The 112,302-nt window shown below is 57.8% G+C and overlaps 7 protein-coding genes across 32 annotated transcripts; 3 read left to right on the forward strand and 4 right to left on the reverse strand.

Moving 5' to 3' along the window:
* Nucleotides 1-1,465: 1,465 nt before the first annotated feature.
* FUT7 (fucosyltransferase 7) lies at nt 1,466-8,021 on the reverse strand. Of its 2 annotated transcripts, none has more exons than XM_032994463.2 (2): nt 7,975-8,021; nt 1,466-2,788 (listed from the first exon to the last, which is right to left on the reverse strand). In XM_032994463.2, exon 2 carries the CDS (start codon nt 2,754-2,756, stop codon nt 1,713-1,715), a length of 1,044 nt encoding a protein of 347 aa, XP_032850354.2. In that variant the 5' UTR covers nt 2,757-2,788; nt 7,975-8,021; the 3' UTR covers nt 1,466-1,712. The 2 variants fall into 2 exon arrangements, with proteins under 2 accessions (XP_032850354.2, XP_009968657.3); XM_009970355.3 differs by lacking the exon at nt 7,975-8,021 and adding an exon at nt 4,214-4,266.
* Nucleotides 8,022-8,595: 574 nt separating this feature from the next.
* ABCA2 (ATP binding cassette subfamily A member 2) lies at nt 8,596-45,114 on the forward strand. Of its 6 annotated transcripts, none has more exons than XM_042786892.1 (50): nt 8,597-8,857; nt 17,295-17,388; nt 18,250-18,252; nt 19,773-19,884; nt 20,281-20,447; nt 20,637-20,764; nt 21,018-21,122; nt 21,591-21,776; nt 21,872-22,090; nt 22,726-23,057; nt 23,360-23,519; nt 23,769-23,897; nt 24,182-24,349; nt 24,648-24,744; nt 25,147-25,320; nt 25,407-25,509; nt 26,145-26,259; nt 26,612-26,802; nt 27,035-27,185; nt 27,478-27,682; nt 28,262-28,426; nt 28,695-28,902; nt 29,196-29,408; nt 29,663-29,859; nt 29,945-30,127; nt 31,185-31,369; nt 31,467-31,587; nt 31,813-32,103; nt 33,201-33,419; nt 33,606-33,708; nt 34,120-34,448; nt 35,014-35,227; nt 35,404-35,509; nt 35,842-35,953; nt 36,363-36,423; nt 36,680-36,854; nt 36,940-37,055; nt 37,317-37,464; nt 37,702-37,825; nt 38,692-38,824; nt 38,995-39,112; nt 39,238-39,416; nt 39,733-39,874; nt 40,212-40,346; nt 40,588-40,691; nt 40,972-41,064; nt 41,352-41,454; nt 41,609-41,746; nt 41,994-42,200; nt 42,466-45,114. In XM_042786892.1, exons 1-50 carry the CDS (start codon nt 8,792-8,794, stop codon nt 42,499-42,501), a joined length of 7,563 nt encoding a protein of 2,520 aa, XP_042642826.1. In that variant the 5' UTR covers nt 8,597-8,791; the 3' UTR covers nt 42,502-45,114. The 6 variants fall into 6 exon arrangements, with proteins under 6 accessions (XP_042642831.1, XP_042642828.1, XP_042642826.1 ...); XM_042786896.1 differs by having other exon boundaries at nt 31,813-32,022; XM_042786895.1 differs by having other exon boundaries at nt 28,722-28,902.
* Nucleotides 45,115-45,213: 99 nt separating this feature from the next.
* On the forward strand, nt 45,214-48,860 carry CLIC3 (chloride intracellular channel 3). 4 transcript variants are annotated; one of them, XM_032994794.2, is made up of 6 exons: nt 45,214-45,630; nt 46,296-46,405; nt 46,736-46,861; nt 47,000-47,106; nt 47,401-47,576; nt 47,935-48,860. In XM_032994794.2, the coding sequence occupies exons 1-6, from the start codon at nt 45,595-45,597 to the stop codon at nt 48,094-48,096; spliced, it is 717 nt and encodes a 238-aa protein (XP_032850685.2). In that variant the 5' UTR covers nt 45,214-45,594; the 3' UTR covers nt 48,097-48,860. The 4 variants fall into 4 exon arrangements, with proteins under 4 accessions (XP_032850685.2, XP_042642836.1, XP_032850615.2 ...); XM_042786902.1 differs by having other exon boundaries at nt 46,341-46,405; XM_032994724.2 differs by lacking the exon at nt 46,296-46,405 and having other exon boundaries at nt 47,935-48,113; nt 48,558-48,860.
* A 334-nt stretch (nt 48,861-49,194) lies between these two features.
* PAXX (PAXX non-homologous end joining factor) lies at nt 49,195-51,574 on the reverse strand. Of its 10 annotated transcripts, none has more exons than XM_042786911.1 (7): nt 51,479-51,547; nt 51,275-51,335; nt 51,151-51,185; nt 50,886-51,079; nt 50,246-50,320; nt 49,704-49,797; nt 49,195-49,577 (listed from the first exon to the last, which is right to left on the reverse strand). In XM_042786911.1, exons 1-7 carry the CDS (start codon nt 51,526-51,528, stop codon nt 49,538-49,540), a joined length of 549 nt encoding a protein of 182 aa, XP_042642845.1. In that variant the 5' UTR covers nt 51,529-51,547; the 3' UTR covers nt 49,195-49,537. The 10 variants fall into 10 exon arrangements, 8 of the variants coding, with proteins under 8 accessions (XP_042642845.1, XP_042642842.1, XP_042642841.1 ...); XM_042786908.1 differs by having other exon boundaries at nt 51,431-51,537; XM_042786907.1 differs by having other exon boundaries at nt 51,151-51,335; nt 51,479-51,574.
* TMEM141 (transmembrane protein 141) lies at nt 51,518-53,450 on the forward strand. 7 transcript variants are annotated; one of them, XM_042786915.1, is made up of 5 exons: nt 51,518-51,626; nt 51,703-51,769; nt 52,088-52,171; nt 52,416-52,546; nt 53,153-53,450. In XM_042786915.1, exons 1-5 carry the CDS (start codon nt 51,573-51,575, stop codon nt 53,198-53,200), a joined length of 384 nt encoding a protein of 127 aa, XP_042642849.1. In that variant the 5' UTR covers nt 51,518-51,572; the 3' UTR covers nt 53,201-53,450. The 7 variants fall into 7 exon arrangements, 5 of the variants coding, with proteins under 5 accessions (XP_042642849.1, XP_042642850.1, XP_042642848.1 ...); XM_042786916.1 differs by having other exon boundaries at nt 52,416-52,530; nt 53,130-53,450; XM_042786914.1 differs by having other exon boundaries at nt 52,416-52,526.
* A 1,646-nt stretch (nt 53,451-55,096) lies between these two features.
* On the reverse strand, nt 55,097-66,969 carry ENTPD2 (ectonucleoside triphosphate diphosphohydrolase 2). Of its 2 annotated transcripts, none has more exons than XM_042786900.1 (9): nt 66,773-66,969; nt 60,039-60,156; nt 59,386-59,536; nt 58,584-58,743; nt 58,256-58,483; nt 57,568-57,834; nt 57,262-57,381; nt 56,848-56,982; nt 55,097-56,244 (listed from the first exon to the last, which is right to left on the reverse strand). In XM_042786900.1, exons 1-9 carry the CDS (start codon nt 66,881-66,883, stop codon nt 56,044-56,046), a joined length of 1,491 nt encoding a protein of 496 aa, XP_042642834.1. In that variant the 5' UTR covers nt 66,884-66,969; the 3' UTR covers nt 55,097-56,043. The 2 variants fall into 2 exon arrangements, with proteins under 2 accessions (XP_042642834.1, XP_042642833.1); XM_042786899.1 differs by having other exon boundaries at nt 57,568-57,837.
* A 28,877-nt stretch (nt 66,970-95,846) lies between these two features.
* On the reverse strand, nt 95,847-109,740 carry SAPCD2 (suppressor APC domain containing 2). Its single transcript, XM_042786978.1, has 6 exons — nt 109,320-109,740; nt 104,416-104,549; nt 100,662-100,760; nt 100,417-100,518; nt 99,784-99,897; nt 95,847-99,363 (listed from the first exon to the last, which is right to left on the reverse strand). The coding sequence occupies exons 1-6, from the start codon at nt 109,720-109,722 to the stop codon at nt 99,235-99,237; spliced, it is 981 nt and encodes a 326-aa protein (XP_042642912.1). The 5' UTR covers nt 109,723-109,740; the 3' UTR covers nt 95,847-99,234.
* Nucleotides 109,741-112,302: the final 2,562 nt, after the last annotated feature.

Genomic DNA, 112,302 nt, shown 5'->3' on the forward strand with positions numbered 1-112,302 from the left:
TGCCTTAGTGCTTTGGGTGTCGGGGGGTGGGGGTGTTGGAGGCTGGCTCTCAGCAGGGTAGGTAGTGGAAAGACTGGGAAGGATGTCACGTCCCTAAGGTTTGCTTATCCACATTTCTACCATCTGATTTTCCGCTCCAGCCAAAGGCCAGCCAGGCAGGAGCCCCGGCCTCCCATGGGATCCCCAAATCCCACTGCCCTAGTGCCCTGCCTACAGCGCTCAGCCCCGCCTGCTCCATTTTCAGTTGACCCAGAAGACAAAATAAAACAGAAATCGGAAGCCACAGAAGTCTGAAGAGCACAGTGTGCCCATCAGACAGCAACCCAACAGGGACTGGGCTGGGTGAGCGGCTGCTGGGGACATAGCAAAGCGCCAACATGGGGCAGGAATTGTCCCCTCTGCTGGGGGGGTGTCGCTGCACTCCTGAGCCCCACCACACCCTGGGCACGGGGGGCAGGTCCTGGAGGACACTCAGCAGCTCGTGGGGTGGCAGGGGTGGGTCTGGGCAACTTCAGGGCTGCGGTGAGATAAATCAGGGGAAATCTGTAAAAAGTTTGTATCAAGGGGGTTGGTGACACTTGAGCTGGGGGGCACACAGTGAGGGGCATGGAGCAAGGCACAGATGGAGCAGTCACGTCCCACCCCCTGGTCCCGTCACCCAACCCTGACATTGCCACTGATCCCAGATGGGTGCTTCCCCTCGGGGGTGCCTGGACGTTGCCCATGCCCAGGGTGCAGGGGGTGTGTGCTGCAGGGTGCCCACAGTGCCATGTGTGCATGGCACACGGTCCAGCACTCCAGGGTGCCAGTGGTGCAAGCACCTGGGGTGGATGGAGCGTGCATGGCGCAGGGCATGCGGGCCTTGGCACTGTCAAGGACACACGGTGCAGGCTGTCGGTGCCGCAGGGTGCCCACAGGACCGGCTTTGCTCTGGGTTTGCTGCAAGGCTCTGGAACCCACCACCTCGCTGGCTTCCTGCTGCAACAGGGCAGGCGTGCCGGCAGGGGAGTGAGAAACCACAGCATCCCTCTCTGACTCAGCCTGGCACTGAGCAGGCTGAGATTGCCCTCGAGAGCATCCGGTGTCCTGCCGGTCCTCACCAGCACAGTGACATCCACAGTTTGAGAGTGGGGGTGGGTGGGGGAAATGGGTGCTGTCGGCCTGTGCTGGGAAGTAGCGGAGCAGAGGCTGTGCTTTCTGCCCCTGCTGCAGGGTGATGGGCTCCCCCCAGCTGCCCTGAGCTCAGCTCCTTCACCTCAGCCAGAAATGTCACCATGGGGCCTCTGTCACTGGGGCTTTGCCACCCAGCAGAAGGTGCTGGGATGGGGCATAGAGCGATCACAGGGGAAGACTGGGGAGCCCTGAGCCCCCCGCCTCTGCCCAGTCCTCTGCCCTGCCCAGCCCTCGCACCACAGGCAGGGCCTCTGCAGCACTGTGTCGTTTATTTCCAAAGCACCCTCTCATCCTGTCAGCACCCTGGTGAAGTAGGTCAGTGATGGGTCTTTGAGGGGGGGTGATGTTAGTCCCATTTTGCAGGAAATGAAGTCACACAAAGTTGCTCAAGGTCTCAGTGTGGCAACAGCCAGTCTGGGAGGAGAGGTTGGGGCTCCCATATCCCCCTCTGCTCCATGTTCTGGTCTGTAGGAGGGTGCCCCACGCTCTCCCCACCCCTGCATCCTCTGCCCAATGGTCCCCGCACATACCACCCCATACTAGGTGTTGAACCATCTTTCCAGGTTGGGATAGACATGGCCATGAGGCAGGCTGGGATAGGCCATGCAGATGGTGCAGATTCGCTCCCTCCAGTCGGTGTAGAGCTTCACGCTGTACCTCTTCTGCCAGGCAAAGAACTGCTGGTAGCGGCTGGAGTTCATGGTCTTCAGGAAGGTGGCCAGCTCTGCCAGGGAACCAAAGTCATCGACGTGAATGAATGAGTCTGCAGGAATGAACTGCTCATAGTTGGCCCGGGGAGGCCCCAGCACCACGGGCACAGTGCCAGCCATCAGCGAGTTCCTCCAGAGCTTCTCAGTGATGTAGTCCTTGTGGATGGAGTTCTCAAAGGCCAGGTAGAACTTGGACTTGGATGTTGTTGGCAAGAGGCAGTCCTTGCAAAGTGGCTTTTTGTTTGCTTTCCCGTATATGTTCACATGGAGGTATCTGGAGAGGTTTTTGTAGACTTCAGCTCTTTTCTGAGCCCTGTGGTAGTTGCTGATAACCCAGGACACCAAGTTGGTCTTTTCAGGGATGTTCACAGTGGCTGACTGGTTGGACACAAGCTTGCCATAGGGGATGAAGATGTCCGAGTCCCGTCTGTAGGTCATCACCCAGTTGAAGGTCTGGTTCCACCTCTCTAGAGCTTTAGTATTGGAGGGGGACTCCAGGGAGACCCACACCCAGTGCTGCCCTGGCGGCTTCTCCTTGGGCAGCCTGTCCGTGCCAGGCTGGAGCCTGGTGTGGGGGAACACCACCACATCTGCCCGGCCCAGCAGCCGCTGCTCCGTGGTGAGCCAGCAGCCTGCGATGCCGTACAGCTCACGACAGACGTCCCCGCTGACATTGGGGGCCTGCCTCGAGGGCCATTCCCACACCAGGACCACAAGCGGCTCAGTGTGCTTGGGGGCTTCTCTGGAGAACTTGCCGGGGTTGAGGAAGCATCTCAGGTTCCAGAGGAAGGTTGCAAACAGCCCAGCGGTGACCACCGCCTTCACACCAGGCCGGCCCCATGGTGGCCGTGTCAGCAGCGATGCCCGGGGCATTCTGCTGGACTGGCTGTCACTTCAGCTGGCACCTGGGAGAGAGGAGAGGCTACCAAGGGCCGTCAGCTCAGCTTGCTGTGGGCAAGGGGTGGTGTAAAGCGCTAGGGCCAGAGGGGATGGAGAAAGGGCTTCTCCATGAAACCTGAGCTCCAGTATCACCCCTGGCCCCTCTGGCAGCCCCTGGCCCCCCTTCCAGGGTCCCCGTGCACCTAGTGTCACCCCACAGTGGCTTTTGTGTCACCCCCCTGCTGTGGATGCTGCCAAAGGGAGGTACAGAAACAGTGGGCAGCAGCCACCTTTCCCCCCTCCCCAACTGTCTGGCACCACTCCCCGTGACATGCATGAGGGATGCAGTCCTTGGTACTTGCTCCATGCCTCAGTTTCCCCACCTGACAAACAGTCACGGTCCCACTCCACCCTTCTTGTTTTGCCTGGGGCAGGTCAAGCCTGAAACGCAGCTAGCTTTGCCACAGCCAGGCTCCGAAGGAAGGTGTCTGGGGATTTACAGGATGGGACCACACACCAAAGGGCAAGGGCAAACATCCTGGCTCCCAGCTGCGAACTGGGGTGTTCCTGGGAGTGACTGGCTCAGGGTGCTCTCCCCAGCCACCAAGGACACGGGGAGCCCCAGCAGGCTGGGAGCTTGCAGCCTCGGTGCCCCAAATGCTCATATTTTATTCTCGGGGTGTCACAGATGGCCAGTGCCTCGCAGGCAGGGCAGGGCGAGCAGTGTGGGCAGGGAGCCATTTGGGGCTGCCGCTGGTGGGGCTCAGCTCGCAGGCACATGGGAACACGAGATGCTCTCCCAGCCACAGTGCCCATCTGCCCGCCTCAGGCCCCCGCCGGCAGTGCTGTGCTTTAACCAGGAAGCAGAGCGCAGTGATGGGGGCAGCGAGGGGGACGCTTGGCTAGGCTGGGGACCAGCCACCAGCTTAAGCCCACCTGGCAGTGCTGGTCCCAGGCGCAGGGCTCAGTGCCTGCAGGCCATCCATGGCGTTTGGCACCAAAAGCGGTTTCCCTTTTAAGGTAACCTCTGAAAACACATTGGCTGCCCAAGCCCCACTGCTGGCCAGGGCTGTGCTGGTTCCACTGCAACTTTAGAGCCTCCCGGAAAGTGGTGCCCTGCTTTCCCACCCCAGCTGCTGCAGCTTTGCTGCAAAAAATCCCTTCACTGCCTTGGCCCTCTCTGTCTGTCCCACTAAAATACATGTGCTAAGTTTAGGCTCCAGAAAAACCTGGCATCCAAAGCGGGGAGGGTTGGGAAAGCTTTGTCGGCTCCCCGCATGGCACACTGGTGCTTCGGGTGTCTCTGCCCGCCTGTCCCCAGCAGTGGGGATGCTTCCCCTGTTTTTTAATGATGCCCTGGGAGGGGATACCCCACTCTGGCAGTGCCAGGAGCTGACCCGTTTCTCAGCACCTCTCCCTGCTGTGGGCAGTGGTGCTGGGCTCAGACTTACCAGGGAAGGACTGGCGTGGCGGCATGCGAGGTGTCTGTGCGCATCTGCCCAGGCAGCTGCTGGTACTGGGCTAGGACACTCGAGGGCTTCCTCTTTTCTGCGGTTTTGCCTCGTCCCGGCCCCACAGCGGGTCCTTCCTGCCGCGCATGGCAGCTGGCACAACCCACTCCCAGCACTCCCCCTGCACTGCACAGGCAGCGATGTGACCCATGGCTGGGGGGCTGCTGCATGGCTGAGCATGCACCCCATAGATGTGTGGGTGCCTCGATCCACTGGCCAGGCTGTGGTCTTCCGAGGTACTCGTCCCTGCTTTGAGATTTGTGGGATGGCCTCGTGTCTCTGCACTGCACCAGGGCTCTCTGGCACTTACCGTGGTGTGGGACGGTCCCCTCTCAAGCTGGCAGGGACTGGGTCCGTGCCCACACTGGCCACCTTCTCTGACAGGGTTCCTGGGTTCCTGCCCCCATGGCAGAGGGGTGCCAAGGAACAGGGAGGAGGCACGTGGTGGCCCAGAGGAGGGGACAGTGGGTGGATATCCCAGACCCACAATGAGCCCTGCCACCCCACCCTGTCCTTGGGCACCCAGCCCTGCAGGGCAGGGTGGAGGCAGGGTCCTGAGCCCCAGTGGGCTGCTCTGCCTGTGGCACTCCTGCCTGCACTGCAGGCTGCTGGAGCCATGGCCGTGCAGGGGGTAAAGCTGCCCAGCGGGGCTGTGCTGAGCCCCTGGGGCAGCTCTACGAGCTGGCAGCTTTGTGCCAAAGCACACCCCACAAATATTCTTTCACTGAGACCACTGATACGTCATTATTATTATCATTATCATTATTAGTATTAGTATTAGTATTGCTATTATTAGTATTGAAAGCAGGATTGTTGGGTCTGGCTGTGCATCCCTGGCACATGCAGCTCCCTCCAAAATCACCCAGGAGTAGCTGAACAGCAAGATGCTCATTTGGATCAGACTGGAACAAGGTGCTTCCTCAGCATTTGCTGCTGCCCCTGGCAGAGCTGTCTGAGATGGAGGCAGCATCAGCCCCAGAGCCTCAGCCTGGCACTGCCACTGCCACCGTCTGTGCCCATGGCAGCAGGGTCATGGGCGATTCCCTCCTCGCGGGTGCTGGGAAGGAGCCAGCCGCCTTGCCCAAGTGCATGTGCTGGGGTCCGAAAGCCCTGCCTGCGCTGGGATGGGGGCAGGCCCTGCCCTCAGCCTCGCCAAGGTGCCTCCCAGCTGCCACCCAAAGCCTGGTTGAAAACAGGATGCACACCAACTTTGACTCCCACTGACTCATCTTGAAACCATCAGCTAAAGTGGCACCAGCAGCTCCTCAGTGCTGCCAAGCCCCGGGCACCTGCCCTGGTTGGGCTGTTTTCTGCCAAAAGGGGAATTGGGCATGTGTGTGCCACAGCAATGTCTGCATGGAGAGCTGCCTCCCATGTCCAGGCTGTGGATCTGTCCCTGTCCCAGTGTGACTACGTGTTCAGTTGTTTTCTTTGCTGGAATTGCTGTCTGGGCACCAAGCCTCGCCAAAAACCCTGGCGGGAGAAAAGAGATGGGGAAACTGAGGCACGGGTGGAGAGGGGAGCCCTGAGGCATGCAGTGCTGTCCCTGGAGCTGGCAGGGGCATGCGCTGGCACACCCAGAGCTGCGCGTGGGGCCCCGAACTGCTCTCTGGGGGTCCTTGGGCTGCTCAAGCACCCCTGGGGTCTTCACCCCTCACTGCACCCTTGCTCCTGCCAGCTGCCCGGATCCTGGGGACAAGGATGGCTGCAGAGCTGGCGGTGAGGCAAGGGGCCGGGGCAGTGGCTGGGCACAGTGCCATGCCACCATGCTGGGGCGTAGCAGGGCTCTGTGGTTTCAGTGCTGCCCTGGGAGCCCTCGGAGGCCAACTGCAGCTCTGGGGCTGGGTGTTTTTTCCTCCCCAGCCATGTCCCCTGTTTCCTGTTATCTTTTCTAACCCCCTTTCTGCATTTCTTCCCCTACATGATCGAAAGCCCAGATACCAGGCGCTGCACAGCCCACAGGGCACAGTTCCCAGCCTGACTTGCCCCAAGCCTGCTGGCTGCAGGCAGCACTCCCTGCCTGGTTGGAGCTGCCAGCAGTGTCCCCACAGCTGTCCCCAGCCCCCCCTGCATGGCCCTGGGGACCAGGCCCACACAGGACGTGGTCGTTCCCCTCCGTAGAGGACAGCAGCAGGGACAGCATCTGCCACAGGGCTCTCACGGGGGCTGTGGGATGGGTGGTGGAGCAGGAGGGAGCTTTTTCCTCAGCACCTGCAACCAGGTGCTGTCCCAGGACAGCCTGGCAGCAGATGATGCTCTGGGTGGTGGTGGTGGGGCACTTGCAGTCAGTGGGTCCAGCCACCCTGACCCCCGAGGCCCAGGGACATGGCAAGATGGTGCCAGAGGCTGGGGCTGGCTAATTGCTCCAAGCCGTGCTGGGAGCCAGGGTCAGCTCTGCTTGGGTGGGCTGGGCAGAAGCCCCCAGTGCCCAGGGCCATGAGACCGGCAGGTAACACCAGATGGCACCAGCACAGAGCAGGGAGCTTTGTGTGGGTGGGTGCTGCCATCTGCAGATGACGACACACAGAGAGAGGAGCTTGGCCACCCTGCAAGGAACTCCCCTGAGTGGGGGGGAGGCCTCCTCAGGGCCCGGGGTCCACAGAGGAGATGGGCCACTGAGTCACTGGGGCTGTGCTGCCCCATGGCATGCTGCTGGGCCTGTCTCTTGCTGGCCCCTCGCGGAGTTTTGTGGTTGTGCCAAGGAGAAGAGGAGCTGCAGAGCTCACTAAGACCCACCCAGGAGGGGAGGGAGGCGGGAGATCCAGGTCACTGCTCACAGCACCCCGTTGCCCACAGCCCCACCCGTGATGCTCTCCCCTGTGCCCCTCCAAGCTGGGGACCCGCTCTGCTGAAGGGTAGGGTTTTCTGAGGTGTTTCTAGTGTGGGGTGGGGCCAACCCATGTGCAATCCCTTGGGAGGAGCCAAGGGTGCATGCATCCGTCCTTCACCAGGGACCAAGTAAAAGCCACTGCTGGAGCGAGGGCTGGACAGCCCATTGGCTGAACCCCCACAGCTCAGCTTACCTTGACACCAGATCTGAATACCAGATGGTATTTCAAAGCCAGCAAACCTCTGGGTCATGACAGTGCAGCAACCCCAGGTTACTCATGGTAGCGGGGTGCAGATGGAAAGGTGCGGAGCCAGCCCAGGCCACCCCCCTGCAAAGCTCCCCTTGATGCCAGGCAGCTCTGCTGCCCACACACCTGCCTGCACCGCCCTGCAGCCCTTCCAAACCAGCTGCCCTCCCCAGGTCACAGAGCCGGGGCAACATAGTGCCTCTCCACCACCGCATCCCCCGGGGCATCCCTCGTCCTCCTTCACCTCCTCACAGTGAGTCACCCAGAAGTTTTTTGAGTAATGGCGCTTTGTGGCAGGACAAGGGGAGCTTTTGTTAGTGCCTGGACAGCTGTTGCAGAGCCTGCCCAAAACACAGTCACCCTTGGCAACACCACTGGGGGCTGGGGCAGCCAAATGAGTTATTCACAGCTCCTGGCTGCACTTGGCCCTGAAAGCAGCATGGAGACTGGGATGGTTAAGAGGCAAGGGGGTGAAGGAGAGAGGTGGCTACTGACAGCTGGGGGGCAGGGAGGGACAGGTCCTGAAATGAAGAGAACCAGAGGAATGGGAAGAGGGAGGGAGGAAAGGAGGGAGTGAGAGAAGGATGGAAGGAAGGAAGAAAGCTGGCCTAGTTCAATGCTTACTGCTGTTGAGTGCATCCTTCCCAGAATTGGAGTCACAGCTGGGTGGGGGGGTACAGCTTGTTGCAGGCGGGCTGGTCCCCTCCAAGAACACATGTGGACACCCCACCACCCGTCCGTGGGATCAGTTGGGCAGGAGCTGCAGGCAGCTGGGACTGAGCGGGGCCGCCAGCAACCGGCGTGTGGGGACAGCGGTGCCACCACCTTCGCCCGCAGACCTCCGCAGCCACCAGCCGCCCTGAAGCAAGTCTGTCCTGGAGGGGCAACAGTGGAGGGGAGGCGGGTGACCCCCCTGCGCCTCTGGTTTGGGGAGGAGCAGGGGCAGCTCCTGGGGAGCGGGGGCTTCCCGCGCTCGGCAGCTCCCCGGGGCAGGCAGCCCGTTCCCGGGCAGACGCGGGTGCCGCAGCGGCCGGTGTCCCTCGGCTCGGGGCCTCGGGATCCACCGGGAAATCCCCGGGAGCCCCCCCCGGCGGGATGACAGTGCCCTCCGGGCCCGGCAAAGCCCTGAGCGGCGGGGGGGGGGGGGGCCCCGGCCCGCCGGAGCCTTTAAGGGGCGGCGGCGGGCGGGCGGCCCCGGCCCGGGGGCGGTGCTGCGCAAGGCCGGGCCGGCCGGGCCGCTGCCGGAGCCGGAGCCGGAGCCCGTCCCGCTCCCTCCCTCTCTCCTTCCCGCTCCCTCCCTCCCTCCCTCCCTCCCTCCTCCCTCCCTGCTGCGGACAAAGGCGGCGGCCCGGTGGGGAATGGCGGTGGGCGGCGGGTGATCCGCGGAGCCGAGCCGGGGGGGGGGGGGAGCCCCTGCGGCGGGGCTGGGCCTGGCCCGGCCATGGGGTTCCTGCACCAGCTCCATCTCCTGCTCTGGAAGAACGTGACGCTGAAGCGGCGCAGCCCGGTGAGCAGCGGGGGCGGCGGGGCCCCGGCGGGCCGGAGCTCCCCCCCCCCCCCAGCTGCCGCCGCGGGGGGCGAGGCGAGGCTGCCGGGTGTGGGGGGGGGTGTGGGGGGGGTGTGGGGTGTGCTCCGCGGGGAGCCCACGGGGCGGCAGGAGGGACGCGAAGCTGCCCGCTCGCCCCCCGAGGGCTGGGTCTCCCCCCCCCCCCCCGCGCTGTCCTCCCCCCGCCACCACGCGCCCTGGGGGCGGGCGGTGCGTGGGGTGGCAGGTGCGATGGGTGCTCGCGTGGGGCTGTAGGGAGGAAGAAGCGTGGGCATGAACCCCCGGAGCGGCCGAGGACCGCCCGGCTGCCACCCGGCCCCGGCGTGGGCCCCGCCTGTCAGCTCCCCTCGTGGGGCAGCAACAGTTGGGTCTCTCCTGCCCCGCTCCCACCCCGTGTCCGTGGGAGCCATCCGGGCCCTGTGGCCGCTGGAGGAGCCCAGGCCCGTGGGCTCGGTGCTGTCTCCCACCCAACCCTCTGCCCTGGGCAGCATCTCCTTCCCCACCACTGCCTGCCCTCCTGTCCTAAAGGCCCCGTGCGCTCCCCAGCCCGGTCCCCGAGCCCCGGGGCTGACCCTACGGGGAGGGAGAGCTTTCCCCAAGCCCTCAGTATCCACGGGCTATAAATAGGTTTCCAAATCATATGTGGGTCAGAGCTGCCTCTTTGTGGGCTGGAGAGGAGCTGCTCCCACTTTCTGAGGGTGAGGCCGAGGAGCGTGGGGTTCCCCGGGGGGCTGGTCCCCTCCCAGGGGGGGCCGAGCGGCACTTTCCCTGCCAGGGTTGTGAATACGGTCTGACCCTGCCCTGCCTGGCAGCTCCCGGGCAGGGTTCCCTGCCAAATCCTGCCTGACAGGCGGGAGGGACCCCCTCCGGGGGGGGACCCCCTCCGGGGAGGGACCCCCGGCCGCGGGGACCCCGGGCAGCGGTGCCGGCAGGGGGATGGGCGTGCTGGGAGGGAGGGAGATGGTTATTTTTAGAGGGTGGGGGAGGGTAACGAACTGCTGCTCCCGAGCTGGCAGTGCTCTCTCCTCTTCCCCCTCCCAAATATCCTGCAGGCTTGATCCTGCCTGCTTTCCCCCGCCGGCAGCGCTGGAGCATCAGGCCCCCCCCCCCCCGGCTGTCCCTGTGGCTGGGGCACCAGAGACCACCTGGGGCAGGGGTGGGCGTGGGCAGGGCTGCGCCGAGGCCTGCGTTGCAGGCGGGTGCCCCCCAAAATGGGTGAGGGGGATGATGCTCTTTGGCTGAGTCATCCCTGCTGCTTACCCTGAGCAGAGCTGAGTGGCCACAGTGAGGGGCTGCCCGGTGCCAGGGTGCTGTGGACCCCTGCCCCTGAGGGCGAGCTGGCTGGCACAGCTGTGCTTTGGCATCCACTGGCCCTTGGCCACTGACCCAGACCTGGCCACCGTGGCTGGTGGGATTACAAACTGGGTGTGCGCACAGCTTTTGGGGACCTGTTTCTCCCAGAGCCTCCCCAGCCCGGTGGGCAGCGTTAGGGTGCAGTGCAGGAAGCTGCAGCTGGAGGAGGAGGACAAGGAGCCCAGTCCTGATCACCCCCATGCGTGGGGAACATCACTGGAGTGCCCTGCTTGCTGCAGACAGGGAGTTGGGGGAAGGACCAGCACCTCCTCGCCCACCCAGTGATGCTATGCATGGATGGGGCAAGCAGAGAACCAGCCGTGTGCCGGAGTGAGAGCTCATGGATGGATTTGGTGCAGCCCCTGGGGTAGCCATGCCCTGAGGATGTTTGTGTCCTGTGTGTGCCACCTACTTCTTTGTGTTCCTGCTGCGTGCAAGTCCCACGGTCAGCTCCCTGTCTGGGCAAAGGGACATCATCCTGCCTGTGCCTGGGGGAGTGCTGCCCTCTCCCAGCAGCCCGAGAGCGCAGCTACTGGTGCTGGCAGGGCTGGTACAGCGGCAGGCCCCGTGCTGGAGCCTGGCCTCATCAGGCGTACCTTGCATGTTGGTGGGGCTCTTGGGGTGGGAGGAGGATGCACATGGGGTAGGGGAGAGCCACTGGTGGGTCCTTCAGTGTAGGTCTGCCCTGGCCCCATCCCAAGCTGGATGTTTCACCGAGTAAAAACACCTCCGTATCCCACCGGGCATATCTTGCTGCAGCAGGGGTTGATCCTGCTGTGGCAGGCAGAGGCTATAAGGGGATTGGAGCAGGGAGGGGGGTAACCATGAGACCCCTCCCCTGCTGGGGATTCACCACCGAGGTGTGGGTTGGAGTTGGGGGTTGCTGGGCATCTCCCAGGAGGAGTGTGGTGTGTGCCTTGCCCTACGAGCAGCTGCCTCTTAGCACAGTCCCATGTTGCAGGATGCTGTCCTGGGGTGGGTGCCTCATCATGGTGTGCTTTCCTCCCAGCAGTGGCCCTGGTACTGTGGGGTGGGATGGGGAGCAGATACTTGAGGGTTGGCTGAGGATGCTCGTCTGGGACTCGAGAGCTGGGGCCAGTCCCCTGCACTGCCCCTGAATGCTGGTGGCCATGGGGGGGTCGCCACCATCCCTGGCACCAGGGGCTGTTTGGGGGGCAGCATTGCAGCAAGGCGCAGCAGTGGTTTTGGGACAGACTTCATCCACAGGCACTTGGTGAGGGCTTGGCTGGTCGCTTGAGGATGCAGTAGTGGTGGGTACAGGGAGGCTGTGTGACCAGGTGGCCTTCAGAAGAGGTGTGTTCCTGTCCCACAGTGCCACGTGCCACCCGCTTCTGTAACCCCTTTTGTCACCAGATAAGCTTGCCTGCAGCCTGGTGAGGGTGATGGCTGGGTGGTGTCCCATGGCACCTCTGTAAGGTCTCATGCCCAGCCCATGGGAATGTTGGACTTTGCATGGCGTGGCTGAGCCATCCTGGGCACCACTCAGGGGTTTGGCTGTGATTTTATTCTTCCCAGGGCAGAAATTCAGGTAGGAGCCCTGGGGTGATGGGGTCTGATCAGAACAGCATCCGCAGCCCTTGGTGGAGGGAAGCCAGGACTGTGGGTACCTGAGGACAGGCAGTGCCCTGGGGCACCGGAGGCAGCCCTGGGCGGTGCAGGCTGCGTCACCTTGGCTCTACTAGGACGGGGGTGAGCTCAGTGATGTGTATCTTAAGGGATGGGCTCCCCAGTGACTTGGTAGCTGGATTAAACCTATGTCGGATGTAAAATTAACAGGTGATCGCTTGAAAGTTACCGCAGGCACAGTTCAGGGTGTTTAGTTGCCTTCCTTGTGGCTCTCTGTGCCCACATGTTTGGGACAGGAAGGTGACCACAGCTGGAGCTCCTGGCTCTGAAATGCTGGTGATGGAAGTGTGTTGCTGGGTTTTGTTTTGCCCTGGGGTGGTGTTGGCAGTTTGAGGCTCTTTCAGAGGAATGGTGAGCAGGAGTTGAGGCTCTGGGTACTGCTTCAGAGTTGCAGCGTGCTGGTGGGGCTCTTGGAGCGGGAGGAGGATGCACATGGGGCAGGGGAGAGCCAGGCAGCAGGGTGGCTGCTTCTCCCTGTGCAGGGTTTGTGCCTTCTGCTGCTCCTTGGCCAAGAGCTGGGAAGCTCCCACCATGTAAAAGAGTTGTCCTGGCAGGTCTGCCCTTTCCTCCCTGGCCAACGGGAGCAGGCCTGGGTGGATCTTGGTGCCTCCAAAGTAAGAAAGGCTGAAATTTGGGGTATTGGGGGTCTCACCCTGCTGCAGCAGCGCCTGTGCTGGGGTGCAGCATCCTTGGGGGACAGGACACCCTGTGCCTGTGGAGGTGCTGCCAGGTCCCGACGCCAGGGCTGGGTGGGGCTGGTGCTGGATCCTGCAGCAGGAATCGATCGGGCCTGTGCTGCCCCGGCTCAGGGTGCTCTTTGCCCCCGCACTGTTTGCAGCTGGTGCGGGGGAGAGGAGGGCGGGAGGTGCAGGCTTGGCAGGGTGCTGCCGGTGCAGCAGTGCCAGGCGATGTCCCTCTGAATCCCTGCTCACCGGGTGGCCGTGAGGGGCACCCGTTGTAGAGCAATTGGTGGCCACGGTGGTCCAGAGGGCAGGTGGCCATGAGCCACTGAGCCTGCAGGCCTCTGCCTTGCTCCATGCCTGTGGGGAGAGACTGTGGGGCAGCCACCACCTTCCTGCACACTGCAGCCACTGGCACAACCCTGCCTGCTCTCAGGCTGGGCACCCTGTGCCAGCGGGAGGGTGGCCACGTCCCAGTGTCTTGTGCTGGTGCAGGACTGCTGCTGGTGGTATGACCCCCTTGGCCCGGCACACTGGTGCCCAGATGGCGTGGGGGAGAACTTGTGCTCAGCTCTCCCTGGGCTTCTGGCTCTGGCCTGGTGGGACCGGGCTCAGGAGAAGCGTTGGCAAAACCCAGTGGGGTTTTCCTCCTCTTCCAGCTTCCCCAAGGCATGTCCCCAGGCTGTCAGGGCAGGGTGTGAAGTGTGGGGATGTGCCTTTGCTGGGTGCAGTTGGCAGTGGGACAAGAGTTGACCAGCATAACTTGCACTGAGAAAAAGTCTGAACAGAGGCAGGGGTGAGAGCAGCCAGACCTCGGTGGGGGAGTAGATAGCCCCTGCGCCCAGCCTTGGCGGTCCCCATGGGTAAGGCACAGGCGGGTGACCTCGGGGAGGCCTGGCTGGTGCCCAGATGGGTGGTGACCATCAGTGGGTGTCTGTGGTTGGGTCCCCACTGGGATGGGGGGGTCAGGACTGGCCCGGGTCAAGGCCTCACCTTGTCCTCATCTGTATGCCCAGCTGTGGGGCTTCTCTCACCCGCCAGTTCCAACACTCATCTTTCCCAGGGACTGTGGCTTCACATGCCTGCGCTTCCCAGCTATGGGCAAGTGAGTGGGTATTTCAGAACGATTAAAGTCTGGAGCCATCAAAAAATTTAAGATATTTCTACGAGCCTTAAAATGCTGTTGGAAAAGTTGGGGTTTTGATTTTTCAGGAGCTGAGCCCCATCCCTTGGGGCTTTTGTGGGCTGGCACCTGCTGCTGCTGGCTCCATGGGTAGTGCTGGAACATGAAGGGGAGACTGGCAGGGAGCAGGCAGCAGCAGTCCTTCCTCTCCAGGGAGGAGCTCAGGCAGCCCCTGCCCTGTCCTCTGGTGGGGTGGGGACAGTGGCCTTGGAGGCCAGGCTTGCCCTGGGCTGTGCATGGTGCTGCTTCACCTGTGTTAGGGCCAAATCCCCTCACAGGTGCCAGGCCATGGGGAGAGAGGGAGTGATATGGCAGGTTTGGGCTGCAGGGGCATCACTGGGGTTGCCAGATTGGGGTGCCTCTGAGTGGGGGCTCCCAGCTCCTGGCTGTCCCTCTGCTGTGCTGGTCAAAGGCAGTGGCTGCGGGCCTTGGGGCGTTTCTGGGAGCGGGCAGGAGGGTTGGAGCAGACTTTTGGGTGGTGGCGATGGATGTAGAGAGCTGCCCCCATGGGGAGCACTTGGTTCGGCTGTGGGCATGCACACGGTTGTGTCCTGGGGATGCTGGTGGAGTTGTCTTGACAAAGCCCATGGCCCTGCAGCAGTGCTAACCCTGGCTTCAGCACATCTCCCAGCTGCCCCTCATCCTGGCCAGAGGCTGGGCTTGGTGGGAGCACTGTGCCAGGCCACACCGTTTGCTCTTGCTGCATCCCATGGGGCTTGTCAGTGCTTTTGGCCAGGCAGCACGGGAGCTGCCTGTCCCCAGCTGGTGCTGCTGCCTTGTGCTAGGGCTGTGTGGCCCTGACCCGACTCATCCTCTTCACGGCCCCCCGTACCCATCTGCCGGTGTGGGAGAAGGTGGGAGCAGACATGGAGTTGCTGGCCTGGTGCTCCGGGGAGCTGAGCATCCCCCTGCCTGGGGCAAGCACCCGCCAGCAGCACCCAACAACTCTGCCTCCCTTAACTGGGCGAGTCGGGCAGGATCCAGCTGCATGGGGGATCCCAGTGGGCACACGCGTACCCCTCCATCCCTGGTGGTGGCAGGCAGAGGCACCTAGCACTCATGCAAACCCAAACAGCACCCAGCACCTCATCCTGCTTGCTTCTCTGGCAGGTTGAGGTGGACTTGTGCCAGGGGGATGTATACATGTGTGTCTAATGGGGTGGATCCCTCTGGCAGCTGAGCTCTGCTGCTGCCCCCGGATCCCCAGCCACTGTCACCTGGGCACAAGGGCCTCTGGGACCTGCGTCCCACCCTGGGTGCTGCACCTGTACCCACCCTCCCCTCACACCCAGACATACATGTGAGAGCCCTCACCACAGGAGGAGTGAGGAAGGGAATGGGTGAGAGGACAGGACAGACCTCTGTGGTCAGTGCAGGACGTGGCCAGCTATCGGCAGACACTGGCCCTTTTTAACTCCTTGTCCCTCTCCTCCCAGCATTTTCTTCCCAGCTGCCTGAATCCTGGCCCTTCCTCACACAATCCCAAATTGTCTCCCAGTGTCCTGCACCCGCAGCCAGGAACCCTGCCATGTGCAGGCTGTGCCAGTGTTGGGTGCCCTCCCGGGGGGGCTGAGGCTCCCTTGGGACAGCATCCTTTTTCCTTTCCATCCCTACTTCATGCCAGTGCCTCTGCCCCACTATGGGCGTGGGGCAGTCCTAACCCTCCCATGCCTGGGAAGCCCCGATGGGGACGGAATGAGTCCCAGAGGTGTGGACTGCTGAGCCCTGCTCTGCTGCCGTGTCTGCCTATCACTGTGTCAGCCCAGGTGCCAGTGGGGGACAGCCTGCCCTGTCACTGGGGTATGTGGGGGTGCAGGAGGGGATCAGAGACAGCGGCTTTATCTGGGGAAAGAGATGAGCAAAAGATCAGTGACACACTTTAAAAAAAATAACAGCAATCAGGTCCTCCCTGTTGCCACCAAGGAGCCGACAGTCCCTAAGGGAGCCTGGTACGGCCTGGCGTGGGTGTGGGGGGACGGTCCCACGGGCGCCTGGGCACAGAGGCCTGATTGTGCGCCTAGTAAACAGGCAGTGGGGCGGGTGCAGGCAGTGAGCGGCAGGGCAGGAGCCATGGGGTGGGCAGAGCGAGGCGGTGTGTCCCTTGCCACCCTCCCAGTACAGGGCTGGTGACGCCAGGGACCGCGCCTGGGACCAGTAGTGCCAGAAAGATGGGGATCCCCCTGGCCGTGCCGTCCCTGGGGTGTCTGCTGGCCTCTCCGGTCTCTGTCCCCCCTGCAAAATCAGCGGCTCTGGGAGTGGGGAGGGCAGCACTGGGGGGCACCCATGGGTGAAGCCATGACTGTCCCACAGCCCTATCAACCATGGTGCTCACAGGAGTGCTGTGGCCATGTGCCAGTGAGGGTTGAGGAGTGGGGCTGCTCTGACTTTTTGGCAGAGCGTTTGGAGCCCCTGGCGAGACCAGCACGGAGGTGACGCTGTTGGAATCAGGAGGGCCAGACCCTGTCACCTGCTGCTGGCTGTGTCCTTCCAGGCAGCCCTGTTGTTTTAAAGCCCTCTTTTCCCATCCTGCTGGCAAGCCCCTCCGGCACCTGGTTGCTGCAGGTGACCGGGCTGGTGCTAGTGTCATAGCAGGCACCTTCCTGGCAGCAGGTCCCAGGGTCTGATCTGGCCCTGAAGTGAGCTGAGGTTGCCTCACCTCACCCTGTGCCTCAGTTTCCCCACCTACAGTAGTTCCCCTCCCCTGGGCAGCGGGGGCAGTGGGGCCGTGCTGGGGGCATGCACGGTGCAAACAGGCAGCGGCTGTGCTGGCAGCGTGCCGGCTATGCTGGGTGTCCGCTTCTGCTGGTGGCTGAAGGTGCTGATGCCTGTCCTCGGGGCCTCTGGGCACGGAGCCCAGCCTGGGCCGCCTGCGCGATTGGGGTCAGCGATTCCTGGGGATTTGCTGTGATTTACCATATGCCGCCAGTGGAATTCCCGCGCAGCCGCAGCCTTCTGGGAGGGCACAGAGGGGGTGCCAGGATCCCCCACGCTGTGCCCCAGTTGCACCTGGAGCTGGGGCCAAACCGAACCCCACAATGGTTTTGGGGTCTGCCCCCTGCATAGCCCTGCAGCTGGGATTCAGTGGTAGCACATATGGCAGGGGAGCATCACGCTGGGCAGCTCCTGCCAGCATGGGAGCCTGTGGCCATTTGCTGACCATAAGGACTTGAGGTCTTCTCCCCTGGGCAGCCCCAGCTGCAGCGGCCGGTCAGGGCTGGGCTTAATCCCCAGCACCCTGATTGCATCACAGGAGTGGGGATCGATCCCCTCTCTGGTACCCTCTCATGTCACGAGGGGCCCCCAGGCAGGACAGAGCAGGCAGAGTGCAGGCAGGGGCAAGCAGGAGGTCCTCAGGTGCCCAGGGACCCATTTGCTTCTGGCTGAGCTGTGACAGTGCCACCAGACACCTGCAAGATGTGGGCATGGTGCCACACTGCACCGGTTCCCCAGGGACCCCTGTCCTGCCCTCACTCCTCCTTGGTAGCCTGGTCCCGTTCCCAAGCGTCATGATCCCTCTGCTTTGTGTCATCCACAGTGGGTACTGGCCTTTGAGATCTTCATCCCCCTGGTGCTCTTCTTCATCCTCCTGGGGCTGCGGCAGAAGAAGCCGACAATCCCCGTAAAGGAAGGTGAGTGTCAGAAGGGTGGTGTCCAGAACACCTGCACTTGGGACCACTCCAAGACTCTGGGGAGCTGCTTCAGCACCCTGGGGACAGCCTGTGGGTGCAAGGGCAGGGCTGTGACAGCTGGTGGTGCCCCAGTGAAGCCTTTTGGGGGATGTATCGCTGGGCAGGGGCTGCAGCCGGGGTCTGGCAGGGCAAACACAGCGGGGTTGGAGAGCCAGTCATCCGCAGCCAGGGGGCTTCCCTGGGGGTGGCAGCACCAACCGGCCTGTGGCTGCCATCGGCAGGGACATTTTGTTGGGGGAAAGGGGAGATGGAGCTGCATGGTGCTGGGACAGCCATGGAACCCCCTGACTGCTCGAGGAGCAGCCGGGGTGGCCCTGGGAAGGGCTCTGGGGCCCTGGACAAGCAAGAAATTAATGGGACCAAAGCTGGAGGCTCCTGGAGATGTGCAGCCAGAGTTCTGGCTGGGGATGCGGGTGCTGTGCTGATGGGAGGAGGCAGTGGATCAGAGCTGCCAACTTGTCAGGGCTCCGAGTAGATGCCCGCCTTAGAGGGTGCCCTTGCGTGGGTGGCACGGTGGGGCCTGGGGGAAGTGCTGGGAGCCGGCAGTAGTGGCCACGACCCTGTGTAACGATGGTCCAAGCCTGTGTTTCAGCGTGTACCAGCGAGGAAGAGCCCAGCTGTGAGCGTGGGTCCAGCTGCAGGCGGTGGTGGGCACTGCCCTGGTTCCTGCCCCAGCGCTGACGTGCGCTCTGTGTTGTGTGGTTTTTTTTGGTTTGTTTTTTCTTTTTGCTCATGTTTTCTTTTTCTTTCCCACCATCTCCCCTGCCTGCCTGTCCTCCATGCCTCTACTGCATGCACCAGTCTGTAAGTTGGTGGAGCGGGTGGGTGCCTCTCCCCCTTCCTCTGACTGTGCTGGCCATGTATTTTGGGGAGAAAGAGCCCAGTTTGCATCAACTCACTCTGGCCTAATCTACACCTCTATAACCCTGTTGCCTTCCTCTGTGGCTGGTGAAGATGAGCTTGGGCAGCACAGCGTGGCCCCTGCCTGCTCCTCCCGGGGGGCTGACCAGCCAGGATGTGGTGGTGTCCCCACCGGGTTGGTGGTGCGGGCTTCCCCAGAAGCTGGGGCTGCTGGTGGCAATGTCCCTGGCCCCTGAGGCTGCAAAGGGCTTTCCAGGTCAGGTGGAGGCTTGTTCTACCCCTTCTAACGGTTGGACTTGATGAACTTAAAGGTCTTTTCCAACCTAAATGATTCTATGATTCTTCTTGCCTCTTTCCTAGGGCAGACCCTGCTGGGTGCTGGCACGCATGTGGTAGCCTGTGGTCACCCAGTCTTGTCTGTGTCCCACCCCAGCTGGTCCACAAGGAGCCGGAGGGGGCTGGAGGTGGCTCCCACCCCTGCACCACTGCTGGGTACCTGTCCTGGTCCCTTGCAGCTGGGATGAACTGGGATGTGGCACTACTAGGAGCCTGGAGGCCAGCAAGATGCCACCCATGTGCTGGTTTTGTTACCAAAGTGTGGTGTAGCCACCACCATCTGCTAGCCCATCCCATGCTACGCCTGTCCCTGCCCTGGGCCATTCCTTGTCTCTGCCAGATGTCCATCTTCACCAGCCTCTGACCATCGTGGCCGTGCTAACAGCACTGACCCACCTCTAACCACAGGGCTACCGGCCAGGGTGGCAAGAGCAGGCTCTCCCTGCCCACTGCCAGTCTCTGGTCCTCTTTGGGACTGGCCCTTCTGGGCTCGCCCTGCCCCAGGGAAAGGTGTGGAATGACCCCAGCAGGGACAATGGCTCAGCGCTGGTGGAGGAGGGGAAGGTTTGCTGTCCCCTTGATGCTCCTCATTTCTTTCATCTCCCCCCCTGCTGTGTCTCCATTTCCACCCACTGCAGCAGCTGAAGGTGGGGGCAGCTGGGCAGGGGGGAGGCCAGGGGCTTGGGGAGCTGCGGGTGACAACTCTATTTTCCTTGTTGTATTCTTCCTCCTCTTCCTCTTCCTCTGGAGATCCAGTGGTGCCTCTGAGGTTACTAACCAGAACAACTGAGAGGCCGGGGGAGTTTGGCGGCCGTCCTGGGGGAAGCAGCAGAAGTGGCATCCTGGGGTGGGAGGGACCAGTGGGGAGTGAGCAGGGGCAAGAGAGCAGGAGCTGGGGAGGCCAGAGCTGTCCCCAGCCCCAAGGGGCCACCCGCTGGGGACAGCCTTGGTGGGAAAGCTGCAGAATTCTGACCTTGGCCGCCAACCTCCTGCGGGGCTCACAGGGCCCAGTGCGTGCTTCTCTGAACTGAGTGTGTCTCTCTGGTGGCCCCCTGCCTCCCCCCACCTCTCCTCCCTCCCTGCCCACACCTTCCCCGGCCTCCTCTGCACTCTCTCACTGGCTCCAGCTTTCTACACGGCGGCACCACTCACCTCGGCTGGGATCCTGCCTGTCATGCAGTCCCTGTGCCCCGATGGCCAGCGTGATGAATTCGGCTTCCTGCAGTACTCCAACTCCACGTGAGTCGTGCCTTCCCCGTGCGCTTCTTCCTCCCGCCCCGCTCCCTCCTGTGCACAGCCTGCCCCTTCCCACATTGGCACTGCTCCACTGAGGACAAGGCACAAGCCTGTGTCCCCCAAAGTGCTTGGGCGCAGAGCGCTGTGTCCCCGGCGTGCGGGGGACATCTCCCACCATTCCCCTGTGAGCCTTTTGAGGCTGTGGGGCTCTCCTCTGCGTCCCTGGCATGGTCAATTCAGTGCACAGGGGAGGACAGCTTCTGGGGCAGTGGTGCCCCATGGCAGGCAACCCTGCTACCTTGTGCACCTGAGGGGCTCGACCCCAGCCTGAGTTCTGTGAAGGTGTCCCCATCCCTCTGTCCCTGTCCCTGAAGCTGTGTCGGTGCTGGGCTCTTGCAGGGTGACACAGCTCCTGGAGCACCTCAGCGAAGCGGTGGAGCAGAGCAGCCTCTTCGACCCACAGCACCCAGGGCTGGAAGAGGAGCTGGAGTCGCTGCGCCGGCGCTTGGAGGCACTCAGCAGCAGCGAGCCCAGCTCCATGGAGACCCACTTCACCAGTGGAGCAGGTAGGCTGTATCCTGCTGCAGGGATGGAGATGCCCACCCGCCAGGCACTCAGCAGTGTGATGGCGTGGGGCAGTGCCTTACATTGCTGTGTGCCAGGCAGGGACAGCTGTAATACGTCCCCACATGGGTCTGTGCCACATCTCCAATGCTGGTGGGCTGCTCTGACCCCTCTGCCTTGCTCCTTGCCAGGATCTGGCTTCACACTGGCATGGGCAGCCAAGGACCGAGGTGAGCTGCACCGCTTCCTGATGCAGAATCTGTCCCTCCCCAACAGCACAGCTGAGCTGCTCCTGGGCTCCAGCATTGACCTGCAGGAGGTGGGTGACGACCTGTGGGAGGTGGGTGACCTCGCAGTGCTGCAGTGCCAGGCTTTGCAGAGGTCCTTGCTGCCCCAGTGAATGGGCACGGCCCAACTCAGACTGAGCCCTGACCACCCTGGGGTGGGAGTCAGCGGACACCCGGACAGGACTCATCCTGTCACCCATGCAACCCCACGCTGGGGCATTGCTGGGCAAACGGGTGCCTCTGCTCCCGGTGTGCTCAGCAGCCTTGTTCCCATCCCTGGTGCAGGTATACCGCTTGATTTTTGGTTCCTTTCCTTTGGTACCTGATGAGACCCATGAGCGAGACCTGTGGGATGGGTTTGGCCCTGGTGAGAAGATGACACAGCTGGAGGTGAGGAGCGGTGCCGTGTGCAGGGGACGTGGTGGGGCAGAGCTTGTCCTCTACATCCCCTCCATGTTCCACCACAAGGCTACCTGGGGGTGCTCATCCCAGGAGAGGAGATGTGATAGGATGCTGTCTGGTGGCCAGAGCAGCAGCAGGAATGGCTTGGTCCTGTCCTGGTGCTGTCACTGGTTCCCCCAGTGCTTCGAGGCACACCAGTGTCTGTGCCTACATTTCCCATTGCAATGGGTGACGGCACCTCCTGGATGGTGACTGTGGAGGGAGGCAGGGAGATTGTTCCCTCTTGTGTCTGGGGTGCAGGGGACCCATGCTCCCCCCAATCTGCACATCCCCTTTTCTTCCGCTCTCCCTGGAGACCACGAATGTGAGCGCTGTGGGGCCGTTCGTGTGTGGTTGGGGACACACACGGAGGGAAGCCCCCAACACTGTTCTCCAGCCCTGTTGGTCCTCTTGCAGAAGAGCCTCCCCAGTGGCTGGAGAAGCCTGCGGGAAGGGCTGGTCCACAGGGTACTGCAGGACCCTGCGGCAGCCCCACACCACCCGGCACTGCTCCACCTGCTCTCCCAGGCCCTGGGCCTTGCCAGCACCGCCCCGGCACACGCCTCCTCTGACAGCCCCCAGGCCTTCCTCACCGAGATGGAGGTGAGCACCTCGCGGGGCGAACCGGGGTGCACGGGCAGAGCTGCTCTGCCAGGGTGGGCACCGCGGCGGTGCCCCCACGGCTCCCTGCCCCATAGGGTGTCCTCTTCACCGGGCCGGTGCTGGAGCAGCTGACGTGCGAGCAGAGCCTGGGGAGGCTGCTCCACCTCCTGCGTGTGGCCCCCAGGCAGCAGCCGCTGCTGCAGGCGTACCGGGCGCTGGCCTGCAATGGCAGCCGGGCCACCCGCCGGCAGCGCTTTGCCCAGCTGGCTGCCGAGCTCCGGGACCAGCTGGACACCCCCAAGATCGTCAGCAGGGTGAGAGGAGGGCTGCGGGACGTGCCTTCTGCCAGCTGCAGGGTGGGCTGTGGGACAGGGACAAGTCCTGGGCGGGGTTTCCCTAATCTCCAGGGGATGTGTGGGGACTCTGTTACATGGCCCCGCCACTCCTCATCACCCTTCTACTCCACGTGGACAATCCCCACCCAGCCCCATGGCGGAACCCCAGATGATTCCCCTTCCTGGCACCTGTTGGGATGCGGCCCGTTGGACGGGGCTGTGTGGCCCCAGCATCCTCCAAGCATTTCCCCACAGGCAGCTCTCCTCAGGACTGGCAGTGTCCCTGGTGGCAATGTTCCTTAAGGCTGGCTCTGAGGTCCCCCTCCTCATCCTATCCAAGTCTGGCATTTCCCTTGTGGTCACAGAGGAACATCCTTCCTGCCTGAGGGACATCTTGTGTCCCCCAACAAGACCCTGCCAGCATTCGCCTGCACTCCTGCTGCCTGATAGCCATGGATGCATGGCAATGAGTCCAGGGCCCCAGCTGGACACAGCTCCAATCTTAACCAAGAAAGTGGACGTGCCACTGCTTGGAGTCCCCCTTGGTCACCTGCTGGCGAGCAGGGCCCTGTCACCCCAGCCACGGGTAACCCCTTGCCTGCTCGTCCTTGCAGCTGAAGCTGGATGAGGTGAACAGCACAGCCACCCAGCACCGCCTCCACACCCTCCTGGAGGACCTGGTGGAGATGGAGAAGGTTCTCCGTGACGTGGACATCCTCTCAGCGCTGGCCAAGCTGCTGCCAAGGGGAGCCTGTGCCAGCAAGGCCCCACCACCCACTGCCAACAGCACTGGCTGGGCTGGCACCAATGCCACGGCCAGCAACACCACGGCAGAGGAGGAGGGTGCCGGGCGGGGATCGGCTGGTGGCGACAACCCCCAGGGACAGTTCTCAGCATTTGTGCAGCTCTGGGCTGGGCTGCAGCCTATCCTCTGTGGCAACAACCGGTAGGAGCCCCGGGGGATAGAGAGGGCTGGATTCAGTTGCTCTCTGGTCAGGACGGGGGTGTGGGAGAGCCCACTTTGTCTCTGCCAGTGGTCCAGGGCCCCGGTCATTGCTCGATGAGTATGCGCGAGACAGATGCTGCACTGCATCCTTGTGCTGCGGACAGGGGAAGCTCCTTGTGCTGGGCAGCACCACGCTGGTGCAGGAGTTGGTGTGAAATCCCCTCCTGTGCAGGGGTGGGGGCTGCCCACAGCGAGGTGCGCTGGGGTTGGAGCGGATTTGGCAGCCTGAGCCCCCTTTGCAGGACAATTGAGCCCGAGGCACTGAAGCAGGGCAACATGAGCTCACTGGGCTTCACCAGCAAGGAGCAGCGAAACCTGGGCCTCCTCGTACATCTGATGACCAGCAACCCCAAAATCCTGTATGCGCCTGTGGGCACCGAAGTGGACAAGGTCATCCTGAAGGTGAGGGTGCACATTCTTCCTCTCCCACCAACTCCACTCTGCAGGGACCTCCTTGCCCAGACAGGCTCAGCGGGGCCAGGGCTGAGCAGGGAGGAAGGGGCCAGCTCCCAGAAGCAGGCAGGTGCCCTGGCCCTTTTTGGGGTAGCGATGCCTGCTGGGAGGTGGGCAGATGCCTCCATAGCTGTTAGCCATCCCAGAGAGCAGGGGGGCTCCTGCCTCGTCCCACTGTGTGACCTTCCTTCCCCTTAGGCTAATGAGACCTTTGCCTTTGTGGGCAACGTCACCCACTACGCCAAGGCGTGGCTGAACATCTCCCCCGAGATCCGTGCCTACCTGGAGGAGGGCAGGCTGCAGAGGCGCATCCACTGGCTCCAGCAGGTAGCATTGGGCGGTGGGGACTGAGCGTGTGTGGGTTTTACTGCCGTGGGAAGTGGGTGTCCTGCCCCCAGGCACCTCGTACCTTCTTCATATGAAGCTCTCAGATGTTCCTGGGTGCCCACCCTGCTCTTGTGAGGACCAGACTGGTTTCCTGCACAGGGTGGATGCTGTCCCCCTCTCCCCAGGAGGAGCGTGGGTCCCATCTGTGCCCGTGGGGAGAACAAGAGGCTGAGAGGCAGGGCATACCCCCACTTCTCCCTCTTATGTCTCCCTCCCTGTCCCAGTTCACTGCCGACCTCCACAAGCACCCAGAGATCCTGAATGTCTCCGACAGTGATGTTCTCCACAACTTTCTCAGTGGCAACTTCTCCCTGCCCAACGCCAGCGTCCTGCTCCAGCAGCTGGACACCATTGACAATGCTGCCTGTGGCTGGGTCCACTTCATGGCTAAGGTGAAGTTGTGCTGGAGCAGCACCCACTGCCTGCAGCCAGGCTCTGCAGGTCCAAGGAGGGGTCAGGTCTGCTCAGAAATTCTTCATTAAGGCCATGGGATGGGAGCCTTGGAGGAGATGGTGGCTTCTGCAGTGTCAGGAGCTTTGGCGTGGATGTCAGTGGTGGAGGTGCCCATCCACTGTTGGGTTTGGGGGCTTGTGTGGTGGCTGTGGGTGACACATGCTGCACCGTGTGCAGGGTCTGCTTGCCAGACCTGTCAGGGCCAGTGGGGACTCATCAGCCCTCCCCTCCTACCAGGTCAGCGTGGACATCTTCAAAGGCTTCCCGGATGAGGAGAGCATTGTCAACTACACGCTGAACCAGGCCTACCAGGACAACGTCACAGTCTTTGCCAGTATGTCCCCAGGAACCAGCCCCTTTGCAGGGGTCCCTGAAGCCATGTCCTTCTCTATCTGTGCCCCAGACTGGGGCCACTGCCTTTGGGATTTGGCTCCCTTGGGTCCTGCAGTGGGTGGATGAGCAGACCGAGCATCTTGCAGTACCCGTCCTCTGCCCTTGGCTGAGCCCTGCTGGGTGCAGTGCCCTGATGCTGCCCTGACTCCCCCACTGCCTCTGCCTGCTGTCCACATGCCCTCACGTCCCACGCCAGGGCCGTGCCCACTGTCCTCATCACCCTCGGGGTGCCACTGGCTGGGACATGCTGAACCCTCCGCGTCCCTGCCTGTCACTGCAGCCCGGCCGGTGTCGCCACCTCCTGTGGTGCCAGCGGGCTCCCTGCCTCTCCTGCCGCCCACAGGTGTCATCTTCCAGACCAACAGGGACGGCTCACTGCCCCCGCACGTCATGTACAAGATCCGGCAGAACTCCAGCTTCACGGAGAAGACCAATGAGATCCGCCGGGCGTACTGGCGGCCTGGCCCCAACACCGGCGGCCGCTTCTACTTCCTCTATGGCTTCGTCTGGATCCAGGGTGAGAGCCAGCTCCCTGCCACAGCTGTCTGCATCCCCAGCCCCTGCCCACACTGCCTGCTCAGCCTGCCCTGTCCTCCTCCTCAGACATGATGGAGCGTGCCCTCATCAACACGTTTGTTGGCCATGATGTGGTGGAGCCCGGCAACTATGTGCAGATGTTCCCGTACCCGTGTTACACTCGGGACGAGTGAGTAACGCTCATGTGGGCAAGGTGGGCAGGGGCAGGACCTTCCCTCTTCCCCTTTGCAGGCCAGGACACTTAAACTGGGACAAGGGGACAAGTTTGGGGGCCTGAGAGAAGTTGGTGACGCTGGAAATGATGAGCAACCAGTTAAGCTCTGCTCCTTGGACCACCAGGCTAGTCAAGCAGGGGAAGGATTTTGTGCCCAGTTCGCAGCTGAAGCGAGGAACTCATGGCTGCAGGGTGTTTTGGAGGCTGAAAGATTTGGGGAGAACAAGGAGTGTGGTAAACGGATGGCACATGGGTCTGTTGGTGGTTATTGAACACTGGTCTGGAGGAAGCACGTGGAGAACTCCCAGAGCCGCTAGCTCTCCAGGGCAGGAGGGTGGATAGGGCCCCATCCACACCAGGGTAAGCAGGGCACTGGGCTGCTGCTCACCTGCCTGCCAGCACCTGGCAGCCAGGACACTAGATTGTCCTATGGACTCATTGGAGGAGCTCTTCCCGGGCACTAAGGAGCTGCTGAACCAGAGGGCTGGTTGTCCCCAGGTGGTGGGAGAGCCCCTGTGCCCCAGGGTCTCCCCAGGTCTCGGTGGCGGTGCCACCATCCAGCTTTCCCCTCTCTTCCTCTACCCCACCAGCTTCCTCTTTGTCATCGAGCACATGATGCCCCTGTGCATGGTGATCTCCTGGGTCTACTCGGTGGCCATGATGATCCAGCACATTGTGACGGAGAAGGAACATCGCTTGAAAGAGGTGAGGATGGTAGGAGAGATCCCTGCAGAGGAGTTGGCATCTCTGAGCTCCGAGTCCTGTGATGCATTCAAGGGCACCTTCCCCGTGTCTCCGGGGAGTGTGAGCTGGAGTGACTGTAGGTCCCATGTCCCTGGGCTGAGCTGGTCCTTCTGAGTGTCCTTGGCACAAGCCCTGCCCAGCACTGGAGGGAGCTGGCCTTTTGGCTTCCTGACACAGGGTGCTGTGGCCTGCCCACTCCAGCAGCCCCCAGGGACCCCTTGGTGCTGCCTGCTGCTCTTCCAGCTCTGGTGAGCGAGGCAGCAGGGATGTGCAGGGTCGGGGACAGCCCTGCTGAGCAGTGTCGTCCTCACAGGTGATGAAGATGATGGGCTTGAACAATGCGGTGCATTGGGTGGCTTGGTTCATCACCGGCTTCGTCCAGCTCTCCATCTCGGTCACAGCACTCACTGCCATCCTGAAGTACGGCAAGGTCCTGATGCACAGCGATGTCCTCATCATCTGGCTCTTTCTTGCCATCTATGCAGTGGCCACCATCATGTTCTGGTGAGCTGCCTGGTCCAGTCCGTGGGGTGAGGGGGCACAGGCAGCACCAGGATCCTTGTGCCATGGGGCGAGGGTGCTGGGAGCTGTGTGAACAAGGGCGAGTGGGGGGACACAGGTCCCCCGAGCCAGCTGATCTGAGGGGCCAATTTATCACCTTAACACCACCCAAATCAGACAGTGTGGAGAATGCCCTGGCAGGGCAGGATCCGAGGTGATGATGTCCTCCCTGCAGCTTCCTGGTGTCAGTGCTCTACTCCAAGGCCAAGCTGGCCTCCGCCTGCGGTGGCATCATCTATTTCCTCAGCTACGTGCCCTACATGTACGTAGCGATACGGGAGGAGGTGGCGCATGACAAGATCACAGCCTTTGAAAAGTGCATCGCGGTGAGTTGGCTGTGGTTGCTGGGGATGTGCTTGAACCCAGGTTTGCCCCGGGCACCCTATGTCCAGTACACAGGCCACCAAGCTGTCACCAAGCCCTGGGCAAACCTCCACCTGTATGAGCCAGCTCCCCATAGGGCTTTGGAGACATCTCCAGAAGGTTGGTGCCTCCCAGAGCAGGGAGCATCTTCACTGGGCTGGGTGGGGAAGCACCAGGTAGCAATTCACCCCAACCTGTTCCTCTGGAGCTGGCCTGTGGTTACTGCTGATGTCCCTTCCCTCCACCTCTCTGCAGTCCCTCATGTCCACCACGGCCTTTGGGCTTGGCTCCAAGTACTTTGCGCTGTACGAAGTAGCTGGTGTGGGCATCCAGTGGCACACCTTCAGCCAGTCGCCTGTAGAAGGAGATGACTTCAACCTCCTGCTGTCCATGATGATGCTGATCGTGGATGCTGTGGTGTATGGAGTGCTCACGTGGTACATTGAAGCTGTGCACCCAGGTGTGTTTGGGCAATGGGGAATGAGGGCACCTCTGATCTTACGGGAACCTCCTCGCTGGGCACCTGCTGGTTCCTGGCAGTGCTCAGCCCTGACACGGTGGGATTCAGCACAGTGTGCCTTCAGGGCCGCCTGCATGTGTCCCGTTGGGGACACCTGCCCAAATGCCCTGACCCAGTGGTGACACCAACAGGTTCCTTGGAGACCTTCAGTCGTGTGTCTCAGTTCACTGGCCAACTGTAGTAAAGCTCCATGGCTGGAGCGCTGTTTCCCTTTATCTCCTGCTTGGGCAGGGGTCTCACCAGCTTCGTTTGCTTTCCTAGTAAAACTGAAATGTGAGCCAGCCCCAACCCAAAGCCCAGAGGACTTTGCTTCCATGCACAGCCCAGCAGTGTTGCCCTGAGCCCAGTTGGCTGGTGTGATTGCAGCCCCCACCCCACAGTGGTGTCACTAAGCTGGGGAAATCTCCAAGCCCATGTCCGTGCCTGTACCCGTGCTGAGCTCTGCCCCGGCGCTTGGCCAACTTCTGCACAGACATGAGTGCAGGGTTGGCCCTGACTCCGCAGGGGTTATTCTTGCAGGCATGTTTGGCTTGCCGCGGCCCTGGTACTTCCCCTTTCAGAAGTCCTACTGGCTGGGCAATGGGCGAGTGGAGACCTGGGAGTGGACCTGGCCCTGGTCCCGCACCACCCGCCTCAGCATCATGGAGGAGGATCAGGCCTGTGCCATGGAGAGCCGGAGACTGGGTGAGGGCGGGCAGGCAGGGGCGCTGGGAGGTGGCCCAGGTATGGCCCTGGCTCTGCTGCATGGACCCCTGTGTGTGCCCTGTGCCCTTGTCAGGGCAGGATCCTGGGCTAGGCTTTGCTGCCTGTCTGGGAGCTTCTGCCTGTGGTGTGGGAGGGGGGAAGGTGGTGAGAAGCAGAGGGGAAGGTGCCACGAGCCAGCACAGCCACTACAGGAGGTTCATCCCCTGGGGAGCCCTGCTCCACACCTGGTCTCCATGCCACCCCACAGCTCCTCACCATCCCACTCTCACGGCAGAGGAGACACGGGGCATCGAGGAGGAGCCGACCCACCTCCCCTTGGTTGTCTGCATTGACAAGCTCACCAAGGTCTACAAGACAGACAAGAAGCTGGCGCTGAACAAGCTAAGCCTCAATCTTTATGAGAACCAGGTGGTGTCCTTCCTGGGGCACAACGGCGCGGGGAAAACCACCACCATGTGAGTGCCCATCAGGGCGGACGTGGGCCATGTCCTTCTGACCAGCTGCAGTGGGTGGGGAACGTGCTGTGTGATGCCCTTGCATGGCCTGTGGCAGCTGGTGCCGTGCCCAGAGGGCAGCAGTGGGGATGTGGGTTTGGCACAAAAGGGGGAACAGACAGTGGGCTCATGGCTCTGCACTGACATTGCCCTGCCAGGGACCCAGCAGATGTTCCTGGAGATGGTGGTTGGGATTGGGACCAGTCAGAGGAATACAGGGTCCTTCACATTGTTGCCTTTCTCTGTCCATCCAGGTCCATCCTCACCGGCTTGTTCCCTCCAACCTCGGGCTCTGCTACCATCTACGGCCACGATATCCGGACGGAGATGGATGAGATCCGGAAGAACCTGGGCATGTGTCCCCAGCACAACGTGCTCTTCGACAGGCTGACGGTGGAGGAGCACCTTTGGTTCTACTCGCAGCTCAAGAGCATGGCGGAGGAGGAGATCCGCAAGGAGATGGACAAGTAGGCACTCTCCAGCTCCTTTTGCCCCATCTGTGCCTTTTACACGAGTGGGCCCCCTTCACGCTGGCTGAGCTATAGTAGAGCTGGCTGTGGAAGCTAGCAGAAGATGTTCCTGTAGCGTGGCTGCAGCTGGGCTGTCCCAGTGTCCGAGGGCCATAGGTACCATGTGGGGAAGAGGCATCACGTGCTCCCTGCAGGCACCAAGTGCCAGTACAGCCTCCCCGGCATCCCTGGTTCTTCTCCCCTGTCCCCAGGATGATTGAGGACCTGGAGCTCTCCAACAAACGCCACTCCCTGGTGCAGACCCTCTCGGGGGGCATGAAGAGGAAGCTGTCGGTGGCCATTGCCTTCGTGGGTGGGTCGCGGGCTGTGATCTTGGATGAGCCCACAGCTGGCGTGGACCCATATGCACGCAGAGCCATCTGGGACCTCATCCTCAAGTACAAGCCAGGTGAGCGGAGGTGGGCAGAGCCCAGCATTGCTCCTCTGGCTGCGGTGGCCCTGACCCCTCCACTGAGGCTCTGTGCCACCACCAGGGAGGACCATCCTGCTCTCCACACACCACATGGATGAGGCCGACCTGCTGGGTGACCGCATTGCCATTATCTCTCATGGCAAACTCAAGTGCTGTGGCTCCCCGCTCTTCCTCAAGAGCACCTATGGAGATGGCTACAAGCTGACAGTGGTGAAGAAGCAGTCGGACATCAGGAACGGCACAGGTCTGGGGGGCAGCAGGACCCTGTGTTTAGAGGAGTAGATGGGACAAGCCCTTCTTCAGCCCAGAAGAGGAACGAGAGGTCAAACCCAAGTGCTCCCACGCCAAGTCTCCGTAGACCATGTGGAGGGCAGAGGGGGACTGGGAAGGGGTGTAGGAGGTGGCATCACTCAGCCTTGATTTCTGCTGTCTGGGTCCCAGGTTAGACCCTGCATGGTGGCATTTGTCTCCAGGCACTGGTTCTGTCCAGCCTGTGGGCTGCCCACTGAGATGTCCAGCGTGGGCCATGGTGCAGAGCACCATCCCCAGGTGTCATGGTTTAACCCCAGACAGCAACTAAGCACCAAGCAGACACTCGTTTGCTCACTCCCTCCTCCCAGTGGGATGGGGAGGAGAATCAAAAAAAAAGTGAAACTCATGGGTTCAGATAAGAACAGTTTAATAACTAAAATGAAGTTGATGATGATGATGATAATAATAATAATAATAACAATGACAATGATGATGATGATAAGGAATATAACAAAAAGCAAAAGACATAAAACCCAAGAGAAAACAAGCAATGCACAATGCAATTGCTCACCACCTGCTGACTGATGCCTGAGCCGCAATCTGCCCCTTCTGGCCAGCTCCCCCCAGTTTCTGTTCTGAGCATGGCACCCTATGGTATGGAATAGCCCTTTGGCTAGTCTGGGTCAGCTGTCCTGGCCACGCTTCCTCCCAGCTTCTTGTGCACCTCCTCACTGACAGAGCATGGGAAGGGGAAAAATCCTTAGCTTAGGGTAAGCACTACTTAACACACTGATGTTTTAGTTGTTGCTATCATCAGTATTCTCACGCTAAATCCAAAACACAGCACTGTACTAGCTACTAGGAAGAAAATTAACTCTATCCCAGCTGACACCAGGACACCAGGACAGGCAGGGTGGCTGGGAAGCCGCCAGCACCCTGCAGTGGAGGCTGGAGAAGCCCCCACAGTGCTGGGGTGTGGGGTGGGCGTGGTGGGTCTTGGTGGGAAGCTGGGGGCCAAGTGACTGACTGGCCCTGCCCCTCTGTCACAGAGACAGGCCAGCCGCACAGCCCCCCGGCCCACTCCTCTGTCAGCCCCTGCTCTGAGCCTCGTGTCTCCCAGTTCATCAAGAAATACGTGGCCTCCTGCCTCCTCATCTCGGACACCAACACTGAGCTCTCCTACATCCTGCCCAGCGAGGCCGTCAAGAAGGGCTGCTTCGAGAGGCTCTTCCAGGTATGGGGGCTGGCGGGGTGGGCAGGCAGGCGGTTGCGGGTGGCTGTGGCACTGTGGGTGCCTCCTGCCCTCCTCACACAGCACTTTGCCTCTGCAGCACTTGGAGCAGAGCCTGGAGGAGCTGGATCTCACCAGTTTCGGGCTGATGGACACCACACTGGAGGAGGTCTTCCTGAAGGTGTCTGAGGAGGACCAGTCTCTGGAGAACAGTGACGTGGGTATGGGCAGTGGAGGGGCACGCGGTGCTGCTGGGGCTGGCAAGGGGCTCTGTGCCTCTGTGGGGGCTTTTCCAAGGGGAGGAGTGGTCTCCAGTGGAGCCCATCCTGGCCAAGGGCAGATGGCCTCTGCTCCACTCCAGGTTTGCAGAGCAGATCCATCCCCACTCCATGCCACACTGTGGTGAAGGGAAGCATGGCCAGTAGCAACTGCCCTTCTCCTTCTAGACATGAAGGAGTCCAAGAAGGACACCATGCGACCACCTGCCCCTGAGCTGGGCCCAAAGCCTGAGGCCAATGGGGAACCTCTGGCCGAAGCAGCGGTACCGGAGAAGCCCGAGGTGGAGCTCAGCAACCTGGTGACCTGCTCCAAGCTGGCGCAGTCGCAGGCATCCCTGCACTCGGCCTCCTCAGTGGGCTCTGTGCGGGGTGACGAAGGTGGGGCTTATTCCGAATTCTTTGGGGATTATGCGCCCCTGTTTGATAACCAGCAGGACCCCGATAACATCAGTCTGCAAGGTTTGTGCCACCGGTGGCCGGGGCCGGGCGAGGCGCTCGGCTGGGACACGGGAGGGTGGCCGGGGCAGTGGCAGCGCCAGCGCCCATCCCTGCACCTGGGCAGGGCAGAGCTGGCCCTGGCTGGGGCACGCAGGTGTGCTGGGAATGGGGGGCCATGCCTGCTGGGGCAAGACCCCCCTGGGGGGCTGATGATGCCAACACTGCGCCTAGAGAACTTCAGCCTGGGTAGGAGGGCTGGGAATGGGTGCTTCCACCAGTTCGTACCCCCCAAACCAGTGGCATGTGTGTGGAGGGATCCTGTGCCGAGACATGGAGCCAGTGGGCGCAGTCAGTGTTGGCTCTGCCCTTTGCCTCCCTGGGGTCCTGTGAGTGCCACCTTGCAGACTTGCTCCACTAACGCGCTCGCTCCTCACACTGGTGTCCGGTTGGGTTGTCTCCTCTTGGCCTTGGGGCACGGAATCACCTTCCAGCTGGTGTCTTTCCCCTCCATACCCTGACCTGGCCTAGGGGCTCTCCCTGCCTGGATGCTGGGCTTGCTGGAGGATGGAGAATGCAGGCAGGCACCCTGAGGCTGCTGTTTTATTCACAAGTCCTTTTCTGGGTTACCCCGGCAGCTCTTGTCATGATTAATTCAGGGATGTGCTACCCTGCCTCCCTAGCCGGGGCTGCTCCGAGTGTTGTGATTTTGGGTTTCAGGAGGCAAAGTGCCACAGCAGAGCTCCCTGAGCCCCAGCCCCATGCCCGCTGCCTCACTGGGTCCCCCCACCCGTATCCTGTCCCCTGTTCCTGACTGCACTGACCCCTCACCAGCTGGGAGAGCTGGTGGGGAAACGGAGGGGTTCTGCCAAAAAGTGCCAATTTAGGTTGTGTTTTTTAAAACTTGTCTAAATTTCCCATTTTGGGCCAAGAGGAACCTACCAGCCAGCTGCCTTGCTTCACGCTGTGGTGCTGCTGTGGCTTGGCGGCCATCGGGGCTAGGTGCCACCCTGTCCCTGGGGGTGGCTGCACCCGGCTCGGTGCCTGGCTCAGCTCCCTGGGGACCAAGGCGGGTATGGGAGTGGCCATGCCAGGGGGCTGACACCTTTCTCCTCTCCCAGAGCAAGATGCAGAGGTGGAGTCAGAGGACCGTGACCTGGCCGGGCAGGGGAGCTTCAAGCTGGAGGGCTCGTGGCTGAAGCTGCGCCAGTTCCATGGGCTAATTGTCAAACGCTTCCACTGCGCCAAGCGCAACACCAAGGCCCTCTTCTCACAGATCCTCCTGCCAGCCTTCTTCGTCTGCGTGGCCATGACAGTGGCGCTCTCGGTGCCCGAAATAGGTGCCCGCAAGCCACCCACCTGCATGCTGGGGGCTGCTGGTGGCCCCTTCTGGCTGCCCCGGTGTGACCGGTGGGGACGTTGGCTGGGGGGTGGGCGGTGAGGTCAAGGCGTGTGGCCACTCAGCCAGTCTGCGCGTGTGTGGTGGTGCTGCAGGTGTGAGCAGGTTGCTGTCCTTGTCCCTGCAGGTGACCTGCCACCCCTCATCCTCTCGCCATCGCAGTACCACAACTACACCCAGCCCAAGGGCAACTTCATTCCTTACGCCAACGAGGAGCGGCATGAGTACCGGTGAGAGCCACCGCTCGCCGGTGACCAGTGTCCTGTGCCCTCTCTGCATGCCCATCCCTGTCTCCACCCCTGGGACTGTGGTGGGGGCAGCAGGGAGGGCAGTCCACAGTGGGGCTGGTGCCGGGACTGGCTCAGGCTTGGAGCAGAGCCTGGCTGGTGCCATGTCACCTTGCAGAAGCCAGCCTTCATCCTCCCCAGGGTGTCTCTGGTATATGTGCCAGCCCTGACACTGGCTGTGACCAGCAGCTTGGCTCATGCCAGGCCTGGGCTCTGTGTCCTGCCGTGGTGCCTGTGCCCACTGAGTCATGATACATGCCAAGGCCTTGAAGAGGTCCCAGTAGAAGACAGCCAAGGTGGTGCGACCCACGTGTCCCACTTCTTGCTCCTCCTCACCCGCTCCTCTCCCTGCAGCATCAGGCTGTCTCCTGATGCCAGCCCCCAGCAGCTGGTGAACACCTTCCACCTGCCCTCTGGCGTGGGGGCCACCTGTGTGCTCAAGACAGCTTTCAACAACACGCTGGACCAGCCCATGCAGACCCTCAACCTCGACAGCAACGAGTCCAAGATGCTGGCGGCCAAGTACTTCGACGCCATGTGCATTGACTCCTTCACCCAGGGCCTGCCGCTCTCCAACTTCGTGCCACCACCTCCATCCCCGGCCCCCTCTGACTACCCTGTCTCAGTAGATGAGGACCTGCTTCAAGCATGGAACTCCACGACCTTCTCCTCTGCTGTCAAAGGTATTGCCTGTGCTTGATGCTTGAGTCTGTCCAGGCCTGGGATTCATTTCCAGCAGAGGGATGATATATCTGCCCCACAGAAGCAGGGATCCCTCAAAGTGCCTGTCAGTTTGGCCAGGTCACAGCAGAGCACTGCTGGATTGAAATTCTGGCGTAGTGCTGGTGCTGGCCCTGGAGCACCATTCCCCGTTCAGCCCTGGCAGTGTCAGTGCAGCTCTGTGGGTCAGTGACACCAATGAGAGCCCTGTGGCCAGCCATGTGTTACCCTCATTGGGCTGGCTGCTTGGTCCCCATGAAGCCTCATTTCATGCCCTCTCTCTGAACCATTTCTCTTCCCTAAAGTTTTTCCCCATGTCCGTCTCTTGGTCCCTCTCCATCACCAGGACACAAAATCCCTCTTGCAGACCAGGCTCTGCCCCAGCAGGAGCTAATACCAGTCGGGCAGAGTGCTCCCTCCCTGCCCAGCTGGGACCCCTCATCTGAGCCCCTCTGCCACCCCCCGCATTGTCCCAGGCAGCCAGGACAGGCAGGAGCCTGGCTGTGAGCTGCCCTCTTTGCTCCTCAGAGACCGTGACCTCGGCCCCTGCCCTGCCCCGCATCATCCACGAGCCCATCAAGTGCACGTGCTCCATGCAGGGGACCGGCTTCTCCTGCCCCAGTGGTGTAGGGGGTCACCCCCCACAGATGAAGGTGGTGACGGGGGACATCCTGGCAGACATCACAGGGCGCAACGTCTCTGAGTATCTGCTCTACACCTCAGACCGCTTCCGGCTGCACAGGCAAGAGGGAAGGCTGGGAGGGTCTGCCCTGTGCTGTGGAGCAGGGGTGGGGGATGAGGGACTTGGGGACACCTGCCTGGGGTGCTGACAGGAGCCAGAAGCATGCTTGAGCATGGCCCCACTCCTGGCGGTGGGGGACGGCGGTCACGGCTTCTCAGTGGTGCCTCGTCCCACAGGTATGGGGCACTCACCTTCGGCAACGTCCAGAAATCCATCCCGGCCTCCTTTGGGGCCAGGGCTCCTGCCACGGTGCGCAAGATCGCTGTCCGGAGAACGGCGCAGGTGGGACCGCACTGCGGCTCGTGCCAGCTGGGAGACGGGTGGGCAGTGGCAGCCACAGCACGGGTGGGGAGGAGAAGGGGGCAGGCAGCGGTGCCTGCACAGCAGGGACCCCTCACCCGCTGCTCTCCGCCGAGGCATCTGGTGGTGCTCTTGCCCCATGGGTCACTTTGCAGGTCCAGCCCCCAGCACGGCCTGCAGTGGCCCGCGCTCCCCACGGCCGTGGGCACAGGAAGCCTGTCCTGCGGCTGTCATGTCCCGTCCTTCCCTTCCAGTACATCTGCCACTGGCCCAGCTCTCTTGCCACCTCCCACCACTCTTCTCTGCTTCTCCAGGTCTTCTACAACAACAAGGGTTATCACAGCATGCCCACCTACCTCAACGCTCTCAACAATGCCATCCTGCGAGCCAACTTGCCCAAAAGCAAAGGCAACCCCGCTGCCTATGGTGAGGACCTGGAGGCATTTAAGGGCAGAAGCACATCAGGAACAGCTATAGGGCATGGTCCAACATGGCTATAAAGTGCAGTGTTCCCCCTTGGACCAAGCAGACTAGTACCTATTTGAGGCAGGGGGGGGTCACACAGGCAGAGTCTGGACTGGGGCAGAACCTCCCAAGGTGCTGCCAGCTGGCACCTGGACTTGCACTGTGTCCGAGGATGCGCTTTGCCAGCTGGTAAGGGAGGCCTTGGCCTCGGTGCTTGGTTGCTTCAGGCAGCTCAGCTCCTGCCACGCTGCGGGGTTGGGGGGGAAACCCATCCTCCCACTCAGACCCCAGACCAGGCATGCTGGGGGCAAGATTTTTTGTCGTGAGCCATCTTTCATGCTCCCATGTTCCTTCTTGGGCTTTCCTGCAGGCATCACAGTCACCAACCACCCCATGAACAAGACGAGCGCCAGCCTGTCTCTGGATTACCTGTAGGTCCAGGGAGTGGGTTTGAGGGAGGGTGGCCGTCCTGTGGAAGGGAGGGAGCTCCCCACCACAGTTTGCAGAGGAGTGCTGAGGCTTCTGCCCTGCAGGCTGCGTGGGGGGCACTGGGTGGTGGTGACATTGGGGTCCCTGTGCCATGCCTTGCCTTACGCACAGTGATTGTCCCGTGCTGGGCTGGGGTGACCTTCCTTCAAGTAGGTAAGGGTGACAGGGTCCCTGCTCTCCTCCTTGCTCCCCATGCAGCCTGCAAGGCACAGATGTAGTGATTGCCATCTTCATCATTGTGGCCATGTCCTTTGTGCCAGCCAGCTTTGTGGTGTTCCTGGTGGCTGAAAAGGCCACCAAGGCCAAACACTTGCAGTTCGTGAGCGGCTGTGATCCTGTCATCTACTGGTTGGCCAACTACGTGTGGGACATGGTGAGCAGGGCACATGGCCCCACTGACTGAGCCCTCAGGGCCAGGTGGGTGTGTGGGCAGTCACAGAAGTTTCTGTCTTCTCCAGCTGAACTACCTGGTGCCGGCCACGTGCTGCATCATCATCCTGTTTGTGTTTGACCTCCCAGCGTACACCTCTCCCACCAACTTCCCTGCCGTCCTCTCCCTCTTCCTGCTCTACGGGTACGTTGCTCAGTCTGGAGGCACTGGTGGGTCCCTCTAACGCCCCGTCTGCACTGTGGCTGCACAGGCAGGATCTGGGCTTGGGGCTGCCCATCTGGCTGAGGTTCTGCGGCTCCCGTGGCTGGCGGGCTGCGAGGGCTGGGGTGGGAGAGCCCATGGAGGACAGGGCTGGGAGATGGGCAATCCCAGGGCTCAATGGTTGGCGCTGCCCGGTCCCTCTCCTGCCACGCTGATGTGCGCTCCTGCCACTCGCCTTCCCAGCTGGTCCATCACCCCCATCATGTACCCTGCCTCCTTCTGGTTTGAGGTGCCCAGCTCTGCCTACGTCTTCCTCATTGTCATCAACCTCTTCATCGGCATCACAGCCACCGTTGCCACGTTCCTGCTGCAGCTCTTTGAGCATGATAAGGTACAGGATTCACAGCTCTGCCTGGGACCACCAGGAAGGGAGAAGCTGCCATCGGGTCATGGGACAGCTCAGGTTGGGAGGGACCTCAGGAGGTCTCTGCTCCAGACTCCTGCTCCCAGCAGGATCAGCTATGAGACCTGATTGGGCTGTATCTTGGTGGGGATCCTGATCCTACCATGGGTTCACGGTCCTCAGGTGTGTTTCTGATGGTTGTGTCCTCTCTGCCCATTCCCACAGGATTTGAAGGTGGTGAACAGCTACCTGAAGAGCTGCTTCCTGGTATTCCCTAACTACAACCTGGGCCATGGCTTGATGGAGATGGCCTACAACGAGTACATCAACGAATACTATGCCAAGATTGGTATGGCCTCCCGTTCCCTCCCTCTTCTATTGCTCCAGGGCATGTGGGGCTGGGGGCACCACAGTGCTGGCACATCCCCTCCGCTTGCCTTGTGGGGCTTCCCGAAGCCCAGAGCAACGTGGAGCAAAAAGCCAGGGCATGTGAACTAGTCTGAGGCACAGGAAGACAAACAGTTGAGGGTCGGACATGTTGTGGTGCCGGTGATTCTGAAAATGGTTCCTTGGGCCATCCCAAATAGCAGCCCCATGGGGAGGGGAGGTTGTGAGCCCTGGAAGAGTTGTGTGTTGCTGCTGCTGTTGCGTGCTGCCTGTGGTGGGGCCATAGTGGGCCATGGTGGAGCCATGATGGGGCTGTGGTGGACCATGGTGGGGCCATGCTGTGGTACGAGGGATAGGGACTGCAAGGGCTCTTTCCTTCTAGATGTTGTCTCTTGCTTGCAAGGCTGTACTGCCCAGCTAAATTGAGCCTTTTGCTACTTGCAGCTTCAGCTTGGCCTCAAAAAGCTCCCGATGCTCTCTGCTTCTCAAGCAGCTTCCATATGTAACCCAGGTGCTGCTGGCATCATGAAGGGCAATTCTGGGACAGGATCTAACAAATCCATCCAATATCCACTCTCATTTGGGTTGATTCATCCTACTGAGGTTGAAAAGTTGCAAGATGATTTCAACAGCACATACGGTGTGGATGGAAAGCCTTGTTGTGACCAGTCCTGGTGCCAGCAGCACTGACCAGCCCAGGCAGCTGCGGCAGGGGAGGGGACACAGGAGCAGGACAATGTCATTGTCACAGGCCAGCTCAAGACTTAGGACCAGGGTGTCCCCACAGGAAGGTGTCCCCAGCTGCTCTCTCCTCTTCCTCCCACTCAGGGCAGTTCGATAAGATGAAATCGCCCTTCGAATGGGACATCGTGACACGAGGGCTTGTTGCCATGACAATTGAAGGCTTTGTTGGCTTCTTCATCACTATCATGTGCCAGTACAACTTCTTCCGGAAGCCCCAGTGAGTGCAACCGGGGAGCAGGGGTCAGGCTAGGCAGGGCTGGCTGCAGGGAAAAGCTTTGCCACCAGGACCCATAAGCTCAAGGCTGGCCCTCCAGTGGGTGCAAGCTGGGGAGCTGCCCATCCCCAGCAGGGAGGCGCACCCACTCTGTCCCGTGTGCCCTCCCATAGGCGGCTGCCTGTCTCCACCAAACCCATCGAGGATGACATTGATGTGGCCAATGAGCGGCACCGTGTCCTGCGTGGTGATGCTGACAACGACATGCTGAAGATCGAAAACCTCACCAAGGTGCAGCAGCGGTGGGGGGACGCGCCGGGGCTGGAGGGAGGCACCTCGGCGCCGTGGGACGTGGGTCAGGGGTGGGGGTCTGGGTGCCTCCTGGCAGGCTGAGCCCCCATCCCCTGCCCCACCAGGTTTACAAGTCCCGTAAGATTGGGCGCATCCTGGCCGTGGACCGGCTGTGCGTGGGCGTGCGCCCCGGGGAGTGCTTCGGGCTGCTGGGCGTCAACGGCGCGGGCAAGACAACCACCTTCAAAATGCTGACGGGGGACGAGAGCACCACAGGCGGAGAGGCCTTTGTTAATGGGCACAGGTTGGGGGGCACGGTCTGGGTGGGAGAGGAGGACTGCCTGCTGCCCTGGGGACGGGATGGGGTCTGCTCGGGGGTCTCCCACGATGAAGCAGTGTGACTTTGCCCGTGTCGCTCCATGAGATTCTGCAACCCTGCGGGTTGTGGGCTGACCGTCATCTGGGGGGTGGCAAGTGACACCAGTTTTTGACTAAGGCTGCCCGTTGTGGCTTACCTGGTAGAAGATGCTCTGATATAAAGGTGTGTGAAAGGGGGGGTGAGCAATGGGGTGCTCCCAAAAAGCAATTTCTTCTGCTCACGGCCCTTCCTTCTCCTACAGCATCCTGAAGGAGCTCCTGCAGGTCCAGCAGAGCTTGGGCTACTGCCCCCAGTTTGATGCGCTCTTTGATGAGCTGACAGCTCAGGAGCACCTGGAGCTCTACACCCGCCTGCGCGGCATCCCCTGGAAGGACGAGGAGCGGGTAGGGCTCTGGGTTGGTGATTGCCAGTGCCCATGAGCTGGTGCTGTGCCATGGGAATGGCATCTCCCCAGGTACCCCTGGGGACCCGAGCCACTGCTGCTACCCTCATGGCAGTGCTGCCCCAGTGGTATGCCCATGTGGGATGCTGGGTCTGGGCACACAGGCTTGTGGGCCTCTACCAAAGCTCATGGCCATTCCAGAGGTTACTGGGGGGCTCCCCTGACTGGCACGTCCCTTGTGGTCCCCTTGGCAGCTGGTCCACCTGCAGCTTGCCTGCTGCCAGCTCTGCCAGCTCCGTGGCCTTGGCAGGGTGACAGCAGCCCTCCGCACCTTGCAGGTGGTCAAGTGGGCACTGAAGAAGCTGGAGCTGACCAAGTATGCCGACAAACCCACCAGCACCTATAGCGGAGGCAACAAGAGGAAGCTGTCTACAGCCATTGCGCTGATCGGATACCCGGCCTTCATCTTCCTGGTGCGTCTCAGGCTCCAGCACCCTGCCTGGGGGGTCCTCCTCCCACCCCGTGTCCACCTCGCACCAGGCTAGGGTGGAAAAATGACCCTGGGTGGGAGCTGCTTGCCCCCAGCACTGCCACAAGTGTCCTAGGGTGTGGGATGGTGTCCCAGCTGGTGTCCTGGTGTCCTTTCAGGACAGAAGGGTGGTGGCAGGGTCTCCCTGGGGGCTGGAGTGTCTGAAGGTGCTGTCTGTCCCACAGGATGAGCCCACCACAGGGATGGACCCCAAGGCACGGCGCTTCCTCTGGAACCTCATCCTGGACGTCATCAAAACGGGTCGCTCCGTGGTGCTTACGTCCCACAGGTCCGGGGGGGGCCTTCTGGCTGCACCCCCAATGTTTCCTGGCACCTGCGGTGCTGCATGGGTGGGCAGGGGCTCTTTGGTCCCCAGGGGATGGCGTTCGGCAGGAGCATGAGGAGCAGGGGGAACACGAGACACCCTGTGTTGCCTTCTCCCATCTCTGGTGGTGGGGCCACGGCACGTGGGTGACAGCCTGGGGAGCTCAGCCCCCCACCTGCCCCAGCCGTGGCCCCTAGCACTGTCCCCCCATGCCACCCTGCTAAAGCCTGCCCTGTCTCCGCAGCATGGAGGAGTGCGAGGCGCTCTGCACCCGCCTGGCCATCATGGTGAACGGGCGGCTCAAGTGTCTTGGCAGCATCCAGCACCTGAAGAACCGGTGAGAGCCCAGTGGAGGTCCAGTACCCTGTGTGCGCTGCAGGGTGAGAGGGGGCCAGGGCCCCGTGTCAGGGTGACGGTGTGGCACCTGTGGCAAGATGCTAGCCCTTTGTGTGGGTGCTGCTTTGGAGGGTGGGCAGGGGAATGGGCTCACTCAGCCATCCTGGCACTGTTCTGGTGGGTGCAGCAGCTGCCACAGAGCGTTGTCCCCTTCCATGCAGTCAGTCCTTCCCCGCAGATGTGCAGGTGGGAGGGCAGGTCTTCACAGGGTCCCTTGTCCCCATGCAGGTTTGGTGACGGCTACATGATCACAGTGCGCACCAAGTCCAGCCTCAATGTCAAGGAGGTGGTGAGGTTCTTCAACCGCAACTTCCCTGAGGCTGTCCTCAAGGTGACCTCCCTGTGGTGGCAGTGCTGTTCCCTGCCAGCCCCTGCCTTGGGGCACAAGCAGCCTTCCTTCCCCAAGGGACACCTCAGTGGGACTCCCCATGGGGTGATGGGAGGGGGTCTGGGGGTCATGGGTGTCACCTCCGTGTCCCCTGCAGGAGCGGCACCACACCAAGGCCCAGTACCAGCTGAAGTCAGACCAGATCTCACTGGCGCAGGTCTTCAGCAAGATGGAGCAGGTGGTGGATGTGCTGGGCATTGAAGACTACTCCGTCAGCCAGACCACGCTGGACAACGTGAGACTGGGGAGGGTGCGGGAGGCTGGATGCTCATCCCCAGGGAGGGCAGGCGGGTTGGCCATGCCAAAGTGCCTGGCAGAAACCACCTTTGGGGCAGGAGATGAGGCTAGGTGGAGTGCACGGTGGCAGCCCCATGGATGTGCTGGCACCTGTCTCCAGCGGCATGGACGACAGGCAAGGGGCAGCCAGGGAGTGGAGGTGCTCACGGGGTTCCCTCGCAGCCTCCTGACGCTTGCCCCGCCAGGTGTTTGTGAATTTTGCCAAGAAGCAAAGCGACAACCTCGAGCAGCAGGAGACGAGCCCCAGCTGCGTCCTGCAGTCGCCCCTGGAGCGTGTGCTGAGCTTGCTGCGTCCCCGGGCTGCCCCCACAGAGCTGCGGGCCCTTGTGGTGGAGGAGCAGGAGGACCTGGAGACTGACGACGAAGGCCTCATCAGCTTCGAAGAGGAGAGGGTGAGAGGTTGTCCCCAGATCTGGGTGTCCTTGGTCCCAGCTGTGGCCCTACCATGGGGCACCAGGGCTGGGTGCTGCGGCACCAGGTCTTGTGCAGGGAAAGGGACAATGTGGAGCCAGGGATGGACCAGAGAGGGCTCTCTGGGAAGGGTGGCTGCTCCCTGCACCAGGCCAGATTCTGGCCCCAGCAGCACTGGGTGTACTGGGCAGGGCAGGCAGCCCCTGCCCAGCCCAGCTGCTGAGCCCTGCCTGTCTCTGCCCACAGGCTCAGCTCTCGTTCAATACGGACACACTGTGCTGAGACCCCCCGGGGCAGCCACATCCCCCGGTTGTGAAGCCACCTAACCATTTTGGCCTCTCCCCTCCCTTCACCCCGTCAAGCAGAGCTGCCACGGCTGGAGGCGTGTGCCAGGGAGGACATGGTGGGTACTGCACTGGCCTGGACGGACCTCACAAGCCACTGCCCGCTGCGTGGCCTTTGTCCCCTTCAGCTCCAAGGGCAGTGTCACTGCGTGGTGCCCAGGGCCACCGTCCTCGTCTGGCTCGCCCAGCCAGTACATGCCACGGTTGGAGACTGTGAAGAGAAGGACAGGGCTTGGTGCCAGTGCTGCTGGCCCCAGGTGCCTTGTGAGCGATGCCTTTGGTTGGACACCTGTGTTGCACTCACCCTGGGGACCTTTGGTTGCAGGGACACCCCCCCACCACCAGCACTGGCACCACCCCAGGCCTGGCCCTGGCAGGGCAGGAGGGACAGCTGCTTTTGCCTTGCTTCCATCACCGCTGGCTTGAGCCTTGCCCTTAGCACTGTGGGGAGCTCGGGGTCCAGCGCCATGCAGGGAGGAGCTCTGGTGCTTCAGCCGCAGTTGGTTTCTGTCACCAGCGGGATGTCGCCGGAGACCTCCACCCTGTCCCAGATGGGGGTCTCAGCCCCGTGACTGCGTCCTGCCCACCCGCACTGCTGCCAGCCAAGGGGTCCAGAAACGCCGGCCTTGCCATGCGTGTGCCGGGCACTTGGTACCATCCCCAGGGCCGGGCACTCCTGCAGAGGGGCACGCGGTGGGGCAGAGGGGTATTTCACAGGGTATTTCACATGCTGGCACCAGCTGTTTCTCCCCTCTGCCTCCAACCACGTCCCTCCTCCCGGAGCCCCTCACCCTGCCTCCTGCCTGCCCTCACCGGCTGCTTTCCCCACCACAGGGCGTTGCTGCGGTTGTGCCGCCTTCCTGCTGTGTCCCCCTCCTTATCCCCCCTTGCCCTGGCACTCATCGCTCAGTGTCTGGCCCTGTACAGGAGCCACCTGCGCTGGTTTCTTATTGTTGAGCCAGTGGTGATACTGGAAGTGGGGTTACTGTACCCCCAGGATGGCTTTTAAAGCTGGCAGTGGGGTGGCCCTGAGGTGCGAGGGCAAGACAGCTTGGCAGGGGAGGGGAGGATGGACTGCGGCAGAGGGGCTGGCGGTGCCACCGGGGCTGGCAGCGTCACCGGGGCCAGCAGCAGGCACCCCTCCCTTCTGCAGAGGATCCTGCTGCCTTGTCACCCACAGGGGCTGTGCCCAGCACCCACAGCCCAGCAGCACCCCCCAGCCCACCCCTCTCCAGCGACCCGTGGCCGTGCCCAGAGGTGGGGCGATGGCAGGGCCTGTGACACCGATCCTGACTGCCCACCCCGTGGTTGGCCCCAGGCTTTCGCAGCCCCCCGTGCTGTGCACAGCCCCCCCCCCTCCTTCCCAGCGAGCACCCAAGGCTGCGCTGGCTCTCTGTGTCCCCACTGCCCTTTCTGCCGCCCTGGCACGGACTCAGCTGGAGGCCCTGGGCCAGCTCCTGCCCACTGGCAAGCGAGCAGCACTGGGCACGCCAGCTCGCTGTCGTGGGGCAACACACTGCACGGGGAGGTGGATCGGGGCCAGCCCTGGCCCCACTCGGGCACGGGAGCAGGGGCAGACCCAGGTGGCAGCTGACATTCCGCTGTCCCCACGCCCTCCGGCCTCGCCAGTCCTGTATGCCACCTGCTATAGATTGTGATACAATATACAGTATTTTCAATAGGGGAAAAATTTGGGGAAGATAAGCTCTATTTTCAGATTTTTTCAGACCATATTTTTTTTAATGGCATACCGAAAACTGGTTGGTTCTGGAGTGGGGTGGATGGCACGGGTGGGCAGCCCCCGCCTGGGGTGCTCCCTGCTCCCTTGCTGGGCACGCTCTCCCTTCCTGGGAGAGCACTGCGGGGGACAAGCCAGCTCAGGGTTAGCCCTTTGCCACCAGGGAGAGAGGGGGTGATGTCAGCTTTGGGTCCCCAGCCGTGACCTCGGTGGTGGCACCCTCAGGCCCCCCCAGGGTGGGCATGGCACCCTGCTCTGTGCGCTGGCCTGGCCTTTGTCCTTGCCCTGTGCCTGCCCTGCTGCTCAGGGCTCCAGGATGGTGCTGGCACCCTGGGCACAAATCTCGCCCCACCAGCCCTCCCATCTGCTGCCAGGCCACCGTCCCTGTGCCCCATGGCTTTTGATGGTCGATAGAGATGTTTTTATGCCCCTGGCATGGCCTGCCCATGCAGTCTGAGTGGCTGCAGTGCCCTCCCTGCCCTGGGCCCGGGGCTGCCCAGGCACAAACCCCAGCTGGGGGGTACCCCAAGGGTGGCAGCGGGGTGGGAGCAGGAGGGCATCGCCCCAGGGCAGGGGTGGCTGCTGCCTTAACACTATTTTGCTTTGTTGAGTTTGGCCCCGCTTCCCGCCTCACCTCCCTCTGCACGTCCTTGGCCACCAGCCGTGGGCACAGCACCAGGGCCATGCCCGGCCCCGGGCACAGGGCACCCCTAGGGCTGGGGACGCCTTGGAGGAGCCTGTACATTGCAAGCAAAAGAAACAAAGATGAAATGTGAAAATAATGATTGTTTTAAATAAAAAATAATAACTGGAGCCAGTGAGGCTGCATGGTTGCTGGTGGGCAGGCGTGCCAGGGCTGGGTGCCCAGGGAGGGACTGGGCTGAGCAAGCGCTGAGGAGGGGGTTCACAGTGCACTGACTGGCGTGGGGGTGCAGGAGCCTGGCGTGGGCAAAGAGAGTGGGGCACAACGCAGGGCCGTACCCCACACTCGGCCTCTGCAAGGGTGCGCGGTGGGGCTGGCGGGGGGCACAAAGCTGCACAGAGCAAAGGCAGAGCAGGCAGGGCACGCAGGCAGGAGCCACTGACAATGCTGCAAGCTGTCCTTGCTGCACTCGGGCTGGCAGCAGCAGCCGTGGCCGGGGCCCCACGACAGGGTGTCTCCCGCTGCGCTGTGCAGCCAGGCATGGGTGCGAGCGGGTGCACCCTGGGGAGGAATGTGGGCTGGGAGGGGCTGCGGAACCAGCACGGGCACTCGTGCTACAGCCACCACTCAGCCAGCAGCCGCCACCCAGCATGGCCGAGAAACCCCAAATCCAGCTCTTCGTCAAGGTGAGGGGCGTCACGGAGGTCTGGGGTGCCCCAGACTGGTGGGCACCACTGGCCGTCACCCCTGGCAATTGCTGGGCTGGGGCAGCTCAGGGCTCTTCTCCAGGGCAAAGCGCGATGCTGCTCGTCCTCCGTTCCTCCCAGCACAGGGGGCTGCGGGTGCTCAGCCTGGAGTGTTGGACTGGGATGCCCCCACAAAACAGGGGCCTCTCCCTAGGGCCCCTCCCAGCCACTGCCCGGCCGTGGCAGTTTGTCCGGCTGCACAAGGCAGGACAGGGTCCTCCTGGGATCACGCCCAGGGGTGACGGGGCCACCAGCATCGCCATCACCTTCCTCCAGCACAGCCCCTGCCGCACTGGGCTGTACCCAGCCACAGCTGCTCTCTGCCTGGCAGGCTGGGGGGCCCCTGCTCCCCCAGGGGTGCCAGGGCCAGCACCCACTGTGCCACGCGGGCTGCTCTGGGGTGGGGTCTGGGGGCACCCTGCCTGGCTTAGTGGGTGCCACGAGCTGCCAGCACTGCTCCCCAGCCTGTGGCCAGGCTGGGCTTGGCTGGGTGGGGGGTGGCACACGCTCTGCCACCGTCAGCCTGTGCCTACGGGGGCTGCCTGGCCAGCGCTGCCCCCGCGCCGGGGTGAAGGGGCAGCTGAGCTCCCCCTCTCTGCCTGCAGGCAAGCGAGGATGGGGAGAGCATGGGCCACTGTCCCTTCTGCCAGCGGCTCTTCATGGTGTTGCTGCTCAAAGGGGTGCCATTCACCCTCACCACCGTGGATGTGAAGAGGTGAGTCGTGCCCCTCCACTCACCACGGGTGTTGCCACCGTGCGGTCAGGGCGATGGGCAAGGTGTGCCTTGCCCTGGCACAAAAATGGGTGGGTGGTAGATCCCCAACACCTCGGGAAGGGGAGCGAAGGGTGGGCACTGTGGGATGCATGGAGCCTGTTGCACCCTCCCACCGCTGCCCGAAGGAGGCTGGTGGACATTTTCCAGGGAAGAGCTGCTTTGGGCACACACTGATGCAGGAGCAGCCTGGGGGCACCACCTTGTCCCTTTGCTCAGGACACACGCGTGCATACACACACGCGTGGTGCCCTGCGTTCTCATCTCCCACAGGGCACTGCACTTGCTGAAGGACTTCGCACCGGGTGCCCAGCTGCCTGTTTTGCTCTACAACGGCGAGCCCAAGACTGACACAGTAATGATCGAGGACTTCCTGGAGAACCAACTGGGCCCCCCCATGTCAGTGGCTAGCGCTGCCCTGAGAGGGGGCAAGGAGCCAAAGAGGGGCAAGACAGGCTGAGAGAGGGAGCATGGGCAGGCAACACATGAGCCTGCCAGCCCCTGCCTCCTTCCTCACCCGTACCCATGTCCCTGCAGGTTCCCCAGCCTGGTCCCACAGTACAGGGAGTCAAGCCTGGCTGGGAACGACATCTTTCACAAGTTCTCCACCTTCATCAAGAACCCAGTGCCTGCCCAGGACGAGGGTGAGGAGCTGGGTGGGGGGGGAGACCTCATGCAACCCCTCAGGTGCCACCAGCCTGAAGCCTGGACAGGCCACCCTGAGCCTCTCCAGCCCCCCGCTGCCCCAGGCCATAGCTGGGTCTCTCCAGGCACTGTCCCTCTCCACGGGGTTCAGCGCGGCTGTGCCAGGGCTCTCTTGGGAGAGCAGGGGCCAGGTGCCAGCCTGGGCCAGGCAGGGGGCCAGGGCAGACCCACGGGGCACCGTGCCTGCAGCGGGGCTGTGCCCTGACCCAGCCGTGCTGCCGTCCTTCCCGCAGTGCTGCAGCGGAACCTGCTGCGGGCCCTGCTGAAGCTGAACGAGTACCTTAGTGCCCCCCTGGAATACGAGCTGGCCCGCAACCCCCAGCTCCGGGTCTCCCAGCGCCGCTTCCTTGACGGGGACCAGCTCACTTTAGCTGACTGCAACCTGTTGCCCAAGCTCAACATCATCCAGGTGAGCGCAAGCAGCCTGGTGCCATGGCCTTTCCCTTGCCCTGGCTTCTTGATGAGACTGGCCCCATGCTCTCGCCTCCCCCCTGGCTGCCTGCAGCAACACCCCCACTCTTTTGCCAACCCCTTTACGGCTCCGGTGCCCCCCTGGCACCCCCCTCCCCATGCCCCCTGGGCAGCACACTGCCTTCCCACTGACCTCACTCCCCTTCACATCCCCGCCAGGTGCCACCCCTTCTCATGCAGTGTCAGGTGTGTCCCCTGGCCTCCTGCCACCCATCCTGGCTGGCTGCTGCCCCAGTTTGCAGGGCCCTCCTTGGCACACACTCCTGGGCAAGGACTCACCCTGTTTCTGCCTGCAGGTCGTGTGCCAGCATTACCGCCGCTTCGGGATCTCCAAGGACCTGCAGGGTGTGTGGCACTACCTCAGTGCTGCCAGTGAAACCAGGGAGTTCAAATACACCTGCCCCAGCAGCGAGGAGATTGTGCAAGCCTATCGCTCCGTGGTCCGGTCGCCACAGTGAGCCAGGCACGTGCCCAGGTGAGCACAGGGCCAGCGTCAGGCAGCAGGCCAGTGCCCACCTCAGTCCTGCTATATCCATCACGGTCCTGCCTGCATCCATGCAGGAGGGCAGAGACGATGAGCTGTGCCCCCGCCACCCAAATTCCCCCAGCCGGCACACCAGCCCACGGTGCCAGCAGTAATCTGCATCACACTGAGCCTGCAAACTCATTCCCACCTCTTTTGCCACCCTCCCTGCCCAGCCAGGACCCCCACGACCTGCCCTGTGGTGCCTCAAGCATCGGGATGGGTGCAAAGAGACCACAGGCACCATCTACCAAAGCTGGGCAACGCTGAGGGCAAAGGTAGAAGCTGGGGAGGAAAAGCTGCCCAGAGCAGAGGGCTGTGGGGTGCAGAGAGGGCAGTGCACTGCAGTGACCACCCCTGCAGGCTCCCTCAGAGGCACACTGTGCCACCCACCAGGTGAGCGACCGGAGGCAGGGCTGTGCCAGGGCAGCAGGCACCGCAGGATGCCCCTGAGGAGCTGCACCGGGTGAGGGGAAGCAGCACAGCCACGGCAGAGCCCTGGGAATGGAGCCGGAGGGATGGCACAGGTGGTGGACATGGCCCAGCCCCCTGGGTGAGGGGAGTGGAGGGCATCATGCTCCCAGATCCTGCCATTAGGAAGCTCTCAGGAGCAGATTTGGGAGGGATGGGGGTGAAGCGAGGCAAGTCCAAGCCATGTATCAGAGCTCCAAGAAATCAATAAAAGCTTTGCAAGTGAGACAACTGTGAGTCTGGAGTGACCAGCCCCAGCAGCTCTCCTCTCTCGCAGGACTTCACACAGGCCTCCCAGTGCCTAACAAGGGCTGGGCTCATTCTCCCAGCGCTCCAGGGGGCTGGGGAGGCTCTAACCACTCACCCATCAGCCCACTGGCACAAAGCTGGCAGGAAAGTGAACTCCTCTAAGCCCCTGACCCTCCAGGTTAAGTTGAAATCGGCCCCAGGGTTCCTGACCAAAGGAAAGGCAGAATGGACTGACACATCCATGCTGTCACAGTCCCTAGAGACTGGCTGGCTAAAACCACTCTTACTGGCAATAAGTTAAGCACAGGCAATCTTTTTGTTACATTATGATATAACAGTTCTTTAAAAAACCCAACAAATCATGGCAAGCAAGGTAGAGAGGTGTCCCCTGCCAGCAGGAAAGAGCTGCAGGGAAAAACGCCACCACTTCTGTTACCCCTGCCCCATCTGTCCCCCGCAAAGGCCCTGCCACTGCACCAGCTGAGGATCTGCTGCCTGCTCAGGCTCCAGCCCTCTGGGTCCTGCTTGCCCTACCCGCCTCCCTAGATGCAAGGGGCTCAAGCAGACCCAGGGTGCAGTGAAGCCTCTTCCACCAGCCACACACATGGTTGACAAGGCTCTGGTAGGGTTGTCATCAGCGGATGGGACAGCACAGGTCAAGAATCTTCAAAATCCACTCCAGACGGTGCCTTTTTACTAGGAAGAGATGGAGGGAACATCACAGCCCAAAGCCCCACACCCTGCTCCCATGCAACTACAGAGCAGTATCCACTGGATCCCTGCACAGCCCAGCCCCATCACTGCACCTGGGGAAGCACTTACCTTTTGAAGCCAGGGTTAATAAGAGACTCTCCTGGGATCTTCCTCTTGGCCGGCAAAGCTGAGCCAGCACCCCTCTTCTTCCTGGGGCTGGGGTCTGCCTCAGTCAGGATGGGGATTGCAAAAGGTCAGCTAGTTGCTTTACCAGCCCTGTAAGCCCCTCCATGCCCAGGGTGAGCCTCTAGCAGCCCAGCCTGGCAGGCCCAGCATCTGCGGCAGGTGAATAAGGGCCAAGCCTGGTCTCTCCCAAAGCAGCAGGAAGAACAGCAAAGCCTGACCTCCTGGAGGCTAGTAACCTGCCTGGCAATGCCCAGCATCTGACCTGAGCACAGTGCATCCCAGATACCTCGAGAGCCACTGCGCTGAGCCCTGGACCCTTCTGCAACAGGGGAAGGGCATCAGCACAGCGGAGCAGCTGACAGCAGCCACAACTGAGGGGACTCAGTGTCCTGAAGAGCACATGGGCACAGGACCAGCTGATTCCTGGGGAAGAAAAGGCAAACAAGCACTGGGACCATGGGAGATGTCTTCTGGCCACTGCCTACCTGGCAGGAAGCGCTGCTGGCTCCAGGCATCATTCTTCTCAGGGCTGCAGGAAGGTGCCGGTGTCTCCACCACTGCTGAGACAGGAACCAGAGCCACAGCTTGTGACAACGCGCCCCAACGATGCCCACAGCTCCAAAGCAACCCCAGCAAGCTCCCTCCCCTCCACAGCCAAACTGAGCCACATTCTCCTTCCAGCACACCCACCCAGGCTGCCGCTGCCCCAAGATCTTCCTAGACCCCCAGACTAGAGACCTCTAGAAGGCAACTCCCCCTCCACAGATGTCGGCACGGCGTTGGCCATGGGGACAAAGTTGCGTTTCTGCACAGAGACAAAACGCTGTGTCCTCTGGCCCCACACAGGATCTCTTCTGCCTGAGGTGATCGGGTACAGACCCTAGCCAGCCCAAACAGGAAAAAGAAGGCAGCACCTCTGCTGCCCAGCCCTTCTGGCCAGTCTACCCGGGATCAGTGAAGGGAAACCACCTGAGGCTAGGCCAGGGAGGCCCAGCCTTCTCCCATTGCTGGCTTTGCTGGATTTCCTGGGGCATCTTTGGGTGTGGGGGGGGTGACACCGCAAAGGTGGCAGGGAGCTCCCTGCCCTTCTCCCACCCTCACCCCGTTCCAACCCCCGCCACGGACCTTCTAGGCGTTTCTCCAGGCTTTCGATGCGCCCTGCCATGCCAAACACCAGCCCCTGGAGCTGGCTCCTCGCCTCGGCGACGGGCAGCTTGATGAGATCCAGGGCTGAGCACCGGGCCTCCTCGCTCCGCGGCTGCAGCGTGGCCGTCCCCTCGCCCAGGCTGAGCGCGGCCGCCCCGCGCCCCACGGCCTCCCTGCGGAGACGCGCCCGCGCTGAGCGGGGCCCTCGGCGGAAGGGCCGGGTCCCCGCCGCTGCCGAACCCACCTCAGCTTCTCGCCGTGCTCCTCCGGCTGGCACGGCTGGGGAGGAGAGGGAGAACGTCCCAAAAAACCGGCCTGCCCCGGTCCCCGGCCCCCGGCCCCGCCACCGCCCCGGCCCCGGTACGTACGCAGCCGAGCGGCGAGCGGGCGGCCGGAGCCCCGGCCCAGACTTCCAGCCCGTCGGTCACACTGCGGGAGGCAGCGGCTCAGGCTGTGGCTGTGGCGGAGCCGCCCGGCCCCGGCCCCGGCCCCGGCCCCGGCCCCGGCCCCGGCCCCGCACTCACTAGACTGTGCCGCCGGGGCCGGGGCCGGGGCGGCAGTAGCAGAGGTACCTGCCCGTCCCGCCCCGCAGCCGGTGGAAGGGCCCGGCCGGCTCCGCCATGGCGGCAGCGCCGGAAGGGGCGGGCGGGGCCGGGCGGCGGCGCCATGGTGAACCTGGGGCTGCGGCGGGTGGAGGACGGCGTGGCCGCCAAGCACCCGGTGCGCCCCCGGGGCCGGGGCGGCGGGGGGGGGCGGCGGGCCCGGCCACCCGCGCCGACCCCGCGTGTGTCCGCAGGCGCTGCCGCAGTATGCCGCCTGCCAGTCCCACGCCTTCATGAAGGGCATCGGCGCCTTCCTGGCAGGTACGGCCCGGCCCGGCCCGGCTCCCCCCGCCGCCCGGCCCCTGGGCCCGGCTCCCCCCGCCGCCCGGCCCCTGGGCCCGGCTCCCCCCGCCGCCCGGCCCCTGGGCCCGGCTCCCCCCGCCGCCCGGCCCCTGGGCCCGGCTCCCCCCGCCGCCCGGCCCCTGGGCCCGGCTCCCCCCGCCGCCCGGCCCCTGGGCCCGGCTCCCCCCGCCGCCCGGCCCCTGGGCCCGGCTCCCCCCGCCGCCCGGCCCCTGGGCCCGGCTCCCCGGGGCAGCCCGGGCGCGGCCGCGGCCGGTAACGGCGCCCGGGTTTTGGCAGGCAGCGGAGCCGCCTTCGCCGTGCAGAAGCTGGTGAACAAGAAGCTGCCGTACAGCCTGCAGTGGAGCCTTCTGCTGGCGGGGGGTGAGTGTCCTGCCCGCGGCCGGGGCAGCGGCGGGAGCCGGGCCGGGTGGCAGGCGGAAGGGCTGTTTGTCCTTACAGCGGGGCATGTCCGGCCCTGGCTCCTGTCACATCCCTGCACCTCCCGGCCCTGGGAGCCTCACAGGCAGCTGCGGCAGCTCATAAGCTGGCAGGTGCTTTCCCCACCACCGGTCCTTGGCAAATACCTTTGCCGCCAGCGCTCTTGGGAGCGTCTCGGTCTCTTCAGCCACAGGGTCCCTTGCCAGCTATGTGGTAACCAGAGCTGAGACAAGGAAATGCTCCAACTTCTGGATTTACCTGGAGACAGGCAAGTCCCCACAGGAGCTCGCCACAGCTGGTAGGTGTCTCGGCCCACAGGTATGTTCACATCTCTCGCTGCTGCTTTCCCTGGGCTTGTCATGCCTGATTCTTCCCTGCTGCACCAGTTTACTCTTCTTGCCTCATAATTAAGCTGATGACTTTGTGTCGTTGCCAAAATCCCCATGTAAGTCTCACGCTGTCAGCCTGCAGCTGAGGGATGGGAGCAGTGCTAGGATGGCTGGAGCACCCTGCCTGGTCTCTGCCTCCCGCGTCTCCCCATGCTCTGGGCCATCGCCTGCGCTGCAGGTACCTGAGCAGGGCTGGCAGCACGGGGTGGGAGCACCTCCTTCTGCTTGCTGCCCTGCCTGCTTTGTGGGTTCACAAGAGCCACCATGAAGGGCTTGTTTGCTGGAAGAAGAAGAAGAAGAAGAAGGTAGGGGATGGAGGGAAGCACCTACACACCCCAGTTCCTCGGTGCGGTGAGCAGAGCTGGAGTGGATGGTTCTCATGGCTGCTTTCTCTCACTGGTGCCGTGAGCTCTCAAAGCTAGGCCTAGCTGAAGAGGTTTTAAATGCTTCACGAGGGCTCTGTGGTTCTCTGCCTATCCCTGGCAAATATGCTGGGATAGTCCGGGGTCCAGGGAGCTTGTTCTTTCTGTTGCAGAAAATCTGCCCAGCCCAGAGGACAGAGAGAGTGTGGCACCGCTGGTGAGGAGGAACATATACGGGGATGTTGTGGAGTAGCTAGCAGAGCACAGTGCGTTGTGCCTGTGTCCTGCTTCACCCCTTCCTGCCTGCCCAGCCTGCCAGAGACTGGTGGGCTCTGTGGCCCTGCCCAGGAGCTCAGATTATTCGACCCTACAGTGAGAGTGTGGTGGAGGCTCTGTAGGGGTTGCTGCCTCCCAGGTGGCCTCTGCACATCACACATGGTAGGGTACAATAAAATTTGAGAGCTGAAAGCACTCAGTGTGGACAAATTGAAGTCTGGCAATGGAACAGGAAGAGCAAGGGTGCAGGTGGTAAATGTCACCATGAGGCAACCTCTGCAGTAAATGTTGGGAGCAGAGAGCTCTGGATCTTCTGAGGCCATGGCATTCGCATTCTGACAGCACGGGACTGTGAAACGACTGCAGGCATAGATGGGTCTGGGCGAAGCTGTGGGAGGGCAGAGCTGTTGCCATGTGCTCTCTGTTTCTTGAGCCTAGCTGGTCAGTAGTGTCCCTGCTCCCATAGCAGCAAGGCTTTTCTCGCTTGCCTGAATGGGGCTGAGCTGAGCCCTGCAGCTGCATGGCCTCTGGGGGTGTCCTCTGCCCCTGCAAAGGGGGTGCCCGTGTGCCCAGAGCCCCTCTGTGTGGTGCTCGCCTTACTCTTAGGGCATGTCACCTGGCCAGTCCCAGGCGCTCCATCCAGGTCCGTAACGGAATGGTACTGTCATGAGTCCGGCACACCCAGAGGGGCACATGGGAATATTAGGAATCCTCTTTCACTTCATTCTTTCGTAACAGCAAACTCCAAGTCATGACTAGAGCAGATGGGCTGCTCTTGGTGGCTGTCCAGCACTGATTCAGCTGTGGCTGAATTTCTTGGAAGGGGAGACCCAGCCTGGGTTCTGGAAGGTAGCTGGTTTCTTAAAGCAAAGGAGCAGCATTTCAGCTTGAGAGACCAGAAATGCCTGCTCCAGTGAGAGAGCTGGAGACAGTCCCTGAGCCTCGCCACAGGAGGGAGTCCGTGCACTGGGGACATGAGAGGCCCCGGGAGTAAACTGGGTTTGGGGTGTCAGAACATCATCTGACCTGGAATTGTGTTTGCCCTGTGCAGAGAGCAGCCAGTGGAACAACTAAAAGCAAAGCGGATGAGGGGAACAGGCAGGTTAAGCCAAGCACGCTGGAGCAGGAAAGGGTGTTGGTAAGTGAGTAAAGCTGTGGAGCAGAGCTGGTGCCACCTGTGAGAGCGAGGAGAGCAGTGAGGAACTGCAACTCTCGCTAAAGCCACTCCTCTCCTGGGGCGTGAAGAGGAGCATGGCAGGGCAGGAGGCTCTTTTCAGGTGGGCTTGAGGAGTCGGGACGGGTCCTGTGCAGCTGGATGCGTGCCGTGGTGACTCGGAGCTGCCAGCGACTGTGTGCCCAAATTGCCAACCCTGCAGGCTGCTGTCCTGCCCTGCTGGGTGCCAGACCCACACCCCTGGGAGCAGAGGCTCCCCATGTGTTTTCCTTGTGTGGAGGCTGTGGCCATGAGCACAGCGGTGAATGCATGGGACAGAGCCAGCTTCAGCACTGCCTGCTCACACCTTTGGGGTGACTGGACCTCTAGCGCTTGGGAAACCTCAACTTTGCAACCATGGCTGGTTGAAACTTCCACCTCTGGGTGGGCCTGAGTCTGGAGTGAGGTTTCAAGCCCATCTTGGTCCACCTTGGGAGATTCTCCGGGCTGGCGGAGCATATGAAACCGTGGTGGGGACTCAGCACTGGGCTGGCTGCGAAGGACTGAGACCTACAGGCAGAGTCTGACCTGCAGCCTGTGTCCAAGTAGACAATGTAAGTGGCTCCAGCCCTGTGAGGCAGCCAGGCTTGATCAGCCCGCTGCTGATTAAGAGCCACAGAGCCATAGGAGTGGTTACAAAGATTTATTTCTGATTATAAAAAAAAAAAAAAAAAACCAACCAAACCAAACTTTCTGCATGTTTGCATGTCCCTGTTTTTACTCATTTGGAAATGAAGGCTCATCTTCCCAGCTGCCTGGTGTGGAGTGGTACAGGACTCAAATCCTAAAGCAGTGCAAGGCCCCACTCCTGCAGCAAGCCCATCGCCTCTGCTGGCACAGCCAAGCTCCAGGGAGCCACAGGGGCTTTTTGTGCCATTGCTGGGGGATGGAGGAGGCTCTGGCTGTGGCAAAGGTGAGACTGGCTTAGGAACCACAGGGATGGGAAAGGCACTGCATCTGGTTGCTGAAGAGGTCACCCTGAGGGATGGGTTGCTAAGGGTCTACCCAAAGCCCCTGTTCTGAGGCCAGTGGAAGTCCAGGCCAAGATTTGGCCCTTGGGAAGGTCAGTGGGTTTTGTACATCATCCAGAAAGACAGCATGGGCTCTGAGTGATGCCCAGAGCTCCCTGGAAGTCAGGGCTGATGCTCCAGGAACGTGCTAGCGAGGTCAACTATAAGGACAGCATAAGTAATACTTCCCACCCACCCCATACATGTGAGAGTAAATCGTGCTCTTGTCTGGACTCACTGGCCCCGTCCAGCCCAGGTCTGGCAGCAGAAAGCTGCCCCAGATCTGAACATCCAAATCCCGAGCCTGCTCCAGGTCCATCCCTGAGTAACACTGGGAAACCATTCTCCTGCAGAGACAGCGGTCCTCTTCTGTCCCACCCTTTCTGCAGCTTGAAGGCAAGGGGAGGGCAAAATGGGACAGCTTTCCTTCTGGGACAGGCAGCATCGGGTTTTGGAGGAAGACGTCTCTGAGCACTTGCGGCATCCCAAGTGTTGAGGTCATGAAGACTCCAGTAGGAAGGATTGGTGCTGGGTCGTGCAGACAAGGCCCACCCTGTCTCTGCTGTTAGATTGCAAGGGACTTGCTGCGCCGGAGCAGGCAGATGGCAGTCACCAGAGATATCAGGGTGGTGACCACAAAGAGCAGGATGAGGACGACCCAGTAGTTGTACAGCATGCTTTTGTGGGAAGAGGGCTTCTCTGCTGGGATCATGTTAGTGAGGTTCAGCATGTAGCCCAAGGCCCAGCCGATGGAGGTTTCTCCTGCCTGTGGAAACAGCATGGCATGGTCACCACCCTGCTCAACCCAGCTCCATGGCCCTCAGACATTCCAGGGATCACCTTACTGTCATCCCAATGGAGAAGAGGTGTTTGAGGCAGTTCACAGCCCCCTGAGCCCTCGCTTGCCTGTGGGTCCAGCCAGCCCGGGGGCAAAGCAGTGACCAGCCCATGCTGTGCTGGGCTCATCTGATGGGAGCAGGTTCTCATCCACTGCTGATCTCACTGCCCCTCCCATGATGCGTGCAGATGAGGAGACTTGGCAAAGATGGGATCCTGCCCTGAGATAACTTCCCAACAAACAAGGGCAAAGAGTTTTTTGAGATGGCTGGTGTCTTGAGGGCCAAGGAAGGACCTGGAGGACCTTGAAATTCCTGTCTCCATGATCACCCCACAGTCAGCTCAGCTTGCTTTTTTCCATCTCCCAGAAGATCCACCCAAAACCTGGGAGTTCCATCCTTCCCCTGTTCCCCAAGATCTTTCTTCACATTCCTTGGCTCTTCCTTGGTGTGGGATCTTCACTCCTGCAGTGCTTTTTGGCCTAACTACAGGCAGGTACCATGGGATGGGGATGTGCTCTGGTGTTACCTACCTTCTTTTGGAAGGCAATGTTGGGGAAGGAATGGTTGTTGAAGTTGTAGCCTTCGGTGGTGAGCAAATAAACGAATGTGCTGACAGCGCAGTAATCCGACAGCCTCTTCTCCAGCTTGGGGGCTTTCTGGAGCAGCTGGACGGGATGCATGGAGGGAGAGAGAAAAGGGGTCAAGCCAGCAGGGTCCAGGTTTTGTTGCCATGGCCTGAAGCTCTGGATGGTTACATCTGGCTGGCCAAGGTGCTGCCCATACCTACCTGAGTCTCTCTTGGTCCCATGTGAGAGCCATCACCCACCCTTCCCCGACTCCATGGGTGCCAGGACACCCAGCCCCCTCCAAGGGCTGCTCTCAGAGCCCGGGTGATGCCCCAAACGAGGCAGCCCTCTCCTCCATGCAGTGCCTGCGGGGCTCACCTCACTCCAGCTGGTGGCACAAATAATCTCAGCAGCATCCTTCAGGTCACTGGGCAAGCGCACAGTTCTCCCCATCACTGTCTGGATGAAGTCCACCGTGTAGAAGAAGGCAGAGAAGGCCTGATGGAGGAAAGGAGGCAGCTGTGGGACAGACTGGAAGCAAACCTTCTCACCATGAACAGCTGCTCTGACTGGCATGGTGGGAACAAGAGACTGCTCTTGCAGAGCTGGGGCTTTGCCACTCTGTGATGCCGGGGGGTTGGGGACATCTGCCCACCCACCACCCCACTCCATGCCGGGACTTACAATGAAGTTTCCTGAAACCTCAGGCTGGAAAATGCCATCGAAGGAGCAGTGGGAGAAGGAGCAGGTGGTGAAGTTGAAGAGCTTGCTGACGTGCAGAGCGCACAGGCTCCCGTTCCCAGTGCCAACAACAGTGACAGTGGTGTTGAGGGCAAGGCTTGGCCTCTCCTTCTCTGTGCAGGGGCTGTTGTAGACGCTGCTCAGTGACAGGCTCTTGTGGTAGCCCGTGGGCCAGCAGGGATTGGGGACAGTGGCTTGGTAGCTCTCAGCCTGCTAGAGAAGCAACACATGGGCCGTGTGATCTGTGCCGTAGCCCTGGCTCCCCCACTGCTGCTGCACAGCACCGGCACCACTGCCTGCCTGCCTGCCTGTGTTTCCCTTCTGGGGAGTTGCAAGGGAGCTTGGGCAGTGAGATGCGGAGCTGGCATTGCCACAAGTGTCTCGAGATGACTCGGGATGTCTTGGCTCTGGCCAAGGGGTACAGCACCTTATGAAGAGGGTGGGAGGAAGCCCTGAAACCACAGGAGGGGGTTGGGGGCAAAACCCAAGAGTTGGCTGGGAAAGGTGTACAGCTGGCCTGAAGGGGCTGTCCTAGAGCCAGGGCTGGGGGACAACCCTGTATAAACACCAGAGTCAGGAGGCAACAGTGGGGTGATGACAGCCAGTATCCCCATCAAGCGCATACCAGTACCTGGAGGAGCTTCGAGAGCAGCCTCTTGAGGACCTGGTCTCTTCCATAGCAGAGGAAGCTGTGGGTATATACTTTGTACTCCTGGCCGTACAGCTTCAGCATCACCTCGTTTCTGGGGTCTTCAATGGTGTCCCTGGTTTCAAAGGTGATCTGTGTGGAAGCACCCCCGAAGTCCATGGCCCCCAGGGTCTTCTTCTGGGGCTGAATCCACTCCCCAAGCCACCCACGCTGAGCAAGGAAGACAAGAGTGAGTGTAAGGATGTGATAAGCTGCAGGACAGCCTGGTCGCCACAACCATCCCCGCTGGGCACCACAATCCCCTGCCCACCTTGATGAAGTTCTCGAGGAGGTAGTTTGCGGTGACCCAGCCGAAGACCCCTTCCTCTTCCCCCGACAGGATCTTTGCGCCCCGGAAATTGAAGGGGTATGACTTCAGCGTGGCTGCCACAGCGCTGAGGACGGCATCCGACGCCTGCGGGTTCGCGATGCTGCGGGCCAGGCAAGAGGGCAGAGTGGCAGGGCTGTGCTGGGGTGCTGTGAGTGGAGGCCCCGATGCTCGCACAGCCCTCGGGGCCCAGCCCTGCCATGGCACACAGGGCAGGAGGCAGGTGGGTCTCACTCAGGTACCTGTGGGGATGTCCCCCCAAAAAACCCAGCTAATTCCCCTTGACTCGGCTGGAGAAGGAGGCAAGCAGCAGGGGTGGAGGTGTGTTCCCTCCTCCTGAGCCATACCCTGTGGCCGGGAGAGGCGGGCACAACTTCCTCCTCTGTGTTGTTTTCATGGGGTAACCTCACTCCGTCCCATCAGACTGGCAGTGGGTGCAGGCTGACTTTCCTCCTGGCTTGCCAAAAAGACTGGGTGGGTTATCCTCGTGCTGGCCCCACACCAGCCCCTTTCCACCCAGATACGTGCTGGCTGTGCCCTGCAGAGCATCTCCTGCTCTGAAAGGCAGGAGCACCTCTGTAAGGAACACGGAGCCAGGCAGCTGGGAGGGTTAGGAGCTTCACCTGGCAAAGGGGCAACATTGCAGACGTCCTTCACCATCCCCACCCCTGCCATGGGTGGCAAGATGACAGGGTGACATGGCAGTTCCCCCCAGGCAGCTGGCACAGCCAGAGCAAGCACTCACTTGAGCAGGCGCATGCCGGCTGTGGCACCCAGGTAGAGCGGGGTGCCCACATGCTTCTCCTTGGGCACATCTCTCAGACCCTGGTTCAGGCATTGCACCAAGCTTGTCCCAGCAGCTGGAGGGTTGGAGCTGTAGCTGGAGATGCCGGGACCTGTGGAAAGGAAACAGCACTGGTCCCTACAGGTGGTGGGATGACGCTCAGTGGGAAGATGTTCGGTGGGCAGCTTTTCCCCTCCCAGGCCCTTAAAAAGGTAGGTGCTGCAGGTTTCTGTGGGCATGGAGCCATCCAGAGTCCAGCCATATCTCCCTGCCCATGCCACATCCCCTGTTGGCTGACAGCCTGGGAAAGGTGGCTTAAATGGAGAGTGGAAAACCACCTCTCACTCCTCACTGGGTTAGGCAGGGAACTGAATTGTTTGCTGGCAGTTCAACATATGCCAGGAAAAGATAAACCACAGGCATGCATGGCTGCAAGCCTTGGAGAGGAGATGGGGAGGTTTTGGGAACAGAGCTAGATCCCTTATAACACCTCAGTGCACTGGTACACAAGGAGGCAGATAGGCATTGCAAGGTCATTTGCACCATCACAGTGCCCTGCCCACAGAGGGTGTGACAGACCCTCCTGCCAGACAGGGGACTGAGACAGCCCTTACCCTCCACATCGCACATGCTGTGCTCGCTGACCACCCCGGTGTCGTTCTCCTTGTCTGCAGGCCACTTGTAGATGAACATGGCTGTGTGGGAAGACCCGGCGTCCAGCACGATGCCATACTGCGGGGGGAGCGGAGGCAGTAGGTCAGGCCTGGAGGCAGAAGACCCCTCAGCTGCCCCAGGCCATCCCAAAGGAAGGCGCTGGGCCTCAACAACATGCTGTGGTCGGCCAGTCCTGTCCTGGCAGTGCCCTGCCCAGCAGCTTCAAGATCATCGGCAGAGGTGGGCACCATTCAGCTCAGCATTGGCGTGGCCTTGCCCGTGCCCGCCTGCATGGGACCCTGCCCAGGATGCAGCTGGGAGTGTGTGCCCTCCCCAGCCAGGGATACTAGCCACCCCAGGATGCCGCTTGGCACAGCAGAGGGACTCTGGCTTTTTTGGGCATGAGGAGCCCCTTGCCTCCTTGAGCAGAGACTGGGAGGCTCTTCCCCCACTGCTTGCTCCCATCTCCCCGCAGCATCCTCCTGGCCAGCAGACATCTGTGCTGAGCTGTGCTAGAAGGTCCCTGGGGCCAGTGGAGGAGCGAGGGACACCTGGGAGTGGTCCCTCAGGGATGCAGCTTGCCAAAGAAGGACAGCTAGGCACCTCATCTCTCCTGCCCTTGTATGGCTCGGCCATTCTCCGGCTATAAATAACCCCGTTCCCTCCTGCCAAACAAGGTTACCCAGCTCCCAGGGCTGGGCTACCCCATGCAGCCTTCATCCCTGTCAGGCGGACCCCTCTCCCTCGCCTCCCACCACCCACGGGCTCGGGGCTGCCTGTGCTGCCCCCCTCCACCGCCCCACCGGCGCTGGGGCTGCTTCGCTGCCAGAGAGGAGGCTGTGTGTCTGGGGAAAGCAAGGCGGGATCCAGCGCTGCCCAGGTTGAGTACCTCTGCCATGAAACCACCTAAGGATTAAATCTGGCTTGTACAAAAGCTCTGTCTGCTGCATGCCCTGCCCGGATCCGGGTGGAGTCCCAGGGCTGCAGCAGCCAGCTCCTTTCCCTCTCCAATACCTGGGAGCCACCCCAGCCCTGCCTGGTGGGTGCCCCTGGTCCCATCCTTGTCCCCATCCATCCCTGTCCCTGCCAGCTGCAGAGTGGGCTCCAGCCCATGTGGCTGCAGGGTTGGGTTTTGGCCTGCTCAGGCAGCAGAAATAAAGCGTCAGGGCACAGACAGAGATGCCTAGGATCTCTGCTTATAGGCAACCCTCATTCCTACATGAACTCAAGGCCCCACACCAGTGGTACCCCCAGGGAACCATTTCCAATGGGTGACCCACCTCCAGCCTTCCCTGGCTCCCGTTAATGATCAGGGGCTTGCCCTGGGCCAAAAGCTACTAGCCAGCAGAGAATCCCCATCTGTAGCTAGACTGGAGCTTGTGTGCCATGGCACTGGTGTGGGGGGCCAGATCCCAGCAATACTGAACACTGCAGAGAGGAGGAAGGGGGGCTGTGACAGCACCCCTGCCCAACTGCTTCTCTAAAGCACAAAGCTGGGAAGCAGGACTCCCAGTTTGGGCCACTTCTGGGCTGGGTGCTGGGGTCAGTGCTCTGGGCAGCCTCGGGGAAGCTCTCAGCCCCCTTCTCTGCCCAGCGTGCCATGGGCCACGCACCCCCTGGCACCGAGTGTCCCCCCAGTCCCTCCCCACCATAGCACCCTCTGCCTTGCCTGCCTGCCCCTGAGCCTGTGGGTACCCCTGCACCTTGGGATGGGCCGGCACCTGCCAGGCACAAGCACAAGCAGTAAAGGATGCTGAGTCTGCCCCAGCAAAGCCGTCTGTCCCAGGGGATGCCCACTGGCATGTCACCACTGGCTCCCAGCCCCACAGTCCCCTCAGCACGTCTCCTTTACTGTCCCAGTCCTCGCAAGTGGGTGCTGGCACAAAGGACCCAGTGAGGGTCCAACCGCAGCCCTTGCCCACCTCTGCCACACATGTGCCCATGCGCCCTGTGGCCACCATGCAGATGTCCCCAGTGTCCTCACAGGGCACCGCACCACCCCAGATAGCACATGGAGTGACATTAGCATTAGCAGGGTGACAATGCTGTCCCCAAAGGGAAAGCAGCATCGACAGGTCGCTCCCAAACCCAAGGCTGTGCACAGCTGGAACCCCAAGAGGGGTTCCCAGCCCTGGGATGCCATGTGGGGGCTGCAGCCTGTGTTGGGGATGTGAGGCTGGAGATGGGGATACCTACGGTGTGGCAGGAGCTAAGAAATGGATCAAGAGGCAGGGAGGATGACCCACAGCACCAGGGACACCTAGTGCCACACACCAGGAATGAGGACAGCCCACAAGGAACAGTGCTGGGGATGCCAGCCTGACCCTGCCACAGGAACGGACATGGCCATGGGAGCTTGGACACACGGCTGGACCCAGGGTTGGCAGGACAAGCCCTGGGAGCCTGCGAGGAGTGGGGAAAAACCTGGTTGAGGGGATTTCTTCCCACCTTTGTCAGGGCTGACTCAGCTGGGCCCTGCTTCCAGCCCCACAGAGGGCTGACACGGAGGTGCATGCATGGGCTGGCACGGGTGGGGGGAGGTTGCATGCATGGTGGCTGCACGTATGTAGGTGCACATGTGCACGGATGTATGCAGGTGGTGTGTGTGCCTGCCATCATGCATGGTGGGGTGTGTGTGCATGGACATACACACGTGTGTGAATTTAGGTGTGGAGGTGCAAGCATGTGGCTGTGCATAGGTGAGGCGTACATGCCCACAGGGGTGCCAATGTGTTTGTGTGCATGTGGGTGCACGTGTGTCTGTGTGTACATGCATTTAGGTAGGTGTGCACACATGGTGCATGTGGGCACGCATGCGTGTGTGCACCCGTGCAGGCACGTGTGTGTGTGTGTGTGCCTGGGGCAGCTGCGCTGCCTGCTCAGGCCCGGGGAAGTGGAACACACGTGGCTGCAACTGAGACTCTGCGGGCAGCCAGCAGCAAGAGGTGGCACCAATCCCGCACCCTGGGCAAGCCCTGCAGGGAGGTGTCACGCTGGGGGTGACACTGACACTGCCAGGGCAGGTTGCAGAACCAGCCGCCCGATGCAGGGGCATCACAGTGCCCTTTCCCACCAACGCCTGTGGGTCACAGTGGGGGTCTCTCCTCTCGGACCCTCGCCTCTACACAGGCAGAGCCCGTCGCTGCCAGGTGCGGGGTGGCAAATATGGGCAGCAGCCACAGGACTTATGAGCGAGGGATGGTCCACAGGACCCCCCCTGACCGGCGGTGGCCCGGCCCCAGCAGTGGAAGCAGCAGTGCTTGGGCTCAGCTTCGCTAACGACGTGCGACAACACAAACCACCACAGCGCGGTGGGTGCTGCCAGCCGCAGGGAGTGCCCAGCGCCCAGCCAGTCGCCGATGCCACGGCTCACTCGTCAGCTGCCCCAGCATGAGAGGAGCTGCCACAGCCTCATGCCAGCCCCCTCTGCCCTGGTCCCTGGGGGGGCTGCAGGGTTTTGCACCCCAGCCTGTCCCCGAGGGGCAGCACTGGAAGCGGTGATCAGGGGAAGGCACCTGTACAGGCGTGTGCACACAAAGGGGCTGAGGCTGACCTGGAGAACCAAGAGGGTCCCCAGGGATGAAGGAGAGGTCCCATCCCTTCCTCCGGACCCAAAGGCACACATACGCCTCCAGCACCCGCATGGAAACTGGGGACAGGGTCACCCACAGCAGGTCTGTGATGGTGCCAGCCCCTGTGATGGTCAGAGCCCCTGTGCTCAGGCATCGGGGCCATTGCACCACCCAGGGCAGAGCAAGCTGCCGTGCAGGCACGATCTGTGGCCAAGCTGTGGCTCGCGGCCATGAAGGGGCACAGGCAGGGCAGGCACAGGCACAGGCACGGGCACAGGCAGGGACCCAGCAGACAGGAAGCCCTGGGAGGGAGAAACCCAGCTGAAAGCCCATCTTCTTAGTGATTTGCAGCGTAAGCACTGCCCTCAGCTCTTCCAGCTGAGGCATTCTGCGCCTGCCAATAAGTGGGCTGGAAACAAGGGCTGGAGGGACACAAGGATTCCCTGGCATGATCCTGCACTGGCACCTGGCTTCCAATATCTCTCTCATCCACCCTGCCATGTGTGCCTGACAGGACTCTGGGGCTTGGCAGGGTCTTGCACATGTTTGTAGCCCTGGCCCCAGCCCACGGGACAGTCCCCAACCCCAGCATCTCCTGGTGGCACGGGGATGAAGGATTTTTCTAACAACAGGACCCCCCTGACCAGACCCTGGTGACGCCACAGGGCTGGGGGACACAGGGGTTCACGGCATGGCCCCACACTGGGACAGTGTCGCTGTGCCACCCCTGGCCCCGCTGCCTCCTGGGTCACCCATGGCCATGCGGGCTTTGCCCCACCACAGCATTGCTCAGCCCAGCCCGAGCCAGGGCTCCTCCATCCCAAAGCCCCTGCAGGGGGGATGCCGAGGGTGGTGATGTCCCCAAAGGCCACGGGGCCATAACGTCATGGGTAGGATTCAGGGCTCCTAGTGAGTGCATGGCTCTGCCCAGAAATGTCCCACACCCCAGGGGAGGAGGCAGAGGGGGACACTGGGCACTGCCCAACTTGCTGCAGCCTGGTACCATGCCCCGTGGCCACGTCTGGGCTGCCAGCTGTCCACCCCATGGGCTCTCCGAGCTGCCCCATAGTGCAGCAGGGGCTCATCCCTGCCCCACAACATCCCACCTCCCTTGAGGGTGGCAAGACCCAAGGGACCCCAAGGTCTGCAGTGGGTTATGACAGGTTTCCTTCCTGCCGTGGGAACCACAGCTTCCCCAGGACGGCTGGCAGGGCAATAGTCCAGCAGGCTTTGTAACAGCCAGTAAAGAGATTTGCCAAAAGAAGGAAAAAAAGGGTTGTCAAGAGAAGGCAACAGGTCCAAGCCATCAGGCGGTGGTGCCGTAAGCCCCGCTGAGGACCCACGAGGGAAGGGGAACACTGTGCTCCTCAGATCAGTTTCTCCAGCAGCAGGATAACTAATCCAGGGTATTTTTAGTGCTATATTCCAAGCAAAGGAGCTTGAAAGGGAAGACATGGAGCTGTAGCTCAGCAGTGAACAGTGCTATCACTCAGCAGCTGCTGCTAATGTGGACTGAGCCAGCAAAGACCACGTCTTGCCCAGGTAGGTGGGAGGATGTGCCCAGGGTCCCCCACAGCAAGACCAACCTCCTCTAAACTGTATTGGCATATTTTGGGCTGAGTTAGACTAAGACAAACCTTTGCATACCCAAAACAGCCCTGAGCTTTGTGCAAAAGCAAACACCTTGGTGACTACCTGGCACCAGCCCCACAGGAACAGGCACCACCGCGACGCTGGTGCTGAGCTCTGGCGCGCAGCACTTCACCACGTGCGCTGTGCTGGGCCTTGCATGCACTTGGCACATCCAGGAATGGTGCAGAACCCCAGGTCCCCCAGCCAGGCAGCGCAGCCTTGGGTGGAGCAGGGCCAGGACCCACGTGAATGCTTGGGGATGCTCAGCCCCAAACTGCACCACTGCCTGCAGACTGGAAGGTGCTACCACTCGGAGAGAGAAAAAGCACAAAAAGCACAAAAATTAAATTTCTGGGGTTACATCTGGATTAAAACCAAAGCTCCAGTTTGGAACCAGGAGGCAAAAAGGCTTCCCAGGCTGCACATAGGGCTCTCAGTACCAATCCATCTAATTCCCCTGTGTCCAAAGAGACAAAATCCATTTTGAAACCAGCTAAGGGCACTGCCCAAGATGCCCCAGCACATGGCAATGGGTGGCAAAGAAAGGTCTCACAATGAAAGAGTTAATCATTGCTAGTTATACTAACAGCAGCAAGTATTGTCTTGGCTAAGCCAGCTCACTTTCTCAACCTCATCTTCATTACATCTGACGAACCCAGAGAGAAGACAACACATCTGGCATTCAGGCAGGCTCAGAAAGTTTCCAAGCAAATTGCTTGAGATGAGAAAAAGGGGGTTTCGGATGAACCATTTTCCAGGACAAGAGCCTGCTTCTCACGGGATAGCTCCATCTATCATTGAAAAGCATATGCATTTTTTTAAAACAAAAGACTTGGGCTGCAGAAGATTCAGCTGGGGGACTTGGCCAATGAGAAACTGCATGGGAACTCCTTTCAGCATCTGAATTTACAATGAAAAAGAAAAAAAAAGCAGCTCATTTTCATAGGGAAGTGCAGTTCTCATCCAGCAGCACTGGCCCGGGCGATGCAGCTGGAGCTCCGGAATGCCGGGCGGTGCTGGGGGCGTGCAGGGGTGCCCCAACCCAGACAGACCCTCAGGAGCAGACACTGACACGGCTGCTCTGGCCTGGGGGGGCCGCACCCGGACACTCCGCTGCCAGTTTTCAGTGTGTCCAAAAGATTCCTCTCTCGAAGTGCAGGGCTGAGGTGCCGGGGATGGGCGGCCGGGTGGCCCCGCGGCCGGGGGGCTCGTTGCTGGCCTGGCGGCAGGGGCAGCCCCGTCCCTGCACAGCCCGGGGAGGGGGGGGGGGTGGTGACGGGCTGCTCCCTGCCACCCCCCCGCCCCCCGGCTCGGTGTCCCCCCATCCCCGGTGGCCTCCCCTGGATGCCGGAGCCTCTCCCGCCCCGGGCATCCCGCGGATCGGGGTGCCCACTGCGACCTCCCCATGCCCGGGCCGCCCACGGCGCCCGCTGCCCCCGGCCCCTCCGCGCCTGGTGCCCCCCCCCCCGCCCCGTGCCGGCCCCGCTCACCTTGAAGCCCGGCGGGCCCCGCGTGTCCCCGGAGCCGAGGCAGAGCAGGAGGATGCCCAGGAGGCAGCCGAGGGCGAGGAGCAGGAGGACGGCGGCGACCCGGCGGGCCATGGCGGGGCCGGAGCGGGGGCAGGTGAGCAGCTACGCGGCGGCTGCGGCAGCTCCTGCTGCTGCTGCTGCTGCTCCTCCTCCTCCTCCTCCTCCTCCTCCTCCTCCTCGCCCGCCTCTCCCGGCTGAGTCACCGCCGCCCCGGCCCACACGGGCGGGACACCGGGCTCCCCCGGGGCTGCGGGGGGTCGGCCCCGGGCTGGGGGGTCCCCCTTGCCCCGGGCTCAGCTCCCTCCCGGCACCGCCCCTGCCCCGGGATCAGGCCCTTCTACACCCTCCGGGCATGGTCCTCGACCCAGCGCTCAGCCCCATCCCGGCGCCCTGGGCATGGGCCTTGCCCCGGGGTCAGTCCCACCTTCTCACCCCACCAGGCACTGTCCTTGACCCAGGGCTCAGCCTCAACCGGCCTCCCTGGGCATCCTCCCTGCCACAGGGCTCAGCCCAGAGGTGGGTTTGGTGGGAGGTGAGAACACCCTGAGCAACAGAAAAACTCAGAGAAAGCGTATCACTTACCATGATTAACAGCTATGAATATATAACTGCTTTTAATCATTACAAGGAGTTTGTGACAGCCCTGAGGAGCCTGGACGTATATTGAGATTGTTTTTAATAATATGGTCACAAGTGAATAATGTAATGCATTTCTACATGGAGCGGTGAGCCAAGGAAGGTTGGGCCCCTGGCTCTGAGAAGAACGTTTTGAGCTTGCTTACACAAAGGGATAAAACAGTGAACAAAATAATAAACAATGAGATATCACCAAGGAGAGGAGGCTGAAGGAGGAGATGGCTTCCAGTCCAGCTGGGTTGCAGGCTGCAGAGTCACGCTTCAGCTCCCTGCAGCCTGCCTCATTTTTTTTTTTCAAAGCAAGCCACTTTTCCTGCTACTCACAGCTGCCCTGCATGTAGCACACATTGCACCAGTGCTGGGGTTTCTGCAGAGCTTCCTGCCTATCGCTGTGGTATTGGGGTGCAGAGGTGCTTGAGGGGCCCAGCCTGTGCCGAGGACTTGTGGTCCAGAGGCCATTGGCCGCAATGTAATGCTGTGACATGGAAGGTCTGCTGCTGGAGGTTCCACAGGGGATGAGCCAGTTTTGTTCCCTGAAGCACTGAACGGCAGCAGAGTCTGGGGAAGAAAATGGCTAAATTGAGGCACAGAGAGTGACCCTCATCTGGCCAGGGCCCACCACCACAGAGCAGGGCTTCTCCACGGGACTGCTGCGTTCACCCTCTGAGTCTGTTTGCAGGTATGTCTACCTCCTCACTTCAACTCATTAAGCATTTAAGCTCTGGAAAACCTGTGTCAATCAACTCCAAGACATTAATATACTGATTTATGTGAAAAAATGATTCCCCTTTGCTGCTGCTGCTAATACAGAAGACCATAGTTTTGTCTCTGAGGATTAGCAGAACATCGTTTCCACTGCCTTCCTGCATCACTGCTGACTTTAAGGCTCTTCTCAAGTTTCCACAGGGACATATCTGCCTACTCCTGACTCTTCTTGCCACTCTCTTTACCCATCCAGTATTTCCAAGGCACACATCTGCAACCCTCACAGATGCAACCACACCAGGGATTAACACAGAAGCAGAAAGATCTTCTCTGGATTGCAATTAATCCCTTTCTTAATAGCTGCCAAACCTCCTGTTTCTCCTCTAGACTAGATGACCAGTGAGAAGAGGTCTCCAGAGTCTGAAAAGGAATGAAAAATCTCTTTTCTGAATGGTAGTGAGCAGAGATGGGGCTGGGAGAGCCCTGTGGGGGTAGAAGGGGTCCTTTGCTGCTCATCCTTATTTTGCCTTTGGGGCTTTGGAGCAAGCCCCTTTCTGGCAGGCAGTTACTCAGTGTGGTGGGACCCTCCTGGGATTTTAGTGGAGATGTGTCTTCCATACCTTGGTCTCATGCAGACTTAGCTACCCTGTTCCCAGGTTGCCTGTACATAACATGAAGGGGGGGTTTGCATCCCTTCCCACTGCAAGAGGGGCTGTTCCTCCTTCTCTGCACAGGGTTGCGTTTGCCACCCTGTGAGGGAGTTGAACCAAGGTCCAAGCGAGCCTGTTCCCACCCCTGACCAATCACTGGTGTCACTCAACCTCCAGTGCAAACAGGTAGGCACCAAGAGCTGTGACATGCTGGGCTGCAAACACTCCCAGGCATACAAGGGAAATGACAGTCACACAAACCCATGTATAGCCAGAGAAATTTCTCCACAATGGTGTGTTCAGGTGGGGAGCACTCTACCACCACTATCCTGAGCTCAGCCTGGCCAGGGTCAGACGCTGGCTGCTTCGGCCCCAGCAAGGAGAGGCTCCCATGAGCTGTCATTCCTCATTGTGTCCCATTTACAGGAGGCACCACCTGAGGAGAGCAGGGCAGGGAAGGGTGTCAGTGCCTCTGGCCACACTGTGCGGGCACCCCCAGCCCCTCGCAGGGGGAACCCAGCCACATCCCTGGGGAGGAGCAGGCGCCTGTGCTGAAATAGTCACCCCAGGTGGGCAGTGCCTGGAAAGGACCATGAAATGAGCTCCAGGCATGAATGAATTCAGTGAGAAAAAGAAAGCGAGGGGTAGGGAGGGCTTTCTCTGTGACAGAAGATGGAATGAGGGATTTCCTAACACCATGAGATGAATGTAGCCTTGTTTGTCTGAGGAAACGTGTGGATTTTGGATGTCACCTTTGTGGGACTCCAGATTGTGAAGCAATAGTCTGCCTGAACGAGCAGGTTCAATGCACAAGCAGCTGCGTGGGGAGCCAGCCCAGCCCAGCCTGGTTGTCCTGCCACTCTGCCACCCTGCCACTGCCACCTTTGCTACCTGCCACCCCACCACCTCTGCTGCCCTGCTGCCCTACCACCTCCCTGCACTCTGACACGCTCCTTATTGTTGCTGTGTCGCACAGCAAGGCAGGAAGGAGGAAGAGCAATGCCTGGTCTTGGGGCCCTGCGCTCCAGAAGACAGCAAGGCTGCCCAGTGCCTCTGGCATCCCACTGTCCTCATGCCTCTGGTGCCGTGTCTGCTCTTCGCTGGCTCATGTCCAATTTTTCATCCACCAGTATCCCTGAGTCCTTCTCCACAGGGCTGTTCTCCATCCATTCATGTTGCCTTGAGTGTCCCCAGGGACAGAGGCACGTGGTGAAATTTTAGGGGGCCTACTTTGATAGCAGGAGGGATAGAGGCCCTCAGCACGACCAGACACTTACAGTAACATGAAATAATCATATAATCAATCAGATGCAGGGCCAGGGTTCGAGATGAGGGAGCAATAAGTTCCCCACGATTTAATGCCAGTTTTGCATGTTTACAGACTGTGTATAAGGTGTCACCTCTGTTATGGGGCTAAGACAGAGAAGAACCAGGTGTACCTATGAGATGAGGCACGGTAAAGGCATCCAGAGGAGTGGGTGGATATCACAGGCAAAGGGGGGAAACCAGATCAGGAGTCCCAACTCCCAACGTGCTAGTGCCTTTTACTCACCCCATATCTGGGTAAACACTGAGAGCCTGGGTCAGGGTAAAGCTGAATGAGGATGTGCCATCAGCACGCTTGAGGGATCTGTCGCCTTTTGGCATGTATTTCTACACCCCCTGCACCTGATGTGGACACTGACTTCAACTCAGTGACATGAAGGAGACAGGGCTTTCCTCCTGCTCCAGGAAGAGCTGCAGGCTCAGGGTCCTCAAGAAAGACAGGTCCTGGTGGCAGCCCCATCCCAGCTGGGTAATAAAGCCTGTCCCCACCCTGGGGAACATGCAGGTGAAATTAAATATTCACTGGGGGAAAAGTGGCAGGTGGGGAACAAAGATGAGAAGATGGGGAGTGTGTTACTGACTTGGGAATACAGGATAGCCGCTTTCCCAGACAAAAGAGAGAGCTTCTTCTAACCCACCTTTTCCAGCAAAAACATCTGATGTGGGGCCACCTGGGTGAGCGCTGCCCAGGTTGAATAAGTGATTAGTGGAGAAACTGGAGCATGAGAAGGGACTATCTGGCTGGCCCTGGGAGGCGGTGCCTGGGGATGGTGGGATTTGCTGGTGGTGGGGCTCAGGGCTTCTAAATGTCTTTGTTAAACATGGACGAGCACATCTGGGAGCACTGATGGGCGGCATTGCAGCTCCATATGTGGTTGGGAAATAACAGGAAGAACGGAATGAGCCTGGAGACACTGCAGTGGGCCAAGGTCCAAAGGGAGGGATTAGGGACAGGGTTTTCTGACCCCATCTTCAAGATCTTTGGCCAACAGCAAGGGGAGATGCATCCAGGAGCACTCAATACTTGGGATTAGAATGAGCCACAAGCGTAGGCCAGCCATGAGCAATGCACAAGCAGTCCCATGATGCACTCAAGAGCTGCTACAGCATAACACTGATCTCCGTCGTAATAAAAGCCCCGGGGCGGTCCCGACATGATCCTGAGGGAGCACAGCAGGACAGCAGGTCCTGTGGTTATTCTGCAGAGTGAGGGCAAGGAACAGCAGGCAGAGAGAGGGGTTGGTTGGAGAGCAACACTGTCCCTGTGGCAGCCAGAAGCACATTTGGGATGGCGTGAAGCTGCAAAAGTGTCCCTAGCAGGTCCACAGCCCCTGTCTGCCTCATGGGCAGCTCAAGCTGTGCGTGAACCAGGAGGGGATAAGGGCAAGGACTTGCTTTTTGGTCATGGGCTGGGCTGAGACTGTTCACAGGACCACATGTTGTTGTCCATGGGAGGAAGAAGCCCCCAGCCCTTCTCTCAATCCCAACCCTAATCGCATTCCCAGTCTCAGTCCTGCCTGGGAGCAGCACTGATCCCACAGCCAGGCGAAGGATCTGTACCCTGCTCCCAGTCCCCAGGGTCACATAGAGTCTGGCCGAGCTCTGCAGCTCTTGCCGGAGTCAGGATCTGGACCGACCCAACACTGGGGACTTGGCTGAGAAATCAGGTATATTTTTCGGAGGTCACAGGCCAGTGGCCGCATAAGCCCAGAGCTGCCCCTTCCTCAGGAACCTCCAGGCAGGCTGAGTCCTGTACAAACCAAAGGACTTGGGTGTCTGGGATTCCCAAATTGCTGGTGCTGACTCCTTCCCCAGTGTCTCGTTGCCTTGCATGGAGGAGCCCCAAAATTGCGCAGGGTACTGGAAAACCTTCTAGCAGCATGTCCTGCTGGAGATATGCGTCCCTCAGCCCAGCAGAGACATGTCAAACTGGAGCCAGAATGATGCTTTTGCTCAGCGTGCACCCACCCACGTCTCCACCTGCATGGTGTCACTGCTGAGAGGTGGTCTGGGGCTGGCTGGGGTGCGAGTGTCCTTTGGGAATAGCTGAGGGTGCCCATACCAGTCCCAGCACCAAGCAAACTCACAGCACATGCAGTCAAGGTATTTTGGGGTTTTTGCGAGTCTGTGGGCAACAAGGCTGCAAATCCAAGCAGTGTTCCCATTGGTAGAGGAGAAAAAGAAATGAGTGAAACAAACCAAAGTGTGACTGAGGGCAGCTCCTGCTGAGCCAGTGGCTTTGCATCTACACCCTGCAGGTATAAGCTCCACTGGTGAACTTTGATCCCAAATCTTTTTTCCGACTTGCAGGCAAAGAAGGAACTGGAAGGACCCCAGTGTATCCAAGGTTATAATCCCCCTTCTGGCAAGGACACTTGCCTGGAAGGAAGATCAAACCCAAGCACAAATCTTCATTCTTGCCTTACTTTCTAAAACCTTTTCTCTTGCCCGTTTCCCAGGGCAGCGTCTCTGTGATGCCAGCCCAAGGGGGGCTCCCATGGGCAGGGATCTGTTCCCTGTTGCCTGGGCACCAAAGCAGCCAGGAAATATGCAGCTTCTCTGGAAAAGCCCCACCAGTTTCTCCTGGCTGCCTTGCCAGGAACCCTCTCATGGTGGGGCAGAGGGCAGGGAGGCATCTGGTCACAGGGTGCTTGTAGCTCACAGGGCAGGCATTGAGGCGAGGAGCCACCGAGGGCTGGCAGGCACCCAGTGCCGTTGGCTCCATGGCCGTGGCACGGCGCCTGGTGAGCTGTTTCCCCAAGCTCGTGGTACAAGGCTGCAGATCCTGCATGGGACACAAGACCCACTGGAAGAGCAACTTTCCCCTGTGGCATGGCCCCAGGGCAGAGGTGTGCTGGCATGCAGAGCCCCAGGTCCATGGCTGCATCTCACTGGCTCCACATGCTGCTGTGGGCTCACCTTTCCCTAAACGTGTGGGATGGGGTGTCTGAGCAGGAGGGAAGCACATGACATGAAGGAAGACAGCCTTGCCCATGGGGCTCATCCTCAGTGTGAGGGAGGGGACAGTGGTGGGGTGGGGACAGAGTTGGTAGAATGGAGGGGGAAATTATGTTCTGCTTGGAATAAAGCAAGAAACTGTTTGTCACCTTTCTTAAAACTGGCCAGATGCACCCAGGGCCTCCAACGACAAATGAGAAACCACATTTGAAATGACTTCAGCTTACCACCATGACCACCAGCCCCACAGCCTGCGCTGGTGAGCAGCCAGGTGATGTGGAGGCTGAGCCTTTGCCCCATCTGTCAGGGCAGGAGGCTTGCTGCAGCAGCCCCACATGTCAGGTGGCCCATCGCCACCACTGCAGCCTCACCCAGAGCCACAGCAAGGATGAGCTCCCCTGTGCGATGCCAAAACACCAAGGCTATCCCTGCTGAGCCCCAGAGCATCAGAAGAGCTCTGAACAAGCAGGCAGCTGTTGGGGGCAGCTGTGCCAGGGCTGCTGCTCAGCTTCCCATGATCTGGAGGTGAGCAGGACCATGGGGCCACTGCAGATGTCCTGCTGTGAGCAGCAGGGCATGGAGGTGAGCATGGGGGTGCCTGTGGTCATACCTCCTCTGCCTGGGGCCTTGGGACCTCCCAAAGGTCCAAACAATACCTCTTTCTCCATTCTCAGCTATTGCACTGATCTGCGAGGAGAATTCAAGTAACCTGGAGGGACATGATTTGTGCTAGTGTGTCTCCATTAACTCTCCTATGCTGTGAATTTTGCTGTTTTCCCATTGCTGTTGCATGGAGAAAGTCTCTGCCCCGAGGTTCCCTGGAGACCCTAGCGGTGTTAGTGACAAAACTAAAATTTTGGGAGGACTCGAACACTGGAAGGGCTCTGTGCATCCACCGTCCTCTCACTGTGTCACAGCATCCAGTTCAGGAGGTGAGAGCATCTCTATCAGGGCATAAATCACCTTCCCATTGCCATCCTGCAGCTATCTGGCAGCACGCACCAGCCCAGCGAGGTGATGCTGCTCCAGCACCCCTTTCCTGAGCTCTTGGAAGGGATGTGGGAAGGTTCAACCAAATCCAACCAGTTCAACACAATCCCATTTTGCACTGAGCAAGATCATTTTGCTTCCCTCTGATGCTTGCAGCTGGTTTTGAGGACCAGCATCCTCTGGACGGTTCCCACTTGCAGACACATAATCACATCCCTTGATGCTGTTGTACGGTGCTGCAACTGGAGAAGCTGTCCTGTCCCAGGGTAATTGGTCCTTGAAATCTTTGGCATCAAACTATGATTGCATGATCCAAGACCTCACATTGGGAACTCAATCTGAGGGAAAGGAGGGGTCTTTTTGCTTTTTTTGTCAGGACTTAATAAACACTAGCTTCCCAATGCAGGCTGGGGCTCCCTGGTGGCCTCCCCATGAGGTTGGGGACAACCAGCAGAGCTGTCATGCAACACCCCATCCCTCCCTTGTGCCATGGTCCTTCTGGGGAAAGCTCACACCAGAGGAGCATCTCATCTGGACTTTTCCACTGTTTTCCAGCAGGAGCCATGAGAGCAGCCCTAGCAGAGCAGATCAGAGCCCCACACCTGGGGATGCCCCCAGCACAGGGCAGCCCCTTGTCAGCCCAGCTGCCTGGCTTAGCAATCTCTAAATTTAAAGTGTATCAGTATTGTTGTTTCTCATGCTAATAATGGAGTTTCCTTTTGATAGGTGGTTACTGTCTCTGTGTAAAGGCACACAGCCCTGAGGATCACCCTCCAGTCAGTGTACACATTTCCAGTCCCAAAATGGATCCCAAAAAGCAACATGAAATCTCTCAAGAACCATTTTATCTGCTGGAGCACCAGGGCTTGCTCCAGCCCCAGATGAGTGTGACATGCTTTCTCTCCCCAGCCTTAGTCCTAATGGCATTTTCACATCCTCTCCCCAACAAACTGATGCATGGGCAGTCAGGCCCTGCCCTGGCTGGTGGGCTTACAACGTGCAGCCCCAGCCAGACAACCGCTAGAGGACAGAAGGTCACTCAGAGCCACCCATACTGGTCCTAAGACTGGGAAAGCATTCTTTGTTCCAGGAAAAGGACTTCCCACTGTCACACTGCTACTTAGCCAAAAACCCTCTGCACTGCCCAGTGGTACCGGGGCTCAGCTCCGAGTGACCTTGGCAAGTAATTTCTGACATGTTCTCAGGGCTCTGAGTCCTTGGTGGTGAAGGGAGGAGCATGGACCCCCTCTGAAGGGGGGCACTGGGGAGGTCATGGGCTGCCATTCTTCCTGCCTCAAGCTGTCAACACTCCTGTCAGCAGGACCCCTTGTGTCCAGCAGAGCAATGCCAGTGTGATGGCATAGGCATGACAGATGATGGCACAGGCAGGACAGATGATGACACTTACAGGACAAATGATGGCACACACAGGACAGACTTAATTTCTTACCAACATGACAGGGAGGGCAGCCTGAGGCATCTGGAGCCTGTCTGGCTGCAAGGAACTGTTTGCAGGGATGTCAGCAAAAGGACCCACTGCAGCACAAGGGCAGAAGGGCGGGTGCTGTGACCCTCTGGCCAAGGCTCAGCTAAGTCAGTCCTTCCTCTCCATTGTCACTTCCCAGCCCTTGGTACCTGCCCTGGGTTGCCTCCAGGCAGCAGCCCTGCTTGGCCCTGTGGTTTGGTTTGAGCCTAGAAGGCAACTGAGCACCACGCAGCCACTCACTCACTCCTTCCCCCTCAGGGATGGGAAGGAGAAAATACAAAGCTCAGGAATTGAGATAAGGACAGGGATGGATGACTCACTCATTATGGTCCCGGGCAAAAGACAGACCCAACTGGGGAAAAAAAAGAACATCAATTTAATATAAACACCACCACCACTTATTTTTCCAATCAGAATAGGACAGTGAGAAATACAACCACATCTTAAAAACACTTCCCTCCATCCCTCCCTTCTTCCTAGGCTCAGCCTTGCTCCTGATTTCTCTCCCTCCTCCCCTGCAGGGGTACAGTCAGGCAGGGAATGGCGGTTGCTGTCAGTTCATCACCCGTTGTTTTTGCCGCTCCTTCCTCCTCAGGGGAGCACTCCTCACACTCCTCCCCTGCTCCAGCGTGGGGTCCCTCTCACAGGAGACAGTCCTCCATGAACTTCCTCCAACATGAGTCATTCCCATGGGCTGCACCTCTTCACAAACTTTCCCAATGTGGGTCCCTCCTGTGTGTTGCAGTCCTCCCAGTGATGAACTGCTCCAGTGTGGGCTGCCCTCAGAGTCCTGGTCTTCTCCAGGTGCAGCCCCCTGCTCCGGCGTGAGCTCCTCCATGGGCTGCAGGTGGCATCTGCTCCACCAGCGACCTCCATGCACTGCAGGGAAGAGGTCCTGACCTCTCATCATGGGATACAGGGGGGTCTCTGCTCTGGTGCACTGCCCCCTCCTCCTCCTTCTTCCTTCCAGTGACCTCGGTGTTTGCAGAAGTGTCCTCCTCACAACTTCTCTCAGGTTCCCCTTCTTAAATACATTATTGCAGAGGCACAGCCACCATCACTAGTTGGTTTGGCCTTGGTGCAGACGTGGGTCTGACTTGGAGCCGGGGGAGCTTTGAGAAGCTTCTCACAGGGGCCAGCTCTGTAGCCCCTTCTCCTGCTACCAAAAACCCACCACACACAAAACCCCAGCACACCCCGCTGCTCAGGCCCTGCAGGATCCCATCCCAGGCCCGCTGACATCTGGGCACCAGGTAGAAGATCTCTCCCCGCTGCTGATGGCTCCCCCTTTGGCCAAAAGTCACGGGGAGCTTGGCCTCCCTGGAGACACTCCCTCAGCAGCCGCCTCCTGGCAGCCCTGCAGCCTCCAGGCTCACCTCCTGGCCCCACAGCACTTCCCAAGGCCGCCCAGGGCGCAGACACGAGCTTTGTAGAGCTGCCATGAAACCGTCTGTTACTGAGATCAGGCTGTTGAACTGATCCATACCCAGGAAATTGAATTAATCAGCTTTAATCAATTTATTAAATAATTTTTTTTCCCATATTTAACCCTTCTCTTTCACCACCATTGCCTGCCTTGGGGCCTTTCATATGAACCCTTCTACTGAAGCCCTGTGGCTCCCCAGTTTCTCTTTCGTGTTTTTTCTCAAATGTCTCAAAACTCAAAAGTGGGAGTCAGACAACCCAAAATCCTGACATTTAAAAAAAAAAAAGAAAGTTTGTAAACTGCAGAGATTTTTCAGTTGCACTTTTCAGTGTTTGAACGTAACTTCAATACTGGACTTTTGTTTGTCTTTCAGAGAGAACTGGAGCTTCTGAGCTCATCATGGGATTCCACCAGCTGCAATTTGAGAAAATCATGTTCTGTGAAGCTCTCATAAAGCCCTTGAGAGCCTCATTCATTTCCTCTTCCTACTTATGCTACAAAACAATATGATTTATGTGCAGCTGGATGCTCCTGAGGACGCACAGGGATCTCTCCAACTACGGATGGACACCCTCAAATGCACCCCAGTGCTGCAGGTTACCTGTTCATGCCCAAAACAGAGACATCTCTGTGAGTCTTCTTCAGCCTACTTTGGGGATGTCAGCTGGCTTAGTGCAAACCTCTGAAAAATGAAAAGGGAGTTGCTTCAGCATGAAGCAGGTCAGGGACTGCTCCACGTCTCCTGCCTGGCCTTCGTGGCGCAGCAACTCTCTTGGATCGGGGAGCATCCCAGCTAGCAACAGTCTCAGCCTCAGAATGGGGTCCAGACTCCCTCCTCCAATAACACTTACAAAATATTTTGAAGAAACACTGTCCCATGACAGATGTTATGTACTGCAGAACAGAAGAGCAAGCAGTGCCATGCCTGGGGTGGCACCAGTTAGACATACATCCCTGAGTCTGAAGCAGGTTGCGGAGGTGATGGAGCCACTGGGAGGGGAAAGAAGATGGAGAATAGGTCAAATCACAACATCTAGGATGATCTCTGAGGACTTCAGGGCCGCTAATGCTTTATTCAAAGCCACCACTCTGCTCTTTCAAGATGCATCTGTGCTTTGTAACTGGGACAAAAGGAAAACTAAAACTTACCCAGGTTCATTTGTGGCAAGATGGCAGTGTGACCCCCAGGTGTTCCTCTGTGCCCCCAGGGATGGGGATGTGCCCACGAAGGGCAAAGGAAGGATGTTCATCCACCTCCAAGTTCACTCCTGCTCTCAGGTTTCAGCAGGTGACTTGGATGAAACTACTGAATGCAATTTTTACAGCTATATCTGGATTTTGCTTTTTTGTGGGGTAGGAGAGCAATCATCGCTCACATGTTGCCGATGAGAGTCACAGGAAGACACTGCTCTGCTACAGGGAAAACCTTTCTTTGATTGAATTATTTGTTCAGCTCAAAGTCCCTGGGCAGGGATGAAGTTAAAATCTCAGCACAGAAAAATAGCATTTTGCATGAGTGTGAAATTTGGCAGAGGCTGGGGATGCTGATGGCTTGCCAGAGGCACCAGCAGCTGCTCATTTTCTTTCCAAGGAACAGCTGGTGAAGTCCAGCTCCCAAAACACACCCTGCATGGGGTGTTGAAGGAGCTGCCCAGGCTGGTGAGTCCTCAGGAGAGTTGAAACCAGCTCAGGTGTGTGGGAAGCTGCTGTCTGGGCAGAAAAAATCCGGCCTGATGTACGTCAACCAGACAGGAGCTGGTCAGAGGCTGGTGTGGATGAGTGACCGCATCCTACTTCCAGCACGTCCTCCCTCTGCTCCAGGCTGGTCCCTCTCCTGCCAGGGGGACATCATGTCCTTGGGGCTGCATTGAATTTATGTGGCAAGGTTTTGGTAGTGGGGGGCTGCAGGGGTGGCTTCTGTGAAAAGACACCAGGAGCTGCCCCCATGTTGGACCCAGCCAGCTCTAGCTGGCTTCAAGATGGATTCACCACTGTTCAGAGCTCAGCCCATCAGCAAAGACAGCGGTTCCTCTGTGATAACATATTTAAGAAAGGGTAAAAAACACTGCACAGCAGCTGGAGAGAGGAGTGAGGAGATGTGAGAGAAACAGCCATGCAGGTACCAAAGTCAGTGAAGAAGGAGGGGGAGGAGGTGCTCTAGGAACGGGAGCGGATTCCCCTGCAGCCTGTGGGGAAGACCATGGTGAGGCAGGCTGCGCCCTGCAGCCCGTGCTGGTCCACGGTGAAGCAGATCCCACCTGCAGCCCAGGGAGGATCCCACACATCTGCCTTCCCATGGCAGGAGCCTGCTCAGCCTGTGAGGGCTGGTTTGAGAGCCAAACTGCTGCCAGGAGCCTGCCCAGCTGCCACCACATCCTGCCCCAGCCTCGTCATATAGGCTTGGATGTGCCTTGTTAAATGATTCAGCTTCCCTTTCCAACATCCCACACGTGCCTCTCTTTGGAAGCGAGCGCTTGGGTTGGCACTTTCAGTTCTCCTGTGGTTACATGGGTGCCCAACCACAGAAGGACTTCCATAAACCGAGGCCAAGCACAACGGCCAAGTGGCTGCCACATCTTGGCCAGTGGCAGCCAGAGGCATCTGGGTCTGATGGAGACCCTGAGCCCTGTCGCAGGCCACAGGTGCAGTTCAGGCTCCTCGCATCACCCTGCCAGGACCATCACACTGGTGGGGCAGGAGGGCAGCTCAGAGCGGAGAGGACGGATGTCAGGTCCCATGGCTTCAGCAGCAGGTGTCTGTACAGGTGTCTGTACAGGTGTCTGTACATTGCTGGTGTCTGGAATAACTGGGGTCTCCTGGGAGTCACCAGGCAGCTCATGGTGAGGAGCTCACCAGGGAACCAGGCACTTGCTTAGACCCTTGGCAGTGGGTTTAAGCTTCCGAGTGAGATCTTTACATGTACAAGTTTCACTGGTTTGAAAAATAACCATTTAAGGGTCCAGCTAGAGCCTGTGCCAACTGCATTCATGGCTGGTACACGCCGCTCTGAGCAAATGAGCATGAGAGCGGCCAGCAATAACACAGCTATGATGTCCCCACCATCCCCTCTTGCTACCTGGCACTGTCCAGGGATGAGGAAGATGACAGCAAGCATATCTGATACTTCCCTTGAGCCCTCTCCCTGTCACCAGCTATATTCAGCTTGGGGGATTTCCTGACCCAGATGTGATTTCCTGATTTCTCTGTATTTACACTCTTCAGTAAATCCCTTCTGTTTGGACTTGTCAAAAAACTCATTTTGAACACAGGGAAACTCCCAGCATCAGCACCATCCCTCAACAAAGAGGTCCTGCTGTTGAAGTTACCTTAACAAAATAGCTTCAATCCTAGAATATTATTCTGATTTTAGTTTAAAATATGGCTTTGATTTAAAATGGAGTTATAGTAGCTATGAGATTATAAAGCACACTAAGGTCCTTAGGAATAGGTAGCTAGTATGGTGTGTGCCTTGAACACTGTACGAATCATTATGGACTCTGAATTAAAACAATGAGTCAAAACAGTAGGTACCAGAAGAGACTGGGTTTGGTTTGGAAGATCAGCCAAAGGAAGAAATGAACGTCAGCCAAAGATGAATTGAGCATGCACAAGGATGGAGTTCAATCAGTGGACACAGTGAGGAAGACTTTAACGACCACCAGAGGACCCCCATCCAACATAACCATGCATGTGTTAGAGACATTTGCATATGATAATGACTTCCAGAAAATAACATGAATATGCTGATCATTACCCGCCCCTCATTCTATTCAAATCAATCAGTAAAGATGACCAATGATTTCTGTAGAATAGGAATAGAGGTAAGGTGAGGAAACTGAAAGCCAATCAATATTAAGGTCAAACTAAACTTTATGAATTTTGTTGATCTTATGTAACCATGACTCTGCTGAAAAAGTGTATAAATATGTTGTGCTTTGTACCTGTCGGTGAACACGTCTTTGGGGGAGTTATCCCCCGTGTTCCCCAGTGCTGGAATAAAGGAGTGCCTGCTTATCTGCTTGGTGTAGATAAGTTCTATTCGCAATTGCAACCACTAACACTGCCACTCTAGCACCGAGAACTGCCTACTTCAGATTGGGTTGAATCTGGCCTCCACCTTCACTTCATTCATGCACTGGAAAAGCTGGTGGCTTCATCCCTGTCCGGCCTCACCAGGATAGTCCTGAGTTTCCAGATCCCCACTTGTATATTCTCTGGCCAGAGGGTCCCATCCTGCTCAGATAGGAAGGTCCCTTCCTACTGGAGAGTCTCAGGGACCCTATGACCTCCTTGATAGCTGCAGGCAGGGCTCAACCTGATGCCCTGTGTGTTCTCACTGCTCCTCATGCACTGTGCTGGGTGCATCCTGGGAGGGCAGGATCAGCCTCTTGCAGTCCTTGCTGCTGCCCTGACTGCACCCCACAGCCAGCTCCCACCCTCCATCCTGCTCAGGGGTGAGTGGGACATTCACTGTGGGACAGAGGCATGCCATTATCCCGCAGCCTAGCTCAGACTTCTTGGATTTTCCCTCCAGCAATGTATTTTCAATTGCATTTAAAAATAAAATCCTGGCAATAAAAGCTCTGTCTAATTTTATACCCAGCCTGTTTTTCCCAAGCGCCTTCAGGATGAGGTGCCTCCCCTGGCCTTGCAGTGGGGGCTTACCCTGCAGCATGGGCACTGCTTATGAAGCCGGGAGGCTGTCACACGCGAATAGGGGTGCATGAGTGGACGTGGGGTGGATGGGAGTGGAGGATGTTGAGCCCCGACAGAGTTTGTTGGCCATGGAGGGGCTCCTTCCTCTTTGCCTTGATGGGGAGCCGGGAACCAAGTGGGGAGGGGGGGGGGGGGGGGCTTGGTGTGTGTGGCCAGGAGCAGTTTGGCATGATGTGAGCACAGTCACGGTGTGATCATGGACACAGTGTGAACACAGACACAGTGGGACTGTGGACATGGTGTGCATTGCCCCGGGACAGCCCTGCACAGCATGAGTGTGCACACCCGCCGGCGTGCTGCTGCACCCGCGCCTGTGCCCGTCTGTGCGCCTGCGGCAGGGCGTTCGTCCAGCAGTGCCTGCATCCCTGAGCATCTGCCTGGAGCAGTGCCACGAATGCTGGCACATTTCTGTCTGTGCTGGTGACTCCCTCTGGCAGCCCCCCAGTATGCCTGTCATCTGGGGGTGTTCGTTAGCACCCTCACAGGCTGTGCTGGAACAGCCCAGCATCTCTCAAGCTGCGGCAGTGTCTGCAGCACCATGCACATGGCCAGGCCGGGGTGGCTGTCACAACCTGACACCAGCACATGTGAGGAACAGAGAAAACCACCTCCCAGCCCTGCAGCTGAGCTGGCAGCTGGAGGGATGGCAAAAGCTGCCCTGGCCCTGCAGACATCACCCTGCAAGCGGGTGCCTTCAGGCAGCATGACTCCTGTGGGCGCAGCTGTGGGAGCCGGGTGCCAGCGACGGGCAGAAGGGGCCTGGGGTATTGGATATTTGGGCAGGGGACCTGGGAGAATAGATCCTGCCCTGCAGACCCACATCCCAAGCCTGCCACTCAAATGTCCGGTGAGGGGAGAGCCACTGATCCCACTGGGCGGCAGGAGGAGGAGGAAAAGCAGCTCATGGCCCTGGGAAAATGGTGAAAATCCCTGGAAAAGCCACAGGGAGCAGTGACAGGCCTGAGGGCAACAAGGGCAGATGGGCTTTGAGCTCCCGCTGTACCCAGGTCACAGTGGGAACCACACCCCCTCCCCAGACCCCACGGGCAGAGTTGTTCCTCAGGACACAAAACAACTGGAGTGTTTGTGTCAGATTCTGTCGGGTGACCTGCTCCCAGCCTTGCAGCCCTAACAGCCCCAACAGCTTTGCCTTTAACCAAATAAAGTGTTGTGATATTTAGGATTCCACGGCTCCTTTGGTTTTGTAAGACTGGGCTCCCACTAAAGGCAGGCATTGCAAGGGAAAGCTGAGCAATGGGAGTGATGAAGGCTGAGGATCCTGGAGAAGAATAACGCCCTCTCCTAAAAGTATTGTTTACAAAAGCTGCTTTTGGTCTCGGTTTGGTTTTTGTTTTTTATGTTTTTATTTTTTATTTTCCTTTCCCCCCCCTAATTAATTATTTTAGAAGGGCCAGGGAGATTTATGACTTTCTGGGATTTGGCAGCGGTGCAACAGCCTACTCATCAGAGGAAAATGGGAAAAATGGCTGGGCTGGAAAAATCCCCTTAGGATTTCAGACAGAAAAACAAAATCAGAGCTGACACATCCAGGTGTCCTGGGTAGTGCAGAGCACAGAAAACTGTGGGGATGAAGCCGCCCCTGCAGACCCCAGCAAGAACCCCACCAAAATCAGCAGGATGCCTCCGGCCTCCCTGGCCGCAGGCTGTCCCTCCTCAGGGCAGCAGCCCTGCTGCAGTGCCAGGGATGCTACCGGGGCGCTGGGCTCATCCATCCCCATGGGACAAGCCCGGCGTCCTTGCGGGGAGCAGCAGCCGCTGGCAATGACCAGCCACATGGCCACCAGTGAGAAGGCATTTGCGTAGGTACAGGAGCATCAGCACTTGAATATCTCCCACAATCCCAAATTATTCTCTTCTTAAGCCATCAATATTAAATATTTAATTGTGAAAACTTTAAATTACTTGGTTAATATCTTCCTGGCCCATACAGCTGAGTTCTCTCCAGGCTGGCTGGGGCACAACCCTCACAGGGGATGGGATACTGGCCTAGCACAGAGGGACATCCTATCTGCCCACAGGATCAGTTCTCCCCAGAAAAGTGTTTCAGCTTGAGCACTAATGGAGATTTTGGAAGATTTTAAGATCTAATGAAGGTTTGGGAAGCATCCCAAAGAAGTGGATGCTGTTTGCATGGCAGAGCTCATGCCAGGATGGGGCCATTTCTCTGTGTGCTACTTAGAAATGGCTCTTCCATTTCAACTGGCCCTAATTACAGCAGGAGGAAAAATAAAAGTGTGTTTAAAATGCCTGAACTGAACTCAAAACAATACAAAATATTTTCATTTTGGGCTGAACAAAACCTTGGGGGCTGAGGCGATGTCTTGGTTTCTTTATTTAGCCAACAGGACAAAAAAGCCTGTTTCTTTCCCAGTTTGACTAGAACCATGTGGGGGCTGTTCATCTTCAGTGGGGAAGGATAAAACCACTGCGATTTGAGGATTGTTCAGTGCCTTTGTAGAAATGAAGCAACACAAACCCCTGTGCAAGATCCCGTGGACAGGAATGTTGTTACTGCAGGAAGACCCTGCCCGCACCCATGCCACCCGCCACACTCAGCCCTTCCCCGCTGAGCCCAGCACTGCTCATGGCACAACTCATCTAGAGCTTCTCTTCACCCCCCCAGCTCCACATAGAATCATATACTCATAGAATAGTTTGGGTTGGAAGGGACCTCCAAATATCATTCAACCCCACTGCAATGAGCAGGGACATCTTCAACTAGATCAGGTTGCTCAGAGCCTATCACATCACTCCTGGGGACTCCAAGGCAGTACATATAGATACATATTTTGTTGTGTATGTGTGTGCAACAGCATGAGGGGGAAAGTCAGCCCACACAGCTGGTGCATGCTCTCAATACAATATGGCCAGGTTTCTGTTTCGCTTGTTCCCCTCCACTGCAGACCTGCCCGGGTTGCCCACCCATGACACTGCCACCCTGTTTGGGTGTCTGCCAGGACCACGGTGGCACGGTGTGGAGGAGCCCAGAGCTGAGATGGCGTAAACTCATGCCACTTGTGAGACCCTCCTTGTAAGCAGGGTGACATATGGCGCCTGCACGGGGTTTGGCAAGGCCTGACCAGCACCAGTCCCTCCACAGCAGCTCCGTCCTCACCGGCAAGGAGTTGGCTGGAGGTCCTACCTGGGGACACAGGTCTGGGGAGCTCAGGCTAGGACATCCTGCTTACATTGGGCTTTTGACGTTGTGTCAGACCCTGTGGGTTCCCATCTGTGGGACACACAGGTGTGGAGGTGGCCATGACCCTTGTCTAGGGGTGGCTACAGGATGCCCTGGTGCAGGCAGCACAGGCAGACCTGCCTGATGTCAGGTTCTTGACAGGAATATTTGATAACAATTTTTTTTCACCCCAAGAAAAAGGGGCTGAGGGACATGTCCCTACCTGGTGTTTTCTTGGGCTTGTAGAGACCTCCCAGACCTCCTCCATGGGCAGGAGATAATTTTCAGTAGCTAAAAGAAACTGAACCTGCCTGCCTGAACCTGCCCAAGGATGGGGAGTCCCTGGCTGCCTGCAGCAGGAGAGAGATTTGTGGGGTCCTTTGGACAGTTGCAGGGATGCCTTGGGGGGAAATGGGAGGCATGCACCCAGGAGAGGCTCCAAGGCAGTAAGGACTCACTGCTTCCAGAACTGGCCCCTGAATCCAGCTGCAGGGCAAGCAGGATCTATGTGTCCTCCCTGCCCCATCTCCGCGGCGCCAGACTGCAGCAAGACATGGAATGAGTGAAGGAATGTTGCTCTTTTGGTGAAACTGCACAGGCATGGAGCAGCCCAGGCTTCCTGCCACAGGGACGTGCTAATCCATGTGCCCAGCCGTAATCTACAGCTGGGGAAACTAAGGCAGAGCAGTTAAATGGCATCATCGCATGGGTGGGTTTTGATCGCTCCCTGGGACACGGCTGTAGGGTGGCATCTTGCACAGGTTCTCTGCCTGTTAGCCACTTCTGTCCCTTCAGCTGCCTGTCCCTGCCTAGCGCATGGCCCCAGTTGACAACAACCCATCTCTTAAGAAGGGCAACCAGAGATTCCCTGATGGCAGAGCAGGAGTGAGCCACCTTGACCTTGTCTGCACTCACAGGGGAACATTTTGGGTCTAAAGGCACCTACACAGTGAGTGTGACACCCCCCATCCCACTCCGCCCCCCCCCAGGGTGCTGACCAGGACCCCAGCCCCTGCTCTGGTCCCTGACTGCTGCTTCTCTGAGAGTGAGGAAACAGGGTGGATATCCACCACGGGCAGCTGCCTCTTTATGTAATGCAGGGAGTAAAGTCGCAGTTCCCATGGCATGCAGCTGCAGAGGAAAGCAAGAATTTTGAAAGCCCCACCCGTCCCCATCTCCCAGGGTCTCACCAGGAGGGAGCATCTGGCTTCAATCAGCTGTACCTTGGAAGAGGCTCGGCTGGCTATGCAGGCAGCAGTGAGTACCTGTGTCAGGCTGGGTTCACTGCCACAGGGAGACATCGGACCTGGCAGGGACCTGACAGGATGCTGGAGCAGAGCCAGGGTGCTGTGCTTGATTCCCCCCATGGTGCTGCTGGGAGCACCCACCTGGCAAAGCCTTGGCCCCCGTGTCCCCCGGCAAGAAGCTGGGATGGTGCGGCAGAGGCTCACCCACTGCTGCCCCTGCTGTACCCCACAGAGAGGAGGGCAGGACTGGCCTCTTGCCACCTGGCAGTAGATCTTTACTACCCGGTGCCTCAAGTGTCAGTGGAAAATGAAACTTTCCCATGGCTGCAGCCAGGGAGGAGGAATGGGGAGCACTGAGCATGCTCCAGGTAATACTGCTAAGGCAGGAGGCAGCTTTATCTCTGCCAAGAGGAGAAAAGTGCTGGCGAGCTGGAGCCTGGGATACAGACAGGGCTGCAGCAACAAGGCACAGGCATGGTCTGGGACAGAACACCTGCAATGAGGGACCAAGGGAATGAGTAAGAGGTACTGGGTGCCAGCTCGCTGCTCTGAGATGCGTCAGGCACCCCCTTAGCCAAGACCGCCCTGCACAGCCTGGATGCCTGTCCCAGTGAGGACCAGCCCCAGGACCTGGGGCTTTCTCCAGGTCATCACATCCTTGGTTCATCTGCCAGGGATTTGAACTGGCAAGAACAGGACAGAGGCTACAGAGCACGTGGGATGGCAGCACGTTGTGTGCTGGAGCTGCTGCAAATGGCCCAGGGCAGCAAGGGCCCGTGATGGGCAGAACAGCTTCTGACTACACAGAAGGCAAGCCAAGCAAAAAGCACAAAACGTATGGGCTAAAGGCCCAAGATGTGGCTGTTCCTGCTAGCATTTGGGATAATTGCTTTGCTGGGAGAGTGGCCCTTCTCTAAGGGGGATAGTTGGGCATGCAGCCCAGCCTCCAAGAGCATGAGAAGGTCATGGAGCTGGGCAGAAGAGAGAAACTACAAATAGACCTGGGTGACTGGATCCTTCCCAAACCACATGTCTGAGGACACAGAGGATGAGGTCCTGCAGCCTCTGAGGCAACTTGGGGGCCAGACACAGGTCTGGGTTGAGACCAGGCGAGGGCCAAGCACAGCCTGCTCCCGATAACAGCCCCCCATCACCAGGCACTGGCAGGGCAGCCTCCCTGTGTGGTCTCACCCCAGTGCCTGTGATAAATGCCCAGTGACATGAGTGCTGACTCTGCGGGGTTGTACCTTGGTTTGACAACTTCAAGCATGGAGGGACTGAGGTGAGGTGGGTCAGCAGGAGCTGCCCTGGCTGGGGATAGCAGAGACCTGCTGCTCCCAGTGCGGACTGCAGCTTCATAAAATGGTTTCCAGGTGTGATAAGAGCCCTGGAGGCACGTTCACAGATCTGTGCAAACCCAGCTCTAGCAGGAGCAGAGCCTAAAAAGAAGGGAAGGTGTTCACCCAAGTCACCCAGTACACCTCTTACAGACCTGGCCACAGACCCAGGTCTCATGGCTTCCCTGGACTGTGGCAAATCTGCAGGGTAAGAAAAACTTATCTACACAAAGTTAGATAAGCAGAGATGCCTTTTATTAACGATGCGCACCGGGGACACAGGATCCTTCCCAAAGATGTCCGCCAAAACATTGTAATCCACAGATACTTAAACCCCAACATTCTTTGTTCTCCTTTAGTATAATAGGCATGCATACAATGTCCGCTTTTAATTGCTCATTATAGCTGCCCTTTACCTGCATTGGTTACTATTATTCTTTCCCATTACATCATTACTGTATTATTGGTTCCTTATTCTCTGAACCATACATATTCATAAAAGTTACAAAATCATTTGGCCATTTATCTTAATCTAACTACTGACTACCTGGGCTCCTATGTCACCATGGTTTGGGGTTTTGGGCCGATGAGCAACCTAATATGATAAATGACACTTTCTTTTTGTTTCCTCCTCTTAGAACCATCTCTCCCAGTATTATTCTGAATGTTTTATGGCTCTTGAGCAAAATGTTACATCATGTTCCCTTCTTAACTTCTCTTGCACATCCTTTCCTATGGGAACAGCTCACCCTATGGCTAAGGCCTAACTCTACTCATTGTACTCGTTCTACCTACATATCTAGTTAAATCATTAAACACAATTTTTGAAACCCTAATATTTTGTAACATTTCCACCCTTTGAAAGTATTGATTATTATACTTGATATTTTCACATATTCAGAATGTGGCCTCACTGAATGCCAAGTTGTCATATGATGGTGGATCCTTTGATGGTTTGTCTTGTCTTCTCATTACTGTTTGTATAATCATCCAATTAAACTGTTTTACAGGTCAATTCACGTTTCAAACATTTGTATGTCAGACCAAGCACTATGAACACCAATGTCAAAATGAGTAAAGTTTCAATTAACAACTTTATCCATGAACTCAGATTCAATCCCAATCCACTGATGATTTTGTCTATCCAATTTTCCAATATGTCTTCTCTAATCCTATGTCCCCCTTTTTCTATTTTTCCTGGCAATTCTAAATCATGCTCCATATCCTCAGTGACATTTGGAATATGTATACAGCAATGATCTATTTTGTCTTTTAAAAATCCACGTACACCATGTTCCTTTAACAATAACATATCCAATGCCACTCTGTTTTGTAAGGCCATTCTTGACGTAGCCTGCAGTTGTAAATTAGTTTGTCTGAATTCTTTACGTGTCATGTTTGCCAATCGTTCAATCTGTCCAGTCAATCGGTATAACCATTCCCTATTTCTATAGGATGCTATGGGGTTTAAGAGGGATTCCAGTGCCCAACCAATTTTTACTCCCATCCCTGGATCATTCCAAGCATTATCATCATCCACCTCTGATCTTTTTACTCATGTCAAATGCAAATTTTCCTGACTTCCTTTAAAGGGAGATTTCTCCAAATAGGGCATAGTGTAGGCAACCCTAGAGTAATTTGTTTAACCTTCCCATCTATGGGCAGATGAGATGTCCAGGTACCATGGACCAGACCAATTGTCCAGGGCTCAGGATCATATACCTTTGGCAGCTAACTTTCCAGAGCCTAGTCACGTTTAAGTTACTCTTCAATCCTCAACATAAACAGCCAAATTTTAAAGCTGCTGCCAGAGGAGGTATACACTGGACTGGTTGGCTCACTATACTACAATTGTATATTTGTTCACACTGCTAACAAGGGACTACCTTCTCCTTTTCTCTTATGGTTGTGCTTTTGTCTATCAATCACAATTGAATCTACTGAAAATTCTAATCCATCCCATGCAAAACACCATGACGTCTTTGCCATATACTGAAATTGTAAAAGAATACTCATAGACCAAATGGAATCCCATTCCTCCTCTTTTTTCAAAGTTTGTTTAGCCTTTTCACATTCCTATTCCATAGCTATTCTAGATACCTTCTGTCTCACTTGCACATCATAAATGCACCAATCAACACTTAAATCTTCCTATAGGAATATAGTGATAATTCAACAGTTTTGCACAATCTGCTCTACTCCCTGAGGATTTCCACTGTTTCTTATTAATCTCTACCTTCTCTTGCCATCCAACTACAGGCTTCTGTTTACAGTGGGTAGTTTCATTCTTTTTCTCTACAGTAGTCATATTCATTGTTAAAATTCCCCATGGGATTGACTCTCCAACCACCTGTGGTATTGGTAGACAGGCAGTAATTTGTGATATATTTTGCAGATTTGCAAAATCCTTAATGAGACCTATCATCAAATTTTCTTCCTGAGTTTTACTTGGTACTGAAATTACTTGTTCCGTATCTACCTCCTCACGTGTATCCTATTTCTTTCTTATTAAAATCTCACCTTATACCTGTACTTGTCCATCTGTACTTACCCACCAATCATTCAAATTATTGGGTTTGAATCTGAGTACTGTTGGTCACCCGTGCTAGGCCTGACGATTTTTCCTTCATCCATGTTTCCACCATCACAGATTGTAAAATTAACAGAAAAACAAAATTCAGATAGTTAATCATGCTTCAGGGTCAATTTTAAGGTTTCCAGGTCTCCAATCACTCTCCAATTTGTAGATGGTGTCTTCCTCACTCTGGTATAATGGATCCAGGCGTCTGATTCAGCAATCTTGATTGCAGTGAATGCGGTTAGCAACACTTGGTAAGGTCCTTTCCACTTCTCTTGTAGGGCCTCCGTTGTCCAGGTCTTTATGTGGACATAGTCCCCAGGTTGGAAGTCACGTACAGGATTCTCCAAAGTCAGGAGTCAATTCCACACCACTGAACTCTGGAGTCTAACTAAAGTTTTTCCAAGAGAAAGCAAGTAATTATACACTTCTTGTTTTCCTGTTATATGCGTACTTGGATTGGGTTCAGGTGTCTCATGGTTTTCCATACATTAATTCATAGGGGCTGACTGACATCCCACTTCTTGGCTGTATTCTAATATACAGTAATGCCAATGGGAGTGCTTGAAGCCATTTCAAGTTAGCCTCTTGACATATTTTGTTAATTTGTCTCTTTAAAGTCTGATTCATTCTTTCTACATTTCCACTAGATTGTGGTCTCCAGGAAGCATACAAATCCCAGCTTTTCCCTAGGGCTTTGCTCGTGTCCTGCACCAGTTGCTACAAAACATGGACCTCTATCTGATGATATTCCAAAGGGTACCTCAAAACTTGGGATTATTTCTTGTAAAAGCCACTTAACTGTTTCCTTAGCTTGATTGGTGTGACGAGGAAGGGCCTCCAGCCATCCAGAAAAAGTATCAACCCCAACCAGAATATACCGATACCCTCTGCATTTGGGTAATTCTGTAAAATCAATCTGCCAGCAGTCACCAGGTTCTACTCCAGTTTTTAACTTACCCACCTGAACCTGTCTTTGTACAACCAGATTATTCTTTAGGCATACTCTACACCTGACAGCAACTGATTTAGCCATTTCTAACATCTTTACTGCTACTATATGCCTCTTCAGGAATGTCACCAGAGCTCCTACACCCCAATGGTATTCCTGATGTTTTACCTGTTAGTATTTCCCTCATAATTAATGAGGGCACAACCACCTGACCTTCAGAGGTTGTCCACCATCCCTCTGGATTTTTCTCTGCATTTAACAAGCTTGGTGGTTCCTTAGGGAGCTTTACGGTCCTAGTGGGAATTACTGCCATCTGTAACACTTGTTGTTGAGCTGGATTCTTAGCAGCTTGATCTGCTAATCTATTTCTTTCTGCTACTTTTATATTTCCAGTTTCATATGCTTTACAGTGCATGATTGCTACTTGGGCCGGTTCTTGAACCACCAATAACAATTGTAAGATTTCCTTTTGATGCTTACTATTTGCCCCTTGGGAGGACAATAGTCCTCGTTCTTTCCATAGGGCTCCATGGACATGGACTACTCCAAAAGCATATTTTGAATCTGTCCATATGTTCATTTTCTTTCCTTTACTTAGTTCCAGAGCTCACGTCAATGCAATCAATTCTGCCTTCTGTGCTGACATAGTGTTGGGCAGTGCATTTGCCTCTGTCATGGTGTTCTCAGCTGTTATTACATATCCTGTGTAACGAGTTCCATTCTATACAAAGCTGCTGCCATCCATGAACAGCTCCCATTCAGGGTTTTCAAGAGGGACATCTTTCAAGTCTTCTTGGCTGAAATATATGTGCTCAATAGTCATTATGCAATCATGCTCGGGTTCTCCTTCCTCCTGTGAAGCACTTAGAAAAACTGCAGGATTTACAAGGTTAGTTGTTTTTAGAACCGTATCATTTTGTTCCATAAGGATTACCTTATATTTCATCTTTCTGCTGGGGATAGCCAATGCCCCTCTTTTTGTTCCAACACTGTAACAACCATATGTGGAACATAAACCTTGATGTTTCTTCCCAAAGTGAGTTTTCGGGCTTCTTGTATCAATATTACTGTTGCTGCCACTGCCCAGAGCAGGCAGGCCATCCTTCACTAACTGTGTCCAGTTGTTTAGAAAAGTACCCCAAGGTCTCTTCCAGCTTCCCATCCTCTGGATCCGGACTCCCAGGGCAAGGTGCTGTTGCTCATGGACAAACAACTGGAAGTCTTTAGTCAAATCAGGCAATCCTAAAGCTGGTGCTGACATTAGAGCTTGCTTAAGTTTTTGAAAGGCCTCTTGTTGTCGTCGACCCCACATGAAAGGAACAGACCTCTGGGCCTCATATAATGGCTTGGCTATCAGGCCATAATTCATAATCCAGACACAGCACCACCCAGCCATTCCCAAAAATGCTCTTAATTCATGTACAGTTCAGGGTTCCGGAATGGCACAAATCGTTTCCTTTCAGTCAGTCCCCAACTTCCTCTGTCCCTTTGAAATCTCAAAGCCTAAATATATTACAGTTTGGCTTGCTATTTGGGCTTTCTTCTTAGACATCTTATATCCATTAAGTCCCCAAAAGTTTAAAAGTTCAATGGTTACCTGAATACAGGCTGACTTTTCTTCAGTAGCTACCAAAATCTCATCCATGTACTGTAAGAGCAGGTGTTCTGGCCGTGGGGTCACTGTCTTTTCCTTTGTCCAGTTTTCCAGTTCTTTTGCCAGCTGGCTACCAAAGATCATTGGGCTGTTCTTAAATGCTTGAGATAGTTGTGTCCACATCAGTTGTACTTTACGCTCTGTTTGTGGGTCCTCCCACTCAAAGGCAAACAGTTTACAACTTTCCTGTTCCAGGGGTATGCAAAAGAAAGCATCTTTCAAATCAAGCACTGTAAACCACTCATATGTTTCTTTAAGGAATGTCAATAGTGTGTATGGTTATGCTGCTACTGGGTGAATGTCTTTTATAATTAGGTTTATAGCTCTCAAATCCTGTACCAATCCATACTCACTAATGGGCTTCCGTATTGGTAAAATAGGAGTATATTCTGACTCACACTCTTCTAAGATTTTGTATTTTAAGAATTTATCAATCAGCTCCTTAATTCCCTGCTTTGCCTCAGGTTTGATTGGATACTGTTTAACCCTAACTAGCTTCACACCTTCCTTTAATTCAGTTTTCACAGGTTGTGTCAATTTGGATTTTCGGGGAATATCAGTTTCCCACACCATAGGGATTACTGTGTAATTCACTTCTGGAGGAATTTCTTATACCTTTGACCTTTCTTGTATCATCAGAATTTCTCCTGTCTTTGGTTCATGTATCTTTAACAATAATTCACCATCTTTAAAAACAATTTGTGCATTCAATTTAGATAACAAATCTCTTCCCATTAAGGGTTTCGGGCACTCTGGAACATAAAAAAGTTCATTTGTTATAATTTTATTCTAAATTGCAAATTCAAAGGTCGTAAGAACGGCTGGTTTTCCTCTTTCCCTGGAGCTCCAACAATATTTGCCATTTTAGCTCCTATCATCCCCTTCTGCTTGTTCAAAACTGAGAATGTGGCTCCCGTATCTGCCAAACATGTAACCTCGTTCTCTCACAGCTTATTTCTGTATATAGTCCCAGAACCATCACATTTGCTGCTGCTTGTTGATTATTTAATCTCCTTAGGCATTCCCTTTTCCAGTGCCCTTTCTCGTTACAAAGAGCACACTGATTTATTCTGGGAGGGGCTCCATTGCCTAGCCCTCCTCTCCTCCCTCGCACTCCTCCCCTTAGATAGCCTCTTCCCCTTCCTTGACTTGTAAAATTCTGTGTCCCTGCCACTACTGCAAGCAATTGTTTCTGTTTTCAGACATCATTCCCTCGATTATTATAAACCTTCCATGCTACTTCTAATTTTCCAAATTCCGCAGCTCCCTTCCTTCCAGCTTCTGAAGCTTTCTTCTTATGTCTTCCTGAGATTGCCCCAAAAAAATTAATGCCAATTGTGCTCTTGTCTCTTCTGCCTCCGGCTGCATATCTGTATACTTACAGATTGCCTCCTGTAACCTTTCTAAAAATGCCATAGGAGATTCCTTTATCTCTTGCAGAATATCATATAATTTGGACCAATTTATAGCTTTATGCATAGCATTTTGGACCCCATATAAAATCCACTGTTGATATCGTTTTAATCTCTGCATATGCTCATCTTGATTTGGATCCCATCGAGGATCACCAGTAGGAAAATTTTGATCTATGGTGCCATCTACTGTTCCGGTGCGGATATCTTCTTCTGCCCGCATCCTAGCGGTTCTCAAGACCATTTGTTTTACAGCGGAATCCATAAGGGTGTCCAAAATTACTTGTATATCATTTCAATCTGGATTTTGAGTTCTAATTATCATTCCCATTAGCCTTCCAACCTTACCCAGGTCCTCCCTATAAGGGCCAGGTGATTCCCTCCAAATAATTAAATCAGAAAGTGAAAAAGGTACTTTTACATGTACTGGCCCATTCTGTCCACCCCTTGTCTCAGTGGGGCAATTAAATGTCTCCCAGCCTTTGATCTTAAAGGGCTTATTTAATAAGTATGGTGTTGAGTTCTCCTGGACACTTCTGAAGAGAGTTCTATTTCGACTCCTCGCCCTCCATTCCACTACTACCCAGATGGGGCTGGAACCCTTCTGCTACACCAGCACCCTGGTCCAATTGCTCTGTTAGATGCTCAGGACCAGAGTCGGGTTCATGTTCAGGGGAGGGTAATGAGATAGCGGGGTATATGGGGGCAGCAGGAGCAATGTCCAATTCAGGACCTGTATCTGTATGTCCCCCCGCTTTGAGTGCCAAGTGTTTAAGACACATTTTGGCAGAGGTATATGATGTGGAGCAACGTCCCTGAACCTTTTTATTCTCTATTGTAAGAGACATTACTTGATTGGTCAGCCCACATTCTTTTTGCCACTTGGGTTTTTCTCTTAGATAAAAGAACAGATCTACACATGGAGCCTCATCACATTTTCCTTTCCATTTACAAAATAACATTAATTGTAAGATAGTGTTATAATTCAAGGTCCCATTTAAGGACCATACCTCTTCATCTTCTAATTTATACAATGGCCATACATGATACAATATTCAATAAGTTGACTTTTACGTTAGTCACTATGCATCTCTTTCTAGTGAGCCAAAAGGCAGCCTAAGGTGGAGGTCTTTGATATAGGACCCCTATTTCCCTCCTTAAATGAATTTGGAAACTTGAATGCCATGGCAAAACCACCACAGTATACAGTGTGATATTCCCAACACACGTTTTGTCCTTTCGCTTTGCTTATCTCTGGCTACTTCTCTTGTGGGGTAATAGAACCGCAGATCGAAGCTCCCTCTTGCTTCGTATGCAATTGCACGTCTCAAGCTCACTCAATCACACTCCATGATAATACAGAAATACCAAATGTGTGCACAACAGATTCCTCAGAGTACTCAAATTACCCAATTACCAGTTACTCCAATGCCAATCCAGCGATACTTTCATATTCATCTTATCAGGCAGCGACTAGGCTTCCACCGACAGGAATTCCCTAGCCCCAACCATGTGGAGCTTTTGCTCCGTCTGACAGGCAGGCTTACCCCAGAACCAAGGTAGAATGTCTGAATTCTTACCTAATCCAGAGGAACACTGCAAGGAACTTCTAGGGAAAGGAGGATGTTTCTCTCTGAAAAACTCTGGGTGCTGGCTGGAGTCTGATGCACGCTTAGACCCATGTGGTTCCCTTGCAAGGCTCCTGGCTGGCTCACCACAACTATTGTAAATGTGCGCGGTAAGAAAAACTTATCTACACAAAGTTAGATAAGCAGAGATGTCTTTTATTAACGATGCGCACCGGGGACATGGGATCCTTCCCAAAGGTGTCCGCCAAAACATTGTAATCCACAGATACTTAAACCCCAACATTCTTTGTTCTCCTTTAGTATAATAGGCATGCATACAATGTCCGCTTTTAATTGCTCATTATAGCTGCCCTTTACCTGCATTGGTTACTATTATTCTTTCCCATTACATCATTACTGTATTATTGGTTCCTTATTCTCTGAACCATACATATTCATAAAAGTTACAAAATCATTTGGCCATTTATCTTAATCTAACTACTGACTACCTGGGCTCCTATGTCACCATGGTTTGGGGTTTTGGGCTGATGAGCAACCTAATATGATAAATGACACTTTCTTTTTGTTTCCTCCTCTTAGAACCATCTCTCCCAGTATTATTCTGAATGTTTTATGGCTCTTGAGCAAAATGTTACATCATGTTCCCTTTCTTCTTAACTTCTCTTGCACATCCTTTCCTATGGGAACAGCTCACCCTATGGCTAAGGCCTAGCTCTACTCACTGTACTCGTTCTGCCTGCATAACTAGTTAAGTCATGAAACACAATTTTCAAAACCCTAATATTTTGTAACAGGACCACCGCTGCAGTGGTGCAATCCCCACAGTTCAGGGTGCCAAAGTGGACACAGCTCAGACACACAGGGAAGGGTGCGGCACTGGTCAGACCCATCGGGGACCCAGAAGCAGCCTGTCCAGGCCAGGGCTGGCAGCTTGAGGTCAGCCCTGCAGCTCTCAGGGGAACCCAGTTCCAGCAGGACCCACCCCAGCAACAGTCCTGGGGCCAGGACAGGGCGAGAGCTGCCCTGGTGCTGCACGGCGCAGCATTGAACAGGGACAATGGTCCTCACAGGCTCTGCATCCAAGCAAAGGCATGAAATGGGAACTGAGGACAATTATCACCCCCCTTCTTGCCCTGCCTAGGACTCGTGGCTGTCCTAAGCACCACTTGAAAGAGGCTGCAGCAAAGATCCCTCTCCCAACTGTGGGGGACTTGGCTCGGGTCACCCTCCTGGCTCTGCTCCTGGCAGGAGAGGCACGGACAGCTCACCCCTGGGGGGCTCTGTGGGGCGCAGGGGGTCCCAGCTCACCCTACAGCCTGCCTGTGCTGAGGGGCGAAGGAAGGTGCCTCTGGCCAGGGTAGAGCCTCAGGTTCACCGTGAGCAGATGCTGCCACCCTTGGCACCGGGCAGGATGTGCACCACAGTGTACTGTGCCAGCCAGGTCCCCTCCGGCTGCCCCTGCAGCAGCGAGTCACGGCAGAGCACCACAGTCACTGCTGCCCACAGCCACAGGGGCCAGCTCCAAGGGAGGTAGCTTAAAAAGAAACAAGAGGTTGCGAACTACACCAGCACCACCTGAGGGGTACGAGACCCCAGCACATCTGGTGGAGCAGCCAGATGAGGCTACAAGCACTGGAAGGGGTGCAGGTGGCTTCATGACCCTGTCCCACAGCAGCAAAGAGAGATTGGGAGGGTCCCCAGCCCCAAAGTGCAGGGAAGCCCAGATGGGACAAAAATGGGCACAGGACACCCCCTGGGCTCCTCATGCTCAAGCCATGATTGTGCAACCTCAGCTTACCCCACATCCCGTGGGACAGGACAGTCAGGAACGTCAAGGCTCGCAGCAGCAGATGGGCTGATTTAGGCAGAGAGAGAAGATAAATGACATAGTTCACCCTATTTTATTATTCTACAGACAGGCGACTCTCCTCATAAAGAGGGTTGCTTTTAATTGAACCGCGGGCAAAACAGGTACTGGACACCAGAGGTGGCATCCTGAAAGAGATGGCAGGCACCAATGCCCAGGGGACAACTAACACCCTATTCCTGCAGACAGGGGACACCACGGCCTTGCACCTACTGCCTCTCCCTGGCACGCTGCTGATCCCTGCTCCAGCACAGGGCAGCAGGCACAGGTGTAGAGCAGGCATTCATGCCTTGCAGTGACCTTCAGGTCAAGATCAACCTCAAACTGGTACCCAGCCAAGGACAGAGCACGTCTAGCACCTTCTGCTCATCTCAGTGCATTGTGCCATGGCATCATGCCAGGAAAATCAGAGCATGAAACAACTCTGGAGAGAAAAGTCCTGGTCTTGGAGCTATGGAGAGCCAGGACTGTGCTACATGGGGATTCACAAGGATCTCCTATGAAAGTACCATTAATACCAAGTACCAAGTCACAGTGGAAGACACTGTCCAGCTCAAACATCATCACTGAGCTGGGTGGGAAGGAGGAGGTATTCTGAGATGTACCAGTCTAGCAGGACCCACACCTAGACCACCACCACCCCTAGAAGCTTGGAGAAGGGTGTTCTCATGCAGGATGTCACGCCAGGGAGCCAGCATCCACCACCAGGACAGGCAAAGCTGCCATTTCTCCATTTGGAGATGTGCAAATGAAAGAGCCCATCAGTCTCTACTCTGTCACCCCCATTCAGCTAAATACAAAACCTTGTCCTAAAGCCCCTCTGTGAAATCAGGCTTTTGTTAGCATCCTCATGCTGTAGGACATCATTTTGCCTTTTAAAATCATGAAAAAAATATAAGCCTGGCAGTCATAAGAAAACATTTGCCAGGTGAAGCCAAATAAAGGGATGTAGAGGTGTCTGCCTCGATCTGGAAAGAGCCTGAAACAGCAGCTCAGGGCTACAGGCTACCTTGTTTGGGTCTATGGCTCATTAACTACAGGAGCCTGCAGACATGTAAACAGCGACTATGGCATCACTACTGCAAACTGGAAAGAGGGATTACCCCAGGGGGAGCACCAGCTCAGGCACTGCCCTGGCCCAGTACAGTGTCACTGGCAGGCAGAACTCCAGCAGCAGAGGGGCCAGGCACATCCCACTGGAATTTCAATCTTGTCCTCCAACAGCAAGAAAGGCAGAGGAGAGGCCACTCTTCAACAGCCAGGCTTGCCTGGAGATGCCATTTGGAGTGCTGAAGAATCATCATCTTTTTCTGAGAGCAGCCAAAATTCGGACTAAGTCAGGCCAAAGGCACAACAGTTGCCCAGTTGCCTTTGTGCAGGCAGCATGGGCAGCAGCTGTTTCCCCCAGCACGCTGGGGATCATGGAGCTGGGGGTACAGTCTCTGCAGTCTGTTTAGAGACAGAAAAGGAGCAGCTTGAGAGCAGCACAGCTGGAAAGCCCGGCAGCAGAGCAGTGCAGGGATGCTCCCCAGGGGGGATCAGGGAAATGCCTTCCTGGCTTCTGCCTGCAGAGATGCCACGGGTGGCTCCAGACCTTGAGATATGACACCTGAAGCGATGGGTGCACTGGGTTTTGGCCAAGAGTCCCATGAAAACCGCAGGGAAGCTTGAGGACAGGGAGCAGGAAGACTGGCACTAGATGAAGGTAGAGTCCAGCTGGCTTGTTTCATGGTTATTGCGGGCACGAGCCTCAAAGAGCTGTTTGATCAGGGCAGACTTCTCCTGCTCCAACTGGGTGATGCGCTCGCTCTTGTCGGTCACCTCCTGCATGGGACAGAGGAGGAAAATGCTGACATTTTCTGGGCTGTGGGTGCTGGGATGTGAACCTCAGCAGTAAGCCTGGCCCTGGCAGGGGCATCATGGGTGCCCCTTCCCCAGCAGCCCTACTTGCAGACCCCCGCCGCAGCATCTGTGCCCTCTCATGACCTGCATTTGTCAGTCTTTTCCCTCTGGCAGGGATGCCCCATCCCTGTCCGTGGACCCTCACCCAGCAAACAGCTGGACACAGCTGCATGATAAAAGGTCTCCAGGTGCAGCCCACACACCCTTCTCTGTGATGACCAAGGTTGGCCAAGCTGAAGGAACATTTTCCATTGCCTCGTATTCCTTCCCTGGCCCCATTCCACACCCCATCCTCTCCCAGCCCCCTCCAAGAGGATTTCCTCCCCCTCTATCCCCACTCACCTTGGTGAGAAGGCGGTTTTGTTCCTTCAGCATGTTGATGGCTTGCTGGGAACCTGATGGAGTTGGGGATGCCACAGGGACCAGCCTGCTCAGAACTGAGGAGGGCTTTGCTTGCTGCAGAGAAGATGAAGGGAAAGAACAAGACATTGAGCCTCCTTCCCAGTGGCCCTCCCCAGCCTTTTTCCAAGGCCAGAGCTGTTTCTATGGCACACGGGGAACTGAGAGAATGCCAGCACAAGATTAAGATCCCAGCACAGGCCATCACAGGGTCTCCAGCAAGGCAGGCAGAGGTGGGAAGCATTCTTGCCAGTGTGCCCAGCTCCTGCCAGGAGCCTGGCAGGACAGCCAGCTCTGAGAGGCCTGGCTCAGGACCTCAGCAAGATGGTTTCCTTATTCACTTCGCAATGGCTAAACCTTTTTGGGATCTTCTTTAGTCCCCCAAATGCCTTGAGCATCCTCCAGCCCAGCTTGAGACCAGCTGCATTGTCTTGGCCTCTTGGCTGTCCCCCATCCCCTGCCTTGCCCACAGAGCCAAGTCACCTCCCCAGAGCCCAGGGAAACTGGCAGCTCTGATGACACCAGCATGAGGTAAGGAGCAGGATGGATCACAAGCGGCTAATGTGCTGCTCTCACCTTGCTGGCAGTGGAAAGGAGGTCACCCAGGCAGCGGTTCACCTCCTGCAGCTTGGGGACCAGGCACCCCAGGTGGCTCTGGCTGCCGTCCGGGAGGAATTCCTGGGGGACCGGGAGGAAGAAGAGGCTGGGGGTTACCATGGGGCCAGCTCCAGGTCAAGTCCCAGCCCGGTTCTCCAAACCCACAGAGCAGCCCCAGACCCTCCCAAGCAGATGGGCACCCTAAGAACAAGCCCCAGACTCACAGCACTGGTTTTGTTCTTCCCCAGGAGCCTCTGGCGTTCCTGCATGAACTGGATGTGCTGGTGGTACCAGTCCCGGGTGCGCTCTACCAGCTCCAGACCCTGCAATAGGAAATCCTTCTCCTGTTCCAGCTCCTTCATGTGCTTCGGCTGCAGGACAGAGCATGCAGAGATGTCACCCCCTGACCACCAATGTCTCGTCAAGACTCAGAAGCTGGTTTCTTTACAAGGCATGGAGGGGCCTCAGATCCTCTCCTGATGAAAAGCCACAGAGGAGTGGGATGATGGCTGCTGCCCAATGCTGCTTTTGAGGAAGAGTTCTCCAGTTTGGGAGAACAACTGAAGCAGGCAAAAGACAGGCTACCTCCACTCTCCGGCTCCCCACAGCAAAAGCAGGTTTCTCTGCCTCATATTTATCCAGGGATGCAGCAAGAGCAGGGCCTGCAGCTGCTCCCAAAATGCCCCCTCAAGGCTGTAAGGCTCATCCAGTAGCACAAACACACACAGCTTTTGGCAAGCAGCAGGGAGCCAAGCTAAAGTGCAGACTGGAAGCCAGGGGAAAACCTGCAGCCCTGTTTCCCCAGCACTCTGCTCCCCACTCTGCTTTGCCTCCTGCCCTGAGGTACCTCCCAGCTAAGCAGAGCATAGCATGCCTTTCCACTGAGCGTCTCTGCCAGTCTTTCAGTTCAAGTACCACCATCACCTGGAGAGGGGTGCAGGGACCCTTATGGGCACGGTGAGCTGCTACGAGGGTGCCCAGGGCTCCTGCCCCCGGATCTTGTCCCCCTGGAACAAGCAGGGCAGGACTCTGCGCCAGGTTGTGGCACAGCCAAGGCTGCTGCAGTGCAGGTGGCTCGGCCCCTCCGTTGACAGCCGGGCTGTAGCAGAAGTCTGTGCGCCAGGGGACATGGACTGCCCTGCTCCACTGCCACCTTCTTCTCCTGCTGCTCCTTGGCACTGCGCTGCCACTGGCAATCACAGAGGTGGTGAGAGAACATCCCTGGGGAACAGAGCAACTGGTGCAGTGACCTTTTCATCAGCCCTTACTCAGTGAGCCCAGGGTTCCTGCTCCCTTTCTCCTGAGCCATGCCAATCTGCTCCCCCAGCTCCTGCCCTGCTGCCAAGAGCACAAAGAGCTGCCTGTGTTCCTGTCTCTGCCTTCTCTGCCCCAAGGCAGCCAGGCCTCCACTGCCCACAGCACAGACTGGGCTCCAGGAAAGTCTTCTCCATGCACCAGTGGGACTTTGATCACCCAGAAGCTGCTGAATGCTCAGGAACCTCTCCTGCTGCTTTGGAGAGCATCTGGAGGGAAGTGATTCAGCTCAGAAATGACCCTTAAAATATCCCATCACCACGGACAATTGAGACTATACCAAGACCTTCTTCAGGCCAGCAGTGCTTCTCCATCCTCCCTGACAGCCCTACACCAGGGCTGCTGTTGCTCTTGCTGCTCCTGGAAATGCTGTTTGCAACACAACAGCCCCCTCCCCTGACATGCTTGGATGTACCCACGGGAAGAAGCACAGAGCCTTAGTGCTACACAGGCTGTTACTGAGGGGTACGAAGAAGGTGCTGTATGTGGCAAAGACCCCCAACCCAGCTCAAGCTGCAGCCTGTGACCACCTGGCCTACCCTGGTCCCACCAGGCTTGCTGGCCACCATGGTGACCAGAGGAAGAGGCAGCATTCCACAGAGCAGTGGGACATCACCAGCTTTGTCAGGTGCAGGGACAGACAGCATCTTGCTAAGGATGCTCTGAAGGCAGAGGTAGCTTCTGGGACAGGAGGAAGATAGTGCTGTACCCCAGGTCGCCTACAAATGAAAGTGTTTCTACCCTGGGTAGCATCAGCCAAGTCCAGTGCTGTCTTCCTCAGCCTCTCACAGAAGATCTCATCCCAGCTACCCTCTGTGGCCATGGGAAAAATCAGGCCGATCGATGATGGACTGGCTGAAAAAAACCAAACAAAACAGCTGAGCAGACACCAGCTGTGGTGGTGCAAAGGGTCCTGGGGCTGCAGCACAGCCCCCACATCTCCACTTTGCTGCTCAGGATGAACCAGTCTTAGTGCACCCCAGGATGCAGGATGGATATCAGAGCTCCCATGCTGCCTTGGGCTTTAGGCAAATTAGCCTAATCACAGCTGAGTGCCTTGTCTCTGTGGGTTCAACAGCTTCCCAGCATCAGTGGAGGAGGTGACAGCACTGCCCTGCACAGGGATTCCATCCTTGCTGGATTCAAACCTGCTCCAACTGCCTCTGTATGCTCAGAAGTGGGATTAGTATCTAAAGGCTCCTGCTGGGGTGCCAGGGAAGGCTTCTCACTTGTGGGACACGGACTGACACCCCTTGTCTGGTGGGAGGAGCAAGCAAAAGGCAGTGCAACACTTAGGTACATAGGGAGGGGAAAAGAAAGGCAGACAACCTCCCTCCCACCAGCCCTGCAACAACGTGGAGAAACAGAGGCAAGCGCAACACAAGCCCACGACAAGAGTGCTTGTGGCAGAACTGGGAACAAACCCACCAGCCCCATCCACGCCAGTACCAGGCAGGACCTTAGCTCATGGCAGGGATGGCCTCCAGCCTGCAGCTGCATGCACAGCAAGAGCCTTGCCAGGGAAGGCGAGATCTTCCCCTCCCCAAAGCAGCATCTCCCAGACACCAAAACCCTGAGGACCAGAGACGTCCAACTCCAGTCACACACATCTATATTTATTATTCCTTGCCAGCACCTCTCAGCAGAGGCCCCCTCGGCCCAAGAGCATCCCAACCCCTGGCATGGTTGCAAGCCCAGCAAACCATGTGTGCAAAAACCACACCCCACCCAGGCCAGGCGTAGGAGCATGTTATGTCCCCCAAGGCCAGCACCAGGCTGCAGTTGATGCTGCCCATGCCACCAGTCAACCCTATTGGGCTCGAGGAGCAAAGTGACACCAGGGTGCAAGGAGTGGAAGTGCAGAGGTGACAGTCACAGCCTCAGCAGCAGCTCTGACACTGGCAAGACAAGCTCCAGCCCACCACTCATCCTGCAGGCTGGGTCCTGGCTCTCTTCCCAGGAAAATTTAGCTTGAGCTTGTGGGCAGCACGCCCAAACAGCTCCTCCACCTCACTTGGGAGTAGTGCAGATCCCTTCAGCCAGGCAATCTGATCCAAGCCTCTCCATTCAGGGATGGAGAGGGAAACAGATCCCTCTATCCTGGGCTGCCCACCTAAATTCAGTGCTGATTTCTCTGAATTACTCATAAAAAGTCCCTCAGGAGCCAGGAGAATCAGCATGCTTGAGCCCTGATCTACAGAGACCATCTCGCAGGCCCAGCACCTCTGCTTGCCAGCATAGAGTGTATCTGATGTTTGCTGGAGTGTTTGAAAGGCCCAGAGACCTGCCTGCTCCTACACCCACACGTCTGCCTTTCCCAAGTTTTTTGCCCACGGGGAAAGCACCCATGCAGTCAAACACTGGCTCCATGGGCTGCCCCTGCTCCAGGGGAAGGCAGGGGAACATGCACCTCCTCCCCCTCTGGCACGATTCAGGACATAAAGCACCTCTGAAGTAATGCAGGACCTCCAAGTACATTAACAGAGCTTTGTATCCAAAATACGAGGATCTGCCCAACGCCCCCCAGCTCATGTGCCGGGTGGGCAGGGGGGAGCCACAGCCCAAACAGAGCTGGTGTCAGCAGTGAAGGGACCCCTACAATCCACCTTCGCCCAGGTACCACAGGCCCCTTCGCCGGAGCCCATGGCAGGGCTGTCCCCTTACCATGCTGAAGTCCACACCATTGGCGATGGTGTGTCTCCGGTGTCCTGCACGTCCCCTGTGATGCCTCTGAGCGTCCCCAGCCCCTGAACGGCTGCCATCTCCCTGGGACTGCCCGGCAGCCTTAGCATCGTCACCTGTAAGAGAGGAAAGCATGAGGCTACCAGTTGCTTGTAACAAAAACCTCCCCACCACAGCCACTTCTGTGGGACTATCTGCAGGGTGATCTTGCAAACAGACGTGGCAGGGAGCAGCTGAGCAAAGCACCAGCCCAAGCACCTGCTCACATCTTTGTATGTGTAGGGCAGGCTTCACCAACAACCTCCTTGGCTGCATCAGCCTGGCAACCAACCTTGGTGGTCACCTGCAAAAAGCAGGCAGTTCCCCAGCAATGCGGTTTCAGTCACGGCACAGGCTGTGCCTGAATTAGTGATACTGCCTAGCCTTGTCCTGTCCTCATGGGACCTCTGGCTCCCGCTCAAGTGGCACAGGCCCTGCCAGGAACCCAACTCTTCCTGAAGGCAGCTCCTGCTTGGTAGTGGGCTTGGCCGTGCAGATGTTCTCCCCCCAAGACCCTGTGCCTGTGGTCTAACCATAGAGTAAATCAGGCTGCAGGTTTTCCAAAATTTTATTTAAATCTCAACATCCTATCTTGAAAAGACTGATCTACTGCAAACATATGACACTGGTCCAAATACACGTATAACCTATTTTTGCAGATTGAGTTCATACTGGCAGGTTTCAGGCTGGATCAGACATCTCCTGCCTGTGCTGCCTGTACGCTGAAGCAGGTATTGGCTGGGCACCGGCAGTAAAGTCAGTACAAGCCCTGCACTGCTCACCCTGGCGAACTCACCAGAAACACAGCCCTGCGGCCACGGCCAAGCCAGCTCAGATCCCCGCTTCTGGCTGAGCTGGCAGAACACCGCCCAGCCACCCCAAACCATGGCGCCAGGGCAACCAAGGGTGCAGCCAGCACCCTCCCCAGACGTATCTGGGCAGCAAGCCTGCTCTGCTGCACCTCCCTTCTAGCCCTGGTCCCCTGCCGAGTCCCCAGCAGACTCTGCCTTGTGCTCACTCCCTCGCTCTTGTAGCTCACCCTGCTCTCCACACACAGCTTTCCTCAATAGCTTCTTTCCCAACCTGGCTTTCAAACAAGAGCAGCAGGGAGGTAGGCAAGCGAAGACAGGCAGTGAGGCAGCTGGGGAAAACACCTCCTCAGGACCGCTCCCCATGCATCATCCCCACCCATCACGACATCCTTTCCCCGTGGGGTGGGCATGCTCCTGCTCCCAGGCACTGGAGCTGCCTGGCACAGCTCTAGCACATTCCCTGCCACGCAGGCACGGAGGGCTGCGAGCATTGGGACAGGGCGCGTAGCATCGCCTGGGCTGGCACATCACTGCCTGCTGCTTCACAAGTCCCCTCGGTTGAGCACGTGGACACGATGGAAGGGGGATATGGGGCAAGACAGGGCAGCCGTGGCCACAGGAGCCACCCTTCACCTTGAAGACAACATAGTCTGGGAAAGTTGCACCATACTGGGGCTGCCCGTGATGTCATGTTTGCACCGGTTCAGCAACAGGAGCTGGATTCTGGCTCAGGGGGCAACAGGCAATGCTACACAAGCACCTCCCTCAAGCCTGTCACTTTGTGCCAAAAGAAGTACTGTGGCACAGCAAAAATCTTCCTTCCGGTCCATCACAACATCCCTCTTCTCCTGCCAGCAAGTGCTCTGGCACAGACAGGTCTCCGGCATGTCAATAAACACAAAGTCTTTGATATCACCCATTCATCTCTTTTGCCAACTGCCTTTGGTTTTATTCACCCATATCTACCTGGGAGGAACCCAGAAAGACCAGTGCAACCACACACATGTTCTCCTAGCAGACCTGTAGCACATCCTGCTTGGGAAGCTGAGGAACAGCTCCAAAAACAAGGGTAGCTTCAATAGGCAGGATCCCAAAGCAGAGCCAAGAGCACCTTCGGGAAGAGCTGTAGGGTATAAACATGTTAAAAAGGTTTTCACTGCTGTTACTTAGAACTGCCAGGCTTAGCATAGCTGAACCTGTGGTAAGAAAGCACTCCCTGGTCAAAAAACAGAGCTGCGTGCACCTGAGTTGACTAAAACAGGATTCCTGCTAATGAGCTGGGATCAGTAGTTCTTAGGCAAAGAGCAGGACCAGATTATTAGAGGTGGAAGAGATCCTGCCATGAGATAGGGGCTGGCCTCCTCCCTCCCAGAGCCTGCAGGGCATGAGCCCAGTCAGCCAGAGCAAGTGCCCAGGACAGAGCAGACACCTCAGGGTCGTTTTACACATTCACATACCTGTCCTTGGCAATGGCCCAGACAGTAACAGCTACCTACAAACCATCCCCTCCTTCCTGCTGGGGCCACCAGCCTTCCAGGCAGCAGCTAGAGCCAGGTGACCCCAGCAGCAAAGGCAAACGCTGTGCTGGGGAGGAGGCAGTGCCCAGGGCCACCACAGACCACGTACTCAAGGCATTTTCTGCTCTGTCTTAACTTCCCCAGGTCTCAGCTCTCGGGGGAACCAGAAGGGTAAAGATCCCCAACACCGAGATGCTCAGGTGCTGCTGTGACAGGCCACCTAGGCACCAACAGTAGGGAAGCCCATCACAGTGACTTCCATGCCCAGTGACTTCTCCAATATCAGTCTCATCATCCTTGCATCTAGTAGATGCTGTTGGCTCCCCAGAGACTATGGCTGGTACCCAGCAGCGGCTCACAGGCTGTCCCAGCACTGCTAGGCTGGTGCAAGCTTCTGAGAAGCTGGAAGCTAATGAGCAGGAACTTCTTCAGAAGAACTTCTGCCCATACACTGATGGAGGTTAGCAAGGAAGAAGGGATAGAAGCGCCATCCCGCTGGCACACTGCCCCCCTGGACAGGCCAGGAGGATCACCTGGCCCTAACCTCTGCCATCTTGCCATGATTTGCATCCAAATCACCTCTGATGCATGCAGGCGCCCTGTGGACCAGAAAGCAGAGCTAGGGTGGCATCCTGTGAGCACCTCCTTCCCCCAGAACACAGACAAGGAGAGTTTCCTCAGACTCTTTGTATTTGATGAGCACTGATGCACCATCTCGCTGCACTTGGTTGTGTTCTTACAGAAGCTACCTCACGCAGCTGGAGGCTCAGAGCAGCCTTGAGCCCAAACAATATAATATTAATGGAGACAGGGCTTCCTGGACCTATGGGCAACTCTCAGCATCCAGTACCTTTCTCCACAGCAGGAAAGATCTGCATCCTGCCACAGCACTGCCCAAATCCCTCACAGCCAGTCGAAGAGAACATCTACCCGTTCAACCACACCCTGGGAAACCCTCCGTGGTGGAAGGGAGCACTGGGCAGCTCTGCAGGATCTAGAGCTAAAAGAGAGAGAATAACTCAGAGTTATAACATTCACTAAGCTGTTGAATCAACCTGAAATTCAAGCCTGTTGCCAGAATACAGCCCTGCACTGCAGGAAGCTGGCAGCAAGGGCTGAGACACTAATGCTGCCTCCAGGCTCCAGACAGCAGTAGAACAGCAGCCTGTAATGGAAAGATCCTCAGCAACCAGAAAGTTGCTGTAGTCATCTACTTGCTCCTTTCCAGAGCATAGCTTTTAATTTGCTGTTTGTTTTCCAAGCAGGATTTTTTTTTCAGGTTTTTCCAGATTTACACTCTTGACAATAGAAGAACTAGACTGCTTAATAATATTCCCCATATGAAGCTCCAGTAATTAGTCTGGAGGCGAAATGGAAAGCAGAGAACCTCAGCCACGGTTAAGGTTTCTTCTCCACCCAGCAGAAGAAGGGACTGGGAGGGACTGAGTGGGAAGGAAAGTCAAACCAGCCCAACTTTCCCAAGGTAGAGGAAGTCATTGTGTTCAAGTGTTGCAATAACAAACACCAGCTCCTCACACAGACTTTTGTGTCTATAGATCACAAATCTAGATAAAGAATTATTACCTTCACCAGATAAGCCCAGAAGCCTGGTTTCCTTATGACATCTCCCTCTGACTAGCAAAGAATCAAGATGCCAGTGAAATAGTCTCCCCCTTGCCAAGGTCAGCATGCTACCTGGGGGTGGGGGCCCTGGCTCCCAAGGGAGGGGCAGAGTCCAGAGGGACCTGCTGGTGAGCTCTGCAGACAGACCCTGGCCACCTGGGCAGCACCTGGGGGCAGCAAAGCACATCTCCCCAGTGCCGCTTTCCCATTTAATTATTGCTTAATTATTTATTAGTGTAAACAGTGCTGCAGAATTATCCAAACAAAGGTGGATCAGGTTTTTCTAATTTTTTTGTCCAAAATACGGATGAAATCGTGAGCCAAGCCCTTCTGAGAGGATGCACCCACAGCACTGAGCCCACCCGAGCACATGGCTGCTCCACGCCCACAGCTCTCACTCGGGGGAAGCTGCTCGGCTCTTGGAGACCCCAGGGCCCAGCAGCTCTCCGAGATGACCAGCCGCATCACCCACACCCCGAGGAAGGTCACCTACAGGCTTTGTGCCAGGGGACAACCACGGACACGCTATGGCAAAGCCCTTAATTCTTCTTGTCCCCGCTATAAACAGACAAGCACTCACGCGGGGAGAGATGTGAAAGGAAGCATAAACCCGAGGTGGACGGTGGGGTGGCGTGCTTGCCGTTCCCGTTGACCCCCCCAGCCTGGCCCAAAGCCCACCGAAGCCGAAATCAGAACCAGTAACTTTCGCAGTGTTTTACACCAGGCCTGCGGGAAGAGCTCGCTGCTGCTTTAAGCCCGGAGGAGGGAACGGGTCTCCGCTGCCCGAGGGCCGGAGCAAGCCGCAGGGACAGACCCGCCCTGCCTACCTCGAGTCTCCGGCACCAAGCCGGGCGCGCTGCGAGCCCGGCGCTCCCAGCCCGGCCCCCCGGCTCACCGCGGCCGCGGGGCTGGCTCTGCCCCGGTTCCCGCTGCCCGCTGCTCTTCCGGCGCCGCTCCTCGGCGCACCGCGGGCTCGGCGGCTTCTCCACGCTCCGCCGCCCGCCGCCACTTTCTGCCGGGGGGTCAGCACCGGTCAGGGCAGCCCGCAGCCCCAGGACGAACCGCTCGAAGGTGAGGTACCCGCTGGCCGGTGCTGCCCGCCGCAACCCCTCCATCACTCCGGGGGGCAGCTCCCGGGCTTCCGCTCCGCGCCAGCGCGACTCAATCTCCCGCAGGTGCACGTAACCCCGCCGCCGGTCATCCAGGATATCAAAGAGAGTCCGCAGGCTCTGCAGGAACACCCGGGGAAGACCTTCGGTACCAGCGGGAACGGACCGGCCGCCGCGCTCCAGGGCCATCGCCGCCGCCGCCGCCGAGCGTTACTCGCCGCTGCCGCCCCCGCGCTCCTATTGGCTGGTGGCGGGAGGTCCCGCGCTCTCATTGGTTGGCGGCGGGAGGTGGCGCCGGCCATTGGCTGAGGGCGTGGACGGTGGTTTGAGTTGCCCGCGGAGCCCGCCCCTCTCCCGGCCGGCGGGTGGGCTCGGGCCAGGGCCCCGGGGTGTCGCCTGCCCCCCCCGCTGCCCCCCCCCGCTGCCACCCCCGCTGCCCCCCCCGCTGCCACCCCCGCTGCCCCCCCCGCTGCCCACCCCCGCTGCCCACCCCGCTGCCACCCCCGCTGCCACCCCCGCTGCCCCCCCCGCTGCCCCCCCCGCTGCCACCCCCGCTGCCACCCCCGCTGCCCCCCCCGCTGCCACCCCCGCTGCCAACCCTCCTGATCACCTCTCCTGCCCACCCCGCTCGGTCTCCCCCTCCCGGGAAGAGCCGCGCTGGCCGCTGCCCCCTCCACCAGGCACAAACCCCCATTTCTCGCAGCGCGGACCTGCACCCGCTGCTCCCGCAGCTGCAAACTTCCTTAAGTTACGGGCAGAATTCAGGGCACCGCCGCCTGCGCCCGAGTGCAACGGGTGCTTCTGCTGCCGGTGGTGACAAATAGCTTCGGGTAGTTGGGGTTTTGCACCTCAAAGAGACTGTAGCCTTGCAGAAAGGAAAGCGACTCTCTTTTTAAGCAGAGATACCTGAAGACCTAACATCCCTAAAGACTCCAGAGCAAACGTGATTAGTGAACAGAAAGGAAAAAAAAACCCTGAACGTGGTGGTGTTCGTTCTCACTGCTAGCTCTGCAAACACAGCCAGCAAGTGCCCAGGTTCTCATGTCGGCAGCATCCTCACAGGAGGCTGATGCACAGCTCTTTTGCATCCTGTGTGCCTGACTTGCCTGGCGCCACGGAGGAAGCGAGTGCTTACAGCAGGAATAGAGTCTGAGCATCGCAGTGCTGCAGCTGGTGCAGCACCAGCAGCCACCAGCCAGCAGGAGCTGGGGTAGGGGCCCAAAGGAACCATGGATGTGGAGAAGGAGGAAAGGAGGAAAAAAAATGTGTCAGTGTTGACAAATCTGAGAGAACCAGGATTTAGATCATATCTCTTATAAATTTAGTATGAACTGGCGTTGTTCAGAGAAAGGGTTTCTCTACTTTGTACCAAAATTTGCTGTGGCTGTTAGATCCAACAGTGAATGGTGCCGCCCTCTGCAAAATCCCTCCATTTCAACAAAGCAGACTGCAAAGCCCTGGTGTCAAGATTCCCATGGCAGAGGTGCCACGACTTGCTCAAGGGGCCCTGGGCAGCCACATGCTGGCACCTCCAGAGCCCCCGTCCTGGTTTGATGCTCATGACGCTGAGAGAAGGAGCATCAGGGAGACAGCCAGAAAGGGTGATTTGCCACTGTCCAGGTGCTCAGGTTGTGAGTCTGTCTGTGCCATGGACATCTCCTTGTGTTACAGACACCTCCCTGTGCCAGGGACATTTTTCTCCCTTTGTCACATGCCAGGGTGATTTCCTTTTGCTCTGAGTTGGCTTCAGAGAGAGATGGTGGAAGATGCTTGACTCTCAAGCCCTCCCATCCATGTGGCCCTTGCTGTGCTCCTCTTGCCATCAGCTTCCCTGTCCAGGCTGGACTCCATCCCAAGGTGTCTTCAGCAGCTTGGTCCTACTCCTGGCTTCTTATCCCATTCTTGACACTCCTCTTCTCCATGGAGTTTCTCAGCCCTGTCAGACCCAGGCTGCCAGGTAAATCACAGAAGCCTCTGGAGGCCTTCAGTGAGCTTTCCTCTATCAAGAACCTGCTCTGGCTGGTCTCCCGGATCCCACCAGTAAAGCAATCCAGAGAGCAGAAACAATTCCTGGCATTGACTGTGCCTGATGATTCAGCTGAAATACTACTCCATTTGGAACTTCCTGCTCTGGCAACAGGGAGTTGGGACATAACTGCCCAGTGCAGCTCTGGTCTTACTACGTTTTCCATACAAAAGTGCCCTCAAGAGGCTGCCATGAGACAGGCCAATGTCTTCATCCTCTGCATTGTCAGGTGAATGAGGTTAGAGAAATTTTGAAAAGGCTTTTTGGTGTTTTGATTTCTTTTTTTTTCTCCCACTGAATAGTTTATCTTGGGGCCAGCCCAGACTCTTCTGACTGACAGAGCCAACTTTTTTTTTTTTTTTTTTTTTTTTTTTTAATATGAACAGCATAGTTATTCAGTTCTGCTTTCTCCAAGCTACTGGGAAGCACCAGCTGCCATTCAAACCTGGTCCAACCCTCCCTCACTGCTGGCCTGCAGGCATCAGTGGTGACATGGCTCTGGTGTGGTGGCAACCAGTGTACCACTGCCCCTCTCTGGGGAGGGCATGGAGAAGGCCAGTGTGTCCCCCCCAACCAGTGTTGCCACCACTGTCAGGAAAGGTCATAGCAGCTGCACCAAATCCCAGCAGAGCACTGGGGAGACAGGGTGCTGGTGGTGGACACTGGAGCACCTTCCTACATGACACCGACCTGATGATGCCAGGTACCTGTGGCAGCAGGTTAAGCCCCATGCTGATTTCAGC

This window comes from Tyto alba, unplaced genomic scaffold (genome assembly GCF_018691265.1).
Source record: "Tyto alba isolate M040663 unplaced genomic scaffold, T.alba_DEE_v4.0 Super-Scaffold_11, whole genome shotgun sequence".
In the NCBI taxonomy this organism is placed as follows: Eukaryota; Metazoa; Chordata; class Aves; order Strigiformes; family Tytonidae; genus Tyto; species Tyto alba.

Bases quoted from the DNA above. Each gene is read 5' to 3' on its own strand.
- FUT7 (XM_032994463.2), bottom strand. From the start codon at position 2,756: ATGCCCCGGGCATCGCTGCTGACACGGCCACCATGGGGCCGGCCTGGT.
- ABCA2 (XM_042786892.1), top strand. From the start codon at position 8,792: ATGGGGTTCCTGCACCAGCTCCATCTCCTGCTCTGGAAGAACGTGACG. The intron at 8,858-17,294 runs GTGAGCAGCGGG...TGTCATCCACAG, and splicing joins CGCTGAAGCGGCGCAGCCCG to TGGGTACTGGCCTTTGAGAT. The intron at 40,692-40,971 runs GTCCGGGGGGGG...CTGTCTCCGCAG, and splicing joins GTGGTGCTTACGTCCCACAG to CATGGAGGAGTGCGAGGCGC.
- CLIC3 (XM_032994633.2), top strand. From the start codon at position 45,389: ATGCTGCAAGCTGTCCTTGCTGCACTCGGGCTGGCAGCAGCAGCCGTG. The intron at 45,631-46,735 runs GTGAGGGGCGTC...CATCTCCCACAG, and splicing joins AAATCCAGCTCTTCGTCAAG to GGCACTGCACTTGCTGAAGG. The intron at 46,862-46,999 runs GTCAGTGGCTAG...ATGTCCCTGCAG, and splicing joins AACCAACTGGGCCCCCCCAT to GTTCCCCAGCCTGGTCCCAC.
- TMEM141 (XM_042786912.1), top strand. From the start codon at position 51,573: ATGGTGAACCTGGGGCTGCGGCGGGTGGAGGACGGCGTGGCCGCCAAG. The intron at 51,627-51,702 runs GTGCGCCCCCGG...GTGTGTCCGCAG, and splicing joins GCGTGGCCGCCAAGCACCCG to GCGCTGCCGCAGTATGCCGC. The intron at 51,770-52,087 runs GTACGGCCCGGC...GGGTTTTGGCAG, and splicing joins CATCGGCGCCTTCCTGGCAG to GCAGCGGAGCCGCCTTCGCC.
- PAXX (XM_042786903.1), bottom strand. From the start codon at position 51,574: ATGGCGCCGCCGCCCGGCCCCGCCCGCCCCTTCCGGCGCTGCCGCCAT. The intron at 49,798-50,245 runs GTAGGCAGTGGC...TGACTGAGGCAG, and splicing joins CCAGCAGCGCTTCCTGCCAG to ACCCCAGCCCCAGGAAGAAG. The intron at 49,578-49,703 runs GTAAGTGCTTCC...ATCTCTTCCTAG, and splicing joins ATTAACCCTGGCTTCAAAAG to TAAAAAGGCACCGTCTGGAG.
- ENTPD2 (XM_042786899.1), bottom strand. From the start codon at position 66,883: ATGGCCCGCCGGGTCGCCGCCGTCCTCCTGCTCCTCGCCCTCGGCTGC. The intron at 58,484-58,583 runs GTGGGCAGGGGA...TTCCTTGCTCAG, and splicing joins TCCTCGAGAACTTCATCAAG to CGTGGGTGGCTTGGGGAGTG. The intron at 56,983-57,261 runs GTGAGCCCCGCA...CATCCCGTCCAG, and splicing joins GTGCCACCAGCTGGAGTGAG to CTGCTCCAGAAAGCCCCCAA.
- SAPCD2 (XM_042786978.1), bottom strand. From the start codon at position 109,722: ATGGCCCTGGAGCGCGGCGGCCGGTCCGTTCCCGCTGGTACCGAAGGT. The intron at 100,519-100,661 runs GTGAGTCTGGGG...CCGGTCCCCCAG, and splicing joins GGAAGAACAAAACCAGTGCT to GAATTCCTCCCGGACGGCAG. The intron at 99,898-100,416 runs GTGAGAGCAGCA...TCTTCTCTGCAG, and splicing joins TCCTTTCCACTGCCAGCAAG to CAAGCAAAGCCCTCCTCAGT.